General features: G+C 40.6%; 2 protein-coding genes across 3 annotated transcripts; one reads left to right on the plus strand and one right to left on the minus strand.

Moving 5' to 3' along the window:
* Positions 1-11,635: 11,635 nt before the first annotated feature.
* Positions 11,636-37,817, plus strand: hsf2 (heat shock transcription factor 2). 2 transcript variants are annotated; one of them, XM_060850987.1, is made up of 13 exons: positions 11,636-11,782; positions 12,077-12,185; positions 15,473-15,600; positions 17,152-17,276; positions 18,377-18,452; positions 21,123-21,184; positions 26,613-26,694; positions 26,791-26,912; positions 28,530-28,778; positions 29,652-29,757; positions 32,423-32,592; positions 34,543-34,612; positions 37,135-37,248. In XM_060850987.1, the coding sequence occupies exons 1-13, from the start codon at positions 11,690-11,692 to the stop codon at positions 37,144-37,146; spliced, it is 1,404 nt and encodes a 467-aa protein (XP_060706970.1). In that variant the 5' UTR covers positions 11,636-11,689; the 3' UTR covers positions 37,147-37,248. The 2 variants fall into 2 exon arrangements, with proteins under 2 accessions (XP_060706970.1, XP_060706960.1); XM_060850977.1 differs by lacking the exon at positions 32,423-32,592 and having other exon boundaries at positions 37,135-37,817.
* Positions 37,818-37,999: 182 nt separating this feature from the next.
* On the minus strand, positions 38,000-85,620 carry serinc1 (serine incorporator 1). The gene is made up of 10 exons (XM_060850998.1): positions 85,479-85,620; positions 71,400-71,561; positions 66,964-67,157; positions 65,258-65,337; positions 62,723-62,860; positions 62,190-62,359; positions 59,488-59,578; positions 58,104-58,245; positions 46,280-46,510; positions 38,000-39,294 (listed from the first exon to the last, which is right to left on the minus strand). Exons 1-10 carry the CDS (start codon positions 85,515-85,517, stop codon positions 39,156-39,158), a joined length of 1,386 nt encoding a protein of 461 aa, XP_060706981.1. The 5' UTR covers positions 85,518-85,620; the 3' UTR covers positions 38,000-39,155.
* Between the last annotated feature and the right edge of the window lie 58,559 nt (positions 85,621-144,179).

Raw genomic sequence — 144,179 nt, forward strand, 5'->3', positions numbered from 1 at the left:
TCAACACTTTAACTCCCCCTCCCACTCCACCGAGGACATGCAGGTCCTTGGACTCCTCCACCGGCAGAACACAACTACACGACGGCTGGAGGAGGAGCGCCTCATCTTCCGCCTGGGAACCCTCCAACCACAAGGTATGAATTCAGATTTCTCCAGCTTCCTCATTTCCCCTCCCCCCACCTTGTCTCAGTCGGTTCCCTCAACTCAGCACCGCCCTCCTAACCTGCAATCCTCTTCCTGACCTCTCCGCCCCCACCCCACTCCGGCCTATCACCCTCACCTTGACCTCCTTCCACCTATCCCACCTCCATCGCCCCTCCCCCTAGTCCCTCCTCCCTACCTTTTATCTTAGCCGGCTTGGCTCTCTCTCTCTTATTCCTGATGAAGGGCTTATGCTCGAAACGTCGAATTCTCTATTCCTGAGATGCTGCCTAACCTGCTGTGCTTTGACCAGCAACACATTTGCAGCTGTGATCTCCAGCATCTGCAGACCTCATTTTTTACTCCATTCTATTGTGTCTGCCTCACATCTCATTGTGTAATAATGTTACTTCTGTTCCCTTTCCTAATTTCTAATGTTTAATCTTACATTTGTTTCCTCTTCCCATATTTTTTAATGGACTAAATTAGTCTAATTCCTATCCACCCTGCCCTTTATAACTGCAAACATCTTTGCCACATCATCTCTTAATTTCAACGGAAAGAACTGTGGATGTTGTAAATCAGAAACAAAAACAGAAATTGTTAGAAAGGTTCAGCACATCTGGCAGCACCTGTGAACAGAAATCAGAGTTAATATTTCAGGTCGAGTGACTGGGTGCATTGCTGTTTGTTATCTATATCGATGATTTTGATGAGAATGTACAAGGTATGATTAGTAAGCTTGCAGATGACACTAAAATAGGTGGTATCGTGGACAGTGAGGAAAGTTCTCAGAAATTGCAGCAGGACCTTGATCAGCTGGGGAGGTGGGCTGCGAAATGGCAAATGGAGTTTAATACTGCTAAGTGTGAGGTCTTGCATTTTAAAAAGGGTTTCATTAAACTGGAAAGAGTGCAGAAGAAATGTACAAGGATATTGGCAGGACTCAAGCATCTGAGTTATATGGAAAGGTTGGACAAGCTTGGACTTTTTTCTTTAGGAGACCGAAGGGGAATCTTATAGAAGTGCATAAGATCATGACAGACATGGATAGGGTGAATGCATAGTCTTTTTCCCAGGGTTGGGAATCAAGGACCAGAAGACATCAGTTTAAGGTTAGAGGGAAAAGAATAAAAGGGAACCTGAGGGTCATTTTCACACAGAGGATGGTATGCACGTGGAATGAACAGCCAATGGAAGTGGTTGAGGTGGATACATTAACAATATTTAAAAGACATTAGGACAAATACAACGATAGGTAAAGTTCAGCAGGATATGGGACAATTGCAGGGAGATGGGGTTAGTGTGGATGGACATTTTGGTTAGCAAGGAGCAGTTTGGGCCAAAGGGTCTGTCTGTGTGCTGTAGGGTTCTATGAGTTGGGCCAATGGGCCGAGGAGTGGCAGATGGAGTTTAATTTAGATAAACGTGAGGTGTTATATTTTGGAAAGGCAAATCAGGGCAGGACTTATACACTTAATGGTAAGGTAGTGAGAAGTGTTGCTGAACAAAGACTTTGGAATGCAGGTTCATAATTCCCTGAAAGTGGAGTCACAGATAGATACGAAAGTGAAGAAGGCATTTGGTATGCTTTCGTTTATTGGTCAGAGCATTGAGTATAGGAGTTGGGACGTCATGTTGTGGCTGTACAGGACAATGGTGTGGAATACTGTGTGCAGTTTTGATCTCCTCCCTGTAGGAAGGATGTTGTGAAACGTGAAAGGGTTAAGAAAAGATTTACAAGGACGCTGCCAGGGTTGGAGGGTTTGAGCTAAAGGGAGAAGCTGGATAGGCTGGGGCTGTTTTCTCTAGAGTGTTACAGGCTGAGGGGTGACCTTATAGAGATTTATAAAATCATGAGGGGCATGGAGAGGATAATATATTTTCTCTGGGTGGGGGAGTCCAGAACTATAGGGTATAGGTTTAGGGTAAGAGAGGAAAGATTTAAAAGGGACCTGAAGGGCAACCTTTTCATATAGAGGGTGGTACGTGTATGGAATGAGCTGCCAGAGGAAGTGGTGGAGGTTGGTACAATTGCAACATATAAAAGGCATTTGGGTGGTTATGCGAATGGGAAGGGTATAGAGGGATATGGACCAAGTGCTGGCAAGTGGGACTAGATTAAGATAGAATATCTGGTCAGCATGGGCGAGTTGGAGCGAAGAGTTTTTCTGTGCCGTACATCCCTATGACTCTATAACGGTCTTAATTTCCATTGTTCTAATGAAAACAGTCACAATTTTGTGAATACTTATTTATATTTGATATTAAAAATATTTTTATTGCTTCAATAATCCAATTGTTAATTTATTAAGGTTTTGTTAGATTCACCATTATCTGTCCTTTTTTATGTTTCACATTCCTTATTGTGCGCCCTAAACCTCAATACTCCATTGAGCTATTCTATCTACTTTTCCCAATGGGATTTTGTTTTTAATCTTTTATGAATCTTAAATCTTCAGTTCACATCGTACACTTTATCTCCGTCCAAAATAACTTTGCTTAACTAAGCTTTACCACCTCATGCGGGGAAGTTTAATTTTTAATATCAGGCATAAAAAAAACTGCAGCCAAACACATATATTTAACAAAATAAATTCATTTTCTGCCATATATTATCTGCTTCTTCTTTCATTACATTCGAACATTAAATTATATCATTTCCTATGCCTATGATTGAATAACATTGACCTGCAAAGGAAATCACTGTCATGAATTAATGCAACTGCAAATACAGAAAATATTACCTTTGAATCCATGTTTCATTAACATGTCAGTCTCAGTACCTTTGAAATTCTATGAATTCCTGCAAGCAGTGAGTTAAAAATATTCCAAATTTTCTTCAGCTTCTGTTGAAAAGAGAACCCTAGCCGTGGGTCTGATCTTTCAGTAACCTGAACAGTTTAAACCATGACACTGTTCAAATGCTGCCAGGCCTGCTCAGTGTTTTCAGCAATTTCCAAATTCATTTCCAATTTCCAGTAATATATGGTATATAAAGTATTTGCAGGGAAAGGGAATGGCTGGGAAAATTGATCTGTATCAAAGGTCACAGTCAAAATTGTTGGCCCGAATATTCAGATCTGGGGTCGGAATTTTTATTTCCAATCTAAGACAAAAGGTAACCTTTCTTACCTTGGCACAATTTTTGAGATCTAACACCCAAGGCAGGATCCATCCTGGCAGACACACAGTCAGAAACTCACATAACCAATATTCAATTAACTACCTTTGTACAGCAAGTGCTGCCCTATTCCACACGGTAAAATGTTTTAAGATCCCAAAACCATTTTAAAAAGCTATTGAGAGAAGGTATATTTGTAAATGTAAGTTGGTCAGAAGATGGAGTGGCAGGTATACTGATTAGGGTTTGGGTGCGTAAGGGGTTAGAATGGCAAGAGGGAGGGGATAGGTTGCGATGTGGATGAAGGATACAGGTAGCAGATAAGGAGGTAAGAGGATAAGGTTGATCATGTGTTGGCGCGTGGCGATGTGTGATCTTGTCAGGGTGGGTCTGGTTTAGGGTCCTGGTGTTGGGGGTTTAGGGTCGGGAGATAGGGAGTCAGATATCTAGGGGAGTGTATTGGTAGTCAGGTGCCCAGGGCCAGAAAGGGCCTCATAGGTTTAAGATTTAATGCGGGGCCAAGATTTTGGGAATCACGGTGGTGTTGAGGCTGGTGAGCAGATTATTGCGAGAGTGTCAGCTGTGATGCTTAGGTGCCTGGAGGGATGGGGTGTCAGGGATCTACAAGATAAGAGGGCTGGTCAGGGATGGTCGGGTGTTGTAAGGAGTTAATTTAGCTTCCAGGTTGGGCAAGAAATCAGTGTGAATATTTGGAGGGCCAGTTTCATAATTAGCCAAAAGTTACAGCAGGTTTCAATTCCTCAAGCATTTCCTGGTGAACAATTAATATCAGAACCACTTGAAATCTCCGACACTAGCTCAGGGCACTTTTTCAGAGGGTTCAATTAGAATTTTGATCTTATGGGCAATTAGGAGGTAGCAGCACAGAGGGACCTCTGGGAGTGAGGGATGGGAAGGGTCAAAACACATCTTTCAGCATAGTTCCACTCTCCAAATATCCAGAGACAGAATCATCTGACCAATTATAATCAAGCTCATACTGTACACAGTACACACTGTTCAAGGCACAGTGCCACCCAGTGTCCAAAGTCTAACATTGCAAGTTAAATGAGGGCATATTTTAATCATACATTTAAAAAGAAGTCCTGCACTTTCGTCAGAACTGTCCACCTCTGAACTAGAAATAGTCACAGGAGAGTCCATTATATGGTTCAACAAGGTAATAATCAGTCTACTAAACCTTCCAATGACTCGCAAAGGAAAATAAAAAATATGAAGATGTAAAACAAACTAAATTTAAATGAGTTCAGCTATTAAGTCACATTATGTTCTGAAGCTGAACAATTGATTGCATTGAAACAGTTGCAATGGTCCCACCGAAAGATAACTGGAAACTTCACTTTTATCATGGATATATCACAGTTAGATTCTTTTAAAAAATTCATTCATGGGATGTAAGTGTTGCTGGCTGGCCAGACATATTGCCTGTCCCTAGGTTCCCATGAGAAGGTGATGGTGAGCTGCCTTCTGGAACCACTGCAGTCCACCTGATACATAAGATTATGTGGAAGGGGAAGTAAGTCACTGGAATAGTATTCCAGAAACACTGGTAATCCTCTGGAGTTCAAATCTTATGGTAGCAAATCTCACAATGATCATGAAACCATTATTGTAAAACCTCATCTGGTTTACTAATGTCCAGTATCTAGTCTGGCCTACATGTCTCCAAACTCACAGGAATATGATGGACTCTTAACTGATCTATGAAACTGACTTGAGGATGGGTTATTTTAGATCAAAATTATGTAGTTAAAAAGGACTAATTAATAATCATGTTATAAAAGAACCTTTAGGGATCTGTGACCACAATGTAATAGGTAGATTGAAAATGAAATAGTTCAATCTGAAAGAAGGGTGTTAAAATTTGAATAAAGGAAACTGATTTGTTGGCTGAGATGAATTGGGAAAATACATTAAAAGGCCATGATGTATATTGGCAATGGAGAGTCTTGAAAGAACTATTACATCACTTACAGCAATTGTACATTCTTTCAAGTTGCAAAATCTCACAAAAGGTCAGTTAACTTTGGCTCCTAGCAACAGCTCATTGTATGTATCTTTTCAACAGGCCAAACAAAAAGCTCTGGCATAACTGGACCGGTTTAATGATCATGTAGACAAGGAACGGTCGTCAAGAATGAAGCAACTCTCATTGATATTTGATATTTTCAAAACTAACCGATGACAACAGATGGTTACCATTATTTTAAACTACACATTCTAATGCTGGTATTTTGATTATGGGCTGTTCAACAAAAAAACATGTTATGGTATTTTGCAATTCTTGTCTTTGTTCCTTTTTATTTTGGTGATCAATGTAGCACAAAGACATGAAAAATATTCATAATATAACATATTACAATATAACATATGATACCTACTAATACAATCAGCACATATATAAAATCACATAATCCACCACCACCTTGGATCAGTAATGTCAAAAGCCTACTATGTAGACAAAGTTTACAAAGGTCCAGAAGTGTCAACTTAAATGAGTAATACTGTGTCAATAGTTCGGATTTGGGGACCAAATATTTCCAAATTTGCAAAAATTATAAAACTAAGTAGTGGTGTGTTATGGAGAAGATATAAAGCAGTTTCAGGAAGAATTTGACAGTCTTACTGAATGGGTAGGACATGGCAGTTAGAATATAATGTGGACAACTGTGAAATTATGCACTTTGCTAGGAGGAATAAATGTGTGGACAATTTATTAAAAGGTGAGAGGTTGTATGTAAAGGGACAAGGTGTGTTTGTCAATAAAGCTCTTTTTGTCATTTACATGAATGATTTGGATGCGAGCATAAGAGGTACAGTTAGTAAATTTGCAGATGACACCAAAATTGGAGGTGTAGTGAACAGTGAAAAGGGTTCCTCAGATTACAACAGGATCTGGACCAGACGGGCCAATGGGCTGAGAAGTGGCAGATGCAGTTTAATTCAGATAAATGCAAGGTGCTGTATTTTGGGAAAGCAAATCTTAGCAGGACTTATATACTTAATGGTAAGGTCCTAGGGAGTGTTGCTGAACAAAGAGACCTTGGAAGTGGAGTCGCAGGTAGATAGGATAGTGAAGAAGGCATTTGGTATGCTTTCTTTTATTGGTCAGAATATTGAGTACAGGAGTTGGGAGGTCACGTTGCGGCTGTACAGGAAATTGGTTAGGCCACTGTTGGAATATTGCATGCAATTCTGGTCTCCTTCCTATCGGAAAGATGTTGTGAAACTTGAAAGGGTTCTGAAAAGATCTACAAGGATGTTTTCAGGGGTGGAGGATTTGAGCAATAGGGAGAGGGTGAATAGGCTGTTTCCCCTGGAGTGTGGGATGCTGAGAGGTGACCTTATAGTATAAATAGGAAAAGTCTTTTCCCTGGGGTCGGGGAGTCCAAAACTAGAGGGCATATTTAGGGTGAGAGGGGAAAGATATAAAAGAGACCTAAGAGGCAACTTTTTCACACAGAGGGTAGTACGGGTATGGAATGAGCTGCCAGAGGAAGTGATGGAGGCTGGTGCATTTGCAACATTTAAGAGGCATTTGGATGGGTATTTTAATAGGAAGGGTTTGGAGGGATATGGGACGGGTGCTGGCAGTTGGGACTAGGTTGGGTTGGGCTATCTGGTTGGCATGGACAGGTTGGACCGAAAGGTCTGTTTCCATGCTGTACATCTCTATGACTCTATGTAGGTTGTTTTCCTTCTTAAACAGCTTTTGTGATTTTTTAAAAACTGAAAATGGTTTCATAATCTGAAATTTTAAAATTAATTCAAATTTGCCATCTTCTGTGGTGGGATCTGAACAGTCCTCAGAACTCTGGAGTTTTCTATGATAATGCCCCTGCACCAAGACCTCCCACCATAGGTTTACTTGTGGCTTGTGGCACATGGGGCAGAAGGTGTATGTGGCTTGCGCAATGTCAGAGTCTGTGAGCTTGAGTCTGAACTGCAAGACATTGAGACCCATTCTAAGTGATTAAAGAGTTAACAGCAATCTAGTTTTGTTCAATACATCACGTCAGTTGTATGTCACGTTGATCTTTTACTATGAATTCTACTTCCTATGATCATGCCGCACGAGCTACCTGACAAAGGAGCAGTGCTCCGAAAGCTTGTTGGACTATATAATCTGATGTTATGTGATTTTTAATTTTTCCAGGTGGTAGCCTTGGCTCTTTATGCTGGACAGAACTTTAGAATTGGTTAATGATCAGGTATTTGACAGTGTAGAGCCAGGTAAGGGGATTCATCATTTGATGATGGATGACCCTAAACTTGTGATGTCATTTGAGGTGCTTGCAATCTGTTTGATGAAGAGAAGGACAGCATGGTGGGTGAGGGGACTGACCATGGCCACACAGATAAGTGTCTTTCTATTTACAGAGGCGAAGCGAGATGTGATTAGTGATGTGTGATACCAAGAACTTCAAAATTTAATAACTTTTCAAGGATTGAAGGAATTAGCAAATAACTCTTTCTGGAATAAACTGTTTCCGGTGATGAAAGGAACAAGGAGGAACTGTTACAAAGGAATTAAAAGCAACATGCCCATTAACCATTTCTGGGAAGGGTCAAAGCAACATAAACAAGCTGCTTCCTGGGACAGAGAAGGTAACAACTGCTTGATAACTTGCCACCCTGTAACAAATGTGCAATTAAGATTGCCTGAATAAGGAAAGTTCAAAGATGAAGGATTTAAAAGCAGGATAAAGTTGGGCTGTTATGAATTTGTTGTTTTTATGCAAAGACTTGGTATGTGAAGAATGCATTAAAACAGAAAAATGCTGAGATAACTGAGTTGAGGTCAGGAAATGTAGAATCGCAGTCAGAAAATTCAGAAATAAAATGGAAACTTGAAGCCTCAGAAGGATCCAGTCAGGAAAGGGCAGTTTTCCATTTGGAAAACACAGAAGGAAAGGAAAAGGTTAAACCCCTAGAGATGGATAATCAAGAGAAGATAGTTTACCTTTCAAATAATCAAAATCAATTTGATACAGTGAACAGAAATGCTGAGAAGGCACAGGGGAAGGTTCAGGAGTCAGATATTAAGACTCGTTCTAAATGCTGACAAGAGACTGATATCTTAGAGTCACAGCTTTCCAGCCAAAATTTAAGTAATTGTTTCAGTATTTGTTTGTCTGTGAGATTTCTTAATAAGTAACTGAATTAAAGGTAGGCTGTGATAAATTACACAAAACAATTGGCACCAATTTGTGCTTTGGGACAAGTGTAGAAATTAGTGGATGAGAGGGGTGATCCCAAGTGAGGATCGGTTGACGGTGAAGCCTATTCAGATCAGGACAGGGAATAAGATTGTAATCCTGACTCTGGCACCCTTTCCACCATACTTGGATGAAGAGTCCCTATATCCACCTATACCAGTCTGGCACAAACCCAAAGTAAAGGTAACGATTTAATGAAAATCCAAAAACATAAATGAAGATAGAGGCATTTGAACAGTTAATGGGCCTTAACCCAGGTGTTTTGAGAAGTGAGATGAAAAATGACAGAATTTGAAGTTAGGTTAGTTAAGGGTATGAGTAAAATCTAGACTCAACCATGATAAGGGCTAAGACCTATTTTCTAGAGTGTCAGAGGAGTGTGATGTCCTTTTCTGAAACACCTTCAATTTAAAAGGAGACTGGAATGGGAACTCAGGAGAATCTGAACCCCAACTTCAATCAATTTTCATGTCCCTGAGCCGAGCCCTAGAGAGAGAGAGAAACTAAAGACAGATAAATCTAAGTTTGAACTGCAATCTTTGTTTGGCTGAAGTAAGAGCACCCAGGTAAATGTGTTATTACAGTAATAAATTGTTTGAAGTGTTTGTATAGTATATTTCACAGGCAACAAGCAAGATGAGAACAAACTTTGGAAAAACAAAATTCAGGTTAAGGATCTGCGTAAACTGTCAAACTGTAAATAAGAGCAGAAAGTACCTTGATCTTTTGGTTTTGAGCTTTAGATAAACCATGAAACTGGTTATTGGGATTGTCTGGCTGGCTTTCGCAAGTGACACACAGAGTTAGCAGCAAGGATCCAGCTGTAAGTGGAAGTGGACATAGTGTCTAGACGTAACCATAAGCCTCTCCCTGGCTTCATGAGGGGGCATAATACTAGTATGGACGCCAGCCCCATGATCAGAAACACAGAAATCAGTGCATTCGATTGGTCCATCAGCAGGATCCATTACAGTTTGTGTACTGATTAATATGACGACTGTGTGTTATTCTACACATAACTGGACATTAATGTGAGTGGATCCAATGCTTTGGGAGATGCGTCTGCCCATAATATCACGTGTTAATTGTAAAATGCAACACGGAAGTCAAGTCCATTTGGGCTAATAATTTGCACAGAACCATGGATTACATTCAAACCTTCATTGCAAGCAACTGAAACCCTGTCGAGTGTCCTGTATGAAAAGCAGGACCCGGAAGAAGGATAGGTATACGAAGCATAGTGAAAGTATTGTCTGAAAATGTCAATCATGAATTGGTACCGGTAATTCTGAATCTCTCAGGTATTCAGTTACCATTGTGGTGTCTAAAATCTTTACCTAACACTTGTAAGGAATTGATCAACATGTTGTTTAAACAAGTGGGTTATAAAACCATGATGAAATACAAGGAGAGCAGAAGTTTGATAGGAGACACTGCAGGCATTTACGGTGAGGCATTTCTACAATTTCTGACCTACGTATCAGTGCTGTAAGTGATTAATTAAATCAATTATCTTCTCAAGTTATATTGGATGTAATGAGTGATGACACTAAACTTAGTAGTCAGGCAAGAACTTTAAGCAAAATCTCTGTGAGTTAAGGTAATTGACAAAAGTGTGGATTAATGATTCATGAATTGGAAGAAGAGTAAAAATCAGCAAGATAAATTCTGTGATTATTAATATGACAGACTCAGCTAGAGAAATAGGTATGCTCACCTTGAAGAAGTTCTCCTCCTACCTCCGCAAGGATGTCGATGCCACTTCAACTCCCCCCCCCCACTCCCACTCCCCCAAAGACATGCAAATCCTGGCCTCCTCCACCACCAAATCCAAGCCACCTGACAATTGGAGGAAGCATGCCTCATCTTCCATCTTGGGACCCTTCAACCACACGGCATCAACATCAACGTTGCTAGTTTCCAAATTTCCCTTCCACCAACCTAATCCCAGATTCAACCCTCCAACTCGGCATCATCCTCTTGACCTGTCCCGTCTGTCCATCATCCTTCCCACCTATCCGCTCCACCCTCCCCATCAACCTATCATAATTACCCCCCACCTGCATCACTTTCCCAGCTACCTTCCACCCAGCCCCACCACCTCCTGCTTATTTACCTCTCAGCCTCCCCCCCCCCCATTCCTGATGAAGAGCTTATGCCCAAAACGTCGACTCTCCTACTCCTCTGGTGCTGCCTGACCTGCTGTGCTTTTCCAGTGCCACACTTCAACTCTGACTCTCCAGCAGCTGCAGTCCTCACGTTCTCCTAGAGAAATAGTTATAACATACAGGCAAAAATATGAGGTCTATATTGCCCTTCAAAGGGAACATTTGGAAGAATTAAAATGGATTTTCAGAAAGGCATAATTACATATTAAAGTTCAGTAAACTAATCAGAAAATTGAGGCAGATATTAAAAACATTAAGGAACATAATTATTGGGGTGATATCTGGATTTGGAGAAGTAGTAGTCACATTGCCATCTAGGTTCATATTATTTCACATCATATTATTGAAGATTGCTACAAAGGTAATGCAGTAGGTGTTGGGAAATCTCACTGAAATGAACAAGATTCTGAAGAGATATGGCAGATGTTGAGACATTGTGTTCAATGGCCTGGAAGTCTAAGCCATGAGGTAGTGTCAAGATACTTCTTCACCTTCCAGCCATAACAATTAATTCACTTTTTTTCATCAAACTGGCACCTGGATGGACATGTGTCTGCCTATTTTATATATTTGGGCCAGACTTGACAGCTCCAAAGTACCTCAACCTCTTCTTTTTTACTTAAACCCTCCTCAAATCTTTATGATTTGGAGATGCTGGTGTTGGACTGAGGTATACGAAGTTAAAAATCACACAACACCAGGTTATAGTCCAGCAGGTTTAATTGGAAGCACATTAGCTTTCGGAGCGACGCTGACGAAGGAGCAAGTGTGCTTCCAAATAAACCTGTTGGACTATAACCTGATGTTGTGTGATGTTTAACTCAAACCTTTAGGTGACCTCCTCCATCAACACCAAATCCCAGCCCCGCCCCCGCGCACCCCCTCCCCTTGGAGAGGGTTTCTGCGAGTGACGTCAGCGCGCAGGCCCCGGCGGGTGACGTCAGCTTACGCGCGCCGGCCGTTTGTCTGTTGTTGTGCCCGCGGTCACGTGGGGAAGCCCCGGGGCCGACGCGGGGATGAAGCAGTCGGTGCCTGTGCCGGCTTTCCTCACCAAACTGTGGGCCCTGGTGGAGGACCCTGACACCAACGAGTTCATCTGCTGGAATCAGGTAAAAAAAGGAACCGGGCCAGCTGCCCTCCCCCCACACCGCCCCCCATCTTCCATCCCGTTGTGCTAACGCGAGCTCTTCAGGCCTAGTGTGCCAGCAGCTGGTGGAGGATCCGGAAGGAAAACAACAGGCCTGGCCCGGGCGGGGGGAGCGCCGGGATGTGAGGGCCGGCCAGGGAGGGAGGGAGTGGGACCGGGCTGTAAAAGGAGGTGAGGGTGGCTGGCTTCAGTGCGGAGTGAGCCCTGAGCTCTCGGTCATCACTCATTCCCTTGTTGTTCCTTTTCTCACGACTAGAATGGGCACGGATTCCTGGTTCTGGATGAGCAGAGATTCGCCAAAGAGATCCTACCCAAGTATTTCAAACACAACAACATGGCCAGTTTTGTCCGGCAACTCAATATGTGTAAGTGTCAACCTACATGATTGCGGGAGCGCGTTCTGTTGCTGTTGTGCAGGACTTTGGTGTGTCCAGACGTCAAAATGTGGGCTTCATCTGTAAACAGGGATAGAAGTGTGAGGCTGACACCGTAAAGGTTCATTAGAGACCGTCCTGGATGGAAGGGTTGTTATACGATGAATGTCTGAGTAAATTCAACCTTTATTCTGTAATGCAGAAGAATGAGGGGTGATCTTTTATGCGTCATACAATATTCTGAAGGGCTTTATCGGCTCGATGCAGTCCTGTTCGTGGCTGGGGCATTTGGAAAGTGGGTGTACTGTCAGAAATGGATGATCCTTTAGGGCTGAGTTTAGATACACAAAAGGTTGTGAATGTTCCATTCATAAATATTTTAAGGCTGACTTAGATTTTTGTTGTGTCAGGAGTTGAGAAATGTGGGGAGCCATTAGGAAAGTTGAGTTGAAACCAATAATAGAGCAGCTTTGATTGTACTTTCTGTTCCTGCTCCTATTTCTTGTATTCTTATGTACTTTGACCTGTTAGTTACTGCTTAACATGACCACACTGAGGCAAGACGGGCCATAGTTTTGTTGTTAAGGAGCAACTAGGGAGCAGCACCAGACATGCCTGAATATGATGTGCTGATAGAGCAAAGCTGTAGACTACATGTGCTAAAGAGCATTTTCTAGACAAAACAAAGCCAACAGGCCTGATCAAAACTCTGCACTCTTTTCAATGTTGGTGGAGATTAAAAAATTGATGAATAGAGGAAGCTGCATGAATTTCCTGATCCTCAATCTTAGCAGTAAAAAATGAGGTCTGCAGATGCTGGAGATCACAGCTGCAAATGTGTTGCTGGTTAAAGCACAGCAGGCCAGGCAGCATCTCAGGAATAGAGAATTCGACGTTTCGAGCATAAGCCCTGCTGCCTCACAGTACCAGGGTGCCAGGTTTGATTTCAGCCTTTGGCGACTGTCTGTGTGGAGTTTGCACATTCTCCCCATGTCTGCGTGGGTTTCCTCTGGGTACTCCGGTTTCCTCCCACAGTCCAAAGATGTGCAGGTTAGATGAATTGGCCATTCTAAATTGCCCGTAGTGTTAGGTGCATTAGTCAGGAGTAAATGTAGGGGAATGGGTCTGGGTGGGTTGCTCTTCGAAGGGTTGGCGTGGACTTGTTGGGCTAAAGAGTCTGTTTCCACAGTGTAGGGAATCTAATCTTGTGTAGAAGCAAATCATAAAAAAGGTCTCTCCTACTTACCTTTTTCTCTTTTAAATGTTACTATTGAAGATGCTTGTCCTGTCCATTCTTTCTTTTTCACAACAGAAGGAATGTCATCCCTAGTTCTTTTGTCAGTCACCATATATTTGATACTGTTTGTTAATCTTTCTGCTATTGGAAACCGCATCTTTTTAACCTCTCAGAAGATTCATAATTTTGAACATGTCTTATGTCGTCTTAACCGTCTGCATTTCAAGACAAGCCCTACTTCTCTCATTTCCTCATGTAAATGGGATCCCTCAACTCTTGTACCATTCTATTAAATCTTTTTGATACCCTCATCAAGACCTTGACATCCTTTTGATAGTGGCGTACCCAAAATGAAACAAAATACTTCAGCTGTCATGCTCAAGGTTTTTATTCCTGAGCTAGTTGCACTAGCCAGCTGTTTCAAGTGTCGCAAAATCTGGCATCCACCCAAGCATGTGAAAAATTCCAGGTCCATAAAACATTGGACATATTCAATCCAGTCAGCTACCATCTAGTTTTTTTCGCAATTGTTAGTGTTGGAGGAGGAGTCATAAACTCTCCTATCATATAGTGCTTATGTATTAACGTTTAGTTATTGTTCTGCCAGTACCACCTGGACCAAGTATAAGCACGAGTTGTATTGCAGAGGAAAATTACTGATAAATACTTGACTGAAATCCATGTCTGCAGTGCATACAGTACCTAGCCATCATCCATACTTGGGGTTATATGTGGCATCTCATGTTTGTGCTGCACAAGATCCAGAGAATGACTTGCCAGCAAGAAAGTCCATCAACCTTCGAGGCATTCAGTGAGATTATTATTCTGGGGTCATCCATCATCTGCACCCTGCGATTCACTATTAATCCACAGCTCCACATGGTCAACCACCTAAGTGGTACAGTTGCAAAAGGTGACTCAGCTGTCTTCAAACTGTCCAACATGCACATCGGGGTACTAAAGAGCATCTTATCATTCTTTTAGCTGCCTATATGTATTTGGCTGAGTGTATTTCCTACATAGAATAGTAGGGTGTCTGTGGTGTTAGGTCTAGTTAACCCATCGAACTTTAAATCATGATAGGATTAGAAATTGCAGTTAGCTCAACACTATCTTGAGCAAGTGTCTGGCTGACATTTATCTATCAACCTAAGCAACCAGCACGATATTGATGATACTTGTCTTTATCAGTTGAAGCATAGATCATTTGGAAGCACTAGCTGAGTACAAGATCGTAGGACACAGTTTATAGCAAAAGTTTACAGTGTGATGCAACTGAAATTATATATTGAAAAAGACCTGGATTGATTAAGTCACTCATCTTTTAGAATGACCATGTTGGTTTCACAAGTATTACTAGGGAATCTTTGGCAGCACCTTCCAATCTATATCATCTGGGCAGATTAAGGTTACGAAAATATGTGAGGAAAGTTATCAGTTCCAAGTTTCCTTCCAATTTGCGCATAATTTTATTGTTGCTGCACCAGAATTCTGGAAATCCACACATGGCTGTATTGAGGGAGTACTTTTAACATGGGCTTTGCAGCAGGCTGACAAGTTGACTTGCCATCAATTTTTTCATAAGAACAGTAAATGCAGTCCTGGTCAGTGATGCCTAAGTTTTGAAAATCACTCAACCAATGAAGTAATATTTTGATGTTTTGTTAAAATCTGTAATTAATGCAGATTTTCAAAAAGTAATTGCATTTGTTACAAGTCTGATGAATTTTTCCAATATATTTTTCAACCCTGGAGTCTGCACTTTGTCACAATTCAGGTAGCAAGAGAGTTCATTTGAGTCAGAGACTCTGAGCAAATTGTAATCCATCTTTAAACCTATTCTGTTGTAGTAATGTTTCTATAATATGGTACATGGTTTGATTTTTTTTTTCTTGTGATCTGAATATGAATTTTTGATGAGTACACTTTGAATCTGCCCCTTCTATTAATTTGTAACTCTTGATTAAATTGACTTGTCTTTTTTGTTGCCTTTGCCATTCCACAGAACCAAAAGTTGAAGTAACTCTTGATTGCATTACAGATGGCTTTCGTAAAGTACTGAATGTTGATGCAGGTATCGTCAAACAGGAGCGTGATGGGCCTGTGGAATTTCAACATCCTTATTTCAAGCAAGGCCAAGATGAATTATTGGAAAACATAAAAAGAAAGGTAAGTTGCAATGGGCTTCAGATAAAGTAATTATTTTACACTTCTTCCATGCCTTGTCTTGTTCATTTTAATTTATTACATGCTTGACTCAGGTTTGCTGACTTTTTGTGTTCCTTTCAGGAACTTGTGCTATTCAACCATTTAAGAAACAAGTATTGGTAGCAGAAGGTTAGGGATAAAAATAGAAAGTAATGATGTTTAAAGTACAAGGGATAAAGTACCTTACGTGAACTCATACTTTAATGTCTACTCTGAAAAGATGAAAGAATCTGTTATGGGTCGATCACCCTCTTTATGTGCCTTAACCAAAATATAATATTGTAATTGACTGACCCTCTTCAGTAATCAACAATCTTTTAATTAGATACCTGAAAATTTAAAGACTTCCAAATAAAATGTTTTCCTTTAAAACATAAATTGAGTTCAGATTTATGCCTATGGCCTGTTGAAATCTGAGTATGCATGTATGATTCCTACTTAACCATTCCTTTTGAAAGTGAATCTTTTTGGATAAGTTTTACAATGGTACTAACTTTGAAGTTATTGTAATTCATTTTGCACTACAGGATTTAGTACAGATGGGTTGTTAAACACCGTTTCATCATTAAACCTGTTCCTGTTGTAGTAATGATAGAATTAAAAATGGTTTTGATTTATTCTTTGTGATCTGAATGGGAAGTTTCAAGTATTTGGTTTCTATCCCAACCTTCCAACGCATTGATTTGCTGTACTGACACTAACATGGATTACCACACATACTCCTCTTAACCCTCTGCTGTTACTTAGCTGGGACTGCAACTGCCTTGTTCTAATGCTACATATTTAGTTGTATCCAGGGAATCACCTGCAGTAGCTTCCCTTCCTCATCCTGCACTGTTATCGCTACTGTTTCCAGAACTATCCTTCACTTCCATCCAGTTTCTCATTTCATTTTACAATCTGGGTGACCTCCCATTTTCTGCACTCTGCACACTTTTTTAGGTCACTCAAAAAATGATGCAGTGTCTAAATTGCACCAAGTCCCATTTGCCAGTCACACCTGCGACTGATTTACAGTATCTGTTGATATTTAAACATTAATTCCTTATCTTCAATTCCTTCAGTGATCTCACTGCGCTCAATCTCTATAATGCAATCCAAGAGGGTGATACGGTGGCTCAGTGGTTAGCACTGCTGCCTCACAGCACCAGGGTCCCAGGTTCGATTCCAGCCTCCAGTGACTGTCTATGTGGAGTTTGCACGTTCTCCCTGTTTCTACATGGGTTTCCTCTGGGTGCTCTGGTTTCCTTCCACAGTCCAAAGATGTGCAGAGCAGGTGAATTGGCCATGCTAAATTGCCCATTGTGATAGAGGGAAATGGGACTGGGTGGGTCACTCTCCGGAGGGTCTGTGTGGACTTGTTGGGCCGAAGGGCCTGTTTCCGCACTGTAGGGAATCTAATCTAAGTTTTAAAACCCTGCAACCTTCTTAGATGTGTGCTTTTTAATTCTGGTCTCTTGAGCATCTGTAGTTATGTTTAATCAGTTTATTTAACTATTTGCATTATCATAGGTATCTTCGATTAAGCCAGAAGAAGCTAAAATCCAGCAAGAAGGCTTAACTGCAATTTTATCCAGTGTTCAGGAACTACAAGGAAAACAAGAAAATCTTGATTCAAGATTGACTTCCTTGAAATGGTACTGCAATAATCTTTTTTTTTGTATCTGCATTCCTGACAAAAAAAGCAGCTTGTTGTATCTAGGCAATCAAAATTAGGAGATAATTTGTTTTTGTTACTAGGCTTGGATTGTTTGGGTCACCTGGCTACAGCAAATACAAGAATTAAATGGGAATTGGGGCTCCTTACAAATGTGAACATTTCTCTAGATGCCTTTGCTGACTCATGGACTCCATGTAAATGTTTTCATAATTGTCTGATAAATAAAATTGCTTCAACATATCCATTTCACTAGTAGAGCTCTTTCTGGATTTGCAACGAGGAGATGCATCTTCAGGGTTTGCTTCATAATCTTGCAGTTGACAATCTCATCTCCACAATAGAATCCATTTGTTGTTACCAGTTTCCCAATCAGTAAGTTACATTGCCTCATGATTCCAAACGACTCAGTGAATTAAATAAATAGTTAAGAGGGTATCTGGTATGATCCGTAGCCTTGAGGTAGTCATTCTCAGCCAGGCTGACAGCATACCATTCAAAATAGTGTGTTTGGATAAAACTCTCCATCCTTGCATTTAAAAGATTCTGGTAGGATTTATGCATCTGAGCAATGGTAAACAGTTGACTATCCACTATGGTAAAACGAACTGCCAACACACATTGTCAATATTTGCAGAAGGATCATTGTTTGGATGATATACTGAAGGATGACTCGTGCTTAAAGGGTATTATGCCTTTCAGACGTAAAATAATAATTCATTGTGAGGCTGGCTAATGAAATCTGAAGTTATAAAGTTGTGATATGGAAGCTTCAAATGGATAACAAAATAAATAATATAAAATATATAAAATGCCCAACAGTAGCTTGGAGAATCTGGAAGCATTTTCAGCATTTGAGTTTGGTGAAAATTCATAGATTTGTACAGAAGTGCTGGTATCCATGTGTATTGTCTCCCTGCTATCTTCTATATTGCTTGCCCACAGCCCCATCTCACCAACACCAACCAGTGGGCTGCAGCAAGTAGTGCCACTCTGTGCATATTTGATTTTCAGTCTGCAACTATTAAAGTGACATCAATAATACAGTACAATTTTATTTTTATTTTTGTGTACCAACAGGGAAAATGAAACACTTTGGAGAGAGATTGCAGACCTTAGACAAAAACATGCACAGCAGCAGCAAGTAATTCGACAGGTAAGGCTTTTCTTTGTTTACTCAACTTTCACATGCAATTTGGACATTTAGCAGCACAAAAACATCCTTGGCAAATATTGATTTTTGTGCAGCCAGCTAAACTCTTCTACTTTACCTATAATTACCTGTCAAACAAAGCTTACTTGCATGGCATCTTTAACATGATTTTTAAAAAATCAATGATTCTGGAAGCTCATTGAGAATTGCTAACTGGGAGCTAGGTTCAAATTCTAACATCGCGGATGGTAGAAATAAGAGTCTAATGATGACCATGGATCCGATGTCAATTGTTGGGTCGGGGTGAGGGTGACAAAACATCTGGCTCGATAGTGCTCTTTAGGAAAGGATATTGACCTGGCATTCATGAAACTCCAGACCCAAAGCAAGTTGTTTACTCTCAACTGCTCTCTGGGTGTTTAGGGGTGGGCAATAAATACTACCCTAGACAGCGACACCCTCATTCTATGACAAAATTACTCTGGTATAGTGCAATCTGAAAGGTTCATTGATTAGAAGGTTGAGTTCTTGACCCAAAAATGATTTTACTGCTGTGTGCTAGAAAATGAAGCAGGGTTTACCCATGGTGTTTTATTACTCACTTACATTCGTTACCACTATTGAGGTCTGTCTTACTGCCAACCTGTGATCTCCAATTCCGTTTTTCTGATATTATTTCCTGAATGGGTTATGATAGCTCCTGTTTAAACTTTAGTTCCCTAATCTGTGAGTGATTACGTTTCCCTCCTTGGTTGTTATCTCAGTATATATCTGGATGGATTCAATCTCAGTGCCATTCTTGATCCTGAACTGAAAATTCAACATCTCTTCTCCCATCATAAGTTCCACCTGGTTCTACTTACCTTTGCCAATTCCATCTTCGCTTCAGCTTTTATATTTCCTGACTCATCTATTCCAATGCCTGCTCGACTGATACTCTAACTTCAAGTCAAAAGGTGTGGCACTGGAAAAGCACAGCAGATCAGGCAGCATCTGAGAAGCAGGAGAGTCGACATTTTGGCCTAAGCCCATCATCGGGAATGTCCTATTTGAAGGGCTTATGCCCGAAATGTCATCTCTCCTGTTCCTCAGATGCTGCCTGACCTGCTGCGCTCCAGCATCACACTTTTAAACTCTGACTCTCCAGCATCTGCAGTTCTCACTTTCTCCTGATATTCCAGCTTGCAATAACTTGAGCTGATCCAAAGCACTATTGTCCATACCCATGTGTTCAATTTACATTTGCTCCCAGTCCATCCTGTGTGTCATCACTCAAACCTAATATGGCTAATGTCCTCCAGCTTTTTAATCCTCCTATCTGTATTCCTTCACTCTGCAAATGCCCCATTCCTGTGACCTACCATTTATATCTTTTGCCTTCCTGATTCTTTAAGACCTTTTTAAAAAAAAAACTATTTGATTAAGCTTTAGTCATGCTTGTCTTTGATTTGGTGTCAATTTTCATCTAATTGTTGTTTAACAGCTTGGCATACTTTAAATGTAGTATATTAAAAATAAGTGCACACAAGCATAAAGAAGTTTAAAAAAAGTGTTAATAATTTAAAAAAATTATGAATATTATAATTGATGTGATTTGACTGCATGCAGATAGTCTGTAACCAGTGAAGGTACTTTTCCATAGACTGATCTTGCAGAATGTCTTACTGTAGCAGTGATTGTTGGTTTGCAGGGCAATGAGATGCCAACAGAATGGATTCAATTCCATCAACGGTTTGAGGTTACCATGAAGGACTTTCCTTCTCAACCTCTCCCCTTGTCTGAGGTCTGGTGGCCCTCAGGTTAAATCACCACCAGTCGCTTCTCTCTAATAAGAGAGCAGCCCCTATGGTCTGGTTAGACTATGGCAACACACAACATGGAGGTGTAGCCGTGCAGTTGGCCAGGATTTCAGGAAAATGTAGTATTTAATCTGGATACCAGGTTTCCTGGAATTTGTGACTAAAGACAGACTTAGCTGAGTCTGCTGTTATGTTGAGACAGAGTCTTGTAGACAGTGAGGTTAATAGTTGACAAAAGCTTTTCCTAGCCTAAGCAAGACAGACCAGAATTTAAAATTAAACTGTTTCCAGAAACCAGAAGTTTTGGTCATTTAATGGAGCTTCCTGGATCACTTTTGTTTATTGGATACTTTCTATGCTTCTGGTCTTGCCTGCTGTTTGTTGACATGAGAAAAATTCATTTCTTTAACACTACTTGAGGCATAATGAATTTAAATAACCCCCTCCTCATTCATGCAGTGCTAACTGAGGACTGGTATTGTCTATTGGTCTCTTTCTGTTTGGATTGCAAGATGTGTAAAGATGTAGCTTTCAGGAGAATGTAAACTCGGTCCTGGTCATTGCTGATGAGAACTTTCTGGAAATTGTCAACTGACATACTTTAATTAACAGCAGCCATGTTTTAGTCCAGCAAAGCTCATATTAAAATCTTAAAACTAAAAGCTTTAAAATCAATTTATGACCTCTCATGCCTTTTAAATATGACAAATAAGTACTGAAAACATAATTGATTTTGGTAATTTTTAAAGTTTTATTTTCACTATAGTCCATTTCTTGATTTTATCTGTTATGATTTTTTATTGGAACATGTTAATTTAGTTTTATTCTTCATGTGGGTTTTTGCTTATAAATAGTTATGCTTCATATTTTTCAGATTATTAAATTTATTGTTAGTTTGGTCCAGAATAACCAAATCGTTACCTTGAAGCGGAAAAGGTATGCATTTTTTAAAAAATGTTTAATATTTTTAGGATCTTAGTTTTGCTCATTGCTTTACTTATTTCAAGTTTCCTTATATGTACTAATTTAATTTGTAAGTATAATTTTAGCTGAAAATAAATTGTAAACTATACTTTCCTTGGAATATGAGCTTTTAATTTTTCTGGTTTATTAAGAATTTGCTTCATCAGTCATGTATCTGAGTTGGTGAATGATGGATTTATTTTTGTCTCAAATGTACCCCAAGTCTTCAGTACATTATTTGGTACATTATGACATTGTTCTTGGTTTGTGAATTTCCTCAAGTACCCTGTACAGTGTACGAATACATGCTCACAGCTACTTAAAAGTTATAACTTAAATATTGTAAGCACTCTAATAACTGCATTGTGAAACCTTATCAGTCACATTACATTTCTTTAACTTTCCAGCTGTTAGATTTGATCTGCCTTCTAATACTAAAATGAATTGATTTGCAGTTTTGCAAATGGAGTAAATGTTTGTTAGACTCATAATCATAATCATGGGGCAAAAAAAAAAATAGTGGGTGTCATCCATAGACTCCCAAACTGCAGTGGTCATGTTGGGAATGGCATTGAACAGGAAGTTAGAGATACATGTATTAAGGGAATATTGGTGATTATGGGTGATTTTAATCTACACTTGGTTTGGGCAATTGAAATTAGCCTAAGTGCCAGAGAGGAGAAATTCCTGGACTGTTTAAAGGATGTTATTCTTGACCAGTATGTGGAGGAACCGACGAAAGAGCAGGTTAGGTATTGTGTAATGAGAAGGAAATCATTGCCAATCAGGTTGTGTGAGACCCCTTGGGGATGTGCAACCATAACATGATAGCATTTTTTTTTATCAAGGTGGAGAGTGAGATGGTTGATGCAGAGATGAGGGTATTGAATCTTAATAAAGGAAACTATGAATATATGAGGTGTGTGTTGGCCTTGATAGATTGGGGAGAGTTATTTAAAGGGTTGACATTGGATAGGTAATAGGAACACTCAAGGAGCACATGGGGGAACTGCGACTGTTTATTCCTGTCTGGCTCAAAAGCAAAATGGGTAAGAGGGCCAATCTGTGGCATGCAAAGGAAAGTAGAGATTGACTGAGAAGAATAGGTCTGAGGATTGGGACCAAGGGATTGATTAAGAAGGTGAGAATACAGTATGAAAGTAAGCTCGCAAGGAACATAAAGACTGACACTAAAAGTTTCTAAAGGTATGTGAAAAGAAAGAGATTGCTGAAGATAAATGTAGGTCCCCTACAGACAGAACTAGGAGAATGTATAGTAGGCGAAAACAGGTTGAGCAAAAGAGGATACAAATCAGATACCAGAAGTGTTGGAGAATGCAAGATTTAGTGAGAGGGATGAACTGGGGGAGATCAATATTAGTGGAGAAATAGAGCTTGGAAAATTTAGGGCTTTAAAGATGGATAAATCCCCAGGACCTGATAATCTACATCCCAGAATACTTAAGGAAGTGGCTCGAGAAATAGCGGTTGCTTTGCTGGTCATTAGATTAGACTTAGTGTGGAAACAGGCCCTTCGGCCCAACAAGTCCACACCGACCCGCCGAAGCGAAACCCACCCATACCCTTACATTTACCCCTTACCTAACACTGTGGGCAATTTAGCGTGACCAATTCACCTGACCCGCACATCTTTGGACTGTGGGAGGAAACCGGAGCACCCGGAGGAAACCCACGCAGACACGGGGAGAACGTGCAAACTCCACACAGTCAATCGCCTGAGTCGGGAACTGAACCCGGGTCTCAGGCGCTGTGAGGCAGAAGTGCTAACCACTGTGCCACCGTGCCGCCCATCTTCCAGGATTCTATCGACTTTGGTTCAGTCCCTGCAGATTGGAGGGTAATTACTGTTAATCAAGTATTCTAAAAGAGAGATAGAGAGAAACCAGGGAATTATTGACCAGTAAGCCTAACATTGGTAGTGAGGGAAACTCTCAAATCCATTATCAAGGACATAATGGGGGAGCGGGGAGCATTAAGAAAGTAGTGGCAGGATCAGATAGAGTCAGCATGGATTTGTGAAGGGGAAATCATGTTTGATATCTGTTGGAATTCTACGAAGATGTAACTAGTGGAGTTTATAAGGGGGAGCCAATCAATGTGGTATATTTAGTTTTTCAGAAAGTATTTGACACAGTCCCGCATGAGAGATTATTGTGCAAGATTAAAGTGCCTGGGATTGGGGCAACTGTATTGAGATGGATAGAAAACTGGTTGAGAGGAAACAAAGACTAGGAATTAATGGATCCTTTTCAAATTGGTAGGCAGTAACTAGTGGGGTGCCACAGGCATTGGTGCTGGGACCCCAGCTATCACTGTATGCATTAATGGTTTGGATGAGGGAACAAAATGTAACATCTCAAAGTTTGTAGATGATACCAAGTTGTGTGGGAGTGTGACAAGTATGCAGAGGTCCTTCAGCATGACCTGGTCAAGCTGGATGAGTGGGAAAATCAATGGCAGATGCAGTATAACTGGATAAATGTGAAGTCATTCACTTTGGAAGCAAAAACAAATCTGGCAGATTACTACCTGAATAGCTGTAAATTGGGAGGGGGTATGTGCAGTGGGACCTGGTTGTCATTCACACCATTCGCTGAAGGTAAGCATGTAGGTGCGGCAGGCGATAAAGAAGACAAATGATATGTTGGCCTTCATTGTGAGAGTTTTCAAGTACAGAAGTAGAGATGGTCTGTGGCAGTTACACAGGGCCTTAGTGAGGCCACGCCTAGAATATTGTCTGCAGTTTTGGTCTTTTTGGAGGAAGGATGCTCTTGCTCTCGAGGAAGTACAACAAAGGTTTACCAGGCTGATTTCTGGGATATTGGGACTGATGTATGAGGAGAGATTGACTAGGTTAGGATTGTTTACCCTGGTGCTCAGACAAGTGAGGGGGATCTCCTAGAGACTTAAAATTCTAGCCGGACTAGACAGGATGGATGCAAGGATGGGGTGCATCCAGTCTTGAGTATTCGGCGTTGACCATTTAGAATGGAAATAGGAGACATTTCTTCATCCAAAGAGTGGTGAGCCTTTAGAATTTGTTACCACAGAAAATGGTTGATGCCAAGATACTGAATGTATTCAAGAGGCGGTTGGATGTAACACTTGGGGGCAAATGGGATCAAAGGTTATTGGGAGAAAGCAGGATTATGATATTAAGTTGGACAATCATCTGTCATCATGATGAATGGCAGAGCAGGTTTAAAGAGGCGAGTGGCCTCCTCCTGCTCCTATCTTCTATATTTCTATTTTTTAATTGTTTGACTTTAACTTCGGTCATTAATATTGAAGTTTGCTAATATAAAATATATGTGTAAACAATGTTGAATTACTTTAGTAAACAAATGTGAGAGAAAGTTATTGAAACTGGTTTCCAGCTTCATCTTTAAATACTTTGTAAGCTTTGAATTTGAAAAAGCTGGTACTGATTCTAATTAGAACATATTATAAATTTTAGCATGTTTTTTAGAAATTTCATCAACTGTTGGTTGCTATTAATAAACTGTTTTGCAAAATAATAGCCATTGTTTAAAATCCTAGAACTAGAAGTAAACAGACCTTACAGTGCACAATTGTCTACCATCAGTTGTTTTAACCTGAAATACTATGTACCAATTTCAATTTGTCAACTTTGGGACTGATTTTTCTGAACTTCTCTATAGTGATATTCGTAGGGTTATCTTTGGTCGCTGTTGCACTGCAGACTTTGACTTCAGGCTGAAAATTCTAATGCAATAAATGGCCAGCAGATCCTGGATTGACACGGTGGCTCAGTGGTTAGCACTGTTGCCTCACAGCATCAGTAACTCAGGCTTGATTTCTGCCTCTGGCGACTGTGTGGAGTTTACACATTCGTGACATGTCTGCATGGGTTTCCTCCCACATTTCAAAAATGATCATGCTAAATTGCCTGCAGTGTAAGATGCATTAGTCAGAGAGAAATGGGTCTGGGTGGGTTACTCTTCGAGGGTTGGTGTGGACTTGTTGGACCAAAGGGCTTGTTTCCACACTGTAGGGATTCTAATCTAATCTGATCCTTGTCTTGTTAGTAGCATTGTTTTGGATTCCATGGAACCATCTAAGATTTTTCATTTTTGAATATTTGCATGGATATTGTTACAAAAAAGATTGGGGAATATGTGGTATAAAATAATGAGGGTTGCGAGCAGATTCTGTAGCTTCCAGGCAATCAAATCAATTATTTGGGCACTTAAGATGTTATGTACTAAAATATTATTGTTGTGCAAAATGTTAAATTATTTATGAAATTAATTAATGAAGGAATTCTGTTATGCAGTACTTATAGAGTCATAGAGATGTACAGCACGGAAACAGACCCTTTGGTCCAACACCATTCCAACCGGATATCCCAACCCACTCTAGTCCCACCTGCCAGCACCTGGTCCATATCCCTCCAAAACCTTCCTATTCATATACACATCCGGGTGCCTTTTAAATGTTGCTGTTGTACTAGCCAACACTTCCTCTGGCAGCTCATTCCATACACATACCACCCTCTGAGTGAAAATGTCCCTTAGGTCTCTTTTATATCTTTTCCCTCTCACCCTAAACCTATGGCCTCTCGTTCTGAATTCCCCCACTCCATATATCCTATCCTTGATTTTGTAAACCTCTAGGAGAAAGTGAGGACTGCAGATGCTGGAGATCAGAGCTTAAAAATGTGTTGCTGGAAAAGCGCAACAGGTCAGGCAGCATCAAAGGAGCAGGAGAATCGACGTTTTGGTGAAGAAGGGCTTATGCCCAAAACGTCAATTCTCCTGCTCTTTTGATGCTGCCTGACCTGCTGCGCTTTTCCAGTAACACATTTTTAAGCTTTGTAAACCTCGACAACCTCAGCCTCTGACACTCCAGGGAAAACAGTCCTAGCCTATTCAACCTCTTTGTATAGTTCAAGTCCTCCAACCCTGGCAATGCTTTTAAATCTTTTCTGAACCCTTTCAAGTTTCACAATGTCTTTCCGATAGGAAGGAGACCAGAATTGCACACAATATTCCAAACATGGCCTAGCTAATGTCCTGTACAGCCGCAACATGACCTCCCAACTCCTGTACTTGAGAATAGGATGATTCCAAGTTACCACTTAAGTGCCTCAAATATATTCACATTGACAAAATAGTTGAATAAAATCATATTCTATTAATAAAACATAACATATTCACTGGGTAATAGTCAATGTAGACCACTGCAATCTTTTTCTTTGCGGTTGTGAATAATAATAAACTAATCAGGATGCATAAATTATTTAACCCAGTTAGCTGATTTTGACAGTAAGAGATACAATTGTAGTTTAGTTGTATATACTGTCTTGATTCATCTTGAGTTGTATTGATACTTAACTTATTTTTATTTTTGTTCCTAGACCAATCATGATTAATACTACTGGACCTTCTAAGCCAAAATATTTTCATCATATAGTAAAAGAGCCAGATGACTCAACCCATGTAATTAAAAACCACCTTGTACTTTTGTATTCTTTTATTAGAAAGTTGAAGTGAGCTTGAAAATAATTTAATAATACATATCCTTTTTTCTGGTAGGTATCTGTACATGGACCAAATGGTGTGAAGCAGTGTGTCAGAACAGTAGATGACATTGTTATTTGTGACATCACGGACACACAAAACGGAAAAAATGAAGAATCTACATTTACTGTTAATGAGTACGAGTTCAATTCCTATCCTTGGTTTGATTTTGCTTGTGCACTTCATTTACCAAGTTATAGCATTCAGTTACAGTAAAGAAAAGATATAAATTGAAAATGTCATGGTACTGCAACCTTACTCATGAATATTGCCCTTCCGAAAAGAACAGCTGCTATTGGTATACCCTTGCTTAACTAGTACATTGGGGTTCTTGTTTTGACCAACTATCTTTTTATGTTTACTTCCGAGCTCTGTTGAATATAATTTTTATTTTGGGCTTCTGTACAACAGACCTAATTATCATCTAGCTTTATTTTTAACAATAATTTGCCTAAGTTACATGATTACCAATGGTTGCTCGATAGCTCTTTATCTACATTATAAAGCTGAGAGTTCATGCCTTCAGCAGACATTCTCTTTAAAATGTTGTGGATCAATATCTGTTCCAAGATCCCTGCAGTCTGATAATTCTGTGCTACTACATTGAAAGTTCCTTTCTGCAGAGGTGTAATTAACCTGGAGCTACATCTGTCTATTCAAGTGGATATAAAAGAATCATATAGCTCTACAAGCTACGTCAGGAGCATACTAATAAAAAATTAAGCAAGTTCTCAGCAAGGTTGCTAAGTGGTTAGCACTGTTGTCTCAGTGTCAGGGACCCAGGTTCGATTCCACCCTCTAGTGACTGTGGAGTTTGCACATTCTTCCTGTCTTTGTGTGGCTTTCCTCCAAATGTTCTGGTTTCCTCTCTCAGTCTAAAGATGTGCAGGTTAGGTCGAATGGCTATGCTAAGTTGCCCATAGCGTCCAGGTAAGCTGTGAAGAATGTAGGGATAAGGTGGGGAGGTGGGCCTGATGGGATGCTCTTTGGCGGGTCGGTGGGGACTTGATTGGCTGAATGACATGCTTCTACACTGTAGGGTTTCTCAGATTCAACGAATTATTTGTGATTCCAGCAGAGGAGTTGAAATTTTAATTAGTTCAAGATCTACAAAGTAAGAAATTGAAAAGAATGTGTGTCCTTGGAAAGGAATTGGCCTGTGTCCTGATAGAGTTACTTGTTCTTAGAATTGTAGCAAAGTTTAACAGGCATTTACTGATTCTGATACAAAGCTGCTGTTTTTCTTTAATATGAGTGCTTGGGTTATTTCTGGTGTGTGTTTAAAAGTCTCTAAATCTTTGTTAGAAGGCAATAGAGTGGGTTCTTGTTTATCTTCATTTTTGTTCATGAAACTTAGTTTATTGTTAAAATAAAGACTGCAACATTGCTGACTTATGTTTTGGTAAATGTTCACTGTTTTTTAAAAAAAACTCATTTATGAATTGAACCAAGTTCCTGCAGAGGATTTAAGATGTCTGGTTCTGACACCAACTGGACATTACCCAATAACAATTGGGACCACTAGATCATAATACTTGAACAAACTTTATGGTTAACTAAAAGAATCACTTTCAGGCTGATTCATGTGTTATTCAGATTAGCTTTTTTTTTGGAAATTTGAGTTTGATATGTTGTGGGCATTGTTTGACTGTGTGAAAAGCTACAAACTAAAATTAAAGTTAACAAAGAAAAGTAATAATATTAAAGAAGTGTTCCCTGTACCATCTGTAAATTCACATTCTTTGTTCTTTTAGTGAACTGTCCAAAGTCGCAGAACAGGACAATTCTTTATGCGAAGAGACTACTAAATGTCAGGAACAACTTTCCTCATCAGAGATAATGGATGTGTGTAGTACTGATCATGTTATGAACACTATGATAACTGACAATGTTGAAACAACAAACACTGAATCATCAATCAGTTCTGAAGATCCTATTTCTATGATGGACTCCATTTTGAATGAGAATGCAGTTATTTCGCAGAACATAAACCTTCTTGGCAAGTGAGTAAATTTGAGGAATATTGTGATGGTATATTTTGATGTGTTACAAGCTCCCCAATATCTTGCATTTTATTTCCTTTATCCAATGTAATTGAAATTAAATTATGTCATCATGTGATGTAGATCTTTGTGATGACTGTAGTTTCCTGCTCAACTATACTAATTCATTCATAATACAGTGTTTTGAGATGACCTACATTTGTATGGAAATGTATGTTCTTTCTGTGCAATATATTAGCAGCCAGAACCACTATAGCTCAGACTCTGGATCTATACCAAACGTTTTATTAACCGTGTGCCAGTTGATCAAATATTCCAGTTGATGAAGGGGCTCACATAACCAATCCAAAAACACACACTAAGTAATAGAAATTTAATGCAAGGGGTACATGCATCACTATTATACTTTAATTTACAGCATAAATCACTTAAATAATATTGTAACTTTGCCTTAAATAAAACTTACTGGCAGAGAGTCTCACTGGCACCCTAAATTGATTACTGTAACATCACAGAGGTCATGATAATGCAATAAGCTTCAGGTAATTGAGGTATATATTTTTTGCCAGTTTAGCAAGAGAGCTGGTAGAAACAAAGTTTGCTGTAGTTTGAAAGTATGTTAATGTTAAGATCAATGTTGATTTCAAAATTAATTTGTATGTATTTTACTTAATAAAAACTTCAGCATATTACATGAATTTGAGCTTATTGGTAGATCATAATGCTTAATGAGTATATGTATGCATTATCTACATAATTTACTGTTAAGCCATTTTAGTCACAATTCACATCAAATCAATGAATCAGTTCTTGCTTCAAAGCTTGATTTTCAATCAGTGGAAGATTTATGCTTATTAAATTTTGATCTTGCAGGATAGAACTTATGGATTATTTGGACAGTATCGACTGTAGTTTAGAAGATTTTCAGGCAACATTATCAGGAAAACAGTTCAATATTGACCCGGATGTTCTGTCAGATGTAAGTACCCATCATATAGTTGATTAGATTTTATCTCAAAGTTGAATTCTAAACTGTTCTTTCATCTTCCTCAGTAAAGGTTGCTCTATAAGCTAAAACTATGCAATCTTGGATTTGTTACAGATCTGAAGGGGGCTTTTCGGCCCAACTTGTTCATTTGGACAGCCATCATGGATAATTCACTTAATACCATTCTCCAGTTCTTCTCCCTGTAACCCTGCAGATTCTTCCTTTTCAGATAACAGTCTAATTCCCTTTTGAATCAAGTTCAAAACATTTATCTTTCTTTTGGCCCATTATTCAGAAGCACTGTCACTTAGCTCCTATACAAACATTAAACAAATGCACTTCACTTAGAAACACTTCATGAGGAAGAATGGTATTTTGCCATATCTTACAGAGTTGTGGAGTAGTAATCTTGTTTCATAAAGTCTTTACTATACTGATAACCAATTTTACATCTCGCTAATTTGCTAACTTCATACATTATGATGCTTTCTGGTTGGTTGTTGGGTCTCACTCAAAACTTAATAGGTAAATTTTCAATCTGTTCTTGGTTAAACACTCTTCAGTACTAGATGGACAGGGATTCGTAGTGTTCAGCATTTTTTGATCCTAATTGATATCACTAGGCAAGTCTACTTTGACAGAATTTTTAAAATATAATGAGATGGTATCACACTGAAATGAAAGCAAACAGTGCTGCAGATTGGTTTTAATAATAAGCAGAAGCTTATTAGACAAAAATGAAGGTAAAATAGAAAAAGGCAAACTCTTTACATTTAATCAACTCTCATATGAACAATAAACTGAAAGTAGGCCATTCTGCCCTTCAGGAATGTTCCTCATTCAATACCATCATGGCTGATCTGATTTTAGCCTGATCTCTGCTTTCTTTCATACCCTGATATTATTTCAGCACCTTAGTAATCAAGAATTTATCTACCTCTGCCTAAAAATTGTTTCAAGAATCTGCATCCAATACCTTTTTGAACAAGGGTATTCTAAAGGCTCAACCTTCAGAGAGAATTGTTTTACTCATATCTGTCTTAAATAGTTGAGCCCTTTTTTTAAACTTCCTCCTAGTTCTAGATGAGAAAATATTCTTTCCACATCCACCCAGTCAAACCCTTTTTAGAACCTTATGTTTCACTTAAGTGGCCCTTGGTTATTTAAAACTTCAGAGATTGTAGGCTTCGTCCATTTAACCTTTCCTGATGAGACAGTCTGCTTATTCCAGGTGCCACTGCATTAAACCTCGGAATTACGTCCAAAGCATTGACAGCATTCCAGACATTGTCTCATCAATGCCCTGTATAACTGAAACATAGCTTCCCTGCTCTTGCATTTAATTCTCCTTACATTAAAAGGTAACATTCTGTTAGCTTTCCTGATTACTTGCTGTACATGCATTCTAACCCTATACAATTCATGTTCTAGCTCAGCCAGATCTTTGCATCTCCGAACTTAGCAACCCATCAACATATATAATGTTGTGTTTTTATTCTTTTAGCCCAAAATTTAAGGATAAGCATGGAAAGTTTTACAGTTTCCCACCTTATACTCCGTTTGCCAAATCTTTGCAAACTCACGTAACATATTTATAGACTCTGGCAACTCATATTCCTACCTATCTTTGTATCATCATCAAATGTGTTGCTATGCCTTTGGTCTGTCCATCATTTGGATAGCATTGTAAAGAGTTCGGTCTCTAGCATTAACACTCCTGGAACATCACTCATGACACACCTTTCAAGGCATTCTACCAATGTAAAAAGACCCATTTATTCTGATGTTTTGCTTCTTGTTAGTAAACCAGTCTTCTAACCAAGCCACAACATTGAACTTTTATTTTGTGCAATAACGTTTGTGGTACCTTATCAAATGTCTTCTGAAAATCTAAGAATAATGCATCCACATGTTCCCCTTTAACCACAACACAAACTACTACTTCAAAGATTAGTTAAACATGATAAACTTATACGCCAAACTATGTTGGATCTACTTGATCAGCTTGAACTTATCCAAGTGTCTTGTTATAATGTTTCTAATAATAGCTTCTACTATTTTCCGTGTGACAGATGTAACTTGACAGATTTCAAAACACATTGTATCTTGCCATCTCATGTTCCAGCATCATCACTTTATAGTATTCAAACACTAGGTAGAGTTCCCTTCTCTGTCACATCTATAGATTTGACTTAACTGTTTCTTTCAATTCCCTCTCTTGAAAGTTTGATAGCCTCTTTGAGGACTAAACTTAGACTTTTTCGGCTTTATATAATTCCTTCACTGTTCTGCCCAAAGACTTCAAGCTGAAATATTCAAACTAAAACTCCTGACACTGAGGTAATCTGTTTTATGCATTTGACTTCGACCAAGTCCTCTGCAAACTGAAAACAAAAGGTCTCCAAGTGATTGGTGTTATCCAGAGCAAAAAAAAATTCTAGATGAAAACAAATCAATGTTGTAAATATTTACTCTGCGCATTGATAAAATTCTCGCTTTGCAAACAAATTGTCATTACCATTCCAGGAACATAATCTCTCATGCTGGTTTTCTAAAGAAAAAAGGTTCCAAAAATAATGACATTATTGATTAAATCCCTTCATTCACACAGACCTAACCACTCGTGCCATCACTGTTTCCTTTAATTTTCTTATAGACTGTGCATACCCCTGAGGTCCTGGTGTGGCAATGGCTTCTGGAACCAGACGTCGATGTTGAGCATGGAACATTGGAGTACACCATGTATCTTAGAGGAAATTGCACACAACTAGATCAAAATCGAACCTCTCATACACCACACATATGCACCTTGAAGCACAATTTCATGTAAAAGTTAACATTAACTGGTAGAATATTTTGATGTACTAGACACTATCTCGTTCACCATAAGGGCCGAGGCTTGATTGTGTTAAGTAGGACATCGTAGAATTAACTTCATTCTAAATGAATGATTGATTTACTGAGTTGCATGAGATTGGGCTTTTCTTTTAACCTCATGAGACATCATATTAGGGCAGAGGTTCTGTACACAGGAGTGGACGATGTCTTAACTAGTACAACTTTCCATGGACCTAACTAATTCTGATGAGTTCAAGATTAAAAAATGTTCAACTTGTCTCTTTTTTAGCAATGTTTAAAATAGTTGATTTGTGAAAAGGTACTGAAAACGGGAATGAACTAGTTATACTTAAGTATATCTCTTGCTGAAAACATTGTTTTATGAAAGATAAAATTCCTCATGACACATTGTACTTCTGTGTATAGATATAAAGAGAGGGAATTAAGCTACATAAAATGTTTGGTCATTATGGGGTGAAAATATAATTTGCAAAAATTCAGCATTGTTGATCTAAAACAAATCATTCAGGAGATAATTCAAGTACATTGAAGCAACAAAGCATCTCAATTGCTACAAATATATAATAAACCCTCTAGTGTTTTATTAACATTTATAAAGCTAGTTGTAACTTTGTACATGACAATAAAATTCTACAAACAGGGTTGCAAAGGAAATATCTTAGAATGTGATGTTTATTCCTGAATCAGCCTTCCAATTTATGCATCAGATGTCTGTTTATAGAATATTTTCTTGATTTCTCTTACCTTGCTACAAACCATCTGTAAACATTATTTATTTTTGGCTTTGTGATCATATGATGACCTTGTGCTGAGCACTGAATATCATCTGTATGTCCTATGTATTAAAGTTAAGCTAGAAATTGAACATAAAAATAAGGATGCTATGACCCAGTCATATAGAGCATTGGTGAGACAACATCTCATCCGAGGTGTTGTTTTAGTCTCCTTAATTAAGGAAGAATCTAAGTGTGTCAGAAGCCATTCGGAGAAAATTTACTAAATTGATACATGGAATGAAAGGGCGTCTTATATGGATAGGTTAAAGTCTGAGCTTGTTACACTGGGGTTTAGATAATTCTCCCCATGTCTGCAGGGGTTTCCACTAGGTGTTGTCATTTCCTTCCACAGTCCAGAGATGTGTAGGGTTCAACTGACTGACCATGCTAAATTGCCCACAGCATACAGGAATGTGCAGACTAGATTGATCAGCTGTGGGAAATGCAGGATTACAGGGATAAGGTAGGAAGTTAGGTTGCTCACTGGAGGCTCGTTGTGGAATCTGTGTGCTGGATGGCTTGCTTCCATATTATAGTGGGAAAAAATTGAGGTGACTCTATTGAAGTGTAAAAGATCCAAATGGGCTTGACAAGAGGAGTGTGGAAAGAACATTTCCACTCGAGACTGAGTCTGGAACATGAAGCCACCCTTTAAAATTAGGGATTGCCCTTTCATGACAGTGAGGAGGCAGAATGTTTTCAGACTTTTACGACTTTGGAATTCTCTCCACTTCAAAGCAGTAGAAGAAGGGTGATTCAGTATTTTGAAGACAGGTGTACAGTGTCTTGTTACACCAGGTAATCAGAAGTAATTTGAGATATATGATCATATGGAATTCAAAGCACAAACTGATCTGTCTTGTTCTTATCGAATGGTGAAACAGACTGGATGGATCGATGGTTTACTTCTTTGAATTCGTATATTTGCATGAGGTCTAGAGGGACATTGCTTCTAATTGTGTAAGGATCATATTAAGAATTTTAAAAGCACTTTAAGTCCTCTCTACTGAATGGAAGATAATCAGAAGGATGATAAACATAGATAAGCTGTGATTCTAAACCAAGTAAGATATGTATAGTTCATGAAACCAAATTAGTTTTAATATTATGTTCATATGCATATTTCTTTTCCTCATGCTAGGTATCGAGTGCTAAAGAAAATCGTAATGGAGTGGAATCCAAAGTGGATGAAAATAAATCTTCTGATACTGGTTAGTGCTTATAGGCTTTGCTCTTTTCTGTTCATTTGGAAATTGGCAAATTAAATCCATTGTTCGCTGAGGGGCAGTAAGCAGAGGGTGATGCTTAAAGGGTTTTCCAACTGGGGAAGTCTGTGCCCAATGGGATCCTACAGGAGTCAGTGTTAGGGGCCTTGTTGTTTTTGGTTGATATAAACTCATTTATATCAAAAGGTTTATATCTGAACTTTTAGTTCCATCTTGTCATGGGTCTGTTTCCATGCTGTACATCTCTATATCAACACTTTACCATGGTGTCTCCTTGGTGATTTTGATCAACTGACTCCTGCAAGAACTTTAAAGAGCATTATACAATCATCAACTATTTTGAAAAGGTGTACTTTTTGTTCTGATGTAGTTTTGGTTCCTGATGAAGGGCTCCAGCCCAAAACATTGATTTTCCTGCTCCTCAGATGCTGCCTGACCTGCTGTGCTTTTCCAGCAAAACACTCAGCTCTGATCACCAGTATTTGCAGACCTCGCTGTCTCCCTGTACTTTTTGTCAGTTCAATTGTGTTTTGAGCTAGCCTTGAGACAAATTGTAGATCAGTGGTGTTGGAAGAACACAGCAGTTCAGGCAGCATCCAAAGTGCAGCGAAATTGACGTTTCGGGCAAAGAGACAAATTGGCCTACATTGAATAAGGTTACGGAGGTAAATGTGTGGCTCAAAGATTACTATGGGAGAAGTAGGTTTCAATTCGTAGACCACTTTCATGCCTCCTAGGTAAGAAAGAGTTGTTCAGTTGGGATGGAACATCTGAGCCATGCCAGGGCCAGTGTCCTACTGAATCATATTACTAGAGCTGTAGATAGGACTTTAAACTAATAAAGGATAATATCAGTGAAGTGATGAGTAGTGACATAATGAGAGGGACCCTGATGTGGAAGAAGATATCGGTTGGAGTCACCTATTAGTCCCCGAAGAGATGTTTCACTCTAGGATATGTAAGAAATTGACAGCTTATGCACTTTGGAAGGAAGAATCAAAAGACATAATTTAAATGAAGACACCAAAAAAAACATCACCAAGGGATATGGGTGTTATGCATAAAGCAGGAAGCAAGTGATTAAGACAACATGATGTTTAGAACTTTTAATTCTAGGTGTCGGAGTTTTAAAAATCTTAAACTAGAAGAGGAATCTTGAGGTGCTAATGTCCCTACCTCCAAGTGGGGTGTTTGACTGAGTAGATTTGTCTTCATTGCGTTTGGAATCTAGTGTTGCCTGCTGATCCATCTGATTCAAAAATATCTTAAACCAGTCAGTTCAGAGATGTTACCACATACCTCAGGAGCAAGGACCATAGGGGCTTGAATGCAGACATCCTGAGCCAGAGGTCCAGATACTACCATTGCACGACAAGAGGCCTGGAAGGCTAACATTATGGTACATAGTTATTTTCTAATCAACCAGCTGAGAGATGTTATTGAATGCATCTGGAGCAGATGGGACTTGAACCCGGAGTTCCTGGCTTAGAGGTAGAGATTAGCACAGCACCTCAAGAGTCCTGTTCTAGCTTAAGATATTTTTAATCAGCCTGACCAAACATGTTACAGCACACCTCTGGGCACTACAAGAGGGCCCTCTCATCTAAATAAGTCAGTTGTGTAGTAAGTAGCTACAGCTTTGTTTCATGCTATGCCAGGAACTAAAGGCCAGACTGGTTACACAGCAGATTGGTTTTTCTACAAGATGTTGGTTAATCAGATGGATATTTATGACAAATCGGTCTTTGTATTACAGATACTACATTTATTTAATTATTTGAATGTAAGGTACTGCCATGCACTTCATTTCAAATCCATGTCCATACTGATAAAGGAAAAGGCTGATTAGACTGGGTGTGTTTTTTCTGTTGCGTTGGAGGCTGAGGGGTGACTTTTATAGAGGTTTGTAAAATCATGAGGGACATGGATAGGGTTAATACATAAGATAGTTTCCCTGGGTTGGGGGAATCTCTAACTAGAGGGCAGAGGTTTAGGGTGGGGAAATTTAAAAGGGACCTAATGGGCACCCTTTTCACAGAGGATGGTTTATGTATGGAATGACCTCCCAGAGGAAGTGGAGGAGGCTGATACAATTACCATGTTTAAATGGCATTGGGATGGGTTTTATGAATAGGAACAGTTTAAGAGGGATATGGGCCAAGTGCTGGCAAATGGGATTAGATTGATTTAGAATATCTGGTTAGGATAGGTGAGTTGGACTGAAGGGTCTGTTTCCATGCTGTACATCTGACTCTAAATAGTGCTTGTGCACAGAAAACAAACTATACACCACAGCTTATTTTGATGGATCATTGGTTATATTACACTAATAATCAAGACAGTTGGGTTAACGTTTAGTGTTACTGGTCTAGTCCCTTCTAAAAGTTTTTGCTCTGGACTTCTATTCCCACCACTAATGCTTTTATATAAAAGTTACCGTGTGCTTAGTTTTCCATCCTTCATCACTTTAATTAAAAAACTCCATTTTGTTTGTGGTTTACTTGCAGGAAAGCAACTGATGCAATACAATATGTATCCTGTACTAACTTTCTTGGATGGAAATGCCTCCTGTTTGTTGGAAAAGGAACACACTACATCAGGCCTTAAGTGTACATGTGAAGACAATCACCTACAGAAAAATGAAAATGCAGAAAAAGTAGAATGGGAAAATAAGAAAAAAACCAGTCAACTTTTTAAATTAGAACCTTTAACAGAAGAAGAAGCGAGAGAGGAAACACTGTTTTACCTTTGTGAATTGACTCCCACAAATAGTCTAGATGGTGAAAATTCTTTACTGGATAGTTAGCCAATAAGTTAACTATTCTTTATCCAGCATTGAGCTAAAGACTAACTTAACTTGAAACATTTAATTTATACTGTAAGTTTGGTTTGTGTAGTTAGTGTCCTGTATTGTGTTTCATGTAAATATGTTGTAATCAATTTTTGCTAATATATAAGACTGTGTTCCTTAAACTCCCATCAAATGCAGCTTTACGTAAGTTTAATTTTTTTTTCTATTGCTGTGATATTACATGGTATTGTTTTGTTGCTGATGGCAGCAATATATGAAATATCTTGCAATTTTGTATTTTGCAAATATCACTTGCCCCAAACCCAGCTTGGGATAATTGAATGCACCATCCTACATTCCATGACCATTAAAAAAAACTACTATCCGATTTTAGATTAAGCTTGGGTGTTGTTGAGTGATGTGTTATTGGTGATATAATCAGATTTACTTGCAAACATTTTTAAAAGTGTGTTATATATAATATAACATCTCACCTATGAAATATACTTTGCAATTCTTTGAAGCTGGTGGTCTGTGATGCAAGGAGTCTAAAGATGAATGCATTTATTTTATTACCAGAATACTACATGAAAGACGTTTTTGCTTCATTAGGCAAATGTCCCTCAATTTTATGATATACATTGTAGAATTAGTTAATTTGATCCAACCTTGGCTTACTCCTGTGACAAGTGATTGGTATAGTGCACTATTGGGAAATGTGGTATCAGTAAGAAATATACATTTGCTTTGTCTGAAGAAAACTTTAATCATGTAAATAAGAAAACAACATCTTTAAAAGGAAAATGGATTAATAAAATTTTGTGGCATATTGCTTTCAGAGCTAGGCATATGATACCATCCATCAGTAATACTAATTTTTTTAAAATTCAAGTAAGCGGGAAAAGTGTTTCCAATCATTTTACCAATAAATGGTGGATTAGGCCTCATAAGTAGTACCTGTACATCGACGTTGTGATTAACAGTAAGGATGGCTCAGTTACCATTATGCATGCAAAAATTGTACTTTGAAGTACAAAGACAATTGGGCAATACACGACATCCAGTTCCTATACTTGGAGATCCCATTATCCTTCACCAATCATTATTAGTTGGAAATTTATACTTAAGCTAACCAGCCTAGGTCAAATGATTGGTGTAGACACAGGAATTCAAATTCATTCAATACAGTTTATAATCACACACAAGCAAGAACAATTCTGTTTATAATGACATCCACAACAAACTTCACATAGTAGCTGTGTCAACTTAGCTTAAAAGCAAGGTTAGTCAAATGTCAGCAATACTAATCTTTACTCACATTTAAGTTTTGTGCACCACAATTCCTACACAAGACAAATGTAATCTATACAGATGCTGACAAAGCCTTTTCCTAGACACCAGTAAGCAGAGCTGAAAACAAAGATCATTCACATGTTTCAAGATGTTTTTTGTAAAGCAAATAAATAAGTTGCCTTTTCCACTTCTAAAGAAATGCGCACATAATATTTTGGAGATTGTCACACTTTCTAATATTTCTACAAGTCAAATATTTTACTTTAGTAAACAGCGTTTAATGTGCAATTCAAAGAAAAGTTAAACATTTAGTCCAATTATGCAATAAAGTGGAGGGGAAATAAATACCATGTGGTAGCACACACTAGTTGTTTAACACTGCAGTTAGATTTTAGTTGCATAATCCCAGGCATATCAACAGAAAGCAGTTCTTAAATTTATCCTTCAATCAAAATCACGAGTTGTCAGCACAAGTGGAGCAACCAGGGTCCATCCGTACAGCAGGATGCAGATCCAGCTAGAAGAAATCTTCACCCAAACTGATGGCCATTTACTTGTCATTATTTCATATGAGGAATCAGGGCTGAGAATGAAAAGAAAACAAAACTCGTTGCCTGCATATTAATTTTCTAAACAATGGCATACTTTAAAATTATGTATCCTTCCTCTTATCATGCCACTTACTTACCCTATCACTTCAATGGGTTTGGAAACAATTGCAAACCCTCTCCACTACTTTTATTTTCTAACTTATCCTCCCCAGGATTCCCAGACTCTTGCCTCAGAACAGATGATGTTAAAAATTCCAAGCAGAACTTTCCAAGTACTAATCTTTAGAAGACCACAGGATATGCTGTACTATCTGATATGAGCCTCCAGTGGCTAAGGTTTCCCCACCAATAGCACAAAAGCAATGATTTTCATGTAAACCCAAATGGTGAGCATTTTTGTGCTGACTACATGATTAGCATGACTGCTAAGTTAAATTCTCACCCCAATTTCATAAATGCTAACAAACCAAGTTGATGGCACAAGGAGTGGCTTGTATTTCCACAGGATCAGGGTGGACTGACAGAAAATGTTGAGTAATAGTGATAGAATACCCGATCATAAAGCTAACATATTAATGTTTCTATGGCCACAGACATGACACCAGGGTAGTACATTGCTTCCCTGATGCCAGGAACAAGGATGTAACTGATTGGCATTCTCCTTTGCCATTCAGTATGTCCTACAGCCAAAGATAGTCAGGCTGGCACTAGAATATCCAAGGGTGTTCAGTCTTTAGTTCAGGAAAAAAGGGCGGTGGCATGATGTTGCTAGTGAGAAAGGATATTGAGTCAGAAAATCTAGATGAGGATTCAGAAGAAATGGAGCAAAGCAGCAGCAAAAGAAGACCGTAGTAGGAATTATTCATAAACCTCCAAATCAGTAGTGTAAGGCAAAGGTTGGCATTAAACAGGAAATCAGAGATACATGCAAAAATGCTGCTCAAGTCAGATTTATTCTGCCAAATTATATTAGCACTAATGCTGTGCAAATGAATAAATTCTAACTTATATTTTTAATTTAAGATTAGTATGCTGAGGAATCAACTAGGGTTTTGTATAATGAAATAATCTTATAAATAATCTTCTTGTGAGAAGTCCTTTTAATAAAAAACATGACCATAAGAGCAGAGAATTTTTTACTGGGATCAAATTACAGACCAGTTAACCCAACAAAGAATATCAAATAGAACAGAATAGTACAGGAACAGGTCCTTCGGCCCACCATTTCTGTATCAACTATCATGCCATTCTAAACTAATCCCACCGGCCTGCACATGGTCCATACCATCTTATTTCCTGCCTGTTCACAAGTCTGTCTAAATGCCTTTTAAATGTGATCATATCTACAACATTCTCTGGCAATGGGTTCTAGGTATATACCACTGTAAAAAAGACTTTCCTCACACATCTCCCTTAAACTTTTCCTCTTTTACCTTAAACCTATGCCCTCTTGTGTTTCTTATACTACTACCCCAAACTTGCCTCATTAACTAGATACCATGCCCCAACGGTGCCTCTCTAATCTGTTGAGAGCCCAAATCTCTATCTCACAATATGTGGAACAGCTCAACACCTCTGCAATATCTGGGAATGCCTAGTCTTTGCACCACACTTAGGACTGTTGTGCACCCAGTAAAATGAAAGCAATTCCCTGATGCCCAGCACATCGAGTCATTTGGCCCAGACGTGGCAGGTAAGGGTGAGTCAGCACCTGCTTTACGAACTTTGACCTAAAGGTCCTGGTGGATGAGACTGTGCAGAGAGAGGACATGGTCAGTCCTAAGGTGGGAAGATAGATGGCCACAACACTAGATCAAACTGCCAGTTTGATCCAAGGTTGCCATCCAGGTCAGTGTGGACTCAACTATCCGGAGAAGCTCAGTAGCATTAGATGGATGTGTTCACTGATGATTGTATAACGTTCAGCACCACTTACAACTGCTCAGATACTGAAGCAGTCTACATTCAAATGCAACTAGATCTGGACAATATTCAGGCTTAGACTTACAGATGGCTAGTAATATTCATGCCACAGAAATGCCAGGCAATGACCATCTCCAACAAGAGATTATCTAATCACCATCCCTGACACCCAACAGTGCCAACTGCAATGGATCTCCACCACCAACACCAATGAAGCCACCAAAACCAAAAACTATATGCTCCACATAAACACACAGTAACTACAAGAGCAGATCAGAGACAAAGAATACCATGGCGAACAACCTCCCTCGTGACTCCCAAAAGCACGCCCATTATCTAAAAGAACAAGTCAGGAATTTGGTGGAATATTCCGCATTTACCTGGATGAGTGAAGCACCAACAAACACTCAAGCAGCTTGACACCATCCAAGACAAAGCAGCCCACTTGATTGGCACTGCATCCATAAGCATCAGCAGCATATTCCATCCCCAAGATGCACTCCAGAAATCCATCAAAGATCCCCAGACAGCATCCTCCAAACCCACAACCACTTCCATACAGAAGGACAAGAACAGCAGACACATGGGAAATGGGATAACTGAATAGCTTAAAAAGTGAATTGTTTAGCAAAAAGGAAACTGTATTTGGCGTAGACGATGGTGATTTGTGGGGTACCATAGGATCAGCATTTATATCTATATTTGCATACAAATATAAATAATTTTGATGAAGGAATCAAATAAAATATTTTCAAATATTAGGCACAAAATTAGGTAAAATTGGGAGTGGTGTGAGGGAATTAAAGAGGTGTCAAGGCAATTTTGACAAGTTGAGCAAGTTGGAAAATGCAGGTGCAGTGAATCATAGATATCCCACTAGGGGTAGGAGCAAGGATATCCCACTGCAGCTGTAGTGACTTAGTGTGAGCATATCTGCTTGCAGTTTTGGTCTCCTCACTAAAGAAAAGACATATTTGTTACAGAGTGTGCAGCAAAGGTTCACCAGACAGTTTTCTGCTTGGCAGGTTTGTTGTATAAGGAAACAGTGGATCGACTAGGCCTGCATTCACTGGAGCTTCAAAAGAATGAGAGGAGATTACATTAACGTACAAAATTCTGACATGGCTGGAAAGAGTGGAGGCAGGGATGATCTTTCATCTGGCCAGGGGTGTTCGGAACAAGAGGTCTCAGTCTCTGGCTATTGGATAGGCTATTTTGGACTGAGGTGAAGAGCAGTTTCTTCTCCCAAAGGGTGGTGAACCTATGGAATTCACTATCGTACAAGGCTGTGGAGGCCAAATTACAGAGTATGTTTAAAAAAGCAATAGATAGATTTCTAGAGATTAAAAACAAAGCAGCACTGGGAGAGAGAGAAATAGTATTGGGTTGAGATACAGGTTCAGTCATGGTCATGTTGAATGGCAGAAAGGGCTTGATACATAAATTAGAATCAATCTAATAATTCCTTCTTCAATATTGCTTAGTTCCACGATGGACAGCAAATATTAGGGAAATGACACATTCCTCTCGCAACAAAACATACAAATGCAATAATTATACTTCACTAAAGATACAATGCCTGCAATTTTGAATTTCTTGGTGTCAAAAATTTTACGACATAGGTAGGAAGAGGGGTGAGGATGTTAGGCAGGCTTTCAGGGAGCTAGGTTGGAAGCTCAGAGTTAGAACAAACAGAGTTGTTGTCTCTGGTTTGTTACCCGTGCCACGTGATAGAGAGTCGAGGAATAGGGAGAGAGAACAGTTAAATGCGTGGCTACAGGGATGGTGCAGGAGGGAGGGATCCCAGTTTCTGGATAACTGGGGAAGGTGGGACCTCTATAAACAGGATTGTCTACATCTGAACCTGAGGGGCACCAGTGCCCTTGGGGGGAGGTTTGCTAGTGCTCTTTGGGGGGGGTTTAAACTAACTCTGCAGGGGCATGGCAACCTAGACTGTAGCTTTAAGGTGCAGGACCTGGAGTGTAGGGAGGTAAGGAACATGGCATCAATCTCGAAGGAGGGTGCCTGTAAACAGGAAAGTGGCTTGAAGTGTGCATACTTCAATGCGAGAAGTATACGAAATAAGGTAGGTGAACTTGCAGCATGGGTTGGTACTTGGGATTTCGATGTTATGGCTATTACGGAGACCCGGGTAGAACAGGGACAGGATTGGCTGTTGCAGGTTCCAGGGTTTAAATGTTTTAGTAGGGTCAGAGGTGGGGGTAAAAGAGGGGGAGGTGTGGCATTGCTTGTCAAAGACAGTATTACAGCGGTGGAAAGGACGATGGATGAAGACTCGCCATCTGAGGTAGTTTGGGCTAGGGTTAGAAATAGAAAAGGTGAGGTCACCCTGTTAGGAGTTTTCTACAGGCCTCCTAATAGTCCTGGAGACGTAGAAGAAAGGATTGCGAGGATTATTCAGGTGAAATGTGAAAGCAATAGGGTGGTTGTTATGGGGGACTTTAACTTTCCAGACATTGACTGGGAAAGCTATAGCTCGAGTATGTTAGATGGGTCGATGTTTGTCCAATGTGTGCAGGAGGGTTTCCTGACACAATATGTAGACAGGCCAACAAGAGGTGAGGCCATACTGGATTTGGTTCTGGGTAACAAACCAGGCCAGGTGTTAGAATTGGAGGTAGGTGAGCACTTTGGGGACAGTGACCACAATTCGGTGACTTTTACTCTAGTGATGGAGAGGGATAAGTGTGCACTGCAGGGCAAGAGTTATAGCTGGGGGGCAGGGAAATTATGTTGCGGTGAGGCATGACTTAGGATGCGTGGCTTGGAAAAGTAAGCTTCAAGGGAAGGGCGCAATTGATATGTGGAGCTTGTTCAAGGAGCAACTACTGAGTGTCCTTGATAAGTATGTACCTGTCAGGCAGGGAGGAAAGGGTCGTGTGAGGGAGCCGTGTTTTAATAAGAAATTGGAATCCCTTGTTGAAAGGGAAGAGGGCGGCCTATGTAAAGATGAGGTGTGTAGGTTCAATTGGGGCGATTGAGAGTTATAAGGTAGCCAGGAAGGATCTAAAGAGAGAGCTAAGAGCAGCAAGGAGGGGACATGAAAAGTCCTTGGTTGGTAGGATTAGGGAAAACCTAAAGGCTTTATATTAGGTATGTCAGGAATAAAAGAATGACTAGGGTAGGAATAGGTCCAGTCAAGGATAGTAGTGGGAAGTTGCATGTGGAGGCTGAAGAGATTGGGGAGACAATGAATGAATACTTTTCATCAGTATTCACTCAGGAACAGGACATTGTTGCCGATGTGAATATTGAGTCACAATTAATTAGAATGGATGACTTTGAGGTATGTAGGGAAGAGGTGTTGGAAATTCTGGAAAGGGTGAAACTAGATAAGTCCCCTGGGCCTGATGGCATTTATCCTAGGATTCTCTGGGAAGCAAGGGAGGAGATTGCAGAGCCATTGGCCTTGATTTTTATGTCCTCGTTATCTACAGGAACAGTGTCAGAAGACTGGAGGATAGCAAATGTGGTTCCCTTGTTCAAGAAGGGGAGTAGGGATAACCCTAGTAGCTATAGGCCGGTGAGTCTCACTTCTGTTATGGCCAAAGTCTTAGAGAGAATTGTAAAGGATAGGATTTATGAACATCTGGATAGGAATAATGTGATCAAGGATAGTCAGCATGGTTTTGTGAAGGGCAGGTCGTGCCTCACAAACCTTATTGAATTCTTTGAGAAGGTGACTAAGGAGGTGGACGAGGGTAAAGAATGTAGATGTGAAGTTTATGGATTTTAGTAAGGCGTTTGATAAGGTTCCCCATGGTAGGCTACTGCAAAAAATACGGAGGTATGGCATTGAGGGTGAGTTGGAGGTTTGGATTAGGAATTGGCTGGCTGGAAGAAGACAGAGGGTAGTAGTTGATGGTAAAGGTTCATCTTGGAGTGCAGTTACTAGCGGTGTTCCACAAGGATCTGTTTTGGGACCATTGCTGTTTGTCATTTTTAAAAATGACCTGGAGGAGGGGCTAGAAGGTTGGGTGAGCAAGTTTGCGGATGATACGAAAGTCGGTGGAGTTGTTGACAGTGAGGAAGGATGTGGCAGGTTACAGCAGGATATAGATAAGCTGCAGAGCTGGGCAGAAAGGTGGCAAATGGAGTTCAATGTAGGTAAGTGTGAAGTGATTCACTTTGGTAAGAGTAACAAGAAGATGGGGTACTGGGCTAATGGTCGGATACTAGGTAGTGTGGATGAGCAGAGGGATCTTGGTGTCCATGTACACGGATCTCTGAAAGTTGCCACCCAGGTAAATAGTGCTGTGAAGAAGGCATATGGCGTACTGGCTTTTATTGGTAGAGGAATTGAGTTCCGGAGTCCTGAGGTCATGTTGCAGTTGTATAAGACTCTGGTGCAGCTGCATCTGGAGTATTGTGTGCAGTTTTGGTCGCCATACTATAGGAAGGATGTGGAGGCACTGGAACGGGTGCAGAGGAAGTTTACCAGGATGTTGCCTGGTATGGTAGGAAGATCGTATGAGGAAAGGCTGAGGCACTTGGGGCTGTTTTCATTGGAGAAAAGAAGGTTTAGGGGTGACTTGATAGAGGTGTACAAGATGATTAGGGGTTTAGATAGGGTTGACCATGAAAACCTTTTTCCACGTATGGAGTCAGCTATTATGAGGGGGCATAGCTTTAAATTAAGGGGTGGTAGGTATAGGACAGATGTTAGGGGTAGATTCTTTACTCAGCGAGTCGTGAGTTCATGGAATGCCCTGCCAGTAGCAGTGGTGGACTCTCCCTCTTTATGGGCATTTAAACGGGCATTGGATAGGCACATGGAGGATAGTGGGCTAGTGTAGGTTAGGTGGGCTTGGATCGGCGCAACATTGAGGGCCAAAGGGCCTGTACTGCGCTGTATTTTTCTATGTTCTATGACTATTTCTTTTTGACATTAAACATCAATGTCATGGCGATTGGTATAAGAGGTAACATGCATCTAAAAATGTTTCAAATATGTACCTGGCTCATGTTTTGTGAGAAAAGAAGCAACATATAGAGTACTAACAATTAGCTACTACTACTGACAGAGTAGTACTGCAGAATGGTAAAGATGTTTAACTTAAATTGCTTACATACCTATACCAGTTGGTCAGTGTCATCATGATATAGAGAGAAGCCAAAAACAGCATGAAGTGAAAGAAGGAATAACTGTAGGTGACACCATCTTTCTCATTGTCTTCTGCACGATGTGCATTGTTACCATCTTCCAAGGAACCATCGCTTCGACCAACTCCTTCATCTATCAGCGTAGATTCATCACTAGTTAGCGTCAGTTTGTTGACCTGGCTATTGTTCGAGGTGCGGATGCTGTGGGGAAGGAAAAAAAGAAATTAAATTCATACTACCAGATCACAGAGTTAACAGATAAGAACACTTTCATTATTAAGTAGTTACTGGATGGGCATATTACCCTTAATTTCTTCTGGTTTGTGATTATTTACAATCATAATGTAAGAGGCCCTTAAGTCCATCATGTTTGTACCGCCAAAACTATACTATCTACATTAGTCCAACTTTCCCGCATTAGGCCCATAACCTTGAATATTTCAAGTGCTCATCCAACTGCTTTTTAAAAGTTGAGGTTTCATGCCTCAACTATCCTGCTGTGCAGTGCACTTGAAATCCCAAAACACTCTGGTGAAAGTTATTCCTCAAAACCTCCTGCTTTTCACTTTAAGAGTATGGCCCCCTTGTTACTGATGCTTTGCTTAAAGGGAACAACTGCTTTATATTCACCCTATTCATGCCCCTATAATCAGGTCTCTCCTCAACTTTCTCTGTTCCAAAGAAAACAATCCGAGCTAATCCAGCTTCCTCTTCACAGCTGAAACGCTCCATTTTAGGCAACTTCTTGTTGAATCTCCTCTGCAACCCCTCCAGTGAAATCAGATCGTTCCTACAGAGATCAGAACTGCACACAGTAATCCAGCTCTGGCCTAACCAAAGTTATGTACATCTCCAGTATGAACCCCATGCTCTTATCTATGGCAAGACTGATAAAGACAAGCATCCCGTATGCCTTCTTAACTACCCTTCAGGGATCTGTGAACCAATACCCCAAGATCCATTTTGCCGAGCTTCCCAGTGTCTTGTCATTCACGGAGTGCTCCCTTGTCTTGTTACTTCTTCCAAAGTGCATCTCCTAAGATTTATCAGGGTTAACTTCCATCTGTCACAGATCTGCCCATTTGACTACTCCTTTTATACCTCCCTGTAACCCAATACAGTCTTCCTCACTGTTAACCACCCAAAAATTTATCATTGTTAATATTTCCCTAATTAAGTAAATTAAGCAAAGAAAAATCATAGTCAAGAGACTAATGGCAGCAATTCAAATATGAATCAGGAAGTGTCCTGCGGATTACCACCTACTCCATACTCTGTCTTCAGTTGGTAAGTCAGCATGCCTCCATGTTGAATAGTAGGTGGAAGAGACACAAAAGGTCTCAAGAGTGCAGAATATATTCTGAAAACAACCATCCTATCACTATTCTCAGCTTCCTATCTTGGAGCTGACAGTCTATTTTTCTGTCCCTATTTTAATTGTGGATTAATTATGCAAAGCCGTATGGATTTGTCAAAGACACATGGTAGTTAATTAGCTCAAGGGTCTTGATGAGATTCGACAGACCAACTTTGTATTCATGCAGCCATTGCTTTTTTTAAATCAAATTGTGACAAGCCTATTAGCTGGCACCTTATTAAACATCTTATGGAAGTTCATATAAAATCACACCAACTCATTAAACCATCAATCCCCCTTGTATGTATTCAACTCCTCTGCCATTTCCTTGCTCCCCATTATTTTTTCCCCACCCAGGGTTCATCCTCTAAGGGGCTTATGTTCACTTCTGCCTCTCTTTTTTTTTAAAAGACATTTTTACTAACTGCTTTTGTTACTTAACAGTTTGCCCTCAGAATATTTTCTCCTTATTACTTTTTTGATTATCCTCTATTGACTTTTAAACTTTCCCACTTCTCTAGCTTACCACAAATCTTGGCCACATTGTATGTTTCTTCCTTTCAATTTGCTACTGTCCCTAACTTAATGGTCACTTTATCCCTTTCCTAGATTCCTTCTTCCCCACTGGGTTATATCTGTGCTGTAAGGCATGAACTATTTTCTTAAATGTCCGATAATTGCTCATCAATCACCTATCCATTACAGCCAACTCTGCCCTCATTCCTTTATAAGTTTAGCACAGTTGTTTTGCACACTCAAACGGAATGCTAAATTTCATCACATTATATCATTTTTAATAATATGTTAACTAAAGATGTGCATAGTATCCAAATGTGTTTTGTTCAAGATTAGATACAGCTTAACTTCTCTAATTTTCTAGAAATAAACCCTAATGCTTGGTTTTTGCTTTTTTTAAACCAGCATTTTTAGTTGGTGTCACTATTTTTAGTGATTGTTACGTTTGTACTTCATCTCCTCTATCCCATTTAGATTCTTATTTTCTCAATAATAAATGCCACCATTAGTTTTCTTGCCAAAATGTAACATCTCCCGAATTTCAATTGCCAGTGATATGCTTGTTCTGCAAGTAATGAACACTTCTTGCAAATTCTTGAGATTGTCCTCTTTAATACTAACCATCTCATACTCAGCTCTCCCACTTTGGTTTGCTGTCAACTACAAATTTATAAAATTTGTTTTGCGTTCAAAGTTGAGAATGTCAATATAAATACTGGACAACTGTGGTCCTAGCATCGATCTTTGAGAGGTTATTTCTCAGCTTAAATAGATACCATTTTCCCATCATCCAACTAACCATTCATTCTGTTCCTTATTCCTTAGAGACACTTACACCATTATTCAATGATGTGGTAATTGATCACAATGTTTGGAAATGTAGATAAGTTCTCAACTACATTACTCTGGATTCTTCTATGTCTTCTATGGTGATCTCTTCAATAAGATTGGTAAAACAAAGTTTCTGGATTTTTAAAGAAAATGTTCTCCTTTATTGGGAATTCCATGTTTTTTTCTTACTCCAGATGTTAACCTTACTTGTGCTCAGTTCCCTGGACACGTTCTAGCCCCCTTTTAAATATTGGTATAACATCATGAGCCACCAGTTTGCTGGTACAACTTCTTTTCAAACAAACTATTAAACTAATATACAATATTGTCTCTGCTATCCTTGATATATGAAAACAATCCACATCAGGAATAAATCCACTGGATTTGATTAGTTTATTTAATATTTCCTCTGTTCTTACTCTAAATATTGCTGTAACATTGCTGATTTCATTTTCCAATATGATGGCTATATAATCTGTCTCCTTAGTAAATAGAGAAGCAATTTTTTTTTAATTTAAAAAAGTGCCATTATGTTATCACTGCCTATAATTTTATCCTGTCCATCCTCTATCAACAAAAACTTTAGCTCATCTATCTACTGAATAGAGTCATAGAGATGTACAGAGCCAATGGGCCGAGGAGTGGCAAATGGAATTAAATTTAGATAAATGTGAGATGCTGCACTTTGGAGAGGCAAATCAGGGCAGGATTTACACACTTATTGGTAAGGTCCTAGGGAGTGTTGCTGAACAAAGAGACCTTGGATTGCATGTTCATAGTTCTTTGAAAGTGGAGTCTCAGGTAGACAGGACAATGAAGGCGGCATTTAATATACTTTCCTTTATTGGTCAGAGCTTTGATTAAGCAAGTTGGAAGGTCATGGTGCAGCTGTACAAAACACTGATTAGATTAGATAAGATTTCCTACAGTGTGAAAACAGGCCCTTCGGCCCAACAAGTCCACACCAACTTTCCGCAGAGTAGCTTACCCAGACCCATTTCCCTCTGACTAATGCACCTAACACTATGGGGATTTAGCATGGCCAATTCACCTAACCTGCACATCTGTGGACTGTGGGAGGAAACCGGAGCACCCGGAGGAAGCTCGTGCAGACACAGGGGAATGTGCAAACAGACAGAATGCAACAGAATCCACAGACAGTCACCCAAGGCTGGAATCAAACTTGGGTCTTGGTGCTGCTAACCACTGAACCACCGTGCCGCCCATTGGTTACTCCACTTTTGGAATAGTGTGTACAATGCTGTTCTCCCTCCTACAAAAAGGTTGTTGTGAAATTTGAAAGGGTTCAAAAATGATTTACAAGGATATTGCCAGGGTTGGAGAGTTTGAGCTATACGGAGAGACTGAATAGGCTGGGGCTGTTTCCCCTGGAGTGTCGGAGGCTGAGGGATGACTATATAAAGGTTTATAAAATCATGAGGGGCATGGATGGGGTAAATAGACAAAAATCTTTTGCCAGGGTTGGCGGGTGAAGGAGTCCAGAACTAAACAGCATAGGTTTAGGGTGAGAGGGAAAGGATTTAAAAGGGACCTAAAGGCAACTGTTTCACACAAAGGGTGGTGCAAGTATAGAATGAGCTGCCAGAGGAAGTGATTGAGGTTGATACAATTACAACAATAAAAATACATCTCGATCAGTACATAAACAGCAAGAGTCGAAGGAAATGGGTCAAGTGCTTGCAAATGGGACTAGATTAATTTAGGATATCTGGTCGACATGGACGAATTGGACTGCATGTTATAAATTTCTTGATAACATAATTTCACATTTCCTCTCTGCCTTCTTATTTTCCTCTTGACGTCCCTGCTGGTGTTATGTAATCATCATTCTCTCCTTAGTAGTGCACACAGTGGTTACATCTAACTTTCCTTATCAGTGTCTTTTTTGGATAGGTATGCCTCATTACTGATATTTTAAGTGGAACACTTTTGATCACAGCTTTAAAATGTTTTCCATTGCTGTTTAATAATATTTTTTGTCCTTCATTTGTCATATTTTCACTTATTTTCCCTAATTCTAATCTCAGCCCTCCAGTAGTAGGTTTTTTCCTTACCTTTTTTTTCCTTGCCTAACTATTACCTTCCTCCTGTTCATATTTATGGCTTAGTTCAAAATATTATTTTAAAGCTTATATTATAGTGACTCTTGCCTCTATGTTCCCCACCTCACTTTTGTATTCTGTAATCTTTATGAAATCTAGTCGTCGATCCTCTAACGTCGTTGATCCTCTAACGTCGTTCTTCTTGCATACCTACATACTTAAAAGAAAGAGTCCTGTACATATTATAGAAACTCTTTCCGTTTACCTGTATGCTATGGCCAATCAATTTCACTAACAGAAATCTCTTTCCTCATTTCTCTAATTTGATTGTCTATTTCTTCTTCCACCTCTCTTACACTGTTAAAAGGAGATGTAGGTATCTCTTATTAGTGTGATTGATCATTTATCTTTCATTTCTACCTGTATTAATCCTATTTCTGTACTATATGGCAATGTCACTTTTCTCCACTGCCATGCTATATCTAACAATAACAGTGTTCTGAGATATACTCTGCCAACTTCAATTCCCACTCCTGATGTTTTGCAGCCATATTTTGGGAATTAACTCCAACATTGAAGAGGTGGCAGAGATAATGTTGTTGCCTTGTCTGTTAATTAGTCTGTTCGTGAACAATGTATCTCAACAAATGTTGGTGCACAGATAGGGAATGACCCAAATAAGAACTGACTAATTTATAGTGAAGATTTGAAATGTACAAATAGGAGCAGAAGCAGACAATTTGGCCTTTTGAGTTTGCTCCACCATTCAACAGGATCATAGCTGATTTATTTGTTTTGAATTCTGCATTCCAATCTATTCAGATAACATTCAACTCCTTACCCAACAAAAATCTGTCCATCGTAGTTTTAAGAAGTAATCAAAGACCCAATCTCTATTGCCTTCTGAGCTGGAGAGTTCCATAGCCGCACAACATTTCAAGAAAATCAAAATTCTCCTGAAAGGGTGTCTCCTAAACCTAAATAATGCCCTTTTAACCATTGACTGACCCACAAGAGAAACATCCTTTTCATGATCACCTTGTCGGGACCATTCAGGATCTTAAACACTCTCACTTTTCTAAAGTCCAGTGGAAACAAGGCCCACCTGTCCAACATATCCTCATAAAATAACCCAATCATGCCAGGTATCGATCCACTAGACCTCCTCTACAACTACCTCCAATTCATATACATCTTCATTAAATAAGGAAAGCAAAACTGCACTCAGTTCTCGACATGTGGTCTCACCAATGCCCTGTATAACCATAGCAAAACATGTAGATATGAAATTTAAAGGATTCATTAAACCTGCGAGACAAAACAAATTGGCATTTTTAAGAATGTTATGGATGTTTTAGACAGTTATAGATTATTTCAGCTGCTGTGGTGAAAATTGTTACAGCAAAAAAACCTGTTAGCAGAGTTTTCGGAGCTGATTGATGGGGATTGAAATCTTCTCAGTGAAATGTAAACTCTTAAGAAAGAAATATCTTTCCTCAATTTTGCAGTTACAGCGTATCAACCATGCAGGGGAATCCTCAGGAAGAGCCGTGTTTTTCGAAAATATCAGTCTGTTAATTGTTTGTACCTCTTCACTTATGATATAGCTATCCCTTGCAAACTATTACTGTTTTATTATGGACATTACATATAATATTGTAAAAACAAGATTTTTTTTATTGCTTCATAAGATTTGAGCATCACTGGCTCAGATAGCACCGATTGCCCGTATTCGCTCGAGAAGATCACGATGAGCTATTTATAAACTTCTGCAATCTGCACTGTATGTAGAATAAGTGTGCTGATAGGGAGGGCGTTCTAAGATTTTAATCCCAGTAGTTCTTCTCATTGACTAATGATCTTTTTACCCACCACCCTCCACCCCCCATTTTATAACTATCATTCCCTGGCCATGTTTGCTCTCCTTTTCTAGTTCATTCCTACTGAGCTGGTTTCATTTCTCAGATTCTTCCCCTCCCTTATCCACCCAATTTTACTAATTTAAAAACGTTGCCATCACCCTCCTTGGGCTTTTCAATAGGTCCCATTCCAGTTCAGGTGGATTCTCACTCTTCAGCTCCTTCTTGCACTAGTACTACAAGGAATGTCATAGGAAAAGGGTACTTGCTTTCTCTCACTAGCCCTGGCCTATCTTTGTCTAGATTAGAGTGGTGCTGGAAAAGCACAGCAGTTCAGGCAGCATCCGAGGAGCTGTAAAATCAACATTTCGGGCAAAAGCCCTTCATCAGGAATACAGGGCCTATCTTTGTGTCAATTTGCATGTAGTTTCAGTATCAATCCAGCAATAATTAGCTTTCAATGCCTGCTTTTTAACTTGGAGAAAGTAAGGTCTGCAGATACTGGAGATCAGAGCTGAAAAATGTGTTACTGGAAAAGCGCAGCCGGTCAGGCAGCATCCAAGGAGAAGAATCGACGTTTCTGGCATAAGCCCTTCTTCTTGACCCAACACCTAAACTGCCTCCCTATTCTCACCTAAGAGGGCCCTCCTACCCCACTCCAGGATGCCAGAGTTCAAGTCCACCTGCTTCAGAGATGTGTACTAACATCTCTGTGCAGGTTGATTACACAATAGCTATTCTTACCTAAGTCTTTTGTGCCAATATAGTCCAGGAAGTGGATCTTTCTGTCTCTTTCCAACTGTCTCTCAACTCTGGCATTGATTAAGGAAAAAATCAACTTTAGGGGCTTTTCCTAATGTCTCTACAAATACAAAACCCTCTACCATTACCACATTTCTATTTTGTTCTGATATTCCCTCCATTACCACTCTAGACAGCCTTCCACATCACAATGCTTTGGTATGCGTAGTGGCTGACCTCCCACAGTCTCTATTTCTGTCTTCATAGTTAGTGAGTTCTGCCCAAGCTGAAAAATGTCTGTCTCTCTTGATCAAGTGACTTATGTATGACATTCACTAGAAATTCAATCAGATTTTGGAACAATGCACGGTTATAAATTTAAATCTGTGATCCTCCGCAGAATGATTTGGTGAATGTTTATGAGTGAGATTAAGAAAATACTGTAGTTGATGAATAGGAATAGAAAAACACAGAGGAGCCAGACATTAAAATTTTTCCTAATCATTTCTGAACTAGACAGCACATTATAATTTATTTCAAAAACACTATTTTAGCAGGAATTAAAAAAAATCTGAAATTAGTCAAATTCACTCTAAACAAACATGTACTTGGATGCTTTGTAGACAAATTAAGAAGTGAAATAAAGAGCATATATTTAGAAATATTGTAAAAGAAAGAAAAAGGAGTTACTCATGTGAATATAGGATTATATTAATTTTAAAAAGTGAAAAAATTTTGATAAGAACACCACGAGAATGACTTGGACATAAAAAACACACCAACAGAAGCAAAGTATAAATGATAAGCCTCGACTCTGGGTTGGCAACGCAAATAAACCATCAGCATAGAGGGGAGAACATTACATAGTATACCTGAAGCATGAAGCTAATGACCATCACAAGACAGTTCACATTTTGAATAATTATAGCCTCCAATTATTTAAAGGGAAACACAAAGAATTGAGTATCCCCAGAAGAGCTATGGTTACGTCAATAAGAAGAAAGCCCTTTGCAAACTGAAATGGTTTTAAGCACATGTTCAAATTCTGATTGTATTTCTCCTAGCAACTAGTGTGATGATTTATAAAAGGTCCTGACAAGGATTGTGATGGAGAAGTGCATACTGAAGAGGCATCAGATGACCAGAATCAAGTCAGTGTGAAGTCCTTGTTCAAAAAAGGTGACAAAGCAGACATAGGTAACCATAAAACAATTCAACTTACTGGGGATCCAGGTTCAGCAGTAAAATGCAGGATTATCTACACAATAGCACACCAACAGAAGCGAAGTAAAAATTATAAGACTCAATTCCAGGGCGGCAAAGCAAAGAAACCATCAATATAGAGGGGAGAACATCACACAATGTAACTGAAGCCGGTCACTAGATTTGAAATGTTAACTTTACTTCCTCTCCAAAGATACTGCCAGACCTGCTGAATTTCTTCAGCAATTTCTGCTTTAGTTTCAGTTTTATATAACCGATAGGCTTGCTGCTGGCCTATTTTAGCAGCAGCTGAGAATCAACCTCCCATATGTTAAGTATGGCAAATTCTTATCCCTGAAAGGGTATTAGTAAACCAGAAGGCTTTTTTTAAACAATCCAGTAATTTCACAATTATTACATTTTGTAATTATAGTTATTTGTTCTTGATTTATGAGCTAATGGAATTTATATTACTTAGTTAGCATCATGGTTTCCAAGCATCAGTCTAGACCAGGAGATTATTCTTCCACTATGTTACCATCTCTTATACCACATAAAAGACTGGTTAACAAAACTGTAATTTGCAAAATAGGAGGGTCAAAGTGTCAAAGAGATCTAGAGCACAGAAAAAGACCCTTTAGCCCATCAAGTCGGCATTAGTCAAAAACAACTACCTAACTATTCTTAACACAAGTGCACATACAAACAGTTTTTCAGCCTGGATACAAAGCAGTCAGAATGATAGAAGAGACAGAAATGGATATTTTTTTAGGTTGGAAAGAGGTTTGTAGTGGAGTGCCGGGGGGGGGGTTGGTATTGGGACCTTTGCATTTCCTGATGTTTATTTATGATCTAGATATTGTATTTGCAGAGGATAATTTTACACGATGCAAAACTTGGAACAATGTAAACTGTGAGGATGACAGAGTAGAACTTCAAAACAGGACATAAATAATTTGGAATGGATGGATATGTAGCAAATACAGTTCAAGACATAAATACGAGGTGATCATATTTGTGATAAGTGCATAGACAGCCAACATAACATAAGGGGCACAATCCTAAAGGGAGTGCAGGAGTACAGGGAGCTGGATGTACATATGTACAGACCATTGGAGGTTGCAGGACAGATGAGGGGAGCAGTTAATAAAGCTACAAAAACCACAAAATACACCAGCAAGGAGGCGATATCAAACCTACATGACCATATGCTGTGCACAAGTCAGTGTGGCACACTATAGTAAGGTTGAGAGAGAGAGTGCAGAAAAGATTTGCAAGAATGGTTCCAGGGATAAGAAACTTCACTTATGACAAACTAGAGTGTTTGGGACTGCTCCCCTTGGATAGAAGGGGGCTAACATGGCATCTAAGCAATTTTCAAAATTATGATCGGACTGATTAGTGTCAGCAGGAGAAACTATTCTTGCTTGTAAAGAAAAAGAACAAAAGGGCACAGATTTAATAATTTGCAAAAGCAAGGGTGATACGAGAAAAATCTTTTTCTAAAAAGTGATTTTGGTCCTAAATGCATTGTGTGGAAACATGATGAAAGCAAGGGTCAAGGGTATTTTGTGATTGTTAACTGTGTAGAAAATAGAACTATAAGTAATGGAACTATATATTTACCCTGTATGCATGTATGCTTGTGGATAATCTGAGGTGATATGGAAGGTGAAGGTCGTCATCACTGAGATTAGCTTTCAATTCCAGATTTATTTATGAAATCCAAACTCCATCAGTTGTTGTGGTACCCCAAGAAACTGCCAAAACAGTGGGCGCAAGTTGTTTAAAAAAAAAGTGATCGCTCTTTCAGAGTGCCTACTCACATAACTCATTACAGGATTTGTGCTGCATAATTGAGTGTGCAGACGAGAGCCAAGGGGATGCCTAAATGGACATAGGGTAGCACAGGGGAGTATTAGCGACCATGGGGATAGGTAGGTTGGCACAGGGGGTGTGAAGCATCATGGAGGTGGATAGATAGGACTAGGCGGGCTTGGATAGGGCATGGGGAATGTATGATAGAGAGGGTGAATAGGCAGGAAGGATGTTTTACTTTCTCATCCTTACTTTGGTCTCCAACACTATGGTCGAAATTTCAGAGGCACCTCTCCTCTATCAGTCACTCACAGAATCCTGAGCTTTTCCCAGGTTATCCAGCACAATTCCCAATCTAACCCATAATCCCCAATTGGAGGGAAAAAAAAAGAGAAGGGAAGGACAAGCAGACATTTTTAAAAGTTGTGTTTGTGGAGTTGGGGTTTATTCTGTCTCTGTGCACGTGACACAGGAACAAAAATCAAGACCTAGGTTGAAAAGCATATGGCATGGCAGACCTCAAATATGGAGCGATTAAGTAGAAACACAAGGAAGGGATGCTAAACCTTTATTTGCTTGGGCCACAAGATTATCTAGTCAAGTTCTGGCCACCACACTTTAGGAACAACATGATTCTTTGGAAGCTGCAAAGGAGATTTACCAGAATGTTTCAAGGGATGAGGGAATTTAGCTACAAAATTAAGTTGGAGAAGCAAATGTTGTCCCCCTTAGACCAAAGGAGGTTGAGGAAATAAAACTGTTCCAAGATTATGACATGTTTGGGCAAGTTAGACAAAGGAAAGCCCTTCTTGTGAGCTAATAGTGTAAGATTAGGGAACACAGATGAATAGTTCTGTGCATGAAATAGAGGGATGTAAGAAACCCAATTTTTTAACACCGAATGCCAATAAACTGGAACTCCTTTGTCTAGAAGGGTCATGGGAACACTGACAATTAATTAATGATTTCAAAAGGAATGTGGATAGGCACTTAAGGGAAATAAACTTGTCGACTACAACGATTGACTGGAGAAATGTAGCTTACTAGATTGCTATGAAGTGTACTAGCAGTGAGTTGATGAGCTGAATGGTCTCCTCCTTTGTTGTAATGACTTTATGACACATGCAACATGGCTTTAAGACAGAAAGGTTCTTGCCTGATACCCTCCTTGAGGAAGTGACAACCTATATCAACCATGGTGTCATTTAAGCATCTAAATTACAAGCAAACTGAGACGACTCCTCCATTATTCATAACTTACAAGTTCAATCCATATGCAGTATGACTTTAGTTAGCATTTACTTTATATTAATCTTCCTACAAATTTATATTGCTGATTTGAAGTGACAGCTTTGGGAGAAAAGAAGACAACTAATAATAAAAGCATAGATCTGATGATTACTGACCTTGAATATAGAACACAAAGTAAAAATAGAACCAGTCCTACAATTCCTTGTGCATCCCACCACTGGATAACCTGACCAGGGACATGAGTCCCTGTGCTGTTGTACCCAATCATGCTCAGCAAACTGGGATTGCATTTTCGGTCTGTAAGAAATTAAACACGCATAAGTAAATGGCCTTTTGTCTGACTATTTCTCAAAATTACTGTCTATACTTCAAATGGCTAGCTACATAAAACACCGTTTTTGTAAGCAATGTAATTTAAAGATTAATTTAACTGATTTACATACAAGGTGAAGCATTCTCTTTATGCCGATGTTTCCAATCTGACCATGAAAAATAAATAGTTCAAAGTTTGTTCATTCAATTAAAGAGAGATAACAGAAGGCCTTGGACTCATACTGATCCAAACACTTTGAGGCACCCATTCCGTGCTGACAAAATAGCTATCGTATAAATTTCGAAAAGTCAATATCTCCAGTTTCTGGCAGTCTCAATAGCACTTTCTATTCAGTGACATGTACAAAACATATTCAATTCCAGACCACAGTAAATCATAGCCATCAGCCTGTTAATCGTAATGAATCACTTCAAAATTTTCACTCCCTTAATATAAATTAAAATTGCCACAAAGTTGTCTCATCAAATTAATATGCAGAATTAAATCAGCATTACATTTATAGAAGTAAATTTGATCTAGGCACTAGGTCAACAAGTTTTAATTTGTGATTAGTAGGAGTCTTCAACAACTGCCAAAATAAAATAATTAAGCTTAGTTGAACTGTCATAATGTTTTTTCAATTACAATCTTTTTCAGTATAGGCAGACTGAGGTGGAAATAGCTGCCATTTCCTATCCATTTTTAGCCTTAGCACAACAATGGCATGAACTGTGACAAGCATGACTACAGGATACCTAGAAACATCTAGACACAATTACTGAAAAAACATACTATCTGAAGGTATTAATAAATTTGCATTTTAAAAGACAAATTAAAACTTCTTCCTTTGACATGGCAAATACACAAGCAACCTGATTTAGCATTTTCTAATGCTTTAATTCTTTGTAAACCAAAATGTAAATCAATATTTGATAAGGAAATGCATTAATATAATTTTTAGTGCCTCCCTCCCAATTCCATAACAAGACCTAAAACAGAATGTTTTTAAAAAGGCAGCAATGTAACAGCATTCTGGAATACAAGTTTCATGATACACAATGAAACCTTTGTCCTTTGCTGCTGCAGTACTATTGGACTTCAAAAGCTCACTTTCATTCTCCCCTCTCTGGGTGAGAATTTATCATGGAGCATTATTCACATTCCCATGATATTATTAATGGAGGGTATGCTGTAGGAACTAAAATAACTAAAAATGAATAAAATACCTGGTTCATTAGTCATAGCAGACCACGTTAGATACATGGTATACAAGGTGATGATGGACGATTGTAACAAACCAGATCGAGGTTGAGACTCCTAAAAATATATCAACAATCTCTTCAATTTAATTTTATATATGCATATACACACACACATATACACACAGTTACAAATGGACACCTTATTTAACTTCAATATTCCTTCTATAAGCACACTCCATTCAGACAGAACACATACAGCCAGTGTCTGATTTTATATGTTAATCCGTTACTTTTCATTGCTTTGTCTTCCACTGTTTTTCCATACACAAATCATCTGCACTTGTCAAAACTTGACCAAGGTTCGCCTTGGGAGATTGGTCAGCAAGGTTAGATCTCATGGAATACAGGGAGAACTAGCCATTTGGATATAGAACTGGCTCAAAGGTAGAAGGCAGAGGGTGCTGGTGGAAGGTTGTTTTTCAGATTGGAGACCTGTGACCAGATTGGAGTGCCACTAGGATCGGTGCTGGGTCCACTGCTTTTTCTCATTTACATAAATGATTTGGAAGTGAACATAGGAGATGTAGTTAGTAAGTTGGAGGTCAATGGACAGCGAAGAAGGTAACCCCGGATTACAACATGATCTTGATCAGCTGGGCCAACGGGCTGAGAAGTGGCAGATGGAGTTTAATTTAGACAAATGCAAGGTGCTGCATTTTGGAAAAGCAAATCTCAGCAGGACTTATACACTTCAATGGTAAGGTCCTAGGATGCTGAACAAAGTGCAGGTTCATAGCTCCTTGAAAGTAGAGTCGCAGATAGATAGGATAGTGAAGATGGTGTTTGGTATGCTTTCCTTTATTGGTCAAGAGTATTGAGTAAATGAGTTAGGAGGTCATGTTGCAGTTGTACAAGACTTTGGTTAGGCCACTTTTGGAATATTGTGTGATTAATCTGGTCTCATTTTAATTGGAAAGATGTTGTGAAACTTGAAATGGGTTCAAAAAATGATTTATGAAGATGTTGCCAGGGTTGGAGGATTTGAGCTGTATGGACAGGTTGAACAGGCTAGGGCTGTTTTCCCTGGAATGTTGGAGGCTGAGGGGTGACCTTATAGAGGTTTATAAAATCATGAGGGGCATGGATAGGGTAAATAGACAAGGTATTCTCCCTGGGGTGGGAGAGTCAGATCGAGAGGGCATAGGTTTAGGGTGAGAGGGGAAAGCTATAAAAGAAACCTAAGGGCAACTTCTTCATGCAGAGGATGATGCCTGTGTGGAATGAGTTCGTGGAGGCTAGTATAATTGTAGCATTTAAAAGGCATCTGGATGGGTATATGAATAGCAAGGGTTTGGAGGGATATAGGCTGGGTGCTGGCAGGTGGAACTAGATTGGGTTGGGATACCTGGTTGGCGTGGATGAGTTGGACCGAAGGGTCTGTTTCCATGCTGTACATCTCAATGACCTATGTCTGACTAATCCAGTTGAATTTTGTGGAAAGTCACTGACAGGGTTTATAAGCAAATGTGTGCAGCTATTTTCTATTTCCATTACCAGAACATAATCGATAGGGAATTTGCACAAGATATTATCAAAAATGACAACCTTATTGTTGAATTAGTTTGGAGGTTAGAGAAAGTGTGGAGATAAAGGCACCATCCATTGATTGACATTGCCTGAATAGGAAAGGTGATGCTTCCCCCAGAATCTATAATAAGGCCTCAGCTACTCAGCATATAAATAACCTGGAGGGTTTTGTTGCATAGGTAGTAATGACCCTACCTTTGTCCAGGAGGCCTGAAGTCAAATCTCAACTACTCCCAGAGCCTATTTATAAATAATTTGTATGAAGGAACAGAATTTTTAAAAGAACTATCTGGCTTTAATTTAGGGGGCACATTAAGTTGTGCAGATACAAGTAGAGACGTACAGATTAAATAAGTGTGCAAAACCATAGAAGGTGATGTTCAATGTCGGAGAGAAATGAAGCTATTCACTTTGGATCTAAGAAAGCCATGTTAGAATACTTACTTCTGGTATCATGCCTTTGGAACACCATAAGCCTTGAAGGGGCTATAGTGGGGATTCACCAGACAAATAACAAAGGCTAAAAGGTGCATTGTATTCTCTCGAGTTAGAAAGTAATCAGAGTATTTAAAATTAAAAATCATGTAATAGTATGAAAAAAGTAGTTATTTCTTCTGGTGGTCAAATCCAGAACCAGCAACTCTAATCTAAAAATTAGTGTTAGGAAAGTTAGAAGTAAAATTTTATCCACAAACAAATAAGTATGGAAATCTGAAATCCCCTTCATTCTAAAATGTAGTGTATTCTGGGTCAGATCACTTTTTTTTTCTAAAGTTGTAGGTGTTGAGTATCAATCGATATGAACAAATTGCAGATAGATTCCGATGTGGACATGAATCTAATATAATAGTATTAAAAGGTGCAAAGGAGCTAAACTCTATAGTTTCCTTAAACATCTGAAAGCGGTTCCAATGAACAAGCTGAACCTATCCTGATTAAATACCTTCCTTGAACTCTATTTTTGACATGACTTTAATTTCTTTTTTATATGCAATAACCTATGTTAAAGCAGTAAATACAGTTAGAATCCAACCCCATAGGAAGACGTCTACTTTGGTAAAACAAAATTAAATTATGAGATGAATTTTTCAATAGAGCTCTAAAATCTACATTAATTAGTCAAAGTTTTTGGGTCATACCTGTATCTTTGGGAGGATGGACATGACAGATGAAGCTATGCACAGCAGCATATTTAAACTGATAAAGACCTTATTCTCAGTGCAGCCCTCAGGATGCGTGTAGTAACAATAGAATAGGACAATAGCAACCAGGGATAGCAGGTAGTTCATGCCTGTGGCGGACAACAATGCTGTACAAAAGATAACATCGGCTAATTAGTCTTTTGGATTATTTAATAGTAATTTTAGTAAACTATGCTTTTTTTTTAAAAAAAAAGCAAAAATCACTATTTGCACTAATTCTATTTGAGGATAGACATACTCTAAATCATGAAGCGAAGGATACAGCACAGAGGTTTGATGGTAAAAGTGATACAAAGTTGATGAAGTTCAACAGGACTCAAATGGAAAACAATGTTTTACCCCAATTAGTGAACAAATGCAGGAATTTCAGTATTCAACAATAACATTTAACTGTTTGTCACCCTAGCCTCACTTATTTAAAAATCACCACTCTCAGGAGTTACTGTTCTTCAGTTTTTTTTCCTCCTTACCTGCATACCAGCACCTCGAGTTGCCTTCTTCCATTTTTTCAACCCATGATTCATTCCAGGAGTGGGCAAAGTCAATGAGTAGGACCAGCTGGATTAAGATGAAACAAAATGCACCAGCCATTCCAACATAGAACCAGACTGTAAATAAACAAATAAGACAAGCTCAGAAATTGGTTTAACTTGCATTCTATTTAAAGTATGAAAAAATACTATATTTTGAGCACATATCTGTGGAATGAATATTAAAAATGTTTTTTAATAATAATTATAAAATCATGGCTCACTAAACATGAATTTTAAACTAAAAAAAATTAAAAGCCCTCAAATGTGGTATACCTTAAAATGTACTCAGTAAAACTGAGCATCTTTTCACAAGGTCTGTTAGTTTATTTGGATGTTGCATAGAAAAAAAAATCACAACATTGAAAGTTAATAGTTTTAATACAAAGGGAACTTTGAATAATTGCAGCACAGAAGGAAGCTATTTGGTGGTTGAGTTCATACTGACTCTCTCCAAGGGCGATTTAGCTTGTCCCATTCCTCCATCCTTTCCCCAAGGCCATAAGATAAAGTGGCAGAATCATGCCATTCAGCCCATGACGTCTACCCCATAATTCCATTGTGGCTGATACATTTCTCAACCCCATTCTGATCCATTCGTGACTTAAATACACTCAATAACTTGGCCTCCACAACCCTCTTTGGCAAGGTGTTGCACAGATTAAGTGCTATCTGGTTGACGAAGGTATCCTGTAGCCTTGCAGCCTCTCTCATCAGGTGCCTATCTAATTCCACTTTGGCTCAAATGTGGCTTTCAACCTTCACCACAGGCATTTGTTTGGCATGTAGGCATAGTTGACTGGTCAACATTTATCGCCTATCCCTAGTTGCCTTGAGGAAATGGTGGCAAATTGACTTCTTGAACCATTGTACCCCACCTGCCGTGGACTGACCCACAACTGCAAAGAAGGACCAAATCAGGATGGTGAGTGGTTTGGAGAGGAACTTGAAAATGGCAGCGTTCCCATGCATCTGCTGCCCATGTCCTCCATGGTCCTGGGGTTGGAAAGTGCTATCTGAGGACCTTTGTTTACACAGTGCATACCAGATCATAACCACTTACTGTGTTAAAATATTTTTTCTTTGTGGAACCTTTGGTCATTTGCCAAATGCTTTATACCTGTGCCCTCAGAGTCATGTGCCTTCCGCCAATGGGAAAAAATTCTCCCCATCTACTCTGCCTGATGCCCTCAGGACTTTGAGATCAGCTGTCAAATCTTCTCTGAAAACACCACCAGTTTTTCCAATCTATCCACATAACGAACGCCTTCATCACTATCAGTTTTCGTAAATTGTCTCTGCACTTTCTTCACGGCCTTCACATCGTGCCTAAAATGTGAAATCCTTACAACTGAGGGTGAATCTCTTTTCTTACATAAAGGTTCATTAAATCTTTCTTGCATAAAGCCGTGAAACTTAAATTCCTTTTTAGTGACTTTCGCAACTTACCCCACCATCTTGAGCAATTGTGCACATATCCCCTACCTGGTCGTTCTGACACTACAATTTAACTAGAATTGTTGCTTTCAATTTAAAATGCTTTCCTTCACTTTTCCTAATAAGATGCATCAGATCACACATCTCTGCATTAAAATTCATCTGCCATTTGTCCACCCATTTTGCTAGCATGTCTACAGCCAGTGAAATTCATCATTGTCCTCCTCATTTTGTACAATACTTCAAAATTTAGTCCATCTGAAAGAAAGATCTGAAATAAAGTGTATCCTATGCAGACAAGTCTTTAATATCGAATAACAATAACAGTCGTACTGGTACCAACCCTTAGGGGTCTGATTATTTTCACAGAAGCAGAAAAGATATCATCATTCACCATCACTCTGTTTCTGTCACTCAAATAAGTTCATATCCTTTTGTGCAACTTTGCTAGCAAGCCTATTATGTGGCACGTTGTCCAATACTATTTGGTAATCCAGATTGATGACATCACTACCCTCATCAATCCTGCGTATTACTTTGACAAGAAACTCAAACAAGCTGTTTAAACAAGATTTGCCTTTTAAACAAATTGTGCTAGCTATCCGGAGACAATTCATCAAAGAAAAATGTTTCATCCAATGCCTTTATGTTCAGTGTCAACATCGAGGTCTTCTGGGTCAGGTACAGCAAATCTGATCCTACTTTTAGTGAATATCAGTTCAGTAACTTAATAATAAAAGAAAAAAATCATATTCACTGCCTTTACTGACCTTGCATATATCCTTTTCTATGTTGCTACGTACTATGTGAAACAGCATGTGCCTTCAATATGAGTTCAAGTGAACATGAGTAGACCCAAAGATATTTATTATGATAGTGCTGCATTCGTGTAATATTGTAATGATCTCTAGACTTAGTTCATATGGATATACAAAAAAAAGGTAAAAAAATCTAAATCAAGATGCTTAGTCGAAGGATGCTTTAAAAATCTCACCAGTCATGAACTAGCAGCATTTTTGTTGCTTGTCTTGTACAAACCTGTTGTAAAGGGTCCTTCTGGAATGAAGAAAGCACCCACTGTTATAGCAACCATGGTGGCAAATTTAAAAAACCAAAATCTAAAAGAAAACAAAAAGCTGATTATGTCACCATCCAAAACAGTTAATGCCACAAGTATAGGACAATCATTTGTCCTGTCATTACTACAGCAGAAAGTGAACAGTAGGGAGGAGAAATGGACCTTAACATGTTCATTTCATACATTGTGTCCCTGATCAACATGCTCATTCCATGCAATTACAAGAAGTCCCCGATTTACAAACATCTGACTTACAAACGTTCATTGTTACGAATGCGATCACATACAGGCATGGACTTTTCAAGATCCAACATTTCCTGAACTTATGAACAGCTAATTTACATTACCCTGCATGGTGTTCCAACTTACATACAAATCAACTTGCGAACAGACTCAAGAATAGAAAACATTCACAACATAGGGACTGCCTCTATGCATTTTTTAGAATATGATAGTACATTTTTGTAATAAAAGCATGACAATATTAATTGCAACTGAGGACAGGAAGATATACAATTCAGAAGTTAACAGTACATCCTGATCTTTAATTATTGCTGCACTTTTTAATAATTACATTCTACTATTTACTCAGTTTGAAAATTGTCAAGAACTGCCATTCTATGAATTTTAAAAGAGGTTTGACCAATTACTGGAGAGATTATTGTTCTGCCCCTCTGCCCATTTTGCTCAAATGTAAACTAGGCAAGTCATTAGTGAAGTTTTATTCTAGGGAACTTGGAGTAATCCTTAAGACTTCTATAATGTCAAAGGTATAGCTACAAATGCACTTAACACTTCCTTGATCAATTTCAAAGACAAACTTACAAAAGAAAGAATGCCTCAGACAAGGCAATAGGTCACTAAGTCTTGCAACAACTGCTGTGGTCAGATTACTCCTTGGCTCCTAGTTCCCAAGAAATGAAGGGAGATATAAAACAATGGGAGGAAACCCAGAGAAAAGCCAAAAGACTGGTAAGTATTGCAGGTGGTATCAACTATAATGAAAAACCAAAGAACCTTAGGCATTTCAAAATGGAAATGAGACATTTAATGTGGAATATGTTACAGAATCTTTCATTAAAGTGCAAAGGAAAAATGGCCACCAAATCAAACAAAATTGTAAGGAGTAAGTAAAAATAGTCAAAAATGACAGTTTTAAGGAAAGGAAGATGGAGAGTTGCAAAGTAGAAGGAAAAGAAGGGGACAAAGCATTCAGTGCAAGAGGGGAAGCTTGCACATTTACTGTGTTAATCTATTAATCTCCATCATTCAATCAAAACTGAATACAAATTAAGCTTCAACGATATTTCCAATGCCAATGATGTGGAGAGTGAATACTCATTATTCTAAATTACCATTACTAAACTATTTGCAGATAAAATATAGTGGCAATGGGCACAGCTTAGGAACAGATTATTACTTTTTTCTGCTGCCGTGATATAGGAGGACAACTAATATATTTCATAACAAATCTAAAATAAATACCGTAACATTTTGGATCAAGAGAAACATAAATAACATTATCTCCCATCATGTGACTAATGGGCCAACAACTGACCACCCAATTGTTGCATGAAATTAAATTGCTAATAACCAAGTTACTGAAGTAAGCACTGACTTAGAGTCTGCAAAGCCCCTTTTTAAAGATAGGAATTTTAAAGATTACCCATTGTGGACTGCAGCCCTTGGGTCTTGGCTGCTCTTCACTTTAATCATCAACAGGGAAAAGAGAAGGAAGAACATTGCCATGCCAAAGCAAACCCGGTAAACAGCCTTATATCCAACCAACACATCACAGTTCACTTGTCCATGGACTCCAGGAATGGGGGTGTCTAGTCCACCATCACAAAATCCTGGTATCTACAGAGGGAAGAGGCAGCAAAAATTAAAGGATTTAGGCTTGCTTAATTCACACATATGTAGGAGGCTTTTTTTAAAAGTTCATTTTCTTCTACACATAGCTAGAAACAAATTTCTTGTATGAAAATCATTCTCCAGAATTATGAAGATGATAAGAGTCAGACAGTCCTACAGCACAGAGACAGGCCCTTCAGGCAAAACTGGTCCATGCCGACCAAGATGTCCATCCACGCTAACTCCATTTCTCTGCACTTGGTTCATGTCCTTCTAAACCTACCCTACCCTACCCATGTATTTGTCCAAATACTGTTTAAATGTTGTTAATGTACCCATATCAACCACTTTCGCTGGCAGTTCATTTCATATGCATACCACCCTCTGTGTGGAGATGTTACGCTCAGGTTTCCTTTTATTCTTTGCCCCCCTTACCTTAAACTGATGTCCTCTAGTCCTTGATTTCCCCAACCCAACCTTAGGTGTTCATTCAAATAAGAGCTCTGAAAAGAGAACTGTTTCAATCAACACTCTGGAATTTCATGCAAGGGGTCACCCTTTGAATAAATGGAATCATATTAAGATATTTGACATTACATTAAGGGAGACAATGGTGTGTTGGTCACGTCACTGGACTTGTAATCCCAGCTAATGTTCTGGTGACAAGGATTCAAATTCCAACATGGCCAATGGTGAAATTTGAATTCAATGAAAACCTCAAATAAAAAGCAAGTTAATGGTAAAAATCCTTCTACTTCAATAACGTCCTTTAGGGAAGGAACACTGCCATCGTTACCTGATCTGGTCTAAATGTGATTCCTAACCTACAGCGATACAGTTAACTCTCAACCTAGCAGCAATACCAATATTCCACGGACAATTATTTTTAAAAAAATTCTCTAGGCAAACCCGCTTTCCAACTGATCGTAAATGGTACAAAATACTGAACTAGAACAAAACAAATGAAATGAAAATTGTTGCTTTTGTCTTCCAAGTATGAGCAAGCAATCCCATGTCATTCACAGAATTCCTACAATGTGGAACCAAGCTATTTGGACCATCAATTTTACACTGGCCCTCCGAAAAGCACCCCACATAGACCCACCACTCCTATCCCAGCTCTGTAACCCTGCATTATCACATGGCCAATTCATTTAACCTGCATGTCTTTGGACTGAGAGAGGAAACCAGAGCACCCAGAGGAAACCCATGCAGACATGGAGAAAATGTGCAAACTCCACACAGCCACCATATTACCCAATATACTACCATTATAACTCTTCACTGAATGCACAACAAATGGCGCACTCATTAAAGTTGAGAATATTTTTGAGACTGGCATTAGAGTAAAAATATCTTGGAGGTTTATGGGAACTGGCAGCACAAGGCTTACGGATGGACAAAATTTGATGCAAATTAGGACATGGATGGACAGATGTGGATGACCGCAAACATTTATGGAGAGCAGCACACGGGAGTGCTGTAGAATTTAGAGGTACAAAAAGGTACAAATGAGGTTTCAGCAATAAAATATCCAAGGCAGGGACAAAATTGAGTTATGTTATGGAGGTGCTGTTAGTGATGACACAAATTTGTGATTGGAAGCTCATCTTCAATTCAAAATCAACACCAAGTTCAGGAAAGCTCTGGATCAGCCAGTTATTAAGGAAAGTGATGGAGTTTGTAGGCAGGGAACATTTTTTGGTGTGGAGTTAAGGAAATGCCATCATTTATTTGGCAGAGATTTCTACTCAACCAGTAGTGAATGCTGGACGAGCATCTTCTTATGGCATAGAGGTACTGGAGAAGTTTGGAGAGAAGGTGATGAGAATAAAGTTGAACATCATTCGTGTTCATGTGAAAATTGATGTTCTGTTACTGGATGATATTATCAAGGGGCATCACGTGAATGAGAAATAGGAAGGAGCCAAAGACAGATCCTTGGGGCATGGAGGTAATTCTGCAGGAATGGGAACTGCAGCTGTGGATTGCAATTCCATGATTAAGATTAGATAGACAGATAATGGTTTACCTTCAGGTGTGGAGTTTGTGAATTCTCCCTGTGTCTGCGTAAGTATCCTCCAAGTGCTCCGCTTTCCCCCCACAGTGTAAAGATGGTTAGGTGGATGGGCCATGCTAAATTGTCCACAGTATCCAGGGATGTAGAGGCTAGGTGGGTTAGCCATAGAAAATGCAGGGTGATAGGGTAAGAAGTGGGTCTGGGTAGGATGCTCTTCAGAGCATCAGTGTGGACTCAATGGATTGAATGACCTGCACCCACCCGACAGGGATTCTATTCGAGAGAGGAACAGAAGCAAACAAATAGTCCCCCAAATCAACAACAATGAGTCAGAGATGTACAGCAGGGAAACAGACCCTTCGGTCCAACACGTCCCAACCCAATCTAGTCCCACCTGCCAGCACTTGGCCCATATCCCTCCAAACCCTTGCTACTCATATACCCATCCAAATGCCTTTTAAATATTGCAATTGTACCAGCCTCCACCACATCCTCTGGCAGCTCAATCCATACACGTACCACCCTCTGCGTGAAAAAGTTGCCTCTTAGGACTCTTTTATATCTTTCCCCTCTCACCCTAAACCTATGCCCTCTAGTTCTGGACTCCCCCCATCCCAGGGAAAAGACTTTGTCTATTTATCCAATTCATAATGGAAAGGTGTTGGAAGAGGATCAAGTAATTAACTGTGCCAAAGACTGTAGGCGGGTCAAAAAAGACAAAGATTGTTTACTATTGTCATCACATCGAATGCCATTTGTAACTCTGAACAATATTGTGATGCTCCGAATCTCTGCCCAGCTTTCTCAGAACTCGGTTTCAACTTCTCCAATCAGATTTCTGAGTCTGCTGCAACAGATATTATCAAAGACTTTGGCTAGGAAAAAAAGGTTAGAGCTGGGGCAGTGTTTTGCTAGCATTTGGGGTTAAGAATTGTCTCTTTCAGGTAATGACATCTGACTTGTTTTATTGTTTCACGTAGGAGGATGTTACTGGCTAGGCCAGCATTGGTTGTCATCCCTAATGGCCCAGGCAGCAGTTAAGAATCAGCCATATTGTTGTGGGTCTGGAGTCACATGTAGGCCAGAGAGTTGAGGATGGCAGATTTCCTTCCAAGGACACTTAGTGAATCAGATGGGTTTTTATAACAATTAACAATGGTTACAACGTTACCATTCAGCTAGCTTTTTACTGAATTTGAATTTCGCTATCTGCCATGGTGGAATTTGAATCCGTTTCTCTAGAACATGACCAGTAATTCAGAACCCAAGGGTAAAGTGACAATATCATTACTCCACCGCATCCCGTAACTTGAAGGTGAAGGCATGAAGGAGGAACAAAACCAGTGGACAGAGAATCAGTAACCATGCCAACTACTATGGGAGATAAGAAGGGAATTTGGTTGATCAGTAGTTTTGCAGGTATTGAGTCATCGGCAAAGTTAATGAAGAGGCGACATAAGGGAGCCAATAGGAAAGAAACTAAAATGCAGGAATTAAGACACAAAGTGACTATAAAATTTCCATGGCCGCCTCAAACTTGTTATTGGAGGAAACAGGTCAGAGGTCTAAGACGACAACTTACAGGCAGGAAATCTGAAGACCTTAACCATGCCAGACCAGGATGGCATGCCCAGAACAACATATGGTTATTTTTAAACACTGTCAAAAAAGTGTGTAAAAGCCACAGAAAATGAGAATGCCAAAATGCACTCTTAGAGAATCTGTGCTGCTTATGCTGTAGACTTGCTGGGATCCCTGACTGCCAGAGAACAAGTAACAAGAAACTACTAAGAATTCCTGATGAAGGGCCTTTGCCCGAAACGTTGATTTTCCTCCTCCTCAGATGCTGTCTGACTTGATGTGCTTTTCCAGCACCACTCTGATCTAAATACTAAGAATGCAGGCAGGGCATTCACTAAAAGTCTAATGGAGATAGCCAGATAAAGGATTAGAATGGTATCTTGTGCTTATGCCCAGTCAAACATCCTGTCTCATCTAATTGTATCACTATAAGCCCCGATTTCCTTCTTTCTCAATGTATACCTTAGATGCATTGATACAATTGACCTCAACTTCCCTTGGTAGCAAGTTCCACATTTTCACGAGTCTCCGGGTAAAGAAATTTCTTCTACATTCCCGACATCTAAAATATAAAGATGCACGTGTGCCTTGCACTTTTAGGTCAGGTTACACAAACAAGTGGAGCATACTGCTAACAGATACAAAACCTTCTTGAGCTGTTCTTCCATTCCCGGCATTAACATAATACAAGCCACTCCCACTCCAAGCAGCAGAAAGAATGCGAAGATCAAACGAGTCACTGTTGAATTCTTCCCACTTGGGCAGCATCCACAGAGAAGACATGGTGCACTGCCACATAAACAAGGGATCTGTAAAGATCAAGTAAAGAACCAATTAATCTATACACCCATACAAATAGACCAGGAAAATATGCAACTGGTGCTGAATGCTTTGTTAATACTTGCAAGTTTTAACATGCACTGAAGGGAATAACTGGACGTAAAATAATTAATCCTCCAATGGATTAATTGGAGGATTAGTCCTCCAAGAACTTGCAAGGCTTTTACTCATTCATTAAATTATTCTTCCTTTCTTTCAGGAAGAATATATACATCTGATCATTCTCATATGTTATTGAAATAAATGTAGATAATCATCTGTCACTATAAACATTGAGGTTTAAAAACAATCAGTTCATTTGGTGAAAGATACATGCAACAAAGGGAATTAATACCAATATCAAGTTATATCCCACATAGCAATTAATGCCTCAAACTGAGCTCGCAAATCTGCAATTGTTTGTGCTGCTAAAGGAAATTAAAGATGCACATCAGAAAGAGGAAAGAAAACTGTCCAGAATAAAGTGCAGTAAGTAGAATCTGAATAGATTTAAAACTTTGATTCATTTTAGTTTACAAAAATTAATGATGTGGAAACATAAAAGGAAACTAGGAAAAAAAAGTGAACAGCACTCCCAGAAAGCTGGAACAAATGAGCTGGATCAAAAGGACCTAATTAATGACATAGGAAGAGAAGCCTGACTTTGAAACTTTTAAAAGTATTCTAAATGCCACTGTGAAATGTCCGATGTAAAAGATCCTGCATGCACAAAAATCAGGCCAACTTTGCATTGGCATTATGCCACAACTTTTCCACCAGAACATCTTGAGCCGAAATTGTAGAATAACTATAATTGTACAATTGCAGAATTATAGAAATTGTAGAATAACTCTCAGTACACACTGGCATAAATTCAAGCAAAACCACCTTCAATCAATCATAATTATTGCCCAATTTTCACCATCCCCATTTCAGCAACTTTGCCAGAGGTCATCAGAAAACTTGCTCCAGCACCTAATAATTCTAATTTTCTCAGGGAGACTTTGGGGATGTCTACCATTCACAGTTCCCATAGGCAGCCAAACACTCAAATGAACAACTGTCTCCACTGCGATCAGGATTTGCAGACCCTCCCTAAAGACTCCATAATGTGGAGTGTGCAATGTAGATCAGGCAAAAGCAAATGGTTTTTTTTTTATGCATTTCTTTTGGATAGTTAGGGCATCCCTCTGGCCAGCTGAGATACCTCTGCGGGCAAGGTCCCAGACCCCAGGGTGGAAGCCTTAGTGATCCTTTTTGGGGTGTGGCTGTGCACAGGGTGGGGGTGGGGGGGGGGGTGGCGTGTGGATGCAGGGGTGTGGCTGTGTGTGTGTAGACATGGGTTGGTATGAAGAGAGCGCAAGAGAGAACAGATACCCTTTTGGCTGGATGCTCTCTGGGATTGTTAACTGTGTTTGGGCTAGTATCCATTAGGTACATTGGAAAGGTCCCATTTGTCAAGACTGGTCCAGAAATGTCAACAAGTGTCGAGGCATATCAACACATGTCAAGATGTGTTTATTGAGAAAAGCACCATCATTCTTAAAAGTGTAGCATGCAATATAGAACTTTTAGGAAACAGAACTACATTTTCTGTTTTTTTGCATTGCTAATTATGGATACTCAATGAATTAACTTGTAAGTGAAGTAGAAAATGGAGACTTATGGAAAAGGGCACTACTTTGGTCTGGGGGCACAACAGAGCATAACATAGAGAACATGAGGTTAGGGTTGGCATAGGTGGGGAATGGAGAATGTATGAGGTGACAGAGAATGAGCCAGATAGGAGGGCTGAGGATTGGGGGAGTGTTTTATAGTTGTCCCTCTTTGCGAGATAAAGTGCCCCTTTATTGAGATCATGTCCCATGGTTCGAGACCCACCAGTCAGAAGAAACATCTTAGCTACATCTAAACTGTCACTTCATTGTAAGTTTCAATGAAGTCATCTCCCATTCCTCAAAACTCTAGGGAACCTAGACTCAGTCTCCTCATAAGACAGTCCCACTATTCCAGGAATTAATCTAGTAAACCTTTACACTCCCCAAGTTGACACTGGGGCTACAAGGGCCATGGGATGATTGAAGGTAGATAAAGTGAGAGGAGCCATAGCATTTTCCTTGTTTGTTTCTTTAGATTTAGTTGGTTTTTGTTGTTTTTTTTTAAGGAAAGCTTACTTTTAGAGGGATGGCAGTGCAGAGAGGGCAATGTTCCTCTTGCAACATGTATGAGGTGAGGGAAGCCATTAGCGTCCCTGCTGAGTACACTTGCAAGAAGTGCACCCATCTCCAGCTCCTCCAAACCCGTGTTAGGGAACTGGAGCTGGAGTTGGATGAACTGCGGATCATTCGGGAGGCAGAGGAGGTCATAGATCGGAGCTTTAGGCAAGTAGTTACTCCGAAAGTTCAAGATAGATGGGTGACAGTGAGGGGGAGTGGGAGGAGGAAGCCAGTGCAGGGACCCCCTGCGGTCATTCCCCTCAAGAACAAGTATACCGTTTTGGATACTTGTGGGGGGGATGACTTACCAGGGGCAAGCAACGAGGTTCAGGCCTCTGGCACGGAGCCTGGCCCCGTTGCTCAGAAGGGTAGGGTGGAGAAAGGTAGAGCAATAGTTCTTGGGGACTCGATAGTGAGGGGTACAGACAGACGGTTTTGTGGGGGCGACAGGGACTCACGTTTGGTATGTTGCCTCCCAGGTGCAAGGGTACGTGATGTCGCTGATCGTGTTTTCCGGGTCCTTAAGGGGGAGGGGGAGCAGCCCCAGATCGTGGTCCACGTTGGCACCAACGATATAGGTAGGAAGAAGGGTGAGGATGTCAGACAGGCTTACAGGGAGCTAGGTTGGAAGCTCAGAGTTAGAACAAACAGAGTTGTAGTCTCTGGTTTGTTACCCGTGCCACGTGATAGAGAGTCGAGGAATAGGGAGAGAGAGCAGTTAAATGCGTGGCTACAGGGATGGTGCAGGAGGGAGGGATTCCGGTTTCTGGACAACTGGGGTCCTTTCTGGGGAAGGTGGGACCTCTATAAAAAGGATGGTCTACACCTGAACCTGAGGGGCACCAGTGTCCTTGGGGGGAGGTTTGCTAGTGCTCTTTGGGAGGGTTTAAACTAACTCCGCGGGGGCATGGGAACCAGGACTGTAGCTTTAGGGTACAGGACCTTGAGTGTAGGGAGGTTAGGAATAATGCAGCGATCTCTGAGGAGGGTGCCTGTAACCAGAAAGGAGGATTGAAGTGTGTATACTTCAATGCCAGAAGTATAAGGAATAAGGTAGGTGAACTTGCAGCGTGGGTTGGTACCTGGGACTTCGATGTTGTGGCCATTACAGAGACGTGGGTAGAACAGGGACAAGAATGGCTGTTGCACGTTCCAGGGTTCAAATGTTTTAGTAGGATCAGACATGGGGGTAAAAAAGGGGGAGGCGTGGCATTACTTGTCAAAGACAGTATCACAGCAGTGGAATGGACGATGGAAGAGGACTTGCCATCTGAGGTAGTTTGGGCTGAGGTTAGAAATAGGAAAGGTGAGGTCACCCTGTTAGGTGTTTTCTACAGGCCTCCTAATAGTCCTAGAGAAGTAGAGGATAATATTGCGAGGATGATTCAGGAAAAGAGTGAAGGTAGCAGGGTGGTTGTTATGGGGGACTTTAACTTCCCAGATATTGACTGGGAGAGCTATAGCTCGAGTTCATTAGATGGGTCGGTGTTTGTACAATGTGTGCAGGAGGGTTTCCTGACACAATATGTCGACAGGCCAACAAGAGGGGAGGCTATATTGGATTTGGTTCTAGGTAATGAACCAGGCCAGGTGTTAGACTTGGAGGTAGGTGAGCACTTCGGGGACAGTGACCACAACTCGGTGACTTTTACTTTAGTGATGGAGAGGGATAATCGTGCGCCGCAGGGCAAGAGCTATAGCTGGGGGCAGGGAAATTATGATGCAGTGAGGCATGACTTAGGTTGTGTGGATTGGAAAAACAGGCTTCAAGAGAAGAACACTAATGAGATGTGGGGATTGTTCAAGGAGCAGCTACTGCGTGTCCTCGATAGGTATGTACCAGTCAGGCATGGTGTAAAGGGCCTTGTGAGGCAGCCGTGGTTTAGTAAGGAATTGGAGTCCCTTGTGAAAGGGAAGAAGGCGGCATATGTAAAGATGAGGCGTGAAGGTTCAGTAGGGGCGATTGAGAGTTATAAGGTAGCCAGGAAGGAGCTAAAGAGGGAGCTAAGAAAAGCGAGAAGGGGACATGAAAAGTCTTTAGCTGGTAGGATTAGGGAAAACCCAAAGGCTTTCTATAGGTATGTCAAGAATAAAAGGATGACTAGGGTAGGTATCGGTCCAGTCAAGGATAGTAGTGGGAAGTTGTGTGTGGAGGCGGAGGAGATTGGAGAGACATTAAATCAGTACTTTTCATCAGTATTCACTCAGGAACAGGACACTGTTGCTGATGTGAATATGGAATCACAAATAATTAGAATGGATGCCCTGGAAATATGCAGGGAAGAGGTTTTGGGAATATTGGAAAGGATGAATATAGATAAGTCTCCTGGGCCTGATGGCATTTACCCCAGGATCCTATGGGAAGCTAGGGAGGAGATAGCAGAGCCATTGGCCTGGATTTTTATGTCGTCATTGTCAACGGGAATAGTACCAGAGGACTGGAGGATAGCGAATGTGGTCCCATTGTTCAAGAAAGGGAGTAGGGATAGCCCTAGTAACTATAGGCCAGTGAGTCTGACTTCAGTGGTGGGCAAAGTCTTAGAGAGAATGGTAAGGGATAAGATTTATGAACATCTGGGTAGGAATAACGTGATCAGGGATAGCCAGCATGGTTTTGTGAAGGGCAGGTCGTGCCTCACAAACCTTATTGAGTTCTTTGAGAAGGTGACTAAGGAAGTGGATGAGGGTAAAGCAGTAGATGTTGTGTATATGGATTTTAGTAAGGCGTTCGATAAGGTTCCCCATGGTAGGCTAATGCTAAAACTTCAGAGGTATGGCATTGAGGATACATTAGAGGTTTGGATTAGGAATTGGCTGGCTGGAAGGAGACAGAGGGTAGTAGTTGATGGATTATGTTCATCTTGGAGCGCAGTTACTAGCGGTGTACCACAAGGATCTGTTTTGGGACCATTGCTTTTTGTTATCTTTATAAATGATCTAGAGGAAGGACTTGAAAGCTGGGTAAGCAAGTTTGCGGATGACACGAAAGTCGGTGGAGTTGTGGATAGTGAGGAAGGAAGTGGTAGGTTACAGCGGGATATAGATAAGTTGCAGAGCTGGGCGGAAATGTGGCAAATGGAATTCAATGTAGCTAAGTGCGAAGTCGTTCACTTTGGTAGGAATAACAAGATGATGGATTACTGGGCTAATGGTAGGCTACTTGGTAGTGTGGATGAGCAGAGGGATCTTGGTGTCTATGTACACAGATCTCTGAAAGTTGCCACCCAGGTAAATAGTGCTGTGAGGAAGGCATATGGTGTACTGGGCTTTATTGGCAGAGGAATTGAGTTCCGGAGTCCTGAGGTCATGTTGCAGTTGTATAAGACTCTGGTGAGGCCTCATCTGGAGTATTGTGTGCAGTTTTGGTCGCCATACTATAGGAAGGATGTGGAAGCTTTAGAACGAGTGCAGAGGAGGTTTACCAGGATGTTGCCTGGAATGGTAGGAAGATCGTATGAGGAAAGGCTGAGGCACTTGGGGCTGTTCTCATTGGAGAAGAGAAGGTTTAGGGGAGATCTGATAGAAGTGTATAAGATGATTAGGGGTTTAGATAGGGTAGATACTAAGAACCTTTTACCGCTAATGGAGTCAGGTGTTACTAGGGGACATAGCTTTAAATTAAGGGGTGGTAGGTATAGGACAGATATTAGGGGTAGATTCTTCACACAGCGGGTTGTGAGTTCATGGAATGCCCTGCCCATATCAGTGGTGAACTCTCCTTCTTTATGTTCATTTAAGCGGGCATTGGATAGGCATTTGGAAGTTATTGGGCTAGTATAGGTTAGGTAGGACTCGGTCGGCGCAACATCGAGGGCCGAAGGGCCTGTACTGCGCTGTATCCTTCTATGTTCTATGTTCTATGAGAGTGGAAATAGAGATATATAGTTAGTCATGGGTTGGAATGAATGAGCTATTGAGAGATTAGGGCAGTGAGGTGGTGAGAGCAGGAGGAATGTTTTATGTTTTAATTGTTATGTTTAAACTCAGACATGGTGTTGGGGCTCACAGCAGGCTTTCCACCCATTCTGTCTCAGGAATTGGAGCATCCTCTGCTCTTCCAAATTACTGGCCTGCCTCCCATTTCTGTCCTTCCTCATCCAGGACCAAAAATGAGAAGTGCAGGCAGCCATTTTAGAAGCAGATTTCTCCTTCTTATGTGCATCAAGCCCAGAAATGAAAATCGGGGCTTCAAATTTCTAATATATTTTTACTTTGTTTGTTTTATATCGAACGCTTCAGATAATTCTGCTCGATGCTTGTGTTTCCAACAAAATAAAGTAAACAGAATGAGCAGCTGGCTTCAGAAACGATAGGCTATGCCCTAGTAGTCTGATATGACTTTCCCCTCCAGGTTGTATTTTACCTGATGCAGCAATACTTACATTATCTCCCAAAACTGGCTGCAGATATTGTCAAATTGAAAAATCCAACAATCCATTTACAGGTACACCAATGTATGGGATAACATTAAGAGTTTACAGCTGAAGAGCATGCCTCTAGTAACACATCAGGCTTTAAGTGATCCTAGTTAAAATGCCAGAATGTAAGAGGCATAGAGTAATAGAGATGTACAGCATGGAAACAGACCCTTCGGTCCAACCTGTCCACGCTGACCAGATAACCCAACCCAATCTAGTCCCACCTGCCAGCATCCAGCCCATATCCCTCCAAACCCTTCCTATTCATATACCCATCCAAATGCTTTTAAATATTGCAATCAGGTCACATGCCCTTATAAGTAATGATATCATGAACAATTCTCTTAAAGGAAAACTGACATACCAACTGTGAATTTAACATCATCTACTGAGATTGTTTAAAAGAACTAATACCCTTAGGTCTGCATTTGATCAAAGGTCTAAATGCAAGGTGTTTTTTTCTAAAGTAACCAATTCAGTGAAATTGATTACATTTATTGGATGGATCGGAGACTGTCCTAACAACTGAAAGCAGATGTGAAATGATATGAACTAGGCTCTGTCTGTGGGAAGTTACTGGCAGAGATTTATTTGGAGTTTAATGGTAGTCACATTCATACCCCAATGTAATTTGGAATTAAGGCATTTCTTGTAGCTTAACTCTGGAACACAAGAATTTTAAGTCGTTAGCACTGATTATATTTTGAAAGGCTGAGCAAGCTATATGGTACAGCTAATACAGGCAGAATGCAACATGGGTCAAGGTGGAACAATGAGCTGTGGAAAAAGGCACACACAACATACCTAGACAGAATGGGCATTACTTTTTAAATAAACCAACAAGTAATGAACACAGAAGCTAAATACAGGAAATAAACATACCAGCCGATATCAGTGGAGAAAAATAGCTTTCCTTGAACACAATAAATAATACTTTAAAAGAAAAGCATGATATAACTTCAAATAAATTAATTTACTGCATGCAGTAAGCCACTCAATATTCACTCACAGAAATTAAGCAGATTTCTTCTTTAGTTTTCGTGAATGCAGAAAAATTAGTCAGTACAAGGAAGTGCCATAGAATGGGAGAATGTGGTCACTCAAGAACATAATACATCACTGATCATTTCATGGTTGTCAAGTGGAAGAATGGGAAATATCAGTGACTTCCTCAGTGGGAAGGAAAATACTTCAAAAGTAAAGAAAATTTAAAAAAAACATGAGATAATCTGCTGCGACCTCTCAGCTAGCTCAAGGATTCAAAGTGTTTGAGGTATACCACAGGTATATCACCTGGTCAGACAATACATTAGTGTGCACAACCTGCACAGGGAGAGATGAAAGAAAATCCAATAGGATGCAAGAAGTGTTCCAATGGCATTATCACAGTAAGCATCATACAAGGCCATACTAAATGAGCTTCTAATGGATGTATTTAAAGCACTATCATCCATAGCATCTGATTTATTGCTACCCACTTAATTAACTAGTCACCATTCTCTGAATGGAAGGTGTTTTGATGTTGGGAAGAGTCAGGGAATCAAAGATATATGGGTCAAGTCAGGTTTAGAAAGGGATTTTAAAACATTTGTGTAATTCTACATTTGAGCACCAGAGAATTGCCTACAAAACAAAGTAGTAAAGGTGAGCATTTGTAAAACATAAAAAAAAAGGAGCAGAATTTCAAATTCCACATTCTCACCAACCCACAACAATCCTGGATTGCCCTGGCTAACAAGAAACGTATCCATCTATTCACCTATCTTGAAAAAAAATTGTTCAATGATGCGCCTGCAGACACAGAGTTAAAAAGTCAAGCAACCTTCTGAGAGGAAAAAAAAATTCTCATCTCAGTGCTAGTCCTGGATTGACCCATAACAGTAAATATCCTTTCCACATCCATCTTGGCAGAACCATTCAAGATCTTATACACTCCACTGAGTTACTCTTCATCCTTCTGATCTCCAATAAAAACAAGGCCCACCAACCTAACCTAACCTCATAGTACTAACTCCTCATTCCAGATATCCAAGTAACCTCCTCTCAATTGCCTCCAATGCATTACACCTTACCTCAGAAAAGGACACCTCAACTATGGTGTTCAAGATGTGGTTTCACCAATGCCTTATACAAGTAAAGTATGACATCCTTAATTCTACATTCTATTCCTCTTGTAATAAACAACAGCATCCCTTTTAACTTTCCGATTACATGCTGTACCTGCATCGTAACATTTTGTGACACATTCACCAGAACAGCTAAATTCCACTGCATCTTGGAATTTTGCAGTCATCCTCTGTTAATACTCTACTTTTTTTAAAAAAAATTTCCTGACAACTTCAGATTTTTCCCATTTTATACTCTATCTGCCAGATTTTTTTGCCAACTCACTCAACCAATCTATGTTCTGCAACTTCTTTACGTCTTCTTCATAACATACTTACCTATCTTGGTCTTGTCTGTGAATTTAGCCCCAATGCCTTTGTTCCCTTTTGTAAAACATTGAGGCCCCAACACAAACCTGACTCCACTCGTTTATATCCTGCTAATCAGAGAAAGATGCATTTTGTGTGTAATTTTGTTTTCTGCTAGCCAATCTTCTTTCAATTGCTATACACGACCACCTTGATCATAAGCTTTTATTTTCCGCAATATGCTTTGTGGTTGTGTCTTATCAACACCTCCTAGAAGTCCAGATATGGTTTATTAACCTGCTCCCCTTCATTGCAATGCATGTTGCTCCTTCAAAGAATTTGAATGGATTGTTAAAACATGCTTTCGATTTGACAAAACCATACTGATATTTTCCAATTACCATGAGCTGTTTTAAGTGCACCACTGTTTTAATAACATTTTATTTTGTTTCTCTGACCAGTAAACAAATAAGAAACTATCCCAAGGAGAATGACTACTTCCTGATACAAAGAATAACTTTTCTCTTCCCTGACTTGTAATGTCTGCAGTTCAGCCTCCATCGCAAACAACAGGCCTAAGCTGCTCAAACTTCAAAACCCTGACTGAAAATGGGATCCAAGAGCTCCCACATGTTGCTTGACACATCAGCTTGATCTGCCATCCTTAAATGAGTCTGAATTTTACTTTTCACTTATGTTGCATTTTAAATATTATCTTTACCATGAATTTGTTGGCGATGCTATAATGTAAGAATTGAAAAGATTTTCATCACTTAACAGGGATTTCCTCAAATAGTTCTTTTCTCTAATAGCGGAAGAACTAATTCTGATAGATTTGTTGGTGTTTGCCTACATGCTCTGGGGTCCTTACCTGACCACCTCCTCTCAGTGATGCTGACTGCTTGCCTGAAGAACCTCACTCGCTCTGCTCCATAAATGCATTTGTGAGATGTCCTAAACTATCGAACTGAAGAAAGGCTACTAAATGTTTTTAAAGACATACAATGCAGGTTCACTCATTTGTTTCTTGGTATAAATACACTACAGCACATTTATATTTTTCTATATAGTTTCTGTGGTGATATATCAAGCATATTTAAAAATGTGAAAGGATTGAGCAAGATAGATAAACTTTTTTGAAAGCATCATATATATCAGCACATAAGTTAACTTCTCAATCCTCGGAAAATCCATTAGACAACAGGGCTCAAACTCAAAAACCAAGTACAAAAGTGAAACATGGTATGGGTGACCACCATTTTGAAACATCAACTGCTTTTGGCACAAAGACCAGAAATGCTTTAAATTCCCAAGCACCTTCACAACAACCTACATTTTTGTAAGTACTGGTAAGTAAAACATGCATTTGTGGAGAGAAAAATTAAGGCCAACTACTAATGCAAATATAACATTTCATTGGTTCAAAACTAATTCAATTATATATAAAATAACATGTAAAAACATGACTTTTGGAGCCAGAAGAATGAGATTGTATTATATGCTCAGTTGCTTATACAATGGTTTTATAGTCAGTCAATCATGAAAGGTCACAGACTGAATACAAGAGATTTTGAACAAGAAAATAACACAAAAATATCTTTACACCAAGAGTTGCAAGACTGTGAAATTTGTTTCTAGTATTTGTAATTATGACAGGAAGTACGTCAAAATTCAAGATTCAGTTGAATTGGTGATTGAAGATACATAATAGAAAAATAAATGAATGTTGTTCAGATTTATTTGGTGAGGTGTAAACACACTGACGCAAAACTTTGAAGCAACACACTGACTGGGTCAAATTACTATTTTTGTATTGTAATGTCAATGCATTTCTAATGTTACCAATCGTGTATAGAATATAATCACTCATCGAACACGAATGTTGTTCACTCACAAATAGACCAAGGGCTATACCAAAGAATAATGGTTTCCCCACCAACCAGAGTGTCAAATGAAAGACGAAAAAATAGATTGCCTAAATCCAAAAGAATCTTTCACAGTCTCGGCAATCACAAATCAATGATTTTCATTTCTCCCTCAATACAGTGAGGCACAACATGACTATTGCCACTATTAAAGTTGCACTAGTCCTAATCAAAGTCTTTTTTTTTCAAATATAAGTAATAACCAGAACTGGGAAGGACATTAATGCAATGGACAGAGCACACTCATGATCAAAAGTGTTTACAGGTAAGAAAATGAATCTCCTTAAATTCAATCCTTTCCAGAAAAACATCAATTTCTTTCTAAAATTGTCCTAAGCCTTTTGTTTTCTTTGCTCGCTAGAGGTCTATTTCATATCTTAATCTGTGTTTAACGAAACATTTCCTTCTTTTAGTCTCAAACTGACCTGTTGCAATGTAATTTAAATTACTCTCTCAGGTGTACGTTTTCATTTTTTACATATACGCATAGATATTTCTAATACAAAGTCACACAAGTTTATTATAATCGCAACCATCTTTTAGCGACAACCTCTCGATTTTAACACAATATTCAATGGATTACTTTATATTTGGCTAATCACAGAGCTATTACAGCATTTAAAAAAATCCTTTGTTCCATTGTATCCAAGCTGGTCATCAAGCATCAATTCTAATCCCATTTTCTAACTTCGTATATTATGGCGATTAAAGTGCTCATCTATATATTTAAACGTCTTAAGAGTTCCTGCACCTACCATCCTTTAAGGCAACAAATTCCAGATACCTACCACCCTCTGGATGAAAGAAAATCTTTCTATCTATTTACCGATGTGTCACCCCCCCTCCATTATTTTGTATATCTCAGTTAGGTCTCTCAGCATTCCCTGACCTAAGGAAAATCATCCAATCGTATCTAGTCTCTTAGATATTTTGAGATGATCTCCCTTAGAGAATTTATATCTCATGGTCACCAACATTTTCTTTGAAATACACACTTTGTGTGACTCCCAAATAATTGTACAACTTCTCCAGCTCCCCCACCTCCCCCCAACACTTTTAGTTATTTTTCTTATATAAATCATTAGGTTTATTTAGCATTGTGTGTCTAATATGGGATTAGTTTCTTTTCTTCTTGAAATTCAAATCCTAACCAATACAAATGATGGACTGATCTGCCTAGGGCTGGGACATACTGTGCCTTGGGCAGCAACTTTATCACTCCTTCACTTCAACCTACACATCTCTTTTTGTTTTAGGTGATAGGATGCATTTTATTTCACAACATTGTTAACCTTCTTGCTATCACACCAAGGTTATTAGAAATCTTGAAATCAAGGAGTGGATGACTTTTGGGAGCTTTATGGTAAGAAAGTACGTAAAGGATTATTTTCTTGGAAATTAGTATTTGAGCAGAATATAAGTTTTTATTTGTCAAAAAGTCTATTGTATAGTCAAATAAACATAGTCACTTGAGATACAAGTTTAGCTGCAAATGTGTTGCTGGTCAAAGCACAGCAGGCCAGGCAGCATCTCAGGAACAGAGAATTTGACGTTTCGAGCATAAGCCCTTTGAAGATGTTCTGGATAGTTATTAACTTTACTTAGAAAAGTTGGTATTACTCAAAGCATTGAACCAAGTCTTATTTTATTATTTTCAACAATTGGGTCAACCATAAAAGTACTGTATAATTCTGAAATAATTTATTTTGTGCTGTCTATTATAGATGAGTCCTATATGATGCACTGGATATAGTCAAAGTTGAATAAGCTTTGTTATAACGTAAGTAGTTATTAGTTCGTGAGAAGTTTGGCTTACAATTGGAACATTGAGGATGTGCAAAATCACACTAAATGTTATTGCATCTGATAAATTGTTTCACGTGCTTGCATTATCAAGAAAAACTGCTGTAGCTGTACAAAATTAACGATCAATCCCTTCTGCCATTTTAACCTCAACAGTAATTTTCTGTCAGACAAAAGCCATACATCTCCAACAGCCCCAGGCAGCTCCCATCGATTGGGTGCAACAATATTTCACGTGATTTATGGATGTAGTGAAACGGAAACCAACTAGCGGTCTTTAATACAGGCTCTAACTGGACAGCAGCACTCTTCAAAAACCCAGAACAATCTGTACCCCAACAAACTGGCAGCTAGAGATTTGTTGCTGCAAATATTACAGTGGCTACAGCGACTCAGTTGAAGTATAAAGTCAAATTATATATTTTTTAAAAATACAACAAAATATCATTCCCATTCCCTGTCAATGAAGAGGCGTCTTGCGGCAATCCATTACTGCCCACGCTTCACTGTTCTCACTTATGTATTGCGGATAGGTATGTGTTTACAGTTGTTAAAGGCTGTATAGGTTCAAAACTCCACCCCTCAGCTTTCTGCACAATTTGTCTACAGTGGGGGGTGAGAGTGTGTTAGAGGGGTGGGTTAATTTAGAGATTGGTTCGATATTTGGGTCACTTGCCCTGACCAACTCTCAGGGGGGTTTTGTTTAAACCACTGAAAGGATTCAGAAGGCAGCCTGGGCTTTTACATAATCGGATCAATACTGTCAGCTATTTCAAGGCCCTGAGAGGTCCAGCATGACTCAGATCTTCAGCATCACAAATCAGTGACATCACCGGCTCTGCATAAGCAAGACGTCTAAAATAAAATCGACTGGGGTTCAAACCGACAAGGTTTAAATTTAAAGAGAAATCCTGCAACCACCACCATGCACCCCCCACCCAAAAGCTGCCAGGAGAAATACAAAGAGAAAAGCAGCGAGGATTTGCATCATCCTCTTTGTTATCTACTCTGTTTTGGCCGTGAAATCATAGATGCAACCGGCGCATTCTCCCATGGCAATCCTAGAGCGGTTTAGGAACAACACTTCCGCGAGGTTCTGTGCGCACCGCTGCCCTGAAGCTGGACACCTACCCAGCTGGCTAAAGAACAAGCTCCAAGCACAGCTCCCATCGCCGCCGCCGCCGCTGTTGCTGCTCCGACTCCTCACACTGGGACAGAACTGTCTGCAAACCCAGTGCGGTGACTGACAACTTGTTTACACCCGCACAGCTTCCGCTCTCACTCTCATCCCCCCCAACCCACTTGGAAAGCACAGCCCCTTCCGGAACCAGGCCAGACAAGTCAGCAAGCTGGTGTTTGACATCTTTATTTCCCAAAATATATTTCCTTCCTTAATGCAAGCACCCGTAGGTGCTTAGATGTTTTTAAAAATTATTTCAGTGCTAGCTGTTGATAACTATATCACTGATTCAATTTCTATAACACAGCATTGCAGTGTCTCCAAAGCCCTCCCCTGCCGTATGGATCCTCTTCAATTATAAATTCTCATTCCACAATAAATTCCTCCGTGATTCTTCCCACAATTTCCTGAGCTCTGTATTTAGGTGAAGATGAATGAGTATATGTTAGGGCAGTTGCATGTTCCTGCTGTAGAATGTGGCAGGTGAGAGACACTTCACATGTCTCTGCCGACTGCATCTGCGGGAAGTGCACCCAACTCCAGCTCCTCAAAAAACCGGAGCTGAAGCGGAATGAACCACGGATCATCTGGGAGGCTGAGGGGGAAATTGAGAGGGTGTACAGGAAGATGGTCACTCCTCAGACACAGGATAAGGACAGCTGGGTTACTGTCAGGGGGAGGAAAGGGAACCAACAGTCAGAGCAGGGATCCCCTGTGTCTGTTCCCCTCAGCAGTAAGTATACTGTTTTGGTACTGCTGGTGGGGACGGCATACCAGGGGAAAGCCATAGTTGCAAATGTGTTGCTGGTCAAAGCACAGCAGGTTAGGCAGCATCTCAGGAATAGAGAATTCGACGTTTCGAGCATAAGCCCTTCATCAGGAATAAGAGAGAGAGAGCCAAGCCGGCTGAGATAAAAGGTAGGGAGGAGGGACTAGGGGGAGGGGCGATGGAGGTGGGATAGGTGGAAGGAGGTCAAGGTGAGGGTGATAGGCCGGAGTGGGGTGGGGGCGGAGAGGTCAGGAAGAGGATTGCAGGTTAGGAGGGCGGTGCTGAGTTGAGGGAACCGACTGAGACAAGGTGGGGGGAGGGGAAATGAGGAAGCTGGAGAAATCTGAATTCATACCTTGTGGTTGGAGGGTTCCCAGGCGGAAGATGAGGCGCTCCTCCTCCAGCCGTCGTGTAGTTGTGTTCTGCCGGTGGAGGAGTCCAAGGACCTGCATGTCCTCGGTGGAGTGGGAGGGGGAGTTAAAGTGTTGAGCCACGGGGTGATTGGGTAGGTTGGTTCGGGCGGCCCAGAGGTGTTCTCTGAAGCGTTCCGCAAGTAAGCGGCCTGTCTCACCAATATAGAGGAGGCCACATCGGGTGCAGCGGATGCAATAGATGATGTGTGTGGAGGTACAGGTGAACTTGTGGCGGATATGGAAGGATCCCTTGGGGCCTTGGAGGGAAGTGAGTGTGGAGGTGTGGGCGCAAGTTTTACATTTCCTGCGGTTGCAGGGGAAGGTGCCGGGGGTGGAGGTTGGGTTGGTGGGGGGTGTGGATCTGACAAGGGAGTCACGAAGGGAGTGGTCCTTGCGGAACGCTGATAGGGGAGGGGAGGGAAATATATCCTTGGTGGTGGGGTCCGTTTGGAGGTGGCGGAAATGGCGGCGGATAATACGTTGTATGCGCAGGTTGGTGGGGTGGTAGGTGAGAACCAGTGGGGTTCTGTCTTGGTGGCGGTTGGAGGAGCGGGGCTCAAGGGCGGAGGAGCGGGAAGTGGAGGAGATGCGGTGGAGGGCATCGTCGATCACGTCTGGGGGGAATCTGCGGTCCTTGAAGAAGGAGGCCATCTGGGTTGTGCGGTGTTGGAATTGGTCCTCCTGGGAGCAGATGCGGCGGAGACGAAGGAATTGGGAATATGGGATGGCGTTTTTACAGGGGGCAGGGTGGGAGGAGGTGTAGTCCAGGTAGCTGTGGGAGTCAGTCGGTTTATAATAGATGTCTGTGTTGAGTCGGTCGCCCGAGATAGAAATGGAAAGGTCTAGGAAGGGGAGGGAGGAGTCTGAGACAGTCCAGGTGAATTTCAGGTCGGGATGGAAGGTGTTAGTAAAGTTGATGAACTGTTCAACCTCCTCATGGGAGCACGAGGCAGCGCCGATACAGTCATCGATGTAGCGGAGGAAAAGGTGGGGGGTGGTGCCAGTGTAGTTGCGGAAGATGGACTGTTCCACATATCCTACAAAGAGGCAGGCATAGCTGGGGCCCATGCGGGTGCCCATGGCAACTCCTTTAGTTTGGAGGAAGTGGGAGGATTGAAAAGAGAAGTTATTCAGGGTGAGGACCAGTTCAGTCAGTCGAAGGAGGGTGTCAGTGGAAGGGTACTGGTTAGTGCGGCGGGAAAGGAAGAAGCGGAGGGCTTTGAGTCCTTCGTGATGGGGGATGGAGGTGTACAGGGACTGGATGTCCATAGTGAAAATAAGGCGTTGGGGACCGGGGAAGCGAAAATCCTGGAGGAGGTGGAGGGCGTGGGTGGTGTCCCGAACGTAGGTGGGGAGTTCTTGGACTAAAGGGGACAGGACCGTGTCGAGGTATTGGGAGATGAGTTCGGTGGGGCAGGAGCAGGCTGAGACAATGGGTCGGCCGGGGCAGGCAGGTTTGTGGATTTTGGGCAGGAGGTAGAAACGGGCGGTGCGGGGTTGTGGGACTATGAGGTTGGAGGCGGTGGATGGGAGATCCCCTGAGGTGATGAGGTCCTGGATGGTCTGTGAGATGATGGTTTGGTGGTGGGAGGTGGGGTCGTGGTCAAGGGGGCGATAAGAGGAGGCGTCCGCGAGCTGGCGTTTGGCTTCAGCGGTGTACAGGTCAGTGCGCCAAACTACCACCGCGCCTCCCTTGTCTGCGGGTTTGATGGTGAGGTTGGGATTGGAGCGGAGGGAGTGGAGGGCTGCACGTTCTGAGGGTGAGAGGTTGGAGTGGGTGAGAGGGGTGGACAGGTTGAGTCGGTTGATGTCACGGCGGCAGTTGGCTATAAAGAGGTCGAGGGCGGGTAGGAGGCCTGCACGGGGTGTCCAGGTGGATGGGGTGTGTTGGAGGCGGGAGAAGGGGTCGTCAGAGGGTGGGCGGGAGTCTTGGTTGTGAAAGTAGGCACGGAGGCGAAGGCGGCGGAAGAATTGTTCAATATCTCGCCGCGTGTTGAACTCATTAATCCGAGGGCGTAGGGGAACGAAGGTGAGGCCCTGCTGAGGACTGATCTTTCATCCTCAGAGAGGGGGAGATCTGGAGGGATGGTGAAAATCCGGCAAGGCTGGGAGCTAGGACCTGGTGTGGGACTGGAGCTGGAGCTGGAGCTGGGGGCGGGGTTAGGGGCGGGGACAGAGATCGAAGTAGGGGCGGAGTTAGACGTGGTGACGTTGCTCGACGTGGGGGCGGGGTCATGCGTCGTGACGGAAATAAGCGTGGGGGCGGGGTTACGTGAAGCGACGGGAGATGGCGTGGGGGCGGGGTTATGGGTAGTGACGAAAGACGGCGTGGGGGCGGGGAAACCTGAGGATTTGTGCTCCTGCAGGTTAGTGATGTCAGTGGGGGCGGAAGTGGCTGCGTCGACGGCAACCGGAGGGGCGGAAATGGTTGCGGCGACGGAGGAGTGGTGGTCATTCCCGGTGGCCGCGTGGGTCTTGTCAGGTCTCTGGCACTGTGGCTCAGAAGGGAAGGGGGGAAAATAGAAAAGTGCTAGTGGTAGGGGACTCAATAGTTAGATGGATTCACAGGAGATTTTATGGTCAGGAAGGGGACTCCCAGAAGGTATGTTGCCTCCCTGGTGCCAGGGTCCAGGCTGTAGCCGATCGGGTTTACAAGATTCTGAAGGGGAAGGGTGAACAGCCAGAAATCATGGTACATATTGGCACCAATGATATAGCCAGGAAAGGAATTGAGGATCTGAAAAGAGACTACAGAGAGTTAGGTTGGAAGATGAAGAGCAGGACGAGTAGAGTAGTGACCTCAGGTTTGCTACCGGTGCCATGCGATAGTGAGATGAACAGTCAGCGAATGCATGGCTGCGAGGCTGGTGCAGGAGGGAGGGTTTCAGAAACCTAGACCATTGGGTTACCTTCTGGGGAAGGTGGGACCTGTACATGAAGGACGGGTTGCACCTGAACTGGAGGGGCACAAATGTCTAGGGTGGGAGATTTGCTCATGTGATTCGGAAAGATTTAAACCAGGTTTGGCAGGGGGTTGGGAATGAGAGTCATATGTCTGAGAGGGGGTCAGTTGCAGACGGGACAGTGACAGGATATATTGAATCTATCAGGAAGGTTTCTCACGTGATGAAATAAAGGGATCGGTTAAAGTGTGTCTGTTTTAATGCAAGGAGTGTCCGGAATGAGAGTGATGAACTTAGATCATGGATCAGTACTTGGGGATACGGTGTTGTGGCCATAACGGAGACGTGGGTTTCACAGGACAGGAATGGTTGCTTGCTTTCCAGGGTTTAGAACATTTAAAAAGAACAGGGAGGGTAGAAAAAGAGGAGGAGGTGTAGCATTGCTAATCAGAGAGTGCATCACAGCTACAGAAACGAAGGTTGTTGAGGAAGGTTTGTCTACTGAGTCAGTATGGGTGGAAGTTAGGAACAGCAAGGGAACAGCCACCGCATTGGGGGTTTTCTACAGACCACCTAATAGCAGTAGAGAAATTGAAGATATCATAGACGGGCAGATTCTGGAAAAATGCAAAAGTAGCAGGGTTGTTGTTATGGGTGATTTCAACTTTCCCAACATCGACTGGAACCTCCTGAGTGCAGATGGTTTGGATGGAGCAGTTTTTGTCAGATGTGTTCAGGAGGGTTTCCTTACTCAATATGTAGACAGACCGATGAGGGGAGAGGCCATTTTGGATTTGGTGTTTGGCAACGAGCCAGCACAAGTGTCAGATCTCACGGTGGGAGAGCACTTTGGTGAAAGTGATCACAACTGCCTTACATTTAGCATAGCCTTGGAGAGTGAAAGGAGCAGTTACTGAGGGAAGATATTTAATTGGGGAATATGAAATTATGACGCTATCAGACAGGAGTTGGGAAGTACAGACTGGGAGCAATTGTTCCATAGAAAGGGCACAGCAGATATGTGGAGACTGCTTAAGGAGCAGTTGTTGCGAATGATGCACAAATTTGTTCCTCTGAGACAGGTAAGAAGTAGTAAGATTAAGGAACCTTGGATGACGAGAACAGAGGAGCTTCTCATCAAAAGAAAGATGACAGCTTACATAAGGTGGAGGAAGCTAGGATCTAGCACAGCTTTAGAGGATTACAGGCTTGCTAGAAAGGAGCTCAGAAATGGACTGAGGAGAGCCAGGAGGGGGCACAAAAAAGGCTTGGTCAGAAGGATTAGGGAGAACCCAAAAGGCGTTTTATTTATATATGAGGAATAAGAGAATGACCAGGGAGAAGGTAGGGCCGATCAGGGATAGCAGAGGGAACTTGTGTGTGGAGTCTGAGCAGATAGGGGAAGCTCTAAATGAGTTTTTTGCTTTGGTTTTCACCAAGGAAAGGGCACCTGTTGTAAATGAAAACTTAGAGGAGCTGGGACACAATCTTGACCAAATCAAGATTGATGAAGTTGATGTGCCAGAAATTTTGGAAAACATTAAAATTGATAAGTCCCCAGGACCAGACCAAATTTATCCTAGGCTGCTCCGGGAAATGAGAAAGGAGGTTGCTAAGCCGCTGGCGAGGATCTTTGCCTCCTCACTCTCCACATGAGTCATACCGGAGGATTGGAAGGAGGCGAATGTTGTCCCTCTTATCAAGAAAGGAAATAGGGAAATCCTGGCAATTACAGACCAGTCAGTCTCACGTCTGTGGCCAGCAAAGTTGTGGAAAGAATTCTGAGGGATAGGATTTATGACTATTCGGCAAAGCATAGTGTGATTAAAGGCAGTCAGCATGGCTTTGAGAGGGTCAGGTCATGCCTCACAATCTTATTGAGTTTTTTGAGGAGGTGTCAAGACAGGTCGATGACGGTCGAGCAGTGGATGTGGTAAATATGGAATTCAGCAAGGCATTTGATAGGGTTTCCCATGGTAGGCTCATTTTTAAAGTCAGGAAGTATGGAATACAGGGCGATTTGGCTATCTGGATTTAGAATTGGCTGGCTGACAGAAGGCAGAGTGTGGTTGGAGATGGAAAGTATTCTGCCTTGAGAACAGTGTTGAGTGGGGTCCCACAGGGCTCTGTTCTTGGGCTTCTGCTCTTTGTAGTTTTTATAAATGACTTGGATGAGGAGGTTGAGGAGTGGGTTAGTAAATTTGCTGATGACACAAAGGTTAGCCCTCAATAGTGTAGAGGGCTACTGCAGGCTGCAGTGTGACATAGACAGAATGCAGAGCTGGACTGAGAAATGGCAGATGGAGTTCAACCTGGATAAGTGCGAAGTGATGCATTTTGGAAGGTCGAACTTGAATGCTGAATATAGGATTAAAGACAGGATTCTTCGCAGTGTAGAGGAACAGAGGGATCTGGGTGTGCAAGTACATAGATCCCTCAAAGTTGCCACCCAGGTGGATAGGGTTGTTAAGAAAGCATATGGTGTTTTGGCTTTCATTAACAGGGGTATCGGGTTAAAGAGCCATGAGGGTTTTGCTGCAACTCTACAAGTCCCTGGTGAGACCACACTTGGAATAGTGTGTCCTGTTCTGGTCACCCTACTATAGGAAAGCTGTAGAGGCTATGGAGAGGGGTGCAAAGAAGATTTACCAGGATGCTGCCTGGACTGGAGGGCTTGCCTTATGAGGAAAGGTTGAATAAGCTCAGACTTTTCTCTCTGGAGAGAAGGAGGAAGAAAGGAGACCTGATCGAGGTGTACAAAATTATGAGAGGAATAGATAGAGTCAATAGCCACAGACTTTTCCCCAAGGCAGGGTTGACTGGTATGAGAAGCCATAGTTTGAAGATATTAGAAGGAAGGTATAAAGAAGACATCAGAGGTAGGTTCTTTACGCGGTAGGTTCTTTACGCAGAGAGTTGTGAATGTAAGGAATGTGCTGCCAGTGTGGTGGTTGAAGCAGAGTGCTTGGGAACATTTAAGCGACTGCTGGACATGCACATGGATAGCAGTGAGTTAGGTTAAGTTACTATATTTTACATGAGGATTTAATCTCGGCACAACATCGTGGGCCAAAGGGCCAGTTCTGTGCTGTATTTTTCTACGTTCTATGTTCTATTATTATTGTCTCCTTTCCAGTCTCATTACATTTCATTTATCCATTTATTAAAATCAATTCATCAGTCTGCATTTCCAGTCTATCCACTGGTTTGTATTTGCTTTACATGTATCTGACATGGCTATTTAAAAAAAACACTTTCATTGATTCAATATATTTACATTTCCTCAACTACTTAATTCCCTAATGAACATAAATGCCTCACATTGAAAAATTTCTAACCACTTGCAGCTGTCAATCAAACTGCATTTACAGCATTCCATCCTACTGTGATAAGGTATGGATTCATGTAGCAGTAATCATACCATGATATCCCTCAGTTTAGTCAACATTTATCTGATGAAATTGCAGGCCATCCTAGTCAACTTTTTTAAAGAGTGAGATTTAAGTGCCTTCACAATTTGACTGTTCCATGCGCAGCCATGTCTACCTTTGACACCTTATCTCCAACAGAGGCTCACTTATCTCTCCAATTGACTCTAGCATCTTTACATCTCTTGCTGAAATGGCTGAAGCTCATTAGTCATGTTTTGCACATCCCACTAATGAAAATTGCATCTGTATATATATATATTGTTATTGACCAGACCAAACCCTCTCAAAAAATATCAAGAGGATACCCTACGCCCTAACTTTTATTTAAAAGGCAATTGTAAGGCGCCACATTCCACATGTAATTTAATTGGTCAAATTACTAGACTTTTAGCAAAACACATTTCATTTTTACATCACAATTAAACTGCAAATACAAAACGAATTGGCTCTTGACAATTGGCTCTTCAAATACTTGACAAAAGAATATATTATTTAACTACAACACATTAACTATTCCAATAAACCCAGCCTGGCAAAGGCAACTACAACAAAATAGATTTCTTGTGCTTGTTATCTCCTCCAGGGATGGCATGATGGCTCAGTGGTTAGCATTACTGCCTCCCAGCATTAGAAGCCTGGGTTCAATTCCACCCTTAGTGACTAACAATGTAGAGTTTGCACATTCTCGCTGTGTCAGTGTGAGTTTCTTTTGGGTACTTCGGTTTCCTCTCATAGTCCAAAGTTGTGTAGGTTAGGTGGATTGGCCATCCTAAATTGCCCATAGTTTGCAGGCATGTGTAGGTTAGGTGAGTTAGCATTGAGAAATATGGAAATGGTGGGGGGGGGGTGGTTCTGGGTGTAATGCTCTTTGAAGGGTTGGCATGGACTTGATGAGGTGACTGACCTGCTTCCACACTGTAGTGATTTTATGATTCCAGTCTAGGAGAATGAACAGAATGGATCAAGAGAGGGAGATGTATCTAGCAGGTTCAACTGCAAAACCCCAACTTCAACAACTAAAAGCAAAACTAAAAGCCTAGGTCTGTGTGAGCCTGATTTCACCCATTCATGCTTTTTTTTGTCAAATTTTTAAAAATCTCAAGACTATTTACTCTGCTTTCCATGGAGTAGACACCTCAGTACCATGTTTACGACACGTCTCTTCAAGAGAACAGGACTGACAAATCCATCTTAAATGCACATCACATCACAATATGCAGCTGCCCTTGTTAATCATGAATGTGCAAAGTACAATTTTATCCCAATTTCCCTCCTACCAGAATGATGGGTGCTGAAAATGAGAGTTTGAACTTCTGAAATTGGGGCTATTTTGGTTGAGTCAATGACCCCTTCCAGCCCTATGTAAATCTGGCCCAAAATCTATTTATCAAATTGTCACTAGAACCAAAGGTTACAAAGTCTATTTAAACAGTCTTTACAGGTGGCAGAACAAATGATCAAAATTGCATTAATGACTTTTTGATAAAAAAAAGAATAGATTTATTACTTCAGCAAACTGCATGGAGGTATTTAGATTATTCAAACAAGTATATATAATCAATTCCAGTCACTCACAGCAGTGGATTTTCTAGTTGTAACTAGTGGAAGAGATTTTGAGAGGATTTGGGAGGATTTAGACAAACTGAGTGATTACTCAAAGGAAGCATGGCAGATGGAATATAAAGTGCATAAGTAGTAATTTTGGCAGGAGGAATAAAGGTACAGAGTATTTATTTCATGTTGAGAGTTTGGAGAGTGTTGATGTCCAAAGGGAGTGAAGTGTTCTTGTTCGTAAGTCAACGATAGCTAGCATGCGAGTGCAGCAGACAACTGGGCAGAGAAATTGATTTTATTGCAAAAGGATTGAATACAGGAACAAAGATTTGTTGGTCCAGTTGTATAGACATTGATGACACAAGACATAGAGTATTGTGTACAGTTCTGGTCCCCTTGCAAATGAAGGATATGCTTGCTAAAGCAAGTATAGCAGACCTTTACAAATGTATTCTTGGAATCGTGGGATCATCCTGTATAGATAGTTTTACAAGTTTGGGTGTGTATTGGCTAGAGTTTTGAAGAAAGAGAGATGATCTCATCAAAACTTTCAAAATTCTTAAAGGTAAAGACAGAGTAGTTGCAGAAAGGACATTTCCACTGACTGCAGGGCTTCAGATTAAAAGATAAATCATTTAGGACTGAGGTGAGGAGAAAGTTCTTCATCTTTGGAATTCATGTACCCAGACAGCTGTGCAAGCTCAGACATTAAAAAAGTTTAAGAGAGAGACTGTTAGATTTCTAGCTATTAATAAATTCAAGGGATATGGGAATAGGGTGGGAATATGCCATTAAAACTAGATGATCAGATATGGCAGAGCAGACTCAAAGGATTGAATGACCTACTCCTGATCTTGTGTTGGAAATGATCATGGTATTTTATACAATCCTAAAATAAAGACAAAGAGAGTTTATAGATATGGATATTTGAAACCAATTTTAAAATTTGTATTTGTTCCATATAAAGTGTCATAGAAGTTATAAAACTTTTGAGATAGGGATTAAACTTTGCTTTCAGTACAACAAATAATATTGATAATATTATGATTATATTGGAAAGGCTTAAAAGGGAAGTGGCAACATGATTTTAACACATAACAGCAAGTTATGAGATCAGACTCACAGAGGTGCTAACTGCAAGAATATTTAACTAGGAGTGGGATTTAGGAGGAGGGAGATATTTCATAATAGTAAATCTTCAATAGTGTCACAAAATTGGAAAATATGCAACCTGTTTTCGGAGAAACATATTTTCCTGAGATTAAGTGGAACTAGATTATTTTCTAGAGTCTTACAAATTTATGTCTTACTTCAAAATAAAGGATACAACTCAAAGGCACAGATAATTTATCCTAATATGGAGATTTACTAGAGGACTCATGACTGAAGGTACTCTAAGTTATGTTTCTGAATAAATTACAACAGAACAGGTTCAGTTCCTGTTCTGGCTGAGGTAGACTTAGGACCTGCCTCCTCATTCTGCCCCTGAGAGTGGAAGGCAATAATACACCACCACTGACAGGAGATGCCACAAGAGTGGCTCAAGATAAAGTATCGACAGACAATTTATTAAGAATTTGACCTTGAACAAAGCATGCATAAATAAATACATACCTGTTCAAGAAAGTAGAATAGGTGCAGAAACAGAAAGTTTCCCCAGCACTTTTTGTTTTTGTTCAAGATTTTCAATATCCAGTTGTTTGCTTTTAGTATCGAAATACCATTGAGTTATAAGTTATTTTGTGTATTTATAGTATGTCATGAACTCCAATGCTCCAGAATTTTCCTTACAGTTATTCAAGCAATAATCAATTTTTTATTCATACTCTCCCTGTATGAAATTCTTAACTGACTAGAATAGAAAATTGAATCCAAGTACGTGCCGGTGACCTTTTTTTCAGTTGTGGAATGGTCCATCAGCAGCAGTGTGAGAAATGCACCCTATAGAAAGGGTGTTAATTTACTAAGCATGAGATACACAGAGCACAACATTATATAAAACTTACTGTCTTCATCTTAAATTCATAAATTCATTAGTTTTCTGAATTTTGTTTCACACATAAATAAGTTTTGTAGACCTTTTACCTGAAATCTGTTGCAGTTTTTCACAATGACAAAACCTGTTGGGTCTTGTAGTGATTGTAACAATGTCAGCCAGATGACATATATAGATGGATCTCATAGAATATGAGTGCCTGATTGGGATTATTAATCTGGTCCAATCACGGATTTCTGGCTGATAGAGATAAAAGGAGTATCTGGCCATAAACAGGTCCAGGCAGCGGGCTGTGGAGGGGGTCGTTAGGGCCGACTGCCTGCCCCTCTTCCTTGGTTACGTTAGAGCCCGGGTGTCCTTGGAGAAGGAGCACGCGGTGTCCACCAACACCCTGGAGTTGTTCAGAGAGAGGTGGGTGCCGCAGGGAGTGGAGTGCATTATTTCCCCTTCCAAATCTATTTTGATTTAGTCCCTGCCCTCCCTTTCACTGTTTGATCACACAGCATTGCCCTTTGATGTGAAGGGCACTGCTTGTCACTGACCACCCAGGTGTTTTCCTTTCTTCCTGGTGGTGGAAATTGAATAAAGATTTGTGCACCTTGTGTCTCTCACTATGTCTCACACCTGCACACACACAACATGGGTACTGGGGAAAAATAAGCACTACCGCAGTTAGGCAGTAGTGCGGGGGTAAAAAAAAACAGGAGCATCTGGCCATAAAGAGGTCCAGGCAGCGGGCCGTGGAGGGCGTCATTAGGGTCGACTGCCTGCCCCTCTTCTGTGGTTATGTTAGAGCCTGGGTGTCCTTGGAGAAGGAGCACGCAGTGTCCACCAACACCCTGGAGTTGTTCAGGGAGACGTGGGTGCCACAGGGAGTCGAATGCATTATTTCCCCCTCCAACTCTATTTTGATTTAATCCCTGCCCTCCCCTTTACTGTATGATCACACAGCATTGCCCTTTGATGTGAAGGGCACTGCTTGTCACTGGCCACTCGAGAGTTTCCTTTCTTCCTGGTGGTGGAAATTTGAATAAAGGTTTGTGCACCTTGTGTCTTTCACTGTGTCTCACACCTACGCACACACAACATGGGTTCTGGGGGAAGAAGAATAAGCATCACTGCAGTTATGCGGGGGTAAGGACAAAAAAACAGGAGTGTCAGAGGTTCTGACACTCTGAGAGCTGGCTCTTGAGGGAAAAAAAAATAAACAGGAACATCTGGCCATAAACAGATCCAGGCAGCAGGCCGTGGAGGGGGTCATTAGCACCGACTGCCTGCCCCTCTTCCGCGGTTACGTTAGAGCCCGGGTGTCCTCGGAGAAGGAGCACGTGATGTCCATCAACACCCTGGAGTTGTTCAGGGAGAGGTGAGTGCCGCAGGGAGTGGAGTGCATTATTTCCCCCTCCAACTCTATTTTGATTTAGTCCCTGCCCTGCCCTTTACTGTTTGATCACACAGCATTGCCCTTTGATGTGAAGGGCACTGCTTGTCACTGGCCACTCGAGTGTTTCCTTTCTTCCTGGTGGTGGAAATTTGAATAAAGATTTGTGCGCCTTGTGTCTTTCACTGTGTCTCACACCTACGCACTCACAACATGGGTTCTGGGGGAAAAAAAATAAGCATCACTGCAGTTAGGCGGTAGTGTGGGAAAAAAAAATTTAAAAATTAACAGGAGCATGCCCTTTGATGTGAAGGGCACTGCTAGTCACTGACCACTCGGGTGTTTCTTTTCTTCCTGGTGGTGGAAATTTGAATAAAGATTCGTGCACCTTGTGTCTTTCACTGTGTCTCACACCTGCACACACACAACATGGGTGCTGGGGAAAAATAAGCACTACCGCAGTTAGGTGATAGTATAAGGGGAAAAAAAAACAGGTGTGTCACCGTACTCTGAGAGCTGGCTCTGAGGGAGCTGGACCAGTGTGTGTGCACGTGTACTGCAGACTCTCCTCCTTGAAGGAAAAAAAAATAAAAAAATAAACAGGAGCATGCCCTTTGATGTGAAGGGCACTGCTTGTCACTGGCCACTCGGGTGTTTCCTTTCTTCCTGGTGGTGGAAACCGAATAAAGATTTGTGCGCCTTGTGTCTTTCACCGTGTCTCACAGCTGCACACACACACACCATGGGTGCTGGGGAAAAAAATAAGCACTACCGCAGTTAGGTAGTAGTGTGGGGAAAAAAAATTAAAAAAGAAGAATAAAAAGAACAGGAGAATTTTTTTTATATAAATAAACAGGAGCATACTGCAGTTAGACGGTCATGTGGGAAATAAAAGAAAAAAAGCAGGAGTGTCACTCTACGAGCCAGCTCTGAACTAGCTGGGTCAATGTCATGTACTATGCAGATGTAAATAAAAGGTGATGTGGTGATGGGATACCAGCATTCATGGAGTAATTTCAAATCTGTTTCTATTCATTGCATATCACTGAGAAACATATCATGATATTGGATCATTGATTCAATGTACAGAGAATTTTGCAAAGCTAAAATAAATGTTTTCACTAACTAAGGCATCAATATAGAATACATTTTGACCAGCTGGTCATACAAGCATAAGTATCATAGAGTTGTAAAGCATAGAAACAGACTCTTTGGCCCAACTCATCCATGCCAACTAGCTATCACAAATTGATCTAATCATATTTGCCGGCATTTGGCCCATATCCATTTAAACCTTTTCTATTCAGAGACCATCCAAATGCCTTTCAATGTTGTAATTGTACCACTTCCTCTAGCAACTCTTTCCATATACGCACCACCATCTGTGTGGAAAAGTTGCTCCTAAGGTCTCTTTTGTATCTTTCCTTTCTTGACTTAAACCTATGCCTTCTAGTTTTTAACTCCCCTACTCTGGGTAAAAGACCTTGGTTATTCACCATATCCTCACTGCTCATGATTTTATAAACCTCTATAAGGTCACCCCTCAGCCTCCAACAATCCAGGGAAAATAGCCTCAGCCCATTCAGTCTCTTCTTATAACTCAAACACCCCAACCTCAGCAATATTCTTGTAAATCTTTTCTGCACCCTTTCAAGTTTAACAACATCTTTCCAATAACAGGGAGACCAGAACTGAATGCAGTATCCCAAAAGTGGGCTAACCAATGTCCTGTACAGCCGTAACATGACATTCCATCTCCTATACTCAATACACTGACCAATAAAGCCAAGTGTACTAATTGCCTTCTTCATTAATCTGTCAACCTGCAACTCCACTTTCAAGGAACTATGAACCTGCACCTCAAGGTCTTTTTGTCCAGCACACTCCCCAGGACTTCACCATTAAATATATGAGTCCTGCCCTCATTTACATTACCAAAATGAAACACCTCACATTTATCTAAACTAAACTCCATCTCACACTCCTTGGCCCATTACTCCATCTGATCAAGGTCATATTGTACTCTGTGATAACCTTCTTTACTGACCACTACACCACTGATTTTGATGTTATCTGCAAATTTACTAACTTTTCTCCTATATTCACATCCAAATCATTCATGTAAATGACAAATAGCAGTGGACCCAGCACCAATCCTTGCAGCATACCGCAGGTCACAGGCCTCCAGTCTGAAAACCAATCCTCCACCAACACCCTGTGTTTCCTACCATCAAACCAATTTTGTATCCAAATGGCTGGCTCTCCTTGGATTCCATGTGATCTAACCTTGCTAAGCATTGTACCATGTGGAAGCTTGTTGAACACCTTGGTGAAGGTTTTTTCACATATGCACTATTTGAAGACTTGCAAGACTTTTCTCAACAGAGCTGGAAGATCAATAATCAGTTGTGATTCACCAATTAGACACCATCTTATCTTGAGAAATTATGATATTTGATGACTGTTCAAGATCAGCTCAAACATTTACTGTATTATTCAGTGCTGTCAAAGGTTTGTGTATTTTCTAAGACCAGAAGATGTAGGAACAGGAGTTGGCCATTCAATCCAAGTAGTGTGTTGTATTTAATGAGGTTGTGGCTGATGTGATAACCCTCATCTCCATTCTTGTGACTTTTCCCCATTAGCCTGGATTCTCTTACTGATTAACAATTCTCTCTGTCACCATTGAAGATGCTTAATAAGCCAACATCTACAGCAAAGGGTTTCATAGATTCACTACCCACTGAGTGAAAAAATCCCTTTATCTCTGTGTTAAATTAGTGACCCATCCGCTTGACTTTCTGAAGCCCATCCTTTTAACATATATCTTCACTTTTCTGTTTGTGGGTGTTTTATGTTCTGTAAAACTGCCATAAACCATCTTTTATTACCATATTATCACATTAGGAATAAACATTTGGATGATGTGGAGTTTGTAAAATCCAAAATTCAGATTTTCTGCATAGATTGTGCCAAATCTTCTGAAATGTTGGAATCATTATAGAATAGACATTTTTCTTCTTTTTACTTACTGCTATTCAGAGCTCTGAGTTTCTGGCCAAACATTTGAATTCAGGCCTCTTCTAAAATGTGGAACATAGCTTTTCAGGAAGCCTCCAGCATAATGTGTGATCAACATAGGAGAACAAACATGCTCCCTTTTTACAGCAGTAACCAGTCTATTCAGGTTCAAAGGTCCAAAGTCTCAGAGAAGAGACTTCTCTGGAAGCTAAGTGGGTGGGAAAGTAGGACAAGGGAGTAGAATTCCTTTGAAAAAAAATGTATTTATTGCTGTGAATGAGAAAGTAAGGTGGCAGGTGGGTAATGGGAATGAGTGCCAAGTAGATGAGGGATAGAGTGGCAAGTGGGTAATGAGGGTGGGTGGATGGTGAGTGAGCACATAGTGGCAGGTAATTGAGTGGGGGAATAGGGTGTCAAATGGCTGAGGAAGTAATTTGGCAGGTGAAGAAATAGGATGGCAGGTAGGTGACAGAAGTGGGTGGCAGAGGTTGAACAGGTAGGGTGGGTCAGGTATCATGGTCAGGTCAAAGAGTCTGGGGGAGGGGTTTTGGAAGGCTGGTGGGTAAAGGCTGGGTGCTTGAGGGAGGGGGTGATTGAATGTCAGGAGCATAGGGCTTCTCGTATATCCAGGAAGGGAGATGGTCAGCTGCCAATTGCTGAGGTGTCAGTGTTTGGGGAGGGTGGTCGAGTCTGGTGTTTGTGGATGCATCAGACTGAGTGACCAGGATGAGTGATTGAGGATTCAATGTGTGTGATCAGGGATTCAGTGTGTGTGATTGAGGATTCAGTGTGAGTGCCCAAAGGATTCAGTGTGAGTGATCGGAGGATCAGTGTGAGTGATTGGGGATCAGTGTGAGTGATTAGGGGAATCATTGTGAATGATCGGGGATCAGTGTGAGTGATCGGGGGATAAGTGTGAGTGACTGAGGGATCAGTGTGAGTAATTGGGGATCAGTGTGAGTGACTGAGGGATCAGTGTGAGTAACTGGGATCAGTGTAAGTGATTGAGGATCAGGTAATTGACCGAGGGATCAGTGTAAGAGATTGGGGGATCAGTGTGAGTGACTGAGGGATCAGTGTAAGTGATTGGGGGATCAGTGTGAGTGACCGAAGGATCAGTGCAAGTGACCGGTGGATCAATGTGAGTGATCGGGGGTCAGTGTAAGTGTTTGGGGGATCAGTGTGAGTGACTGGGGGATCAGTGTGAGTGACTGAGGGATCAGTGTAAGAGATTAGGGGATCAGTGTGAGTGATTGGGGGATCAGTGTGAGTGATTGGGGGATTAGTGTGAGTGATTGGGTGATCAGTGTGAGTGACTGAGAGATCAGTGTGAGTAATTGGGATCAGTGTAGGTGATTGGGGATAAGGGTAATTGACTGAGGGATCAGTGTGAATGATTGGGGGATCAGTGTGTGTGACCGAGGGATCAATGTGAGTGATCCGGGATCAGTGTGAGTGTTTGGGGGATCAGTGTAAGTGGCTGAGGGATCCGGGTGATTGGGGGATCAGTGTGAGTGACCGAGGGATCAGTGTAAGTGACCGAGGGATCAATGTGAGTGATTGGGATCAGTGTGAGTGATTAAGGGAATCATTGTGAGTGATCGGGGATCAGTGTGAGTGATCGGGGGATAAGTGTGAGTGACTGAGGGATCAGTGTGAATGATTGAGGATCAGGATAAATGACCGAGGGATCAGTGTAAGTGACCGAGGGATCAATGTGAGTGATCCGGGAGCAGTGTAAGTGATTGGGGGATCAGTGTAAGAGACTGAGGGATCCATGTGATTGGGGGATCAGTGTGAGTGACTGAGGGATCAGTGTAAGAGATTGGGGATCAGTATAAGTGATTGGGGGATCAGTGTGAGTGACAGAGGGATCAGTATAAGTGACCGAGGGATCAATGTGAGTGATCCGGGATCAGTGTAAGTGATTGGGGGATCAGTGTAAGTGACTGAGGGATCCGTGCGATTGGGGGATCAGTGTGAGTGACTGAGGAATCAGTGTGAGTGACCGAGGGATCAATGTGAGTGATCGGGATCAGTGTAAGTGATTGGGAGATCAGTGTAAGTGACTGAGGGATCAGTTTGAGTGATTGGGGATCAATGTGAGTGACTGAGGGATCAGTGTGAGTGATTGGGGATCAATGTGAGTGACTGAGGGATCAGTGTAAGTGATTGGGGATCAGTGTGAGTGATTGGGGATCAGTGTAAGTGATTGGGGAATCAGTGTGAGTGATTGGGGATCAATGTGAGTGACTGAGGGATCAGTGTGATGATTGGGGATCAATGTGAGTGACTGAGGGATCAGTGTAAGTGATTGGGGATCAGTGTGGGTGATTGGGGATCAGGGTAAGTGATTGGGGATCATGGTAAGTGATTGGGGAATCAGTGGGAGTGACTGAGGGATCAGTGTGAGTAACTGGGGATCAGTGTAAGTGATTGGGGATCAGTGTGAATGACCGGGGGATCAGGGTAAGTGATTGGTGGATAAGTGTGAGTGACTGAGGGATCAGTGTGAGTGATTGAGGATTAGGATAAATGATCGAGGGATCAGTGTAAGTGACCGAGGGATCAATGTCACTGATCCGGGATCAGTGTAAGTGATTGGGGGATCAGTGTAAGTGACTGAGGGATCAGAGTAAGTGACCGAGGGATCAATGTGAGTGATTGGGATCAGTGTAAGTGATTGGGGGATCAGTGTGAGTGACTGAGGGATCAGTGTAAGAGATTGGGGATCAGTATAAGTGATTGGGGGATCAGTGTGAGTGACCGAGGGGTCAGTATAAGTTACCAAGGGATCAATGTGAGTGATCGGGATCAGTGTAAGTGATTGGGGGATCAGTGTGAGTGACTGAGTGATCAGTGTAAGTGATTGTGGGATCAGTGTGAGTAATTGGGGATCAGTGTAAGTGATTGGGGGATCAGTGTGAGTGACCGAAGGATCAGTGCAAGTGACCGTGGGATCAATGTGAGTGATCGGGGATCAGTGTAAGTGATTGGGGGATCAATGTAAGTGATCGGGGATCAGTGTAAGTGATTGGGGGATCAGTGTGAGTAATTGGGGATCAGTGTAAGTGATTGGGGGATCAGTGTGAGTGACCGAAGGATCAGTGCAAGTGACCTAGGGATCAATGTGAGTGATCGGGGATCAGTGTGAGTGATTGGGGATCAGTATAAGTAATTGGGGGATCAGTGTGAGTGATTGGGGATCAATGCAAGGAACTGAGGGATCAGTATAAGTGATTGGGGATCATGGTAAGTGATTGGGGATCAGTGTGAATGACCGACGGATCAGTGTGAATGACTGAGGGATCATTGTGATTAATTGGCGATCAATGTAAGTGATTGGGGATCAGGGTAAGTGTCTGAGGGATCAGTGTGAGTGATTGGGGGATCAATGTGAGTGACCTAGTGATCAATGTGTGTGATTGGGGATCAGTGTAAGTGATTGGGGATCAGTGTAAGTGATTGGGGGATCAGTGTGAGTGACCGAAGGATCAGTGTAAGTGACCGAGGGATCAATGTGAGTGATCGGGGATCAGTGTGAGTGATTGGGGATCAGTATAAGTAATTGGGGGATCAGTGTGAGTGATTGGGGATCAATGCAAGGAACTGAGGGATCAGTATAAGTGATTGGGGATCATGGTAAGTGACTGGTGAATCAGTGTGAGTGATTGGGGATCAGTGTGAGTGATTGTGGATCAATGTGAGTGACTGAGGGATTAGTGTGAGTGATTGGGGGATCAGTGTGAGTGACTGAGGGATCAGTGTGAGTGATTGGGGGATCAGTGTGAGTGATTGGGGGATCAGTGTGAGTAATTGGGAATCAGTGTAAGTGATTGTTGATCATGGGAAGTGACCAAGGGATCAGTGTAAGTGATTGGGGGAATCGGTGTGTGTGTGATTGGGGATCAGTGTCAGTGATTGGGGGATCAGTGTGAGTGACTGAGGCATCAGTGTGAGTGATTGGGGGATCAGTGTAAGTGACTGGGGGATCAATGTGAGTGATCAAGGGATCAGTGAAAGTGATTGGGGGATCAGTGTAAGTGATTGGGGGATCAGTGTGAGTGATTGGGGATCAGTGTAAGTGATTGCGGGATCAGTGTGAGTGACTGTGGGATCAGTGTGAGTGATTGGGAATCCGTGTAAGTTACTGAGGGATCAGTGTAAGTGATTGGGGGATCAATGTAAGTGATTGCGGGATCAGTGTGAGTGACTGAGGGATCAGTGTGAGTGATCGAGGGATCAGTGTAAGTGATTGGGAAATCAGTGTGAGTGACTGAGGGATCAATGTGAGTGATTGGGGATCAGTGTAAGTGATTGGGGGATCAGTGTGAGTGATTGGGGGTCAGTGTGGTTGATTGGAGTATCAGTGTGAATGATTGGGGATCAGTATAAGTGTTTGGGGATCAGTTTGAGTGAGGGATCAGTGTGATTGATTGGGGGTTCAATGTGAGTGACTGAGGGATCAATGTGAGTGACTGAGGGATCAGTGTGAGTGATTGGGGGATCAGTGTAAGTGATTGCGGGATCAGTGTGAGTGACTGTGGGATCAGTGTGAGTGATTGGGAATCCGTGTAAGTTACTGAGGGATCAGTGTAAGTGATTGGGGGATCAATGTAAGTGATTGCGGGATCAGTGTGAGTGACTGAGGGATCAGTGTGAGTGATCGAGGGATCAGTGTAAGTGATTGGGAAATCAGTGTGAGTGACTGAGGGATCAATGTGAGTGATTGGGGATCAGTGTAAGTGATTGGGGGATCAGTGTGAGTGATTGGGGGTCAGTGTGGTTGATTGGAGTATCAGTGTGAATGATTGGGGATCAGTATAAGTGTTTGGGGATCAGTTTGAGTGAGGGATCAGTGTGATTGATTGGGGGTTCAATGTGAGTGACTGAGGGATCAATGTGAGTGACTGAGGGATCAGTGTGAGTGATTGGGGGATCAGTGTAAGTGACTGAGGGATCAGTGCGAGTGACTGAGGGATCAGTGTGAGTGATTGGGGGATCAGTGTGAGTGATTGGGGATCAGTGTGAGTGATTGGGGGATCAATGTGAGTGACTGAGGGATTAGTGTGAGCGATTGGGGGATCTGTATAAGTGACTGAGGGATCAGTATAAGTGATTGGGGGATCAGTGTGAGTGACTGAGGGATCAGTGTGAGTGATTGGGGGATCAGTGTGAATGATCTCGGGATCAGTGCAAGTTGTGGGATAGGGTTCAGATTTGTACTTAGTCAGGAGTTGGAGGAGGTTTCCATCCCTGTAGCTTTTCCTGGATAGTTCCTGCAGTGAGAATAGGCGGAAAGTTGCACAATCTCCAACTCTATCTCAGAATTAAGGACATCTGCAAACATTTTCAGAAGATGCTAGGTAATTACCCACCCGAAGTGTAGACTTCCCAGCAGCATATCATTGCATCAAGACTGCGGTGAGAACCCACAGCACACTTGCCAGGTCTCCAACTCTATGAGGTCAGTAGAACTTGGCCAGTATCTCTCTTTAGGATTTCAAGGAATTGTTCCTAAATAAAGAGATGAACCCATTGTACTTCAGTAGGCAGAAGGCCTGACAATGTTTTTATGAAATAAATCAGGAGTATTTGATGTAAATGATAGAGGTCAATTGCACAAAACTGTCCTAAGCCCCTTCCTGTCCAAACTTTCCTTAACATTTTTAAAGAAGGTAATTTCCAACTTCCACAAGAGGGTGCTGTACTCATAGTATTGCCACAAGTTTGATAAATGTCACAAAAGAAATTCTCTCAAAATTGGGCTGTGTCAGTTTCAGAGAGCTTCATGGAGAGTTTCCCTTTGTGAGCTCTGGCAAATTATTTCATGGAGATTTATGCTGCTAGCCTCATAAATATGTACGACATCTCCAAGGCACCCACTCTTGTGATAGCTTACACTCATCAGCAACAGAAGCGTTCATGAGGAAAGTGAATGTATTGCAGCCAAGTTTGTGGATGACACAAAACTAGAGAGGAAGGTGAATACCCAGGGTGACAGAGTCAGTAGAGAGATATAGACAGTATGTGAGTGGGCAAAAACTTAGCAGATGTAACAAAATATAAGAAAATGTGAGGTTATACACTTTGGCAGGAAAACGTAAAGGAATTGAATATTATTTTAAAGGAAAAAGACTACAGAAAGCTGTAGCACAGAGAGATTGGGAGTCCATGTGTGTTGTTGTGATTCTGTTTGCGGAGCTGGGAAATTGTGTTGCAGACGTTTCGTCCCCTGTCTAGGTGACATCCTCAGTGCTTGGGAGCCTCCTGTGAAGCGCTTCCATGATCTTTCCTCTTTGTATGTGATGCTTAGGCGGTTGGCACAGGATTCCCATTTCCTGGCTTGTCTTAGCGTCTCTCGCCCGTAGGTGTTCAAAGTTTGCGAGAAGATTTGTAGCTCGGGTGCTCGTTGTTGTGGTTCTGTTCGCCGAGCTGGGAATTTGTGTTGCAGAAGTTTCATCCCCTGTCTAGATGACATCCTCAGTGCTTGGGAGCCTCCTGTGAAGCACTTCTGTGGCCTTTCCATGTGTGTGGATTACAAATTTTAGCATCCAAGTTCAGCACTTAAGAGGGAAGGCAAATGAAACATTGGCTTTTATTTCAAAGGGAATAGAGTGTGAAAATAGGGATGTCTATAATTATGTAAAACTATACAAAGCACTAGTCAGCCCACAGCTGGAACGGTTTTGGGTCATTTTATCCATGGAAAGATATACTAGCATCTAAGGCAGTGCAGAGAAGTTTTGCTAGGTTGATCCTGAGTACAGAGGCATTGTCTTATCAGACGAAGTTGACCAGGTTGGGCCTAGACTCGTTGGAGCTTAGAAGAATGAGAGGAGACCTTATTGAAAATGGTTCTTAAGGGACTTATCAGGATAGATGCAAAGAGATTGTTTCCCCTTCTAGGGCCAGAGGGCATAATCACAGAGTAAAAGGGTAATCCAGTTAAAACAGAGATTACAAGGAATTTCTTCTCTCGGTTGGCAGAGAATCTATGGAATTCTGTGCCGCAAGGAGTTCTTAAGGCTAGATCATTCAGAATATTCAAGGCTAAGATAAACAGATTTTTAATCATTCACAGGATTATTAATCAGTAAAAGAAAGGAAAATAGAGTTGAAAATGATTAGATCAAGAATGATCTCATTGAGTGGCTAAGCAGACTCGATCAGCCAAATGACATAGTTCTGTTTCAATCTCTTATGGTCTCCATGCCTCTTTAAACCAAGTTTACACCCCAGATGAACACCAGTCCAAATGCTGCAAGCCAGAAATTTCCTTCCACGATTCCTGTGTTTCAAGAATTTTAAAGGAGGTGCTGAATAGAGGCAAATTGGCATCCCATTTTACCAACAGGGAACTGGAGTTCCTTAAGGGTGGAATGGTGGAGAGAAGGGCCATCCTCTTTTCGCCTAAGGAGACCATGGTACCAAATCCTGCCAGTCTGTCCAATGTTGTTTTCCAGATCAGAGGCAATACTTGTGCCAAACAGTAGTGGCACAAGAATGTCAATGACTTCTGTGCTGCATAAGGGTAAATGTCACCATCTTTTCTCTGCCACCTTACATTCCTAACTCTGCCACTGCACCCACCTCCCACCATAATCCAGAGTTTACCACTCTCACTATTGCAAGCACTAACTTGTTTACTCTCACTTACCTGGGACCGCTCAACATGTTTCCCCCACCTGCACAAATAGCAGTACCAGCCATTTTCATCTCACTCAATTCCTCCTGTACAATAATGCTTCCATTTGCATCCAAACATGCTGCCTCCAATCCCCACCACAGCACAGCCACATGATAATCCCTCCATGACCTTTACTGCACAAACTTCATGGTTCAACAGCCTGATTATCTTGGGATAACATCCCGATTGATATTGGCCAGAGCCCTGACTGACTACACAGCTCCTCAAGTGATTTATCACTAATCTTAAACATGTTGGAATCAAGCTCTGTGGCCTACTGTCTGGATTGCAATAACAAGGAGCCCAAACCCTTAATACGTCAAATAGCCAACTGCAGGAAACTACAGGCCAGCCAGCTTAATATCTAACATGGAAAAAATTTTAGAAGCTCTTATTAAAGGAGCTACAACATTGTTCGTGTCAAGTTTAAAGTAACTAGGCAGAATCATCATGGTTTTCAGAGAATGAAATAATTTTGACCAATTTCTTTTGAGAAGCTGACACATGCTGAAGATAAAGGGGAGCCAGGGGATGTTCTGTATTTAGATTTCCAAGGCAATTGTGAACGTACTGCGCCAAAGTTTATTGTGGAAAATGAGACATTTTGGTGTAGAGTGAAGCATGTTGGTGTGTTTGGACGATTGGCTGCCTGACAGGAACCAGAGTATAGGCATAAATGGGTCTTTTACAGGTTGGCAAGCTGTGGTGCCACAGGGATTGGTGCTGGGACTGAAATTGGCAGGAACCTGGATTGTATTTACTAGCATGTCACAAATACTCATCAATACTCCAGCAATTATGGGATTACCTAAAAATGGGAAACAAGTTTGTTTACAACTCTGACTTCCTATGCTTCTCCAACCTCTGGTTGATACCAACTTCACGAATTAAACTACATCAGAAAATTTTTTTTGTGCAAATACGTACAGTGTTAGGCTGAAGCCAGTCTATATTCAGTAGTTTAAGAGAAGTGTCATTCATAAATAGTTTACCATCTTGTTTATTAGAATCTACAATGTTAGGAGTGAAGGCTCAATTTGGCTCATGAGCATGTCCACAGGAGGCAGCACACTGACTGATTTAAGAAAACCTGACCAGGTCTGGTAAACAGGGCTTAACTTAAAAGGGGGAGCCGTATAAATGGGGAAGGAATCTAAAGAGGTACCAACCTAAAAGGGGCAAGAACTGAAAAACTGAGCAAAGAGATATGCTGTGTGAAAATGAAAGGTAGGGTGTGGGAGTCAAAGGGTGTGATTGTCAGGGTGAAATTCTCTGGAATGGAGGGTACCAATTGTGAATGCAGAGAGCAAGTCATTGGTGCAAAGGGGACAATGAAGCTGGACATTTAGAGTGAATAAAGGACAGTGTTAACATAAATTGACTAGAGAGGCTGTCAACTACATCTACAACCTTGATGGATTGAAATGAAATTTCATATAATATGCACGCAGGAGTACAGTGAAAATGTCCATTCATCAGATTTGGTATGTTGCTTCCCTGGTGCCAGGATCCAGGATGTCTCCGAGAGGATGCAGAATGTTCTCACGGTCAGAGAGGCCAGCAAGAGGTCATTGTCCACATTGGAGCCAAAGACATAGGAAGGGAAAAGGTTGAGATTCTGAAGGGAGGTTACAAAGAGTTAGGCAGGAATTTAAAAAGGAGGTCCTTGAGAGTAGTAATATCTGGATTACTCCCAGTGCTATGAGCTAGTGAGGGCAGGAATAGGAGGATAGAGCAGATGAATGCATGGCTGAGGAGCTGGTGTATGGGAGAAGGATTCACATTTTTGGATCAATAGAATCTCTTTGGGGTAGAAGTGACCTGTACAAGAAGTTCAGATTGCACCTAAATTGGAAGGAGACTAATATACTGGCAGGGAGATTTGCTAGAGCTGCTGGGGTGGATTTAAACTAGTAAGGTGAAGGGTTGGGACCCAGGAAGATAGCAAGGAAAAAGATCAATCTGAGACTGGTACAGTTGAGGATAGAAGCAAGTCAAACAGTCAGGGCAGGCAGGGACAAGGTAGGACTAATAAATTAAACTGCATTTATTTCAATGCAAGGAGCCTAACAGGGAAGGCAGATGAGCTCAGGGCATGGTTAGGAACATGAGACTGGGATATCATAGCAATTACAGAAACATGGCTCAAGGATGGGCAGGACTGGCAGCTTAATGTTCCAGGATACAAATGCTACAGGAAGGATAGAAAGAGAGGCAAGAGAGGAGGGGGAGTGGTATTTTTGATAAGGGATAGCATTACAGCTGTGCTGAGGGAGGATCTTCCTAGAAATACATATGAGGAAGTTATTTGGAACTGAGAAATAAGAATGGGATGATCACCTTATTGGGATGGTATTATAGACCCCTGAACAGTCAGAGGGAAATTGAGAAACAAACTTGTAAGGAGATCTCAGCTATCTGTAAGAATAATAGAGTGGTTATGGTCCGGGATTTTAACGTTCCAAACATAGACTGGGACTGCCATAGTGTTAAGGGTTTAGATGGGGTGGAATTTGTAAAGTATGTACAAGAAAAGTTTCTGATTCAGTATGTGGATGTACCTACTAGAGAAGGTGCAAAATTTGACCTATTCTTGGGAAATAAGGCAAGGCAGGTGGCTGAGGTGTCAGTGGGGGAGCACTTTGGGGCCAGCGACCATAATTCTATTAGATTTAAAATAGTCCTCCTTCCCGTCTATCTCCCTTCCCTCCTGTCTCCCTTCCCTCCTATCTCCCATCCCTCCTATCTCCCTTCCCTCCTATCTCCCTTCCCACCTATCTCCCTTCCCTCCTATCTCCCTTCCCTCCTATCTCCCTTCCCATCTATCCACTCCACCCTCCCCTCTGACCTATCATCTCCATCCCCATCCCCATTCACCTACGGTATTCTTTTGTTTTTTAGATTTTTAGATTAGACTTACAGTGTGGAAACAGGCCCTTCGGCCCAACAAGTCCACACCGACCCGCCGAAGCGAAACCCACCCATACCCCTACATTTACCCCTTACCTAACACTACGGGCAATTTAGCATGGCCAATTCACCTGACCCGCACATCTTTGGACTGTGGGAGGAAACCGGAGCACCCGGAGGAAACCCACGCAGACACGGGGAGAACGTGCAAACTCCACACAGTCAGTCACCTGAGTCGGGAATTGAACCCGGGTCTCAGGTGCTGTGAGGCAGTAGTGCTAACCACTGTGCCCCCGTTTCTTCCTCCACCCTCCTCTCTGACCTATCACTACTCCATTCACCTATTGTACTTTTTGCTAATTTCTCCCCACCCCCCACCACCTCCCCCCCCCCTCCGAAACGTCAATTTTCCTGCTCCTTGGATGCTGCCTGACCTGCTGTGCTTTTCCAGCACCACTCTGATCTGAAAAAAGAACTTTCAAAAGTGATTGGGGGCAAATGTTCACAGATAAAGGGGCAGCTGGAAAATGGGAAAACTTCAGAAATGAGATAACAAGAATCCAGAGAAAGTATATTCTTGTCAGGGTGAAAGGAAAGGCTGGTAGGTATAGGGAATGCTGGATGACTAAAGCAATTGAGGGTTTGGTGAAGAAAAAGAAGGAAGTATATGTCAGGTATAGGCTGGATAGATCGGGTGAATCCTTAGAAGAGTATAAAGATAGTAGGAGTATACTTAAGAGGGCAATCAGGAGGGAAAAAGAGGACTTGATAGCTTTGGCAAATAGAATTAAGGAGAATCAAAAGGGTTTTTTACAAACACATTAAGGACAAAAGGGTAGCTAGGGAGAGAATAGAGCCCCTCAAAGATCAGCAAGGCAGCCTTTGTGTGGAGCCACAGAAAATGGGGGAGACACTAAACGAGTATTTTGCATCAGCATTTACTGAGGAATAGGATATGGAAGATACAGAATGTAAGGAAATAGATTGTAACATCTTGAAAAATGTCCATATTACAGTGGAGGAAGTGCTGGATGTCTTGAAATGCATAAACGTGGGTAAGTCCCCAGGACCTGATTAGGTGTACCCTACACCTCTGTGGGAAGCTAGAGAAGTGATTGCTGGGCCTCTTGCTGAGATATTTGTATCATCGATAGTCACAGGTGAGGTGCGGGAAGACTGAAGGTTGGCTAACATGGTGCCACTGTTTAAGAAGGGTGGTAAGGATAAGCCAGGGAACTATAGATCAGTGAGCTTGACGTCGGTGGTGGGCAAGTTGTTGGAGGGAATCCTGAGGGACAGGATGTACATGTGTTTGGAAAGGCAAGGACTGATTAAGGATAGTCAACATGGCTTTGTGCATTGAAAATCATGTCTCACAAACTTGATTGAGTCTTTTGAAGAAGTAACAAAGAGGATTGGTGAGGGTAGAGCTGTAGATGCAATCTACATGGACTTCAGTAAGGCTGTCGACAAGGTTCCCCATGGGAGACTGGTTAGCAAGGTATAGATCTCACGGAATACAGGGAGAACTAGCCATTTGGATACAGACCTGGCTCAAAGGTAAAAGACAGAGGGTGATGGTGGAGGATTGTTTTTCAGACTGGAGGCCTGTGACCAGTGGAGTGCCACAAGGATCGGTGCTGGGTCCACTACTTTTCGTCATTTATATAAATGATTTGGATGTGAGCATAAGAGGTATAGTTAGTAAGTTTGCAGAGGACACCAAAATTGGAGGTGTAGTGGACAGTGAAGAGGGTTATCTCAGATTACAACGGGATCTTGATCAGATGGGTCAATGGGCTGAGAGGTGGCAGATGGAGTTTAATTCAGATAAATGCGAGGCGCTGCATTTTAGGAAAGCAAATTTTAGCAAGACTTATATACTTAATAGTAAGGTCCTAGGGAGTGTTGCTGAACAAAAAGACCTTGGAGTGCAGGTTCATAGCTCCATGAAAGTGGAGTCGCAGAGAGATAGGATAGTGAAGAAGGCGTTTGGTATGCTTTCCTTTATTGGTCAGAGTATTGAGTACAGGGGTTGGGAGGTCATGTTGCAGCTGTACAGGACATTGGTTAGGCCACTTTTGGAATATTGCATGCAGTTCTGGTCTCCTTCCTATTGGAAAGATGTTGCGAAACTTGAAAGGGTTCAGAAAAGATTTACAAGGATGTTGCCAGGGTTGGAAGATTTGAGCTATAAGGAGAGACTGAACAGGCTGGGGCTGTGTTCCCTGGAGGCTCGGAGGCTGAGGGGTGACCTTATGGAGGTTTACAAAATTATTGGGAAATGGATAGAATAAATAGATAAAGTCTTTTTCCTGGGCTGGGGGTGTCCAGAGCTCGAGGGCATAGGTTTAGGGTAAGAAGGCAAAGATATAAAAGAGGCCTAAGAGGCAACCTTTTCACGTAGAGGGTGATACGTGTATGGAATGAGCTGCCAGAGGAAATGGTGGAGGCTGGTACAATTGCAATATTGAAAAGGCATTTGGATGGGTATATGAATAGGAAGGGTTTGGAGGGATATGGGCCAGGTGCTGGCAGTTGAGACTAGGTTGGGTTGGGATATCTGATCAGCATGGACGGGTTGGACCGAAGGGTCTGTTTCTATGCTGTACATCTCTATGCCTCTACGACTCTATGTCAATGATCGAGTACTGTCTTTGTCCCATTCAAGCTTACTGTGCGAAGCTAAGTGTACTGTAAGTTTTGTTAGTTATAAAAAAAGGTGAGTGAATTGGTGGTGTATGAGCCACTGATGGTCCCTTTCTGTTTGAAACATGAACCATGGTGGGTGTGCATATCTCAGTCCAAGGTGCGAAGCTCTTCATTGTCTCCAGATGATGAACCTTGGAACCAAAATTGAATCTTTACGGCTGACCTGACATTACCGTGTTTCACATCCACTTTCCATATTAATTTTTACACTGAAAGATATGGTCGCGATTGCTTGTGGCCGGGATTTTTAGTTACACCAATAGATCAATGCATGATGTCCACTTACACATGAAGTGACAACAGGTGTCTTTACCTGCATTGTGTATATGTCTGTCTCATACTATTGGCATTTGAAGGACCGAACATCAAATAAAAGTACAATCAGCTCCCTCAGAGCAAAAGCACTTATTCTGCCCATTCTGGGTGCTGCGGTGACCATTTTGCATTTGGATTGTGCACACGTAACTTGGATGAGGACGGAGCAACACAGACTGAGTCACAGGTTCAGCGTCTTAATCTAGGTAATCCTCTCAAACCTTCATATTCCTTCCCATCTTGGCCTCCTTGTCAATCCCAATAACTTTGGTCTTCCTCACATTCCTATCTAACTCTTATATTTAACTTATTGCCAGAGAATGAAAGACTTGAATCTTTTAGCAGAGAGTGGACAAAGACGCAAAGTATCAGTGGACTATATGCCAAGCCTCTACCTGCTGTCCTTCACGAGAAATGTTATATTCCATCTCCCCATCTTATCCCTGAGCCCCAGTTTAGTTCTGGCAAATATGGTTAAGCACAGTTTCCCCATTGAAGCAAGGGCTGTCGTGTCTGCTTAGGATCCTTGACCCTCCCCTGTCCTCTCCCAGTGTCCTATGCTCTCCCGTACTCTAACATATCTCACTTTTATATGTTGAATTGCACCCTCTTCATAATTATTGTCCCCTCTGCTTCCCAGCACAATGGATTCCAATCCCCACAATGGATTTCACCAACCTCCTCACCACAGCAGTGGCCCAGATACCTCTCCTTCATATTCAGTGATTAGACCGTTGGATTGGCCTTGGCCCATTCTTGACTGTCTTAGAAAGAAAGTCCTGAGTAAGGAGCAATCAGATCTTTGACTAATCTCTGTGCGGCTCCCTGACTGACTTACTGCTAATCACTGGACTAGTGAAGTGGACCTGCAGGTCTGACCGTGGCACACTCTCTGGATTGTAATGATATGGAACCGCTGACTCTGATCAAGCTAAGCACCACATCTAACAATTTTCAAGGCCCTGGACTAATATTAGATAATGCCCTTGACTGATTGTGGCAGGACCCCTCCCTGGCTGATGACAGTCATGTTGAGTGACTGAGGATTACTCCCTTAAACATTGAGAAGTGGCCATTTGATTGAAGGATGTGTTGTGTGTTTGCTGTGTAAACTGCTGTTACATATTGTAGATGTGACATTGGCATAGCACCGTGCCATACAGCAATATATTCACCCCCTTGATTGATCATTGCTGGCAACCATATCAAGCTGCCTCACTTGAGTCTCACTAAAATTCAAAGTGAATTCTGAATTATATGGCAAGGTGCAAGGCAAAAGTCCTGTGAAAATCCAAGTACAGCAAGGTGAGTTAGCACTTAAGAGAATAAGCAAAACTCTTTCAGATGCACCCTGCTTTAGTTCATGAGATGTCTGTCCGTATGCAAGCAGCTTGCCAGGACCATCACAATGCATGGTGGAGGTGCAATCCAACATGCAGGATTGAAGTTGAGTAGTACATTCTAAATGAATGGACAACACACTTTGATGATGTGGTGAGGCTGGTGCCAAGCATTGTGAAAGAAGGATGCAAATGGCTGCAAACTGAAGCCACCAGCTTTCAGCCTTTCATGTTACAAGTTGTTGCTGTCTAGTCCCTCTCCACCACCTGGGAGAACAGGCAGCTACATATAAATGAGGCAAAAATAAGTCACAATGTAATGTTAATTAAGTTAAATGGACTGCACATTGCTCACTAGCAAGATTCCGATCTCACCATTCAAGCTTTGCTTGGAAATTTGGATAGTTTTATCTCAACATTAGGAATCCAGTTTTCTGGTCACACCATGTTTTTTCTAATTGACTCATAATTAGCCATGCTGTTCAGAGGCTGGGAAAATTAAGCTGATCGATGTGGCAAAAAGAAAGTGAGACTATAAGATACAGTCAGAGGGGCAGAAAGGATTTACAGCATATTGGCACTTACTCTGACTGTGAGAGATCATTCATCCTCTTGTGGCAATGCATCCAATCACACCTTCGGATTGATTGTGCGCTGCTTGTGATGAGTTTCCATGAATATAACCACATAACCACCATTGCTCAACCATGCTAAAGTCCCTCCTGTCTTTTAGGTTGCTTATGACACTTAATCTCAAAAGAGAATGTATCATTTTTGATTCTGGTGGAAGTCCAGGCCTTTTATATGTTTGCATTGCCAAGATCTTCCTTCAAAAAGAAAGAAGCAGAAATTTACACTGTGTTAAACTCACTGACCCAGTGAATTCACATCTGTTTAGGAATCTACATTCAAAAATGAGTACAGGGATCAAAAAGTTATTGTTTCACACTTAATTGCCTTGGTTATCATGTAGGAGAGATCTTGAATGAGATTTCGATCTCAAAAGCTGTTGGTTTTTCTTTCTGTTCGCAATACTGCAATGATTGAAATCCTTCTGATCATTTGTGGTTATATAAAAGCTTACAAAACTTGCTGACATTTCAAATAAACTGAATCTATGAATTCATGGGATCATTATGTACGAATGATATTCTTCTTTGTCAGTGTATTGAGCTATACTGTAAAATCTGTAGAAATAATGTCACACTTCAAATAAAAAAGCCCTGTTTGCATTTCGATTGCAGATATAATGATAAAAGGAATTGCTGAAGCTATAAATCTCTGATGAATATATGTGTGTCATGTGCAAGATGAATTCTCTTCACATGAACACACCTATGATTGAACAAAAACTGCATGATTGTGTAATGAAATGCACATGAACAGCTCTTAATGCAGGCCTCAGGGGAAGAGCGCAGCAGGATTGTAGCATAACAGGAAACCTTTCAAGAGTTTTCAAGACACAGGAATAAAGACACATGACCAAAAACCAAGACAAAGAGATCCATCGACTAAGCAAGTAAAATGGAAATTAGGAGAAAAGAATAGGACTTTCCTTTTAGTGTCCAGATTTGTCCTGCTTTTCTCAAAATAAGCTGTTCCACAACTGATATGCAACATTCTCAATCCACCCCAAGGTGTGCAGTCCAGACCAATTAAAAAGGAAATTTCTGGACCACACAACATTTTCCAAATACATTCTGACATTATGGTGTCTGAAAACAGGATTTCATAGCAACAATCCTGAGATTTCAGAACCCTCTCACATGATCACAAGTGAGGCTTAATTGTACGTTGAAATCACATCTCTAGCAATAAGTTCACAAAAACTGTCTTTTTTGCTATTTATATTCACATGAATTGTTCACCTGTTTGTCAATGGTCTTAGTATTGTAGAGGAATAGACTTATACAACACAGAAACAGACCCTTCAGTTCAAGTCATTCATGCTGACCAGATAACCTAAACTGATCTAGTCCCATTTACCAGCATTTGTCCCATACTCCTCTAAATCCTTCCTATTCACCTACCCATCCAGATACTTCTTAAATGTTGCAATTGCACCAGCCTCCACCACCTCCTCTGGCAGTTCATTCCATACACGCACCATCCTTTTTGCGAAAAGGTTTTCCCTCTCATCCCTTTTAAATCTTTCCCCTCTCACCTTAAACCAATGTCTTCTAGTTTTGGACTCCTTTACCTTGGGAAAAATACCTTGGCTACTCAACGTATCTGTGCCCCTCATGATTTTATAAACTGTCTAAGGTCATCCCTCAGCCTCTGACGCTATAGTATTGTCTGTTCTGTCTTTATTTCATAAATTTGCTCCAAAGTAATTCACAAGCTTAAATACTTTGAAGTTATAATAACAGATTCAATATTATGACACGTGAACTTGACTGATTTACAATGGACTAACATAGAAATGAATAATCATTTCCATAGTACTAAAGCAACATTTACAAGGAAAACACTATAGATAGAAAGAATCCAATTGTTACTTCCAAGAAAAAACACTGTTATAGTCGTTGCTGTTTAGATAGTTCTACCCAGGCTAACTCTGGTTACACACATACAACTAAATGTCTATTGTTGTTGTTATTGAAGGAAGTCCAGAGAAGATTTATTCAACTGATCCCAGCTGGAGAGTCTGCCTTATGAGAAAACGTTGTATAGGTTGGAGTTGTACTCATTGGAACTTAAAAAAATTAGAGGTGACCTTATTGAAACATATAGGATTCTTAGGGAACTTGACAGGGTCAATGTGGAGAGGCTGCATCTCTCTGTGGGAAAGTCTAGGACAAACGGCATCATCTCATAATAAGGGTTCACACATTTAAGACAGAGATAAAGAGGAATTTCTTCTGTTCGAGGGTAGTGTATCTGTGCAATTCTTTACAATAGAGGATTTTCTAGGCTGAATCATTAAGTGTCTTCAAGGCTGAAATAAACAGATTGGCATAGCCCAATGGAATTTCATTTGAAATAAGTGAACTCCAGCCTCTCTTTCAAATAGCAGCTGGCATGTCAATTTTAGCGAGGTGGTAAACCAATGGACTCTTTTTTGAAGCAAGTACCAGTTTCAGTTCAAAGATCTGGAATCAGAGTACATCAGTTGAAACCCAAGGAAGGAAAGCAACTTGATTCAATCCAAAGAAAGCAAAGGTAATTTAAAAGCAACTATAACAGTCACTAAGTTGTTAAGACAAAAAAATTATCTGTGTTCCTTTGGAATTTGCTTTGTGGAATAACTCCACAGAGATCGGTATACCGGCATCAAGTTACTCTTTATTTACATGTGGAGAGTCCTTGACACTGATCTAGTTCCCTCAGAGCCAGCTCTCAGAGTGAACAGGAAATCTGGCACTCCTGCTCTTTTTCTGCCTTTCTAAGACCTATGTTCAGCAGGAACATTCTCTGTCTCTGTTCAGCAGGAACTTTCCTCACAGTACACTGGCTGTAGCCAGTCAGCTCGGAGTCAACCCCATGAATTGAGGAGATTCTGAATCCCCTGTTTATATTTGTTTGTTAACCCTGCACTACTGTTATACAGCAGCAAAGCTTATTTTACCCCACAGCCCCCATGTTGTGTAGGTGTAAGTCCGGGGACTGACAGTTGTGCAAACAGTTTTATTCAATATTCCCACCACCAGGAAAAACACCCATGTGACAAGGGAACCAGTTACAAGCAAAGTTCAATTGGGACAATGCCTATGGTACACTCCTGTTCTTATCTGTCAGCCTAGGCTCCCTGATTGGACCAAATTACCTAGCCCCATCAGAGAACTTATATTATCTGAGGTCTACCTGGCTGACCTGTTTGCAATCGTTATACTTTGGAAACTACAATGAGTTGGAATCCTAAAACACTTCTGGTAATAATTAATTCTTAGTTTCAAAATGTATTTCTTTAAGAGAGGATTGCTACTTAGACAAACATTATAGATATAAATTTAATGGCTGGTTGGCTGACAAAAATGTGCATGGGCCTAAAGCAGTGTCAAAAGTCCTCTAAGTGAACTGGACCGTGAGCTGTTGTGAGTACACAGATAATAAGGGGCTTGATGGCCTCTGTACTCAACAGCAAGCAATCCTCTGAAGTTTATGTTCCAAACTGCAGACACATTTTGTGCTGAGCCCTTTGAAGAATAAGTGAGGGCAGGGGTCAAAAAGCCAGTTTCAACTCTACTGGAGTGTATTTGGGAGACTGTGTTCTCCTGTGTACCAGCTGAGGTTCAAGCATTAACATGTTGTGAAGCTGACAGTCAACCCTGTGTCCTCAGTGAAACCTGAATGCTGGATTGCAGAATCTCAACAAATCTGCAAAACTAAGGATTGTGAAACTGACTGTTCACCAACCAACATCAACATTACCTTTACTGCAATGACAGCAATTTTAAACCATCCATTCTTCACAAACAATTCAGTGACTGATCTGTTCTTTTTGTAACATTTATCATTTTGGAGTTATTCTTTATTTCTAATCTATGTATCACTAATTCTTCTCACACTTAGTAATGAATAAACTCACTTCTATTAATTCAAGAAATCAATAAATTGGCTCTTTTTCAAAAATAATGCATTAGTTCTGGGAGAAAGGTATCCTTAGCGGAAGGGATGCTTTTTAAAATGTATCTTGTTGCAACAACTAAGAGGTTGCATCAATAAAGAAGGGTAGTTCTTCCCTCTTTACAATATGCTGTCTGGAACCATAACAAGTTGGGAAACCTCATCCAGGGTCTCGTTATAACATTTCCGCACAGGTTTGTACTTGTGTTGTCCTCTTGCGAATTTGATGTGAGAGACACAAGTTCTCAGTCAAATTTGGCCTTTCTCTCAAAGTCATGCTGAGTTTTCTGCTACTTATATTTGCTCAGGGTTTCTGACTATCTATTTGCTGATTGTATTTAGAATCATAGAATCCCTTAAGTATAGTTAAAGGTCATTCAGCCTATCAGGCCCATACTGACCCTCCAAAGAGCATATCACCCAGACCCAGACCCCTACCCTATTCCCATACTTACTGTGGCTAATCTACCTAACATATACATCCATGGACACTACAAACAATTTAGCTATGAACAATCCATCTAGCCTGTACAACTTTGGACTGTGGGCGGAAACCAGAGCACTTGGCAGAAGCCCACACAAACACAGGAAAAACATACAAACTCCACACAGGCAAAACCTAAGGCTGAAATCGAACCCAGATTCCTGGCTCTGCAAAGGCAGCATTGCTAACCACTGAGCCACTGTGCTGCCCTCTGGGCCATGCCATGCAAAGCAGCTCTGATTACCTTTATAAAAGTAACTTGCGTTAAAGGCTAAAAATAGTGAGACAGAGATTTGGACTGCTAGCAATATCTTATGTCATTTTATCTCCCTCTCTGTTCAAGTACTATGGAAGCCTGACGGAGGTGAGTTAACGTTTTAGTCTAATATTCAAAGAACTGCATGCCTCCATTCCTTCACTGCTTTAAAATCAAATGTTTACTGTTATTTACTTCCTTATTATAGTTGGCTCCTCACTTTTCTGCAATCCTTCCCTCTCTATTCAATTCTCTCAATCCTCTCTGCTTTAAAAGAACACTTCCTGCAACATTTCTTCTGTTGAGTGTCACATTTCTCAACCTATTCTGTTTTAAATTGCTATTATCAGCTTGCCATCCACTGTTTTGCACCCTTCAACGTTGATCACTTTGTGAAGTGTTTCTGTGTAGAATTACAAATTGCTGTCTATCAGCACAAAAAGAGCAATGCATTTGTACCAATTGCTCAGTATCTGTTATTCTCCATTATCATGTCCATTTTTATTTAATCTACTTCATGATACTGACTACTTTTTCTGCTTCCTTTGATTTTTCGCATGTCACATGGAATTGCCGCATTGCTGCTTGATCAGTGTTCTCCAACTCCATTGATATCAAGCATTATTTGTTGGGATTTCAACTTATCAACCACTAGCGCTCCATATAACTGGGGTAACACTGAAATACAGTGACTTATCTGCACCAATGCAGTTTGGGTTTACTTCAAAACATTGTAAATTAAAACTAATCTTTGAAACTGTTATATTAACTGGACAGCAACATGTATGAAACACAAATATTGCAAAGGAGGGGGGGGGGGGCGCGCTTGAATGGATCAGAGGCTTTCCACCAATTGGTTGTAATTAATGTGGTTGCATTAACTTCATTACTGCTATCATATTTCGAATAAATTGAATTTGGAGATGATAAAATATTAAGCTAGAGTAATAGGCTAAAGTTCATTCAATGCAGATGAAGCTGTTCCTGTCACCAGTAATTGTGAGGGAAGGACAATCCTTCTAATGTGTGTAGGGATAACAGGTACGATTTTTAAAAGAATTTTAATCAATATTTTCAGATACGGTAATAGAATTGTAAATAATTTTGACTTGTTAGAGATTAAATAAGCACTTGTAAGTTATACGAGCTGTCAACTTTTATTTCAGATTAGTTCAAAAAGAAAATGTAGCTTACGATTTTATACAAAATTTCTTGATTTTAAAAATGTTTATCTCATGATGAGATTGTAGGTTTGGCTTGTCTGCCACAATTTGACAATTCTTTACAATTTTCGATATAATAAAGACAAGTCACAACATGCACTCAGATTTAGTGCATTAATGAGGCTTATGCCAGTGAGCAATTCAAGCCTCCTGTGCTTTCAGCATAAGGCCCATTGGGAGACCCAGAGAAAGCACAAATCTGGAACAGACTCAGCTACAAAGACAGCACCAATGTGTTCAGACATACAAAAATGCAAATTGAATGAACGAAGAGCTTAGGCACCCATTTTTCTGCATGCCCTTCCATTTCTGGCTCTTGGGTGAATGCACCAACATTACACTTTGCTTTCACGGATCTGAAATCACTTGTATTTCTGAGTCCAAGTCACTTATAAAGAACACATTTGCCCCTAGCCCAGCCTTTCCAGTGGAAGCATGTCATTTTGAAACATGCGAAAGGAAATTATTTATTGGAAATATTCTTGCATCTTCAGGCGGCTCCCCTCAAAGAAAGCCAGATGACCTACTTTGAGATGGATCTGGTTAAAGTTCAACTGGCCTTTCTCCTTCTCCAGACTGATTCTCTGATTGGAAAGGGATTGAGTACATGACCTACTGGTCCAGTACTGTGACGTTGTAAGGCAAATCTTAAAAATCTGTTTTTCCAGCTTGATATATTGGTAACCAGAACTGCATTAGTTCCTTCACAAAAACGAGGGGAATTATTTTTGTTTATGCAGTTTATTTGGTTGTGTAATTCTAAAACATCGAGTTAAACCTGATTGTTAATAGAACTATAAAGGAAATGGATCAGCATAGATTATGTCATTTTATAATAAAACCAAGAGTTAGCTATAGGTACAGTGATTCAAAGCAATTTGAATTTTATTTGTCCCAAAGTTTCAGCTTTCCTCTTCCCTTGGAAAAGCTATAAAAGTATTTAGCTTAGAAGAGAGAGGCACAACGAACAAAAAAGGACATGTGAACCATTAGGACCCTTAATCGGAATGGAATAGGAGTGAGGGCAGGAAATTATTATCTAAACAACATCGTTAAGATAAATCAAATCTATCTATCCATCATGTGCTCGATCACAACCTCACCAAGTACTTGCCTATTACTGTACCTCACTTGATAGCATGCTTGCGTCTGACACAAGAGATTGTGGGTTCAAACTCTAGGCCAAAGACTTAAGCATACAATCTGTGATACTAGGTAAATGCAGCAATGTTGGAAGAGCCCTCATATTAATGTAACATTTAAAGATGGCCCAATCCTAATCTCAGGTGAATGTAAAAGGTTCAATATCTTTATTTGAAACATGACCCTCAAGTACACTGAGGATATGCTGTACTCTTAGAGTTGAGAAGTTGAAACTACTCCACTCCCAACATCCCTCAGAATCCCGCCTGCTCTTTTAGGTTGATATGAAACATCCTCTATCCTGCACAATAGACAGCCAACCAATATCATAAAACAGGTTAACTAGTTACCACTTCTGATTTGTGGAATTGGCTCCCATGTTTCCTACTGTAGGGACTACACTTCAGAAGTATCTCATTGGCTGTGAAGTGCCTTGGGAAGTCCTGTCTAGTCAAAGTTGCTATTTGACACCAAGTTTTTTCTAGTTTTCATTTTACAGTATTCAGAGTTGCATTGGAATGTGAATGGGTGGCACAGTGGTTAGCACTGCTGCCTCAGAGTGCCAGTAGACCCAGGTTCAATTCCTGCTTCAGGCAACTGTCTGTGTGAAGTTTGCACATTCTCCCTGTGTCTGCAAGGGTTTGCTATGGTTTCTGCCCACAGTCCAAAGATGTGCAGGCAAGGCGAAGTGGTAAATGTAGGGGACTGGGTTGCTCTTCAGCGTGTCTGTATGGACTTGTTGGGCTGAAGGGCCCAACTACACTGGAAGTAATCTAATCTAATGTTGTCTTTCTGCACAAAAAAGCATCAAATTATCCAGCACTTTAAATTAGAAAAGCTACAATAAATGATTGTTGGAACCTTTTTAAATGCAATTCAGCCTCAAATTATCCAACAATTTAAATTAAGCGTCCCTAAATTTCCATAATTAGATATCAAGTGTCTTTTGATCCATTAATACATTCTGTTTCAATAGCATAGTGAACAAATCTGTTATTTTCGGATGATTTGTTTGACTTGGATTCTTACATCAAAACCTTTTTGATCTCTGCCTGGCATTTGAACTCTTCACCTTGGTGACCAGTTTGCCTGAATGATCTTTGTCAATTTCCTTCACAATCTTGGCAAGCACAAAGACTGACTGAAATTACAAATAAATTAATTTGTATGGAATAATATGGAAGGGCCTTAGATTTGACAACTTGGCTTCGGTTACTGATCAGTTAAGAGATTTCCAGTTTTCTGATCTATTTTCAATGATGTTTTCTGCAGAGACAAGTTAGCTAAGGTGTTACTGTTTTACAGACACAGCACATTCAGATAAACAACCTAACAGCAGGTGCACATCTGCATCTCTTGGCTTTATGTCGCCAAGTTATCCCTTATCGAAATCTCCAAAGACCAGAGATTATACTGCATCTACAAAACACATGCCAGAATTTGCAGCAATAAAGGTTGGAAAGAAAGTTATTATGAAATAAAAGTACAATGATCCTGGCTCTAACAAGCTGAAAATTAGTGCCATTGTATTTCCTAATAATTTAACCACTATTTAAAATGTCAAGTTATTTTTGTACTTGGGCTCTGCAATATAATTACCAAATAATGTTATATTGAATCCAGTAATTGTGAGCACAGTATTTTGTAAGTTATACATGAGCTTCTTACCTCCTTCAGCAACAAACTCGTAAATGAGAACTGCAGATGCTGGGGAGAAATGAAGGCTTTCTGCCCCAAACATCGATTCTCCTGCTCCTCAGATGCTGCCTGATCTGCTGTGCTTTCCCCATGCTAAAAGACTGACTAAGGCTGCTATTAGAAAGATATTGTTAAAGGGTTCAGAAAAGATTTATAGGGATGTTGCTGGGATTGGAGGGTTACAGCTATAGGGAGAAGCTGAATAAAGGGTGGCTTTATACATGTTTATAACTCTATGACTCTGACTGTGTTTTGACTATGTAAGAGAGCTATTGATTTTACAAGACAGCTGCAATGCTCCACTTGTGTCTAATTTCCTCTCCTACTGTCCATCACACTACAGGAGAGAAATCTGGGGGGAAGTTCACCAGCTGATCAAATATATTAGTTATCAGTCAAAGAGTGTGGTGAAAGATTTGGAGGAGATACTGCAGCATCAAGCAGGAAATAAAGCAAAAGTTTGTTTTTGACTCACAGTTATCCATGGTTGCCATATTGGGCGAAGCAAAGTCAAACTGTTGATATCATTTAACAGGATCTTTGGAAGGGATGTAAAGAAGCTAAAATTGATACACTGCATCACCAAGAGTATGAGTAAAATCCTTTGCATGCTGAGTATTTTTTGTGATTTCCATCACTTATATTATTTTCTTTTCCTCTACCAGATGCTTAAACTATAATGATGGAGGAATGAATTAATTTTCATCTCTGCACTTCAAAAATTGCAAAGCGATAGAGCAAGAACAATTTTAGGAGAAAGTGAGGATGCAGATGCTGGAGATCAGAGTCGAGAGTGTAGTACTGGAAAAGCACAGCGGATCAGGCAACATCTGAGGAGCAGGAGAACCGACGTTTCGGGCAAAAGCATTTCCTGATGAAGGGCTTTTGCCTGAAAAGTCAATTCTCCTGCTCCTCGGATACTGCCTGACCTGCTGCGCTTCTCCAGCACTGCAGTTTCAACAATAACAATTTTAGGCAACATTTAATTAAGCAAGCGATAAATTGTTAACCACACTCACATTAACTGGAAAGACTTCTGTTCAAATAAGATGTGGATGAATTTCAATAGAGAAAGGGATTCAAGGATATGATCTCTTCTTGTTTCAAATATGCAGGTATATTAGGGCCGTTTATACATTTAGATGTGAGCTGTAATGATATAACAATGATTTAATTGCAGGTACAAGTAGCAGAGCAACAACTGAAAATGTAAGATTATTGAATTTTTTTGGCATTACGCTTGGTATAGTACAATCTGAATCATGTCTTATTTTATAAATTTAAAAGGATCTTGCTAAAAAAAAATCAATGATTTTCACAAGAGCAAAGGAGGTAAAAGGAAATGAAAAATGGTTTGTCAAGATGGCTTGATCCTGAATAATGAGGAGGTTCAGATTTTATTTCAACTTTGAAATGAAATGGAAGAGCACAATCTAATTAAAGCACTGAGTTTTCACAATGTAATACAGTTATCCATGAGATTGTATTCAAGGATGGAACATACAATTACATTCAGTCTTGAATTATTAGTTCGTCATGATTAAAATTAGATGGTTTCTGACAGCATACATGAGTGCTGCTTACTCTATTCAAGAGGAAAAAACTAATTAGATCTCACGTTTGGTATGGTGATCAGAGTTTCTGCGTCCAGTTCTCTTCAGGCAGGCAGAACACATTAAGGCATTGATTCCAGAGGTGAAAAGGAGTAGAGATCTATGTTTTTACAGATGATAAAACCATGCCTCCCTGCCCCAAGGATCTAGCTACAATGCTGGTAAAAGATCCATGTCCTGACATGGGTGATCAAAGTCAGTCAACGTATCTTCAAAAAACTAATCCCTTCTCCAATGTATCATCGGCCTCTCATGATGCCAATGTCTCCCACACCCCCATAATTCACTCATTACTAACATTTAACTCTCAGAACTCACGTATAACATTTCATTTCTTCACACTTAGATATATACCAATGCTAACTCCTCATGCTAACTTCTTGCGATTGCCACATTCATCCAAATATCTCAATGCAGGTAGATCCGAATGCCCTGCAGAACACTAACTGACATTTTTCTATCTCTTATGTAGTAGAAGGTGACACGTAACAGAAGAGGGTAGTTCAGAATCAAGGAGGGCCTTCTGGAAGAGATAAGTGCATTTCGTGAGGCCTGCTGCAACTGAGACTGTTGCATACACCATTACAGAGAACATTCATAATGACTGTATGCACCACCATGCTCCTTGCGTTCAACCATCTTTTACATTGGGTGTGACTTACACTCCTGTCCAGCACAAAAGTTGAACCCAGTCTGATTCTTTTTTGGCTGGCTAGCTCTATGGTAGTCCTACAACCTATGCTACTGCACCATACAGTTCTACATGAATGGCTGATAGAAGGCTACTAACTATCACTGTGCACAATTGCAGATGGCCTTGAATGTCAATGTGGACTGGGTCTGGGCTTTGACACCCTAGGTTTGTACAGCACTACCTTGGTACAGATAGCAGCTGTCTGGGCTGGCAAGCTGAGTCGCAACAGCATGGACATTAGCAGAGAGAGGGTAGTTAATTCAGGCACCCCCATGCCATAGTCTCTCCACTTAAGCTGAAGCATGAGTAATCCTAGTATTCTTTCAGAGGACAAATTGCTGGTTTTCTCTGTGTGGCTGTAATCCCTTTGCACACTAATATGTCACGAGGACAAGAACAGTCTGAACCTGTGTCACAACAGCAGTGGACCTCATGGCCTCCATCTGATCTTGCACTGTTGCATTGAGATTTTGAATGACTTTTGCCTATCCTGAAATGGAAGTTCATACAGCAAACAGCGTAGGCTTCATAACCATGGGCCAGCAGGGGCTCTCATCAAGTTGATACTTTCATGCTGAAAAGGGTGGTCCAAATATTGGGCAAAGCTCTATGCCAAGTTGGTGTCAGACATCCAAAGCTCCATAATGGTGATGAGAGGCTGCGGGGCACTGAGCATCTTGGTCTACCTTGGAACTGTCATCTGAAAGACAAACCACTGAAGAAATGGACAAAGGTATATGACAGCAAGGTTGTGGAGGTCACAGGTAACTATATAAATTCTGCTGAGTACCAGAAGGTCCATACAGCAGAACACTGTTTTGTGACTCTGGTTTTCTCCACCACATTCTCTGTAGATCCTGTTAAAGTTGTGATATAGAGGGGAATCGTTAACAAGGTGTGCAGTGGGTATCCCTTGTCTCTGAGTAACCAGCCCCGACTCAATGAATTGGACTAGCACCGGAGGATAGAGCTCGCTGGCACAGAATGAATGTCCTGTTGCTGCTACCAGGTTATTGGGCATTCATTGAAAGAATCTCTGAGCATGACCATTTTCCAATTAATAGATAGGTAGCTCTTGCAGTCATGGAACATTTGCTGATGCAATGCCTTGTGTGTGCAATTGATTGCTTGTTACACCACTGAGAATTCCTCCCACCTGGCAAACTCCCCTTGCTTCTCTCTGGTCAGGAAGAAAATGATAAGAGACCACTCTCCTCACATACATCATTTGTGATTGATATAGTGATATTGTGATAGATGATGAGTTTTGAAATGTTCCTGACATTACTTGGTTCTGTCTGAAAGCATCCAAACTCATAAAAATCAGGAGCACTGCTAAACTAACAGCTACTGAGCATTGCCAACGTTGTGCTCCTCTGCAGCTGAACGTTGGAATGCAAGAGGTGACTCAGTTCTGTGATTATCTCCTTGTTGAAACATAAGCCCCTCAGGCACAGGTCCTGGCTGAAGTATTCTCTAAAGATTCTTGGTGGGAGAGTCTTCAGCTGAGAGTCCTCCTCTTCATCCTATTACTTAAATATTCTTCTCTTCTTCTCGTGCTCGCCCAAGCTGCAGCTCCAGTTGAATGCTTTAACAGTCAGATTTTTACAAGGTCACAGAGACTCCAGCCACCTTTAGAAATGATGAGTGGAAGATAGATCCAGAAGGCCTGGTACTATTTCCAACAGGTCCTATTTTCACTGGGTGGTGGGGGAGGTGCATGGATATGGTTCACACTTGAGGAAACTGGAACCATTTTTGAACTCAGCACTATATTCAAAGAGATCACATTTTCACTAGATCGCATTTTCACTTGGGGATTATGAATTTTAGAAAGGTTATAATTGCTCTTGAAGAGTTAATAAGGTCAATAGAAATGTCAAGCTGTTAAGTTAATTCAAAACTTAGAGTCAGAGAACTGTGTAACGTGGAAAGAGACCTTCAGCCCAACTCGTCCATGCTGACCAAACATCCAAAATTAATCGAGTCCTATTTGCCTTTTAAAATATTATGAAAAAAGAGAAGTCTGTTGGAGCAGCTTCCGTAGCTGTTTGTTTAGATAGTTCCAAATGCTATTATTATTGAATTAGTAATGAATAGCTGCTTTCACAATCTATCATTATCTCAGTAGTGATTCTAAGTTTACAGTTTGATTTATTACCTCTGATATGGGTTATGAGTATAATTGTCTGCTTATATGACAGATTAAATGCTTTCGAGGATTTGAATGTATTGAAAGAGCTTTCATGAATGGGACTCTCTTTATACACACTGAACACTGCAATGATACTAGGAGTTGACATGATTTGGCACTAAATTGACATGGGGGACAAAGGGGATTAGAGGTGTCATGGGTTGGCATGAATGCTAACAGAGGACATTAGCGGGCGATATAGTTTGCAAAAGATTAACATGTATGGGCATTGCAAGTGAATTGGGATGAAAACATGTGAGGGCTGTGGGTGAGAAGGCCTGATGTCTAACAAAACAACTGAGTTGAAGCTGCAAAGAACCAAGGCAGGTTTTTATTAACAGCAAGTTTCAGCAATCCCTGACCTGTGCTCAGAAGCATCTGTCCAGCTCCTCCATACCTGTCACCACACACACACACACGCCCCCTTACCTTCTCCAAACCATTGTCATCTCCCTCACACTATCCAGCATCAAGTGAAAATTGAACAACCAGGGGCACTTTTCCAGATGTGCATGCACTTAGGTGGACATTTCCAAGTTCCAAGGCCCCACCTTGGGAAAGAAAATTCATCCCAAGGGTTTTGGAATTTTTTTATTCACTCATGGGATGTGGACATCACTGGCTGGGCTAACAATTGTTGCCTGTTTCGAGACGTCATAGAGAAATTGGTCATGAGTTGCCTTCTTGAACTGTTGCTGTAGACAGATCCATGATGCCATTAAGAAGGGAGTTTCAGGACTTTTACACAGTGATACTAAAGGAACAGCAATATATTTTCAAGTCAGGATGGTGAATAGTTTGGAGAAGAATTTGTTCCCATATATCTGCTGCCCTTGATCTTTTAGGTAGAAGTGGTTGTCGGTTTGGAAAGAGCTGTCTAAGGACCCTGGGTAAATTTTGCATTTAAACATTGAAATTTGCTCCACTGCTCCTTCTCTGAAGGATTCAACATTAAACTCCATGTAAAGGTAACAGTCGTCCTTAGCATTACGCACTGCTAGAATACATTTGGGTTAGTGCATTCAGGTATAAATCAATCTTTAATTATGATGTGGCAAGTTGTAGTTACTGTCAACCAACCTCTCCGGCACTGAAAATGGAGTCTTGCAAAATTTTGCTTATACTTTCATTCCTTCAGTGTTCATTCTTGCTGGAGATTTTTTTAAAGCAATAGAACTAACTAGATTTTAAATGTTTTATTTATCTCCTTTATGTCTCTCCCTTATCCTACCATTCCCTCTCTTTATTTTTTACCTTTTACATATGGTTCGGCATTGAATTAAATATTTTCATTCATTCTTCATCTTTAGATTCTATCTGCCTCAATGAGAATTCTTCAGTCTGAGACATCCAGTTTCTGACCTATTTATGGAATGGTCTCATTTATAGAAGAATGGTAGAAACCCAGAGTCCCTTAGAAGTGGGATGGCAAATGGATGAGGGCAGTGTTGCATCAAGGATTCTCATAAGGATCAAGGGTTCATCTTGGTGAAATCTATATTTGGGAGATTTTCTGCCATCTTCCTTGGTCGTAGGGTTTACAAAGTATATTTAGTCTAGTTTACTGAATGTTGTTTAATGAGAAGAGACTCATATCTGAAACAAGACATTGTTTATTGCATGATAGTTACCAGGTACAAGTTATAATGTTATGATGAATATTGTTGCAAGACTATGAGGGCAAACTCAATGTTAGATCTTACACCTTCGAGACTTAAAGCTGCTCTCCCTTCTTAATAGCATTGTATATATACTTATATGAAATGTATTGCTAGCTCACCATGACCAGGGCAAATACACATGCCCAGCTGATGAGGCCCACATTGCTGACTAAATAAAACAAAGTCCCCATGACATCATCATATTGGATGGTGTTTATTACATTCTTCAGCATTAACCCTTTCAGACTCTTACAATCATATGCAACATGGGGACATAGTGGGAAGGAATTTGGAAAATGAGCACTAGCAATATGCCAACCCTTGTCCATGCAACATAAGATATGAACAAACATATGACCCAAAATAATGAAGCATCTAACTTTAGCATCAGGATACAGGAAATGCTACCCTCATCATCGCTGTGCAAACTTCAGCATCAAGTCAACATTGAAGAGGAAGTCCTTGGGTATTGGCAAACATTCTTTTACTGGTGACTGGGAAATCCAGATCAATCCAATTAATAAAATGCCTCTCTAGAGATATTACCGCACTAGTATATGTTCTGTTAATGATTATAAATATGGCATTACATTGACCTTTTCTTTTCCTCTTCCTTCAGCTGGAGAATGGAGTCATTCAGAGCTGAAAAGGACGCCATTTACCTCATGTAATCCATTACAGCTCTTCACAGAGCAATCCAGTCAGTCTCATTCCCCAGCTCAAACACCGTAGCCCTGCAAGCTTATTTCCTTCCTTCATTTGGTAGGGTGGAGACAAGCAATGATTTCTCTTTGAAATCGTTGTTTGTCTCCACTTCCACTACTCTCGTGGACAGAAAGTGCTAGAGTATCACTATTCAATAAATTAGGTTCTGGTGCTGATTAGTACAGTATGATCTACATTGTGGAATTTTCAATAGGAATTTTGACCTTTAAAATATTCCTGGTCCTTTTTCTACTGTGTTGTAATAAAAGGATGTCACAAAGTGCTCTTTAATCAAGTTCCTGCTTGTATTCCACATGCTGCTCTTCACTACAATATTTGTTTTTGTCATGATTTATTTGCTGAAAGCTGTCACTGTTTCAGATTGCCTTTGGTAGGGTGACAACTAATTCACAGAGTTTGCTGCCATAGAGTCATAGAGACATAGAGATGTACAGCATGGAAACAGACCTTTCGGTCCAACTCGTCCATGCCAACCAGATAACCCCAATCTCGTCCCACCTGCCAGCACCCAGCTGTCCTTTCATCATTTTTAAAGAATATGAAACAAACCATAAATATACATCACAGCTGAGGCCTTTTCATGTATCGTTGATCCTTGTTTAGGTTATTGGAGAAACTCTACTACTAAACTGACTTTCTGCACTTTCTACTAAACTGACCCATATTTTGACATCAGTTTCTCCTAGGAAACATAACATATTTAAACTTTACAATTGAATACAGAGATGCACAATTGAGACTTGTTTTCATATTAATAACCTTATAGAATTACAATATTTTGCAAAACAAGTAGAGGCCACTCAGCATTTTGGGCTTATGCAAGTTTTCTGAATGAGCTGTCCAATTCCTTTATCCTTTCCTATTTTCATTATCCTTTTATTCTTGTTTAAAAAATAATATTCATTTCCTCTTTAAAAATCATTATGGATTCTAGTAGGATGTCCTGGAAAGCTTCTGCATATAAACAAATCTTAACTTTTCTATTCATTTATTTTTCATAAAAGCACAGAGGCTGTCATCAGCATTTATAGAACAATATTTCCAATCCCTTGGTAAACACATCTGAATGACTATTTTATTTGTTATGAAGCTAATTTATGTAGAAATGATATTGTCTCAGGCATAATCCACATAGATTTAAATATGAACAATTGAAATCTGCATATACGCTCGCAGTATTATAGTGCTGCTTGCTCAAAATATTTGGTAGAAATTTTTGGTCCATTTTTAATGCAAAGTAAATATACACTATTTGGATCATGATAGAAATTGTAAAGCTCCTTAGCACCCTTTCCTATTTAAACACCTAAATTCTAGGCTGGGTAGAAGGCTGAAGACCATAAGATATAAGAATAAAGTTACATCATTTAGCCCATCGAATCTGCTCCGCCAATCAATCAAGGCTGAAATGTTTCTAAACCCCATTCTCCCACCTTCTCCCTGTAACCCTTTGTCCCCTTATTGATCAAATCTATCTCTGTCTTATAGGCATTAAGTGAATTAGCCTCCATATTGCCTTCTGTGGCAATGAGTTCCACAGATTCAGCAACCTCTGGCTGAAGAATTTCCCCTTCCACATTTCAGTCCTAAACAGTCATCCCTTCATTCAGAGTCTGTGTCCTTGTGTCCTAGTCTCTTATTCTTGTGGAAACATTTTCTCCATGTCCACTCTATCCAGTTTTTTCAATATTCTCAAAGTTTCAATCAGATTCCCTTATTCACCTAAACTCTATTCACTAAAGATCCAGAGACTTCAACCACTCCTCATATGATAAGCTCCTTTCATTCCTGGAATTAGCATATCTTCCATCAGATACAGGGCCCAAAACTGCTCACAATATTCCAGATAAAGTCTGCCCAGAGCAATCCATCCCTGCTCTTGCATTCTAGCCTTCTCAAAACTAATGTTATCCTTACATTTGAGTTTCTAACTGCAGACTAAATCTACATGTGAACCTTAAGATAATCCTGAACTAAGACTTCTAAGTCGCTTTACACTTTAGATATCCAAAGTGTTTCCCATTTGGAAAATAATCAACACCTCTATTCTTCCAACCAATAACCTCACACTTTTCCAATTCTTTGCACAATCTCCTAGCCTGCCCAAGTCCATCTGGAGCTTCCCTGCTTCCTCAACATTAGTTGTCCTTCCACCTATCTTTGAGTCATCTGCAAACCTAGCAACAATGCCCTTAGTTCCTTTGTCCAGATCAATAATATATAACGAGAATAGTTGTGGTCCCAACATGCTGGAACTCTTCTCAGCAACAGCTGCTACCCTGAAAAAGACTGGTTAATCCCTACTCTCTGCCTTCTGCCAGTCAGCCAATCCTCTATCCATGCCGGTACCTTGCTCTGAACTCTGTGGTCTCTTATTTTATTTAGTAGCCTCCTGTGCAGTATCTTGTAAAATGCCTTCTGGAAATCAAATAGATTATATCCACTGGCTCTCCTTAGTCTAACTTGCTCATTATCTCCTCAAAGAATTCTAACAGATTTGTTAGGCAAGACCTCCCCTTAATGAAGTAGTGCTAACTCAGCCCTATTTAACATGCACTTCCAAATACTCCAGAATCTCATCCTTAATAATTGACTTTAATATCTTATCATAAAAGCAATGGCTGCAGATGCTGGAAACCAGAATCTAGATTAGAATGGTGCTGGAAAAGCATAGCAGTTCAGGCAGCATCTGAGGAGCAGTAAAATCGACGTTTTGGGCAAAAGCCCTTCATCAGGAATACAGGTAGAGAGCCTGAAGGGTGGAGAGATGAGTGAGAGGAGGACTGAGGTCAGGTAAACTAACCTATAGTTTTCTGTCTTCTGCCTTCCTCCATTCTTAAATGGGGGTATAACATTAGCTATTTTCCAAGATGGTGCATTGGGTGCATAATGGGGAGCGTCCACTCAAAATAACTCTTTGTCCTTGTTTCTAAACATCTCTGACCTCACCTGCCCAGAGAAAAGTACTTCTCATGCCTACTAACCCTGACGTGTAGGATGCTACCAACATCCATAGCCACTGAGCTGATGCCATGGCTCACAGTGGCTGCCAGCCTCTCATTGGCCAATGACTTCAGGCAGCGTGGAACATTATAATTTCAGGAAGGAATCCCAATGGAATGTTGACCAGATCACTACTTAAATATTTGACTGGAAAGATACAGGATATTCTCAGTTCCAAGGTCTTGGGAGTGGGTACATATTCCAACCATTTTTATTTCACGTGTAGAAGATAAAATTGAAAGTTCACCCTGTTGTCATTGTTTGGAAGACAAATTGTTTGTCCTGGTTTCTTATTTATCAGACCTGTCAGGCACAGGGGTACTGTAGTGTAATTGGGAGGTGGGTGGGGTTAGTCAGAAGGTTGACTCTACACATTGCACAGTTTTTATCTGGAGACATTGGGAATGGAAAGGCAATAGACAATAGACAATAGGTGCAGGAGTAGGCCATTCTGTCCTTCGAGCCTGCACCACCATTCAAAAGGACCATGGCTGAGAGTTGGTCATAGGAAGGGATGGGCAGATTCCAATAGTGGCAGAAAAGGAACATATTGCCAGGACCCCAGGGATGATGTGGGATGGTGATAACTGGAGGAGTAGAGAGTGTGAGGTCTATGGAGAGTGAAAGATGAACTATTGAAGCTGTTTCAGTGATATCATTTTAATACTAATTTTGATTTATAAAACTTATTCAGTAATTTGTTCAATAATTTATTCTGTAATCCAAGATTACACCAGAGCATTGCTACATTATACACTTTTCACTGTTCCCAGGTTTAATAAATAAATCAAAGTCTAAGTGAGAGAAAACTGAGGACAAGGATGTCGACTGTGGAGGAAGGAGATCGATCAGAGGGTAGATTGTCAATCAGGGGTTTGGAAATGGAATTCTGATCCTGAGAGCTGGGAATAGGGCTGATCAGAGACAGAGGTATAGGGTGAGAAAGTGGGGCATAGGTAAGGGGATGCCAGTTAGGCTATGTGGTAAGGAGCAGGTAGGGTAGTTGAAGGTTCCGAGGCCAGTGAGATAGGGTTGTGCCGGTTGTGGGTATTTGATGCCAGATGAGGGTGGCCTCAAGTCTGGAGGTTATAGGGAGGTGGTGTCTGGATGGACAGGAAATCTGAAGACTAGTTTGATGAGGGAGGGCTGTCTGATTAAATGTGTTGCTCAGAAAAACTAGATCCAGTGGATGAATATAACTTGCTGATTCACATAGCCCTTAAAAGGAGTAAACTGAAGCTTGGACAATCCAGCTGACTACAGCTGGGGTTGAAGATCCGCATAACAATGAGATGATCATCACATCATCTTTTACAAACATTTTACAGGAAAGGAGTTAGAAATTTCACTTCATTGGTCTTTCAAAGAATCATTTATCATTGTGATTCAGTGACTAATTTTCAGCATCATTTTTTTACATCAAATTGTCTGAACCAAAAAAATGAACAATGCCAAAAAAAAAGGGATGCAGAGAAGTGCCCTGCCTTAAGGGTCTCAGTAGAAAACCATCGTGAAAGTCAATGATAGTTTGGGTTGTCTCAAAATAATTAGTCTGTTGGAGAAAGGTTAATGGCTGCTCATTATATTGGACGTTCATCACGTCTTTAGGTTTTGGAATTCTTTAAGATTTTAAAATACGTAATCTCATTCAATCCATCATGTCATCTTCATGTAAACATTCATTCCATGTGTGCACATTTTCTGCCACAGAGGACTCAGATGAGGACTTTGATGAGGCCGTGTTCAGAAAAAGACATGCACACAGAAATACTTGATGTATTGGTTGAACTTGCTGATATCCAACTGCTGCAGTTGAGAAGGATGGAGGAAATAACATCTGCTGTGACTAGTCTCAGGGCAAGCTTCCTCAATTTATTATTCCTTTAAGCAAGATACCTCAAATTATCAGGCTCCCAGGTGAGGAGAGGTGAACTAGTTTCCCTTCTTTATTCAGCCATCCACATGATTAATTGCAACAAGGTTAATTTTAAAAGGATCCCTGTTTTTCTGGATACCTTTCTCCCAGACCTAAATGATCATATGCTTTAGAAGGAACCAATTAAAGCAGACATCAAATTACTAAAAAGAGTGGATTTATTGGTTACTAAGCTGAAAATGTGTTGCTGGAAAAGCGCAGCAGATCAGGCAGCATCCAAAGAGCAGGAGAATCGACTTTTTGGGCATGAGCCCTTCTTCAGAAAAGAAGGGCTCATGCCCGAAACGTCGATTCTCCTGCTCTTTGGGTGCTGCCTGACCTGCTGCGCTTTTCCAGCAACACATTTTCAGCTCTGATCTCCAGCGTCTGCAGTCCTCACTTTCTCCTCCTTATTGGTTACTAAATAAAGAAAAAACTGACACAACACATACATTAGAAGTAAGTGAGTCTAAGAAGTTAAAACTAAAAAGGAAATCTCCACAGATTTGTGTCTGAATTGTTTGTGAAGAGCAGCCATTGCAATGGATGTCACCAGTTGCATTGACATCAGTAGTTGATTGAAATTCTTGGCTTTGTCAAATGATCAAAACTCTGTTGTTGTGATTCTTTGCAAGCAGTTGGCTGGCTGGCAGCACTCAGAGTAAGGGGCAGTCTTTTCCCTTGCTTTATCTGCAGTATAGGGTTGTTTTAATTACTGTTCAGAGAATCCCTACAGTGTGGAAACAGGCCCTTTGGCCTAAAAAGTCCACACCGACTCTCCCACCCAAACCATTCCCCATTACTCGACATTTACTCCTGAATAATGCACCTAACCATCACATCCCTGAACCCTCTAGGCAATTTAGCACGGCCAATTCATCTTACCTGCACATCTTTGGATTGTGTGAGAAATCCACAGCACCTGGAGGAAACCCATGCAGACACGGGGATAATGCACAAACTCCACACAGATAGTCACCTGAGACTGGACTCGAACCCAGGTCCCTGGCGCTGAGAGCCAGCAGTGCTAATCACTGAGCTACCATGTTGCCCTTACAGTTCTCAAAGCTGTGACTATCACACTAAACAGTCCATTCTCTAGGACATCAAACCATTGCCATGCACAAACTCATATTGCAGTTAGTTTTTAACTTTCATTTTTCAATATTCCTGCAAGGCAAAAACACAAACATTCTGAGAGGTAGCTTTCTGCTGAAAGAAAAGAAATAGTCAGCCCCCTCATTAAGTCTTCCTCTGAAGTTTCCTTGTCACTATATTCCATGAATCCCTCACAGAGCTTTGCCAGACAGCAACTGAATGTGCATCTGATGTCATATTTTGGCTGCAGCAAATTTTTTGTTAGAAAACACACCTTTTGGAGTGGAAAGTTAACAATATCACGACCCATTATCATGATTCATCACACAGTGCTTGCCTTTTTCACTGCCTTGGCTTCAACCCTCTGTACAGGTTCTGACCCAGTGACAATGGCAATGATGCTTCCATTCCTGTTGAATCCTTAGTGCCCAGTGACCATCAGTTTCTCTGCTGTCCTTGTGAGATTACAACAATGAACTAGAAATTCCAGGAACTCACCTGAGCACCTTTATAAACATTCTGAAGTATTCCCATCATGCTTTGATATTTAATTCAATATTCCTGCTGATACTTCTTGGTTAGCCTCTTGTACTACTCTTGAGCAGCTTTTCAGCTACTAATCCTGTCTACATAGATGCCAAATATTGAAGAGGGCACACTACACTGTTTGGATTTCCTAGTTACTGCAGCTTGTCATGGAAAACCAAATGGAAAGTCAATGACGAAAACAAGTCTAATGAATGATGGCTGCTCTTCATGTGTTGATCTGTTTCATTTGCTGCTGTAAAATGTATTACCATCGCAGTACATGCAATATATATTGTATGCAATATTATACTTCATATGGTAGACAGAGTACACACTCACTGATCAATAGTTGCTGCTCAGAAATGCCAGATCTGAGAATGAACTAATCAAAATATTGTGCTGATTGTCATACTCATACTCATGCAATATGCAATCAGGGACTTTGGATTATAAAATTGAAATGGACATTTTACCTGAAACAAAAGATGAAGAATGAGCCCTTTATTTTTAAAGCATATTAGGAGACCTGCTCTTTCCTCTATAGATGAAGCTAGGCATAGCCAGTCCTAGAGCTAGTCTTTATGTTTGAGCAAAGCATTTACATGCAAATGAACATCAGGGATATTTCAATGAGATGTTAATAAAATGTAATTGAACTTTGCAGTAGATTAATGGCTGCCCTTAAGGAAGTTCAACCATGTCTTGTCAATGTTGGATTTTAGAGTGAATGGGAAAAGAATGTGGGTGTAAAAACTTTATTCAGGTATTTTCTCATCAACATTGGAGAAGTTGGGATTCTATCACAAAGATATGTGGAAGGGTGAAACCTGACTCATAATTTGGCAATGGTCAAGTCAATGATCAAATCAGGGGAAAAATTGGGACACTAGTAATTTTACTAGTGATGAAGAAGCCAGGTTCGTGTTCTGGACATGGGTTCAAAACTCACCATGGCAGCTGGTGAAATTTAAATTCTATTAATAAATCTGGAATATATAGTTAGTTGCAGTCATAGTGACTATGAAGTTATTATTGATTGTCATGAAAACCCATTTGGTTCACTAACGCCTTTCAGGCAAGGAAATTTAATCACCCAATAGCTGGTCAAGATTCAATGATACAGTCAGCAGTCTATGTGATAAGTTGAAAATTACACCAGTCTGTGATGGGTTCATACTTCTGAGATGTTTGTATGCCATGAAGACTCATAATCCATCGTGAGACCATTTTCAATAAAGACCTACCTTCAGCAGCACCCAAAAATCTCTTGGCACCCAGTTCATGATTGTTTAAAAGTGGCGCATGTTGATAAACTGTGGCTCCATTTATCTCCTCAGATGGATGTAAAAGATGCCACACTACAATTTTGATGCAGAGCTGGGTGCTTATTTTTGGCCAATATTAATTCCTCAATCAACATATCAAGAACTAAGAATATCTATTCATTATCCTATTACTATTTACTAGAGTTTGCTGTTGTTTTTCCTACATTACTATTTACATTTTCATCCCCATTCAGAAATCAATAAGAGTATTATAGTTGGAATTCTGACTTATCCCTGTAGTTAAAAAAAAGTCACACCAGATCTGGCCATTCAGGGATAATTTGCATTACGTTGTTTCTGAGGATGAAGTAGTCACTGCATTGTGTCTTGAATGGCATGTAACTGTGAGGGAATGGCTGGGGGTTATCTTATGGGCATTACTAACCTTGATGTAATAATTTTGTGTAAGGGAAGAACTGTTTCCTTTGTTCGGAGAGTGCTCTTGCCACGACGCCATAAGCCCTGTGAGATATGTGTGAAAGGTTCCTCCAGAAAGTTTGTACTGTACTGTGTTTAACAAAATTTTGGTTGTTGATGTGTTGCAGTTGCATCAACTGTGTAAGGATCTCAGAAAAAAGAACTGAAAAGGTAATGAATAGGAAGGATTTAGAGGGGGATGGGCCAAGTGCTGACAAGTAGGACTAGATTAGGTTAGGATATCTGGTCGGCATGGAAGAGTTGGACCGAAGGGTCTGTTTCCATGCAGTACATCTCCATGATTCTATGACTCTATGACAACACAGTAACTACACTTCAAAAGTACTTCTTTAGCTGTGAAGCATTTTGAGAATGCCAGTTATTGTGAAAAAGTTAAACAAATGCAGTACTTTATTTTAAATCGTGTTTTTAAAAAAAATTAACAATAATGTATTTGAAGTATTGGAATAAAAAGTTCACTTGACAAATAATTAAGATTGAAATTGACTCAGCATGATTTAAAAGTGTAACTTATTTTGATGTGTGTCTCGCTTAATTGTATCTATAACTCATGTTTACTTGTTTTTGAAAGCTGTGTCGTCATGGTGATAATGATGGTAAATGCTTCCTTTTAGATTTTGCTGAGGTTGACAGCTTCAGAAATGTCTTTTGTCTTAATATCTATTCAGTGGTAATTGATGTTTACCACATTAAATTTAATACTTCTAAATAATTAGCTTTATTACAATTATTTGGAATTTACCAATGGAATTGTTAATCATGGGGAGTTTTTATTTGTTTGAATTTTTAATTATATCTCACACAAGTAATTGAAAGCATATATGGCAGCCAATTTTTCTTTTGTATTATTGTTAAGCAATTATTTTACTAAATCATTATTATGTTAAATTGAAAAATAATAGGCTTGAGTATTGCTTCAGACCTGTCTCCATTGTGAGGCATGAATTAAGCTTGGCTGATGTCACAGTATCACAGAAGCAATGTGATATGCACATCAAAATCAGCCAGTCAGAGAGAGCCAGTAACAAATATAAATGAACATGTGTTCTTCTGCTGAACCTTTCCCTCTGGATTTTAATCACTACACTGACTGCTGAGTGGATAGGATAAGCTTCTTGAAGCTCTGTTGCTTGGTAAGTAAATACATAAAACCAGTTTTGTACAGAAATTGATAATATGCTGAATTCAAATTCTTACAATGCTTAGTTTTTAGCAGAATAGCTGTGTGGATTCATCTGTCACAGTTGAATTTTTTAGATCATAACTGAAAAAGTGAAAAGATTGCCTGAAAAATAGAAATCATTAAATTGTTTCGTAAAATGTAGAACTTATGCTTCATACATTTTGATTAACAATCTATGAAACAATAATCTATATAAAATTATTTGACTTGTAGGTTTCTATCTAATTGATATTATTTTGTTAATGTTACACAAATCAAGTGCAAGTGTATAATTTAGTCATAAAGATAAAGTCTGGGTTTTCATTTTCCAGATGGTTTTTTTATATCATGTTAACGTGTCAAGGTGATTCCCATTGACAATGCTTATCACACACATTGGAGAAAAATTGCCACTAGATTATCGTTATTCTGAGAAGCATTTAATCTTGTTTGTCATCACCATTAGTTCCAGACACCTGAGCACACAGTTCAACAAAGCTAGAGATGAAAGTAGAGAATGTTGAGGCAGCAGTACAATAGTTTATTTCAAGGGACTACTTTAGATTCTAAAGCTTCAGTCAGGCTGGTGTGTTGTAGTTTGCACAGAGTAGGCTATGATAGCAACTTGTTTATTTCAATAACCATTATTAATAATGTTCATTTTGTTAAATCTGCACAGAAAACAGTGTAAGAATAATCACGGTCTGTTTGTCTGGAAATCAAGGTAATACTTCCTCCACCCTGTTCGCATTACACATAATTGTTTAAGACATGACAACTCCTATAAGAAGTTCTTTTTCAAAGAAACAGATGGACCTTAAAAGTCAAAGTCCTTGCTATATTCGAATAAACATTTAGCTGTGCTTCCGAAATGTATACACAAATTTTGCTCAGTATTTTGTTTGTGATTTTATTTGACATTTTATTGAATGGAAAAGACACACCAAATGTCTGCCTAAAATTTCCTGTTACATCACGGAATTATAGGATGAGGTAAAACAGAATAAGGCCATTTGACCGATTAAATCTGTACTAGTTCTTGAAATACACACCACAGCTTGTGAATACTCTGCCTGCTGGGATAATTACAAAACTGACCTAAATGTTTCATTGAAGTCATCAGTCTTACTGAACTAGATCATCTTCTTGTATAGGTCTTAATAGCAAATGTTGACAGCTAGTCACTCAAGACATCACTCTTAAAGCTAATCTTGTCACCTGCTAATTTCCAGTTATTGCCCAGCACAAGTTATTAAGCTATCAAGTGCAGGAAAATTAGTTTTTGCTTTTTCTCTCCATAAGATACAGGAACAGCAATAGAGGTTCATCATTATTGCTGCCCTAATGGAGATCATTTCAGTCCAAATGATCTGAATATTGAATCTGAAATCAGAAAGCTGACATTTGCATCATCTCAATGCATTTAGAGGGCGGTTACACCACTGACAACTACACTGGATACCTTTGTTATCATTTATTTTCACAATGTAAGTTTTATATTCATACAAGCATTACATTTACATTTGCGGCATTTTTCTTGGTGCAAATTACTTTTAAAAACACACAAGAAGAAACTATTTTAGAAAATCCATGATGACAGCTACTTCAGATTGCAGATAAATGTAAAAATACAAGTAGAAAACTAAAAATTAAATCTTCTGATCTCTCGATATTCAGAGACTATATGTATAACTCAAGATGTGCATTGTAACCTGTGGAAGTCCGGAAGCTCTGAATCCCAGGGCATTTGAACATAAAACAGACATCTCTCCTGGTCTGAAGAGATCTCTGACTGAATTAAACAGTTCCATTGTAATTACCCATATAGTTATTCAGGAAATATTAGACAAAACAAATCCTTTAAAACTTGGGTAACTACAGACTGACCTCACTAATCATTCATACTGAGTCTCACCCACGCACCCTCAAGCCTGACTAGCTATCTAACACTTAACTACCTCTCTTGAACCCACCTTCCACCATACTGATCCCCAGGTTACTTGACCCCAACTTGACCCAAAGTTGCCATCTAAGACCATGCAAAGTTGCAACCATGCCTCTATATCTTCCAAACAGTCAGAAACCCAAGCATCCAACTACATTCCCATTTCTCAACTGGCAGTACTTTTCTGACTCGTATGTCCACTCAGCCACCAATTCAAAGCATTTGTTCATCTACTACCCAATCACCACTCAGGAACATCCAAACAGTATATTTGACACTTACATTCAGCAGTTAGTGCCTTAAAAAAAAGGGGCATATCTTCTGTGCTGATCCTCTTCACACTTCTCTGCATGGAGTTCTGTGAAGAGCAAATTCATCAAGACCTTTATAAATGTTATCAGATAAGCATGCAGTTTTCTGACTGATTTGCTTCACGTATAATGGTTCTGACAGTGATTGGAAGATGGGACCATATAATCAGCGTCATACAACTCCATCTGAAAACTGTTATTTGAAGTGGTTCTGTCTGAAGCAAAGGCTTG

The sequence above is a fragment of the Hemiscyllium ocellatum genome, chromosome 3, assembly GCF_020745735.1.
Source record: "Hemiscyllium ocellatum isolate sHemOce1 chromosome 3, sHemOce1.pat.X.cur, whole genome shotgun sequence".
Classification (NCBI taxonomy): Eukaryota; Metazoa; Chordata; class Chondrichthyes; order Orectolobiformes; family Hemiscylliidae; genus Hemiscyllium; species Hemiscyllium ocellatum.

Excerpts from the sequence above, each read along its gene's own strand:
- serinc1 (XM_060850998.1), bottom strand. The coding sequence starts at position 85,517 with ATGGGAGCTGTGCTTGGAGCTTGTTCTTTAGCCAGCTGG. Across the intron at positions 67,158-71,399 it reads TGGAAGAACAGCTCAAGAAG|ATACCAGGATTTTGTGATGG; the intron begins GTTTTGTATCTG and ends TTCCCTCTGTAG. Across the intron at positions 58,246-59,487 it reads TGCTATGACTAATGAACCAG|ACCGAAAATGCAATCCCAGT; the intron begins GTATTTTATTCA and ends AATTTCTTACAG.
- hsf2 (XM_060850977.1), top strand. The coding sequence starts at position 11,690 with ATGAAGCAGTCGGTGCCTGTGCCGGCTTTCCTCACCAAACTGTGGGCC. Across the intron at positions 26,913-28,529 it reads TCTACATTTACTGTTAATGA|TGAACTGTCCAAAGTCGCAG; the intron begins GTACGAGTTCAA and ends TTGTTCTTTTAG. Across the intron at positions 34,613-37,134 it reads AAATAAATCTTCTGATACTG|GAAAGCAACTGATGCAATAC; the intron begins GTTAGTGCTTAT and ends GTTTACTTGCAG.